Below are 144,179 nucleotides of genomic sequence, written 5' to 3'. Positions count from 1 at the left end.
TCTGCTTCTCTCTCTCTCTCTCTCTCACTCTCTCTCTCTCTGCCTGCCCTCCGTCTACTTGTGATCTCTCTCTGTCAAATAAATAAATAAATAAATAAATAAAATCTTAAAAAAAGAGAATGACTGTACTTTTAAAAAATAGCTTAAAAGGGGCAACTGGGTGGCTCAGTGGGTTGAAAAGACATGTAGACGAGTGGATTAGAGTAGAGTGCCCAGATATGGACCATCAACTCTATGGTCAAAAAATCTTTGACAAAGCAGAGAAAATTACACAGTGGAAAAAAGACAGCCTCTTCAATCAATGGTGCTGGAAAAATTGGACAGCTATGTATGGAAGAATGACACTCAACCATTCTCTTATACCATACACAAAGATAAATTCGAAATGGACAAACGACCTCAACGTGAGGCAGGAATCTATCAAAATTCCAGAGGAGAACATAGGCAGTAACCTCTGGGACACTGGCCACAGCAAATTCTTTCAAGACATGTCCCCAAAGACAAAGGAAACAAAAGCAAAAATGAACTTTTGGGACTTCATCAAGATCAAAAGTTTCTGCACAGTAAAGGAAACCATCAACAAAATGAAGAGACAAACCACGGAATGGGAGAAGATTTCCACAAATGACATTACAGATAAAGGGCTGATATCCATGATCTATAAAGAACTCCTCAAACTCAACACACACAAAACAGATAATCATGTCAAAAAATGGGCAGAAGACATGAACAGACACTTCTCCAAAGAAGACATACAAATGGCAAACAGATGCATGAGAAAATGTTCATCATCATTAGCCATCAGGGAGATTCAAATCAAAAGCACATTGGGATACCACCTTACACAGTTAGAATGGCCAAATATAACAAGGCAATAAACAACAAGTGTTGGAGAGGATGTGGAGAATGGGGAACCGTCTTACACTATTGGTGAGAATGCCAGTTGGTGCAGCTACTTTGGGATACAGTGTGGAGACTCCTTAAGAAATTAAAATTAGAGCTACCCTATGACCCTGCAATTGCACTACTGAGTATTTAACCCTAAGATACAGATGCAGTGAAAAGAAGGGACATCTGTACCCTAATGTTTATAGCAGCAACGGCCACAGTCATTAAACTTTGGAAAGAACCAAGATGACCTTCAATGGATGAACGGATAAAGAAGATATGATCCATTTTTACAATGGAGTATTATGCTTCCTTCTGAAAGGAAGGATACCCAACTTTTGTATCAACATGGATGGTACTGGAGGAGATAATCCTGAGTGGAATAATTCAAGCAGATATTGTCAATTTTCATATGGTTTCACTTAATTGTGGAGCATAAAGAATAACACAGAAGACACTGGGTGATCAAGAGGAGAAGTGAGTGGGGGGGAATTGAAGGGGGAGACAAACCATGAGAGACTCTGAGAAACAAACTGAGAGTTTTGAGGGGAGGGGGCAGAGGGTTGGGTAAGCCTGTTAATGGGAGTTATGGAGGGCACATATTGCATGGAGCACTGGGTGTGGTGCATAAATAGTGAATTTTGGAACCCTGAAAAAAATAAAATAAAAATGACAACAACTCCTTTTCCCAAAATGTGGCAGGAGTCCCCCAAATGATTGGAAGCAGCCTCCATTAGAGATCAATCCACTGCATGTTGAAGGTGCTCCCACTTCAAAAAGACCAAGAAATATCCAATCCCAAAACAAAGTAAGGGCCAGCTCCACCTCATGGAATACCACCTGCTCTCCCGCAGATAGTGTGATGTTGCTTTAATAAACCTGCCTTCTGCTTTCACTTGGGCATTGATATCTAATTCTCACGTGCCAACAATAAAAACAATGACGGTTTACCGTTACAATTCATAGAAAAGGAGGTACAGGGAAATTGAATGAAAGGGAATAACAAAGTAGGTTCATAAGTCAATCTTCCTTATAAAAAAATTAACCTGAAAGTGCGTTTCTGCCACCTCTCTCATGTTTGATCTGATAAAGAATGACCAAGATACATGAATTATAGTTCGGGATTTTGAAAAGCATAATAGCTTTATACCAACACTTGAGCTTTTATTTATTTATTTATTTATTTATTTATTTATTGCTAACAAGATAGGTCGATTTGATATGCGGTTCTTGACAACCAACCTCAGAAGAAATTCCATTTTCATGAGAAGTCAGAAAGAACCACAAATCAAACCTCAAAACAGATTCAAAGAGAAAATACTCTTAAAAAAATTTCCCTTCCTGGGGCACCCGAGTGGCTCAGTGAGTTTGGCTCACTGGGCCTTTGCGTTCGGCTCAGGTCATGATCCTAGGGTCCTGGGATTGAGCCCCATGTCTGGCTCTCTGCTCAGCAGGGAGCCTGCTTCCACTTCTCTCTCTGCCTGCTCTATGCCTACTTGTGATCTCTGTCTGTCAAATAACTAAATAAAATCTTAAAAAAAAAATTCCCTTGGGCACCTGGGTGGCAGAGTGAGTTAAAGCCTCTGCCTTCGGCTCAGGTCATGATTCCAGGGTCCTGGGATCGAGCCCCACATAAGGCTCACTCCTCAGCAGGGAGCCTGTTTCTTCCTCTCTCTCTGCCTGCGTCTCTTCCTACTTGTGATCTCTATCAAATAAATAAATAAAATCTTTAAAATAAATAAAATTTCCCTTCCTATCAGAAGCAGACCAAACCACTAACAAATTCCCCAGAAAGCTTCATCTAAAAGGTTGTACTTTCTTCAGACATCCAGCAGGACCTTCTTCTCTGGGCCTGGTATTTCTTCAATTGCCTATTCCAGAGAATAAGACACTAAACTACTGAGCGCCAAGGGCCTCAGAACCACGAAAGAGATGATGAGGGGCACAAAGCACGCCTCTGGTCACCAAGAGGGTATGTAAACGTTTGCTGCTTTTCTGCATTTTTCAAAGCTGAGTTTTTAGCTGGTGGCTGCTCCTTTAGGATAAATTGTTGATACCGTATAGTAAAAGCTATTATATGATCTTTTACAAACCATTTCCTATCTCTGCAATCTCATGTGCCAAGACAGACATGGTTTATGTAAAACCCTGAAGAGAGTGCTATTGCATTTAAATTGCCAGTAACCTTCATGTAATAGATTTATGATTGATGATAGATTTAGTTAAAAGATAACTGTTTTAAATATTTATTCTCAGTAAACGATTTCAAACTATGCTCATTTAAGTAAGTTGGTGCATAATCCCATTTCTATTAAAACAGTGCAAGGGCCAATGCCGCGCTTCCGAGAGAACCCCAAGCTCTTTTTCTAGAATGGCCATATGCGTATGTATCAGGCGTCCTCTTTTCACTCCCTTTGTGGAGCACCTACCATGGAGGTCATGTAATAACCAATAACCAAAAAACAAACAAAAAACCCAAACATCCAGGTCGAAGTGATTCGCGCGCGCCATCATGCAATGGCGGACCCTGCCTGGAGACTAGGAGACTGCTCAAACAGATCCCGGGCAGGCATCTCAGCCCAGGCCTGTGCTGGGGAAGCTGGTTCCCGGCTTTGTGCACAATCAGGAAGCCAGCGAAGTGACCCGAGAGTGCAGCCGGGTTTAGGGCTGATGATCTTTTCGCAGCCAGGCAGCACGTGGACACCCACTTGGGGAGCCAGGCTAGGAGGCTGCCCAGCGCTGGCGCTGGCCACACTCGCAGGCCCCCGGGGCTTTGCCGGCGCCCGTGCCCCGGGCCCGCACCTCAGGATGGAGGGGGAGGGGGACGGGGGCGGAGGCGGCCCAGAGAAGGGGCTTTATAATTGCGGAAGCGGGAAGTGAGCTCGAGGAGGACGCGGCGGAGAGTCTGAGAGGAGGTGGAGGGGCTGGCGGAGGAGGGGCGCGCAGCGCCATGGTGCTGTGCTGCAGCCCAGTCGGGACTCAGGACCCCCTGCCTCGCGGCCCCTGTACTCCCGAGCTCCAGCCCAGCCCCTGAGGCCGCACTGTCCGGCTCCCGTTTCCCGCTGCCCCGCCCCACCCTATGGCTTCCCCGGAGGACCCTCTGCGAGCAGGTAAAGTGACAACGCGCCGCCCTCACCTGGAGCAGAAAGCGCGGGCCGCGAGATCGCGGGGGTGTCGGGACCCAGCCTCCCGCGACCCCCGGGGCAGCGGGACCACCCCAGAGGACATGCTGCACCTGGGATCCCACGGGGTCGGGCCGGGGACGGAGCCATGCGAGGTGCCCCCCGCCAGCGAGCGCAATAGCCCCCATCGTTTGGCACCCCCACGTGCGGGTGACGAGGACCCCCTTCCCTCATCCCGTGGCGTGGCCCCGCCACTTTTGTTCTGGACTTGGGATCCCAGGTGGAAACTAGTCCCTCAGACCTCCCTGGCAGCAAGGAGCACAGGGAGGGATTCTCGGTTTTTCAGCCCGCCTTGGCTCTTCCTCTCTCCACATTCACATGCCTTCTCGCGTCCCTTTCCTCACCTCATTGTCACTTTTATTAAATGGTTTTGTTCTGCATGTTGACCCGCAGAGCGGTTTCATGAATGAATATACAGGAAACTGAGTCGGAGCCCACCTGTGAGAGCCCACCTGTGGAGGCCTTTCATTAGAATGGTCTCTGGTTCTAGCCTCAGTTCAGAATACTGCGTGTACCTGAGGACCGAGTCCAGATGTTTCTTTCATCTCTGACTTGAATTTGAAATCCTAACGTCACTATGACCTGGGAAGCCGAGGTCCACAGCATCTTCATCTGAAATTCCACTAGAGCTCCCATTTACCTAGTGCCCAGCCTGAGTCTGTTTTCCACTACTGTCAGGGTTCTAGAAGTTCATGCACTGCCCACCACTGACAGTAGGGGCATCTTTCTGTCCAGATTTTCCCTTTACATAAGGAGGTCAGTTACAGGAGATTAGGGCCCACTCTAACGACCTCACTGTAATGTGATTGCATATGTAAGGACTCTAGTTCCAAATAAGGTCACGTTCTGTGGTACCAGAGATAAGGACAGCAGCAAGGTTTCTGGGGGAAATGCAGGTCAGCTCTTAACAGTCCACTCTCTGGCTCCCCAAATTCGTGTCCTTCCCATGTGCAAAATACCTTCACCCAATGCCCTCCAAAGCACTAATCATCCCAGAATCAACTCAAAATCTGAAATCTCATCTGTCCGCCTCCACTCAAAGACCTAGATCTCACCCAGACCACGGGACCTGAGGACTGCATCCAGAAGCCACCATCTCCTGGTGAAGCTGCCCATCAGGTCCTGACATCACCCTCATTCGTCCCAGCAGCCGAGGGCCTACAGTTCCCAGAGACAGTTTCTCAGAGGAAGTTTGAAGACCACCTCAGAGGACGTTCTTTGGGAGTGAATGACGAGGGAAGGGGGTCGGAGCCTCCTGCCATTCCCAGGGCACCCAGAACCCAGAGAGTGAGGCCTTGAGTGCTTTCTAGTGACAGATTCAAGGCAATTCTTTGACTTTGGGACTTCAGAGTTAACTTAGTTTTCATTTGTGATTATTATTTTTGTGGGGGGGGGCATAGCTTTTCTTTTGACCTTTGGCTGTTTTCACTCCCGGTTCTGAAGAAGCCCCTAAATCCTAACCCTGTTAGGGACTCCGAAAGCTCTCAGAGCAGCAGTACTGGGGGACAGTGTGGACACATGGTTTGGTTTCTCCTCTGGCCTGATTCTGCGGCAGCCCCGCTCTGTCCTCCTCAGACTTCAGAGCAATAGCTGAATAAGTGGAGAAAGGACCAGGGGATCAGGAAGGTGGCCACCGAAGAGTGACTTTTCTGGAGGGTGGCTGAGCTAGTGAGTGAGAGTGTTAGTCCAGCTCTGCCTGTAGTCTGGATGGAGCTGAACAGGGGCCAGGGAAGGGGAGGAGGAGCAGAGAGCGGGGACAAAGGGACCAAAGAGGAGATTCAGATGAAGGGAAGTAAATGGGAGGAGAGAAAAAACTCTAGAAGACAGGCATGTAAGAAAGAAAAGGGATGAAGTGGGCATCGGGAAAGGGCACCACCAGGGAAGGAGAGAGGGGAAGGGAAGAGGGAGGGAGGGAGGAAAGGGTAAAGGAAGAAGGGAGGAGTCAGCACGCCAGGGCTCCCCCTGCATCTGAACAAGAGGTGGCTGGTCCAGCTTGTCAAACAGGGTGCTCACTCTTTGGTCCCAGTTTCTGCTCCCAGTGCTACTGGGCTTTGCAAGGAAGGCATCCTGTCCCCTGGGACCCACTGGAGCCCACTGGAGCCCACTGGAGCCCACAGGAGGGTGGGAGAGGTAAGATGCCACCTGGTACTGTCCTGAGCTGCTCCCAGCTGCTAGCCTCACCACATGGTGCAAGAGGGACCCCAGAACAAAGGACACAGGCCCGCGTGTCTGCCAGTGTCCCTGGGCACTTAGCTCATTGCAGTGAACCACACCGCCTCCTCAACCCAGGCTTTCAAAGCCTGCTTCTTCGTTCCTGGCTTTCATGTCTGTACGAACATGAGCCAGATCTAACTCATCTCCGACAGACAATTCTGACTCACCCCATGTCAGATTTTTATTAGTGGCTGTGATAGAGCAAGATAGCAATGCTCCAACAAACGGACTATTTCCTCCCACGTGACCTCAACAGTCTTATACATTTTCTTAGCGAAAAAAACTTGTCTCCTTCCATTAAGCTCATAACGTGGTCTAATAGTATACATGTGCCTTCGTTAGATGCGAAGCGATACAGAGGTCCTTTTTTTTTTTTATTTTACAAGGTAAAGTCAGTGAACACATCTAACTTGATGAATACGTCTCTAAAATGTCAATCCAGGCAAAGCTTTTTCTGCCTACAGTTTGGAGCCTACGTGTTGACATTTTTAAAACACTTTCAGTCCCTCAGTGAGGCTTTTAGAAGCTAGCCAGGGCTTACTACGTGCCAGGCACCGTGTCAGGTGTTGGAGCTAAACAGACGAAGAGCTTGGAGGCAGGCTGGGAGGGACATCCGTGACACAACCACAGCTAAAAACGGAGGCCAGTGCTAGAAAAGAGAGCAGGCTGCATGGAGAGTGTGTACCATGGGGTTTATGAACTCACAAATAAGTGGGAGTAACTGGAGTGAGGAGACGGGGGAGAGGAAGAGGGTCTTCCCATCAATGGGAATCACCTGTGCTTGGAGGCAGGCACCTTGAGGGGTCTCCACAGGAAGAAGGAGGCAGCGTAGTTGAAGGGCAGAAAGACAGGGCAGAACAGGCATCAGTCAGTTGGAAGGGTAGGAAGAGATGGATGGGAGGATTATGGATGCCTTTGGAGGACTGAGAATTTGTTAGAAGATCAGTGCAGATTTCTATGGAGACAAAGGCCAGGAACTGATAGGTCTTTGAAAGGTCACTCTGGCTGCCTTTTGGCAAAGGGGTTGGTAAAAGGCACGTGCAGGTGTGAACACACCAGGTGGGAGGTGAGTGCAGGAAATCAGGTGAGGGAGCATGGGAACTTGGTCCGGGGGTATGTAAGGGAAAATAGCCTTTAACGAGTTCCACAAATTGGCACCAGCTGTAGCTTCATTACAGCGCTGGAAGGGGTAGGTGGGTGTGTCCTGGAGGTTACAGAGATTACATGAGAAAGGGAAGTCTTTTTAGATCTTTTTTCCAACTAGAGGAACTCTCACCTTATTGATAGAATTCCAGAGTGGGAACGGATGGACATGAGGACATCTTTGAAATGTCTGAATATGTATTCGACATCTTTGCAAGTGACGAGGAGACCTTGACCTTAGGAGGCCTCGGCCTTCTTTGTAGCCAAGAAGATTTCACCTACAGATTTGGGTTCTCCCTTTTAAAGTTAAGAAGACAGTCCTTCCAAAGGACACCTCCTATCATTTTACCCTCTCATCATACCACACTTGCTGGGATCTCCAAGACCCTCTGTTCCAGGTTGTGATTATCCACTTTGGCCGGGCTGGTCTCGCCAAGAACACCACCACAGGAAATCTAGAGCCTGTAGTGCTATTAATAACATCATCTAAGACTGTCTTTGCTGCCCTCATGGCCTCTTCCCACCATGACTCATTGAAGCTTTTTACATGTTGTATCCATTAAGCTATAGTTCCCAAAGCTCATCTTCTCTAGTGCCATTAATTTTTAGGGGACCAGGGAAACCTTAAACTTGTCCCCCTTAATTGGATCCCTGTGTCCCCACAATCTCTTTGAATGACTTTCACCATGATCCTTGAATGAGCTCTGAGACCACTGCTGGTACCTAACACTTCTTGGCACCTTGTCTGTTAGTTCTTGGAAGAGGAGGTGGCTATGGAGGTGAGTGGGGATGGGAGTGGGAGGATTTCTCCCTTCACTTCCTTTTTTGTTTTTTCAAATAATGGGTTTTGAGGGGGAGGGAAAGGTTAACCAGACAATTTATTTTCCATCTCCCATTGATAAAATGTTTACCACTCCCCATTGGAAGAATTTAGATCTTTCTTTAGAATCTCCAGGAAAATCTCCCAAACCCAGCCCACCACCATGTGGATTCAGCCATCTTCTGATTCACCTCCAGATTGTCTCCTCCTAACTGCTCAAGCCACAGGTTAAGGGCGAAATGTTCAATGCCCAAGCAATTAAGTGGGGAACACGTTTATCTAAGCAATTGCATGCAGCTCTGTATCTGCATACAGGGGGTCTCTCCCAAGCCTTTCCAACCTCAGCAAAACAAGAAAAAGCCCCAGCGACCTGGGGGTATATATCATTCATTCATTCCTGTGTTCAACACTCATGGCGGATCCCCACCGAGACAGTGGGAGAGCAAGGACGGGAGCAATCCTGGAAGCTGAAGTCTGAGGAGGATTTCAAATTCAAGTCAGGGATGAAAGAAACATCTGGACTCGGTCCTCAGGTACACGCAGTATTCTGAACTGAGGCTAGAACCAGAGACCATTCTAATGAAAGGCCTCCACAGGTGGGCTCTCACAGGTGGGCTCCGACTTAGTTTCCTGTATATTCATTCATGAAATCGCTCTGCAGGTCAACATGCAGAACAAAACCATTTAATAAAAGTGACAATGAGGAGAGGAAAGGACACAAGAAGGCATGTGAATGTGGAGAGAGGAAGAGCCAGGGTGGAAAAACCGAGAATCCCTCCCTGCGCTCCTTGCTGCCAGGGAGGTCTGAGGGACTAGTTTCCACCTGGGATCCCAAGTCCAGAACAAAAGCGGTGGGGCCATGGCGGGAGACGAGGGAAGGGGGACCTTGGCACGTAGGCATGGGGGTGCCGAACAATGGGGGCTAGCGCGCCCACTGGCGGGGGGAACCTCAGGCGGCGCCATCCCTGGCCCGACCCCGTGCGGACCCTGGTGCAGCGTGGCATTGGGGTGGTCCTGCTGCCCCGGGGGTCGTGGGAGGCTGGGTCCCCACACCCTCGCGGGCTCGCGGCCTGCGCTTTCTGCTCGAGGTGAGGGCCTGGCGTGGTTTCAATTTACCTGTCCGCAGAGGGTCGTCTGGAGAAGCCTTGGGGCTGGGAGGGGCAGCGCAGACTCCAGGGCTGGGCTGGAGCGGAGGAGCGCATGGGCGGCGAGTCCTGTGGGTCCTCCAGTCCCGACTGGGCCGCAGCACAGCACTGGGGCGCTGCACGCCCCTCATCCGCCAGCCCCTCGACCTCCTCCCAGACTCTCCGCCATGTCCTCTGCGAGCTCTCTTCCCGCTTTGGCAATTAGCAAAGCCCCTTCTCCGGGCTGCCCCCGCCCCCGCCCCCCTCCTTCCTGAAGCGGAGGCCGGGGCCTGGGCACCGGGTGAAGCCCTGGGGGCCTGCGAGCGTGGCCAGCGCCGGCGCTCAGAGGCCTCCTAGCCTTGCTCCCCGAGCGGGTGTCCGGGTGCAGCCTGTTTGGAAAAAGATCATCAGCCCTAAACCCGGCTGCACTCTCAGGTCACTTCGCTGGCTTCTGATTGCGCCAGAGGCCCGAAACCAACGTCCCCAGCACAGGCCTGGGCTGAGATGCCTGCCTTCTATTTGAGCAGTCTCCTGGTCTCCAGGCAGGGTCTGCCTTTGCATGATGGCAGGCGTGAATAACTTCAACCTGGATGTTTGGGTTTTTTGTTTGTTTTTTGGTCATTGGTTATTACATGACCTCCATGGTAGGTGCTCCACAAAGGGAGTGAAAAGAGGACGCCTGATACATACGCATATGGCCATTCTAGAAAAAGAGCTTGGGGTTCTCGCGGAAGCGCGGCATTGGTCCTTGCACTATGGTTTAATAGAAAAGGGATTATGCACCAACTTACTTAAATGAGCATAGTTTGAAATCGTTTACTGAGAATAAATATTTAAAACAGGTATATTTTAACTAAATCTATCATCAATCATAAATCTATTGCACGAAGGTTACAGGCAATTTAAATGCAATAGCACTCTCTTCAGGGTTTTAAATAATGCGTGTCTGTCTTGGCACATGAGAATGCAAAGATAAGAAATGGTTTGTAAAAGATCATATAATGGCTTTTACTATACGGTATCAGCAATTTATCCTAAAGGAGCGGCCTCCAGCTAAAAATTCAGCTTTGAAAAATGCAGAAAAGCAGCAAACGTTTACGCACCCTCTTGGTGACCAGAGGCGTGCTTTGTGCCCCTCATCATCTCTTTCGTGGTTCTGAGGCCCTTGGCGCTCAGTAGTTTAGTGTCTTATTCTCTGGAATAGGCCATTGAAGAAATACCAGGCCCAGAGAAGAAGGTCCTGCTGGGTGTCTGAAGAAAGTACAACCTTTTAGATGAAGCTTTCTGGGGAATTTGTTATTGGTTTTTTCTACTTCTGATAGGAAGGGAAATTTTTGTTAAGTTTTATTTAAATTAATGCAATCTGAGATAAAATGTTAATATTCCTGGGGGTATGGACATTGTATACAAATGAACCCAGCTAAGTGGGCTCCTGGACAGGGTCTGATCTATTTATAAAAGTAGCTGGAGCTAAGTGGTTTGTTCCAGAAGAAGATAACGCCTTCCCTCCTTTGCATTTGCCTTCTACAGCCTAAGTGGGAGTTAATACGTTCACTTGTCTCCTTAAATTTTGTCCAGAGTGTGTTAAAGCAGTCATAGGGGACCTGGCTGGTTTTGCTGTCTGCCTTCTCAAAACAACGCCCCAGTTTTCTCCTGGAGAATCAACGTTCTTGCTTTCGGGCCATGCACTTAGGCAGCGGCAACTTCACACTGGCTCCTGACACTAGCAGTGGCATGTCACCCACTAATGGCCTTTGAGAACATCACTGAGTGAGCCGCGAGTTCAGTAGATGCACGAGACCTTTGCTGGATCACTGAGGAGGTGGGTCTCTGAATAACTAGCCCGAGATCCACTTGTGTGTGGTGGAACAAACGAGCAGTGATGTGTTGGCCAGAGTGCCCATCCTAGAGAGCCCTGAATGCCAGACAAAAGCATTTGAGACTATTTTTTTAGGCAACAGGAAGCTAGTTTTGAAAAGCAGCACATGAAAATGTGTGTTTTTGGAAGATTAGTCTGGCAGCTGTGTGTACGATAGGGTGGAGGGAGGAGAGAACGCAATCCCTGAGTGCATTTAATCTTTATGATGCAGTGTAATTTATTATGAAGTTGAATTTGCATCCTTATCCAAACATAAGGGAAACTCCTGTCCAAAACTGTAAATGTTTTTTGGTTGCCTTTTTTTTTTAAAGATTGTATTTATTTACATGACACAGAGAGAGATCACAAGCAGGCAGAGAGGCAGGCAGAAAGAGAGAGAGAGATGCAGGCTCCCGGCTGAGCCTAGAGAATGATGCAAGGCTCGATCCCAGGACCCTGAAATCATGACCTGAGCCAAAGGCAGAGGCTTAACCCACTGAGCCACCCCGGTGCCCCTGGTTGCTTTTTTAAGCATTCCTTGTCTCACATGAAGTGATTACAAATTTGCAGATGTGCATTAAAATGATGTATTCCAAAATATTAACAGAGGAATTAAAAAACTTATTAAGTAAAATATTATCATTTCTGTTCATTTGAAGCCTATCTGACAAGGGACATAGCATTCTGGTGCATATATGTAAACATGAATAGTTATTTTTTAAAAAAAATCTTTAATTATTTATTTGACAGAGATCACAAGTAGGCATAGACAGGCAGAAAGTGGGAGGGGGGAAAAAGGTTCCCCGCTGAGCAGAGAACCTGATGTGGGGCTTGATCCCAGGACCCTGAGATCATGACCTGAGCTAAAGGCAGAGGCGTAACACGCTGAGCCACCCAGGTGCCCCTAAACATGAATAATTCTTTTTTTTTTAAGATTTTATTTATTCCTCTGACAGAGACAGATCAGAAGTAGGCAGAGAGGAAGGCAGAGAGAGGAGGAAGCAGGGTCCCTGCCAAGCAGAGAGCCAAATGCAGGACTCGATCCCAGGACCCTGAGATCATGTCCTGAGCTAAAGGCAGAGGCTTAACCCGCTGAGCCACCCAGGTGCCTCTAAACATTAATAATTCTTAAAGGTTCCTCTACTCACTTATATGGAAGCCCTTTTCCAAACAGAAGATTAAATCTCTCTTGGCTACTCCTATCAGCTTATTCTGAATTATTTTCAATCCAGAAGCATGAACTAGAAAACCACAGTTTTTACACAGTGTTTGGTTTTCCACCAAGAGAATCACATAATTTGTGGTGATTCAGTGTGGTGTGTTGCTAAAAGCATTTCCAATGCTGTGGATACAAGAGGGTAGTGCAGAGAGGTAAGGAAACAGGAGAAAAGGTATGGCTCTCTAATAAGCACTTTATTCTAGAATTTTCCTCCAGCCTTGGGAGCTGATCACTCACAAGTGTGTGCTGGTGCCTTGATCTCATGGACCACAGTGCTCAGCATCTTCCAGCTGCTTTTTTAGTGAATACATATGTAACAATTGATTTCTTGCCCCGGACTTTGAGAGAAAAATCTGTTCAGAGGGATGGACACTCTGAACCAACACCAGAAAACACTCTCTGTAGTCTTCTTGTTAAATGAAAAAATATGGTTAAACCACTTTTGACAGTCTACTACATACAGCAAAATGTAAATCTTAATTGAAATATGTCCTCTCAGCTGTGCTTAAGCAACTGAGTCCTGAGCTTTTCAGGTTTTCAGTCTGAAAGAGTACACCTCTGGTGCTCTGAAAGGGAAGAGAAAGGACACCCTGTTCTCCATATAAATTAAAGAAGAGAAATCTGTGCATTTAAGTGGGCCATATAAAATTTATCAAGCAATTACCTCCTAACTCCTTCCTATCCAAATTACCTGATATGCTCTCCCTAGTCCTTTATTCCACGTTACTGCCTTTTCCAGGATTCTGTCTCACATCACAACATGTCTTCTGTTATTTCCTTCTTGCAAGCTACTTTTGTTTTCTCCATCTATAAAAATCAACAATCATTGTGTATTTCAATTCCCATTTTCCTCAAATGCATTGATTCTTCTTATCTATTACTCTTTTCTCATACTCAGTGTCTTTGTCTTTATGGGGTTTGTACTTTGCTTTTCCCCATCCTTTACTGCCATTATATAAACAAATCTAATAACTTCTTAGAGAAAGTTAAAAATTCCTGCATAGCCACACGTGAACACAAAGTCACTGATTTTTAGCAAACCTATAAGATAGTCAGACATTCATTCAATTACTTTTTTTTAAGATTTTATTTATTTATTTGACAGAGAGAGTTGACAAGCAGGCAGAGAGGCGGGCAGAAGGAGAGGAGGAAGCAGGCTCCCTGCTGAGCAGAGAGCCCGATTTGGGCTCCGTCCCAGGATCCTGGGATCATAACCTGAGCCAAAGACAGTGGCTTAACCCATTGAGCCACCCAGGCATCCCTCCATTCAATTTCTTAACTGAGTCTCAAATGCATCCTGAGTTCTAACCTAAACCTAAGTTCTACTTCTTACACGTTGTTATATGACCAAATTCTTTCAGTTCAGTATTTTGTAACATTTAAATATTAATCAATTGATGCTTTGTCTGTGTATTTCTATGAAAATTATTTGAATACTGTAGATTTATTGTTATATTTATAGATTTATAATCAACGTTTCATCAGTTGAAGTTTTTGGAAATTTCAGATATAATGCTTAACCTAAAATGATACTGCCTCAAATCCCTCTGATATCAAGGCCCAACACCTGATTATAGCCAAACCTGTGGTGGATAGTTCCATGGGAAATTGCAGTTACTTAACACTGATAGCATCTCATGTTCTCTCTCTCATTTTAGAATGTATCGAACACAACCCAAAAGTGTAGGAGAGTTAATGTCCTCTGAGGACAGCTCTCAGTGAAGTGGAAATAAGAACCATAGATAAAATTGTCAGTTTTCTGGTCTTCATGAGGACAACTTAAAGAAGTTTCTCAGGACCTTTCAGTAAAAGCAAGCCTTCATTTTCTATCCACAACAATTATATCAACAATGTACCTCTTTGACAAAGTTGCTTCTTCACTGTCTCACTTTCCCATTCTTTTCTACCTTGGATAATCTCCCAGATAAACTAATAGTACTCAAATCCTTTGTCCTACTCTCTGCTCTCAGGATAAATGGAGCCAAAAGACTTAGATTAATATCAAGTTCTGAATGAGATCTTAGAGCTATTTCTGTCCAGATTTTCATAAACATAGGGACCTTTGAATTATCAGGCTATAAATAAGTTCTAAATAAAGGGGGCAAAAGCAAAAAGTAGAAAGTTTTATGTTTGATTTTTAATCATGATTAATTGACTATTGATTATTAAAAATACTAACATTATAAAAGTATGGATCTTTGTAAAACAATGTCACAATGTAAGATATAAGTTGCATAGTCCTTTGGAGAATATTAAACCAAATGTTCCGGTGCCATCTAATTTCTTGTTTAATCCAGAACTTTGGTGTGCATTATCTTGAGGAATAGGATTTGGAAGTCCAGACAGACTAACAGAAAACTGATCCAAATGTGTGTGTTTATATTTCTGCTTTTGTTGTAAAAATCAAAGTGTGATTGCTGGCTTAAAATGGTAAAACTAATAGTGTTCATGGACTCTATTATAAATTTTCTAATTGTATGGGAAGAATCCAATAAACATAGAATTAATTGATTTGCAAATCCTCAAAGAGCTACAGGATCAGGTAGTGGTATTTTCTGATTCAACAGCATCATAATGCTACATTTTATATGTGTGGCTACCGGATATTTTCATCAATGTTTGCTAGCTAGTCAGCCAATACAGAGAAATATTAGGTAGGGTAATTACTCACAGTTGTGTTTAATAAAATGAGAGAAAATTATCAAATGACACTAATAATAATAATCCTATAGCAGGCTAAATAATTCAATGATAATTACAAGTATTAATCTAGCTTTCTTCCCTGATTATGACTCTTCTCTCCTTTATCATAATGGGAGTAGCAGATTGTCTGCAATGAATTGTGAAAACCCAGCAGTGACTTTGGCAGTGAAGGCCTCCCATCAATTTTGATAGGTTAAAATGATTCTGGTTGGCCTTGAGCAAATGTGTCAATTTTTTTTTCTGTGTGTGTCATAAAAGAAAGAAGCAATAGTAAATTCTTGCTGTTATTCCATGGAGCCAATAAAATCATACTGCCAACAAGAGGCTGTTGACAATGTAAGTGTAGTTAACTGTCTTGAAATACTAGGCCTCGAAACAAAATTCCAGGATTTCACATAACCTTTTTTTTTTTTTAAAGAAAAAAACAAAACAAAACAAAACAACTATACTGCTTACATTTAGGGCCCTGCTGTTGTGTAACTATTTTTGAACATGTCTACTGTAAGTGTATATATATATATGTTTTTTCTGTGCAATAAATTCATTTAGAGATAAATTTGGATTGCAAATTATTTTGGGGGAAGCATGGTATTTGTGGCTAGTCTTACAAGTAAAAAGGACTAAAAGAAAGAAGAAAAACATTTTTTATTACAGCATATTTACATCTGTCCAAAGTACTTATTTACTATAATACTGACTAATGTATAATACTGGACACAAAGAAAGAAGTTAAATGAGTTATATTTCAGTTGAAGTATAGCTGGCCATTTTAAAACTTACCACAGAATCTTTCTGGTATGAAATGTGATATCTGGCAATCTGGTCCAGTTCATTACATCAGGTCATTTGTATGTTCTTATTACCATTTTGATAGAATAGCTCATTTTATAACCCAGACATTTTACAATGGAACTATGATGCATGTATTTTCAAAAGTATAGACATACATGAAGCTATGAGGTCAAAAAAGATGAATGTCCGTAGTACCATATAGACTCAACAAATAAAAGTGTCCAAGGCTATGAGTGAGATTTATGAATATTGTGTAAGTTTAGACCAACATGTGGTTTTGATATAAATAATCTGTTCTTAAATTAGAATTACAGTCGTTGAGTACAGTGTTGAAAATGGCAGATAGATTTTAGCTATCCTTGCTCACTAGGGAAAATGGAAAAATGTTTAGTTTGGTCAGATTTTCACTTAACTTCTGAAAAATCTTACGTTTGAGAGAACCCTTCTGAAATAAGAATCCTTAAAGACATAACCCCTTTGGCACAAGTTTTCAAGAAACTTGTTTGATGTTGTAGACAATCATATGGCACATGTACTGTTCTAGATGTTTCATGCCAATAATATGTAAGCCATACTAAGGCTACATATACATATAAAGATGTTCCTCAGCTTACAACGGGGCTATGTACAGAGACACACATAAAAAATTGAAAATGCATTTAATACCCCTAAACTATCAAATACCATAGCCTACCTTAAGCTTATTTAAACATACTCAGAACACTTACATTTGCCTGCATTTGAGCAAAATCATCTTAAGCAAAGCCTATTTTATAACAAAGTATCAAATATCACATGCAATTTATTAAATATTACACTAAAAAAAGAAGAATGGTTATATATAGAATGGTTGTAAGAATATCAGGTGTTCACCCCTGTAATCTTCTAGCTGACTGGGAGCTGTGGCTCACTGCCCCTGCCCAGCATCGCAAGACGGCACCATACCACATGTCACTGGCCCTTTTTATAAAGACCCAAATTCAAAATTCAAAGTACAGTTTCTACTGAATCACTTTCACTTTCACATCATTGCCAAATATATCGTAAGTTGAATCATTGTAAATCAGGAGCCATCTCATTTGAATGTTAAATCACAGTCACCCATATACACACAAAAAAAGGCCTTCATGTAGGGCCATCTATGTATCTCTAAACAACATAGCATGACATATCAACGGCAAAAAATGGATGTGAAGGGGACAATTGCTTTGCGTCAGTACTCTGAGCAGTAACATACATGGCCTTACTCACCTAGCAGAACTCCAGAGCTAGCTGTTGGCAAGAAATTTTGCAAATGTTTGCTCAACAGCTTAAGCACTATTATTTTTAAATTAGTGTGCATATCTGTTTTCTAAAGATATGTTAATTTATTTTATTGACTTATTACAAAACCAAATAATTTCCTCTTATTTAAGTGGCAGGTAAATAGAATTCTTTTTAATTTAAATCAAATGGTATTTTAGGGAAAATATACTAAAAATTCTGAAACTTGTATTGCTTAGGAATCTTTTATTGGAATCCTTATCAAGTTGTCTTTTTCAAGTTTTTCCTAAATAATCTTCAATGAATTGAAAATATTTTTTGGATTTTATTCAAGGCTATTAACACACAATTTCACTTTGTTAAATATAGTGCTAAACGTTCAACCAAAACGTTGTGTCTTTTTTTTTTCCACTACCACATCCTCCATCTACTGACTGGATTCTCTCCCCAACTAGCACATATATACCATTGTCTATCTTTAGGATAAGTAAGGGTCAACTTTTGTCTTTATTCTATTCCTCGTATGCTTCTGAACTGGTTGAATTTTAATATAGTCACACCATAAGCATCACATATTTGATTCCCCTTTCAATAGTAAACAGTGCACAACCAGAGCATACCTTCAAAGCTATCAATAGACTTACTCTGATATATTATTTTTGTATTTTTGTAAATTAAAATAATTAAATTATAGAACAAGAGTTTCAGGTGGTAGGTGTTGTAAGTTTTACCCAAACTGACTTTTGTCAAACTCGTTTTTGTCATCATATATGTCAAGTAGTTTTCTCAGGTTTATATTTAGAATATCCTTGTATAATGAACATTTACACTGATATCTAGTATAAAAATCTTGCAATTTATTTTAGAAACATTAAGATATTGAAAATCAATCTATTTCTTTAATTCATTAAAGACATTTTTGGCTTGTTTCCAGTATTTTCTTACTGGTTAAAAAATGAATTTGAAGTAGTCTGAATTTCATTATTATATGGCACTTTCCCTTTGATGAATACAAAGACGATATTCTATATTAGCTATCTGGGAAGAATTAATTTTTTAATTTTATTTATTTGTAAGAGAGAGAGTGAGAGAGAGCACAAGCAGGGGGAGCAGCAGGGTGAGGGAGAAGCAAACTCCCAGCTAAGCAGGGAATCTGTTGCAGAACTGAGTCCCAGGACCCTAAGATCATGACCTGATCTAAAGGCTCAGGATTTTAACTGACTGAGCCACCCAGGTGTCCCAATCTGAGAAGCGTTCTGTATGTTATTCCTATTCATATGAAGTTTAAAGTCTAGTTAATTAACAATATTTTAGTGGCTATTACATAGATAGCACTATGTTCCAGGCAGAGAGTAAGAAAGAAATATTAAATCAACCATATTCTATGCATTCTAAATGAAAATAATTAATCAATCATAATAAATCCTTCTATTTATGGAATATCAACTTATAAGCTTTCCTCCATATGAACAATGTCAAATACCAGAATAAAGGGTCATCTATTACAAATAAAGGATAGAATTAAAGAATTCTGGTAAGCCATTTAATTTTGAAAAATGGTGCTATATTGTTGCTGAGTTCTGGTTTTCAGTTACATAATATCTGATAAGTGTAGAAGTAACGTGAGTGTTACGTGAGATGAGAAATGGTTTATAATTAAGATATTTTTAAAAGTACAGATAAGTACAAATTTGTAAACATAGCATTATGGAGGAATAAAAATAAATGATAGCTACACACTCTAAAGTGAATAAATCTTGGAAAGTTTATAGAGAAGTAAAACAAGGACAGTGCGAAAGTATGGTACATTTTTATGAAGTTCAAACAAATTTTGTGAAACCATAGATGGACTTAAAGATACTATTATGTATCAAATATTGTAAAAATTAAGCAAGGAAATAGCAAACATAAAATAACCAAAGCATACAAACTTGGGTAGATACAATAGGTGTGATCATGTTCTACTTCATCAAGAGATGAGTTAATAGATAAATAGAAGTAACTAGACTTTTTAGAAGTTAATAAAACTTTGCCTGTTATTTCTTAGTAATATAAAATATATGGTTTTCTAACAAAAACGCTTATCTTAAAAATATTTAAAAATAAATTTCAGGGTACTCATAAGGTTCTATTTACTTTTCCACTGAAGGAAAAGCTGGTTGTTGTAGTTGTAGTGGCTTGTTTGTTTTAGTCTCCTCCTAATTTTTATTATTATAATGTGGAATGACGAATGTTAGATTGAAAAGTGAATTATTTTATAGACAAAAATCATTACTTGATTCACCTCCTGGTACAGCAGATGGAACTCCTGAAAACATGCCCTTTTGCCTTACAGTTATGCTTACTTCTGAAACATGCGTGGTGGTGGCCCTAAATAGTGACACCATAGTAAGCATTTTGAATATTTGCAATTAATTTTTATAGTCATAGGGCTCCAAAAGGCACTGCTGGTATCATAGCAGGTATTTCAATAATGCTAAAAGTTGCCTGACTGTTTAAAAATATTAACAAGGCAAAAATCATGGCAGAAATATTGTCCTCAGATATTATTTTTTTCCATATGCTCCTGATTCCAGACATGACAAGTTATTTTTTTTTTAATTTTTTTATAAGAGATTTTATTTATTTATTTGACAGAGATCACAAGTAGGCAGGGTCAGGCAGAGAGAGAGGAGGAAGCACGCTCCCTGCTGAGCTGAGAGCCTGATATGGGACTGGATCCAAGGATCCTGGGATCATACCTGAGCCGAAGGCAGAGGCTTTAACCCATTGAGCCACCCAGGCGCCCCCATGACAAGTTATTATTTTTTTAAAGATTTTATTTATTTATTTGACAGAGAGAGATTACAAGGAGGCAGAGAGGCAGGCAGAGAAAGAGAGGAGGTATCAGGCTCCCCGATGAGCAGAGAGCCCGATGTGGGGCTCCATCCCAGGACCCTGAGATCATGACCTGAGCTGAAGGCAGCGGCTTAACCCACTGAGCCACCCAGGCACCCGACAAGTTATTTTTGATAGATATATATACAATGTATTTTCCAGTTATCAGAAAAATGGTTCTGCTATTTTTAAGGTTTTTAAAAAATTACATATTTTTTTAAATTAAAATTTTATTTTTTAATGTTTTACTTTTCTTTTCTTTTTTAAAAAGATTTTATTTATTTATTTGACAGACAGAGATCACAAGTAGGCAGAGAGGCAGGCAGAGAGATAGAGAGAGAGAGAAGCAGGCTTCCTGCGGAGCAGAGAGCCCGATGCAGGGCTTGATCCCAGGACCATAAGATCATGACCCGAGCCAAAGGCAGCAGCCCAAACCACTGAGCCACCCAGGCGCGCCAATGTTTTACTTTTCAATATACTACTTAGAATATAAAACCTATTCCATTTTGTAAGAAGTTTACCATTTAAAAAATGGTAATTTTCTCATTGTGTCTTCCCCTCTCATTGCTTTATTTTGAATAAAAAATTTCACAATAAACATAACTGATGCTTTCCTTTTGATGGTCCCTCTGTTGGTCATATTGTATATGAGCCAAGAAAATTAGTTTTACAAAATTTATTGATGTTTGTTGATATGTTTTATCATAACTAATTTTTCCTCCCTTATCTAGATTCCCCAGCTTTCAGACAGGTGGAAAATTCAATAAACCATACCCAAGGGATGTATGAAGTACTTCTTAGACATTCTCTCAGATCCTTGAGGACTCATTTTGCCTAGGGATTTGCAATAGGTTCTGCCAGAGGCACCACTGTGACAACTGATGTCCATGGTCTATCTCCTTCTAAGTTCAAGAGATCACTGGTTTCCAAGTTTATCTATACAATTAATGCACTCCAGCAAGTTCTTTTTTTTTTTTTTTTTTACTATTAACAAACTTATTTTAAAGTTTATATGGAGAGGCAAAGACTCACAATATTCAACATAGTGTTGAAAAAGAACAAAGACTGAGGACTGACTTCAAAGATTACCATAACGATGGGGTGCCTGGGTGGCTCAGTGGGTTAAGCCTCTGCCTTTGGCTCAGGTCATGATCCCAGGGGCCTGGGATCGAGCCCCGAATTGGGCTCTCTGCTCAGCAGGGAGCCTGCTTCTCCTCATCTCTCTCTCTGTCTGTCTCTCTGCCTATTTGTGATCTCTCTCTCTATCAAATAAATAAATAAAATCTTAAAAAATATACCATAACGATAATTGTAAGCAAGATATTGTAATACCACAGAAAGACTAGATTAAAGGAACGGAATATATATTATCAATTGTATTTTATATTTAATATAAAAGCAAAAGCAATACAAGAGAGCAAAATACAATCTTTTAAACAAATGGTTCTGGAGTAATGGTGAAGCTAAATGTAAAAATATAATATAAAATAAAATAATAAAATAAATCCAGGCAGATATACACACTTCACAAAAATTAACTCAGATTGGATTATAAACCTAAACATGAAAAATGTAGAAGGTAATATAGAAGAAAATTTAAATGACCTTGGTTTTGGAAATAACTTTAGCTACAAAAGCACAAGCACTGAATTTAAAAATGTCTACTCTGTGAAACACAATGCCAAGAGAATGAAAAGGCAAAGCACAGACTATGAGAAAAAATTTGCAAAATACACATCTGGCAAAGGATTGTTAATCAAAACTACACAAAGACCCCTTAAAACTCAACAATGGGGGAAATCCTGATTAAAAATGAGCCAAAGACCTTAGCAGATACCTCACAAAAGAAAATATTACAGATGGCAAATAAGCATATAAAAAGATGCTTCACATCATATGTCATCAGGAAAATGCAAATTAAAACAAAAAAGAGACACCAGTACATACCCAGAATCCAGAACACTGACAATAGAACACGAAATGTTGGTGAGGATGTGGAGCAACAGGAATGTTCTTCCATGTCTATTGAGAATAAAGAATGGAAAACAACTTGGCAGTTTCTTACTAAACTAAACATATTCTTGCCAGATGATTCAGCAGTAGAAGTTCTTGGTATTTATCCAAAGAAAATGAAATCTATACCCACAAAGATGTCTATAGCAGTTTTATTCATAACTGACAAAAGCTTGGAAGCAACCAAGATATCCTTCCATAGGTGAAAAGTCAAATAAAGTGTAGTACATGCAAACAATGGAATATTATTTAATGCTAGAGAAATGAATTACCACGCCATGAAAAGATATGGATATAAATATTTAATAAATATTTGATTTTAGGCTTCTACCAGTCTATCAATAGTATTAGTATATTTTAACAGTGAATGCTCAGCATTCACGAATTTACCTAATAAAATGTTTTGGGTTCAATATTTTAAATACTTCAACCTCTATGATTATATTCCTAATAATTTTGAATTGGGGTAAATAAACCTTAATTTTTTGTAACTTGTTTCTTATTGCAAAAGAGCTCAATGAAATTTTAGAAAATAAAAATTTACAAAAAAAAGTTTAGTTTACTATTGCCAAATAATTTAAAACTTTACCTTATATTCAAATACCTGTGATGTCCATCTGGTCCAGTGTGTCGTTTAAGGCCTTTAAATACATATATTTTTCTAAATTGATTTATATGCTACTAAAACCGAAAACTTTTAGTTATATTTGATTTCATATCATGCAATCAATGCCAGAAAGCCATCTGGCGATGACTTGTCTTAAAAAGAGTTAAGATGGGTGTTATTACAATGCAAGATGGAAACAAAGATAGTATAACAATTGAGTGTTACATAACTTTTCTGTTTTGATCAAGTTACTAATCTACAAAAGGCTTTTATCGGTGACAGACTTGGGAATTTAACAAAACTTTTAAACTAGCATGTGCGACTCATTCCTAGAAAACAACACAATCAATAACACTTTATTTAGATTAGATAATGACTATTTCTCCATTTGAATAAAAAAGGTAGCAACCCCAATAAGTTTATTAAACAGGAAAAGTTGAAATGCTATAATGCTCCTAAGGAATTAAATGATCCAGTCATGAATTACAAAAAAAGGATATAAATTACCAAAGTGTTTGTATAATTTGAATGTACAACTGCCCATTATAGTTCAATAGTGTAGGCTTGTACAAGAACTCTATAAAAGAACTCCACTTCTAAACAGTGGAAAATATGTTCCCTTTCCCCCTATATACAACTATTAAGCCATTCATTTAGCTTTTAAAATATCCACTTAATACAGGCTTTTTACTCATTTGAACAGGCAGCAGGGCTCTATTCTTATTGCTTACATCTGAAGGATAGACGTCTAGCGTAAGAGGTAAAGTGCATAAAGGACCACAATAATAACAACAAAATACAGTTTAGTGAGCCCTTAAAATCTGCCAGCTACCTTTCTGAGAATACTTCAATTAATAAAACATATAAAATACCTGACCACAAAGAGCTTACATTCTTTTGAAATACAATAGTGAAATAAGCCAATAATAGAGGGGCACCTCGGTGGCTCAGTCCATTGAGTGACTGCCTTTGGCTTGGGTCATGATCTCAGGGTCCTGGGATGTAACTCCCTAGCAGGCTTTCTAGGCAGTGGGGTGTTTTCTTCTTCCTCTGCACCCCCTCCCAATTCTCTCTCTCTCTGTCTCCAATAACAAAATAAACCAGTAATAGAATAATGATTGATGGGTGATGGTGATAAGTGTTACAAAGAAATACAAGAAAGGTAAAAGCCATTGGAGAATGCTGGGAGGAAAGTTAATTTTATTTTGTGTTGGGTGGTTATATCTCATTTATGAGATGTTATTTGCACAAAGACCCAGGAAGTGAAGGAGGGTGTTATGCACATATTAAAGGAAAAGATTTCTCTAGGCAGAGCAAGTAAGTATATAGACTTTGTGTTAACAGCTGGTCTGTTACTTTTGAGGAAAAGCAAGGAGGCCAATGAGGAGTTCATAGTGGTGGAGAGAGGTAAGAACGTATTGATGCGTGACCTTCTAGTACATTGAAACGCCTTCAGTTTTTATTTAATATAAAAGGGGAAGATACCAAAAGACTTTCGACAGCAGAATAAAATCATCTGACTTGATTTTTAGGTCAAGTTGCTGTACCTAAATAAATCTACAAGGAGAAAGGAGTGCAGTATGTGTGGAAGTGGGGTTATCAATCAAGTCAATAATTCAGGAACATATGATGGTGTTTTTAGCATGCTGGGTGGTAATAGAAGTGGTGAGGTATGGTTTTTATTTTGTATATATTTTGATGGTGAATATTCTGGTGAACAGGATGGAGTATGTGCAGGACAGACAATATCAACATTTATTTTACTGCACAAACAGAAGGGTGGAGTCTTCATTCCCTGATATGGAGAGAACTCTGAGTTCAAATGTTCTTCCTGATTAAATGGCATAGTTATGATGAGGATTTAGTCAGACAGTGAAAGAGAGCAGTAAGCATAGTGTTAAGCGGTAAGACATTATAATACATTTGAACATCAAAAAACGTTGTGTTGGATCATCTGTTTATGTGAGTAAGTAAATAAATAAAGCTTCCTGGGGTTCTGATAGAGGTAAAGAAGACTACTATATGATAAAAAGGGGCACGTGCACCAAATGTTTGTAGTAGCAATATCCACAATAGCCAAACTATGCAAAGAACCTAGATGTCCATCAACAAATGAAATATATATATATATATATATATATATATATATATATATATATATATATGATGGAATACTATGCAGCCATCAAAAGAAATGAAATCTTGCCATTTGCGATGACATGGATGGAAATAGAGGGTATTATGCTTAGCAAAATAAATCAACCAGAGAAAGACACTATCATATGACCTCCCTGATATGAGGACATGGAGGTGCAATATGGGGGACAGGAAAAGAGTAAATGAAACAAGATGGGATCAGGAGGGAGACAAACCATAACAGACTCTGAATCTCACAAAACAAACTGAGAGTTGGGGGGGGGTGAGGGTAGGGAGAGGGTGGTGGGGTTATGAACATTGGGGAGGGTATGTGCTGTGGGGAGTGCTGTGAAGTGTGTAAACCTGGCGATTCACAGACCTGTACCCCTGGGGCTAATAATACATTATATGATAATTTAAAAAAAGAGGAAGAAGAAGACTACTATAAATAAAATGCTATGGTTTTCAGCAAAGAGTGTGTAATCAGGCATATTTTATTAAAGTAACCAAGTAAAATGATGGTCGAAAATTGGAATAACAGAAAACATAAAAATCAGAGATTTTAAAAAGAGATATGGGACAGTGTTGAAAATATAGTGAATGATATTATAATAGTGTTATATGGTGACAGATGGTGGCTATATTTGTAGTGATCATAGAATAATGTATGGAGATATTGAAAACCTGAAACCAATGTAACACTGAATATCAACTATACTCAAATAAAAGAATAGTAAAAATAAAACATTTTAATTTAAAACGATAAAAAGAGGGACAAGAATTTGAAAAGTGAATTTCTAAAAGCTTAAAGATGAGGCTAAGACATACTCTGAACCTTGAGGAAAACACCATTTGGAAAATTCTTCCCATTTTGAGAAAACTCAAATGAATCAATACCATAAAAGAACCCATTTTAACTGAGAGATGTAATGAATGCTCAAGAAATAATTATATGACAGGATAACTCTTCCCTATGAAACAGCATACAGAAAACAGGGGAAACACCTGGAAGCAAAATAAACTATACTGAAAATAAGAATTAGGAAAAAGATAAATGATGAAGGATAAGAAAATTAGACCTGCGACAGAGACCTAGTGAAGAGAATTTTTAGCTTGTGGTTTAATGTTTTTGAGGATAATCTAGAGTTCATAACTGCCTTGAGACAGGCTGGTTATAAGCAGTTTAGGCAGACCCCTAAGACAGGCCTACTTTGGGCAGGTGGTGTTGGAGGAGGCCATTGGGCTGGACAAAGACAAATCCAACCATTTGACTAAAGTGTCTGTGAAGATGTTGAAGTCAGATGCAACAGAGGAAGACCTGTCAAACCTAATCTCAGAAATGGAGATGATGAAGATGATTGGACAGCACAAGGACACCATCAACCTGCTGGGTTCTGCACACAGGACGGTTCTTCGTACACTCTCATGGAACATGCCTCCAAGGACAACATACAGGAGTACCTGCAGGCCGAGAGGCCTCCTGACCTGGAGTACTGTTACAATATCAGCCACAGTGCAGCAGAGCAACTCTCCTCCAAGGACCTGGTATCCTGTGCCTATCAGGTAGCCTGAGGCATGGAGTACCTTGCCTCCAAGAAATGCATACACCAAGACCTGGCCACCAGGGAAGTGCTGGTGACAAAGGACAACATGATGAAGATCTCAGACTTCAGCCTTGCCAGAGATATCACCACATCAGTTACTATAAAAAGACAACCAACAGTGGACTGCCTGTGAAGTGGATGGTCCCTAAGCCCATGTTTGACCAGATCTACATCCACCAGAGTGACTTCTGGTCTTTTGGGGTGATCCTGTGCAAAATCTTCACTCTGGAAGCCTCCCATATCCTGGAGTGCCTGTGGAGGTGGTTTTCAAGCTGCTGAAGGAGTCATTTGATGGATAAGCCAATAAGTGCACCAGAGAGTTATACACAATAATGAGGGGTGGCTGGCATGTGGTACCTTCAAGCTGGTGGTAGGAGACCTGGATCATACTGTGGCCTTGACCTCCAACCAGGAGTACCCGGACCTGTCCTTGGCCCTGGAACAATACTGTCTATGCTTTCCCAACACCCAAAGCTCCACCTGCTCCTTAGAGAAGAATTCCACCTTCTCTGATGTCCCGTTGCCCAGGGAGGCCTATCTGCCCTGACACCCAGCCCAGCTTGCAAATGGTGGACTCAAATGACTAGTATCCCTATTACTCCTTCCAGATTCCGTCATAAGCTGTAACCCTTACCCCCCACGCTCCCTGCAAGACTCACTGCCTTCTCCTTTGTCCCTTTCCTACTGGCAGGAGCCAGATGCCTACCTGAGGTCTTCACCCCTTGAAGTTCACCTCTCTTCCCCTTCCTCTTCCTCCTCCTTACAACCTGCTCATGAAAGAAAGGCACAGAGAGGCAGGTACTTGCTCGTGGCTACTTCCTTCCCTCCTATATGTTGGACCAAGACCCCTCCCTGGCATCTGGTACTGCCTGGACGTCGATGGAGTGGGAGATGAGGCCTGCCAGTGAAAGGTGTGGGAGCTTTCCTGTTTTGGTTTTGTCTGCTTAGCATAACATGTAAGACTGAGTTCTGGTGGCAGGGACCTAGTCCTTGGGGCTATAGCACTAGCGAGGGGAGGTCAACTGCTCTGGGCCTTGGCTAAGAGAAACCCGTGCACCAGAGATAAGGTGCCAAGGGCTTATTACTTTTGATACTAATTTGCTTTGCTGACCAAATACCTGGTATCCAAAGATGGGAAGGCAAAGACTGGAAGCAGTGTTGTGACCATGGGGTCCAGCCCCAAACTATGAAGAAAACACAAAGTGTATAAATCTGAGTAAGTATATATTTACACACCTTTTTAAATAGGTTGTTATCAAAGATTTAATCAATGGGTAATATGGTCCTCATGGCTGGGAAGCATCAGTTGCCATATATGAAGAACAAAGAAAAGAGGTGTCTGGGTGGCTTCCTCCATAAGTGTCCCTTCTTTTCAGGTCATGATCCCAGGGTCCTGGGATGGAGCCCCACATCAGGCTCTCTGCTCAGTGGCAAAACTGCTTCTCCTTTTCCATCTGCCCTGCTTATATTTCCTCTTCCTCTCTCTCTGTCTGTCAAATAAATAAAATATTAAAAAAGAAAGAAAGAAACAAAATGTTTTTGAAAGGTCTTTTTTTTTTTTTTAATTTTCTAGGGGTGCCTGGATGAGTCAGTTGTTTAAGCAGATGTTTGCCTTTGGCTGAGGTCATGATTCCAGTGTACAGGTATCCAGCCCTGCATGGGACTACTTGCACCCCAAGGAGCTTGCTTCTTCCTCTCCCTTTGCACGTGATTCTCCCCACTTGTGCACTTCCTCTCTCTCTCTCTCTCTCTCAATCTTGCTGTCAAGAAACAAAATAAAATCTTTTACTAAATAAATAAATAAATTTCTAAACCTACTTTCGGTTTAGGTCCCTTAACAAAAATTGCTACTCCTTCATTTAAAAAAAAAAAAAAGATAATTTAGAAATATCCTTCCATAACTAAAAAGCTGTTTTGTTCCTTGTCATGATTAAATATAGAAGTGCTTTAAAAACTAAAGGAAAAACTATGCTATATTAACACTAATCACACTATAACTTTGGTGGTTATATCAAGATAATGAAAAGTGATTTTAAAGCAAATTTCATTATCAGACATAAAGATCAAGTCAAAATTACAGAAGAGTAAAAGGATGAATTCATCAGGGAGTATAATAATTCTTGACTTTTAATACTTAATAACAGATTTGGGGATATATAGGGAAAAACTAAGAACAAAAATCATAACTTCTACCTTAGAAGAGAAATGGAAAAAAATTGCAACACCTTTATTTTACGATTATATAGACAAATGGTCATCAAATTGGTAAGATATGTAAGACTTGAACAAAATTATCAACTAACTAGATATGCTTGATATTACAGAACACTCCCAACAACCGCTGACTACATATATCTTAAGCCATGATTTTCTTTGCAAAGGTCAACATTGATAATGTTCTATTCATACCTCCGTGTACCAGGAAAGAAGTAGCATATTTCTTGAAAGACACAGCTATCAAAGCTCCATTGAGAAACCGTAAAGATGGAGAAGGGATTTGTAAATTATATATCTGATAATGGACATCTACTCTGATTATTAAAAAATGAATAAAAATAAAAAACCTTACCAATAACCAAACAGAGTATCCAATTTTTCATGTGAAGAAAATTATTGAAGAGACATGTCACCAAAAGGATATGGATGGCTTATAAGCACATGACAATTTTCTCAATATTTAGACATTAAAGAAATACAAATTAAAATCATAATGAGACATGCTTACATATCTATTAGAATGGCTAAAATTATAAAGGCTAATTGTACTTCGTCTGAGCTAGATTGAGAAGAAACAAAAAATCTAAACTGTTGTTGGCATATATCATGATACCACCACTTTGGAAAATAGTTTGAAAATATTTTTAAATGCAAAATATGTTGCAGTTACACAAATAGCCATTTTACTTCTAGTCATTTAACCTAGAGAAACAAACCCTATGTTCATACAAGGACTTGTTTATGAATTACATAGCAGCTTTATTTTTAAGAATTGAAAACAGTGGAAATGTTCATCAATGTCCACCAATAGAGCAAAGACAAATTATGATCTATTCATTAAAGAGATTACTATTCAACATCAAAATGAACTATTTACAATTGGAGATTCTCAAAGTAATGGTGCTGAGAAAAGAAATGCCAGGCAATGAATAGTATATACTGTGTGACTCCATGACTATAAAAAAATCTAGAAAATACAAATTTATATATAGTCACAGTCATCAAATATCTTGGTGTGATTTTAGTGCCTTCTTCTGTTGCCCATAGATTCCTACACTTGGATCTCTGAGCATTTGTTACACCATGTGAAAATATGAACTCTTTTTCTTTATTCTGTCTTACTAGAATAAGAATCCTTGAAATTTTATGGACATTTGAACTCTCAGTTATTAGCAGAAATTCTATCACACAGTAAGTTTCCAAATATAAAAGCCAGAGTTTTACAATGACTTCTAAACTTTTACATGATCTCGCCACTCATTTAACCTCTGTGACCTTTTTCCCTGCTACTCTTCAGTCACTCACAGTGGCCTTCTTGCTATTCCTCAGATATGCCAGACACGATCTAACCTTATGGCCTTCAAGATAGCCAATTCCTTTGTCTGGAGTGACCTTATTGCTGATAGTTCTGGGCAAATTCATCACCTTTCCATACCTTTGTTCAATTGTCAGCTTCATTGTAACTACCCTGATCTTCCTATTAAAATTTTTAACTCCCCATCCCCTGCCTAGCAACCTTGATTTTTCTCACCCTGATCTAATTTTTTAAATGCTACATAATGCTACATAATGACAAGATGACAGGTTGTGACAAATAGCATTTTAAAAGCTCTACTCATAATGGAACAGACGGTGTCATTTCCCTATAATTTTATATATGTCATTAATTTACTATATCTGGATACAACATATTACCAAACAGATGTTCATCAAAGACTAAATTATTTTTAATGGAACATAATAATTTGAACGTACATCTATTATTCATTTTTTCGATCTAACATTTATAGTCTTGCTAAACAATTTATCAGTTGTAGACAAAATTTAAAAAAATAGGATAAAAAGTGTGTGGAAAAGTAGATTTTCTTTGAAATTTGCATTTAAATGAAAATATTTGCTGATATTTTAAAAACTTTTAATGTAATTTTATATATATCTGACCTATCAGATGATATAAAATTTTTGGAGAAAATATGACATATTTTTTTGATCTTGGTTGAAGGTATTAATAAAGAGCAACTGTTTGTATTATTTGTATTGTGATATCTTAGTTAATAAACATAAATAACTCGTATAAAATATGTTTTTTTAATTTTATTCATTTACTTGACAGAGATCACAGGAATGCAGAGAGGCAGGCAGAGAGAGAGGAATGGAAGCAGGCTCCCCGCTGAGAAGAGAGCCCTCATTGGGACTCAATCCCAGGAACCTGGAATCATAACCTGAGCCAAAGGCAGAGATTTTAACCCACTGAGCCACCCAGGCGCTCTAAAATGTGTTTTTTTTTAATATAGAATTATAGTTCTTGCCCAAATATGGAAGTAGCTGGAACTGAATGCCTCCTTCAAAGTCAGCTCTGGAGAAATTATGCAAGTGTAATATAGAACTATTTCGGATATGAACCAAAAACAAAGAAATGATGATAAATTCCTTAAAAGACTCAAAGTTGCTCTTGACTGGTATGTTTCATGCTCTATTCCTGGTTTGAGGACAGGTTTTAACAGGCCTGTCACTGTAGAAATCAGCTGGATGTTTAGAGGCTATCAGAACTGTGCAAAAACCTTGAAGGAGTAAAGACTTGAAAATTCTTTAGAGAGATTAGCTCCCTAAGGCATTATTCATCCACACATTTTCCTCCAAACAATTAAGACTGATGGATGAGGGGCATCTGAGGGGCTCTCTCATCACGTGGGTGGTGGGTTAAGCCTCTGCCTTCATCTCAAGTCATGGTCTCTGGGTCCTGGGATCCAGCCCCACATCGGGCTCTGCACAAAAGGAAGCCTGCTTCCCTTCCCGCTTGCCTGCCTCTCTGCTTACTTGTAATCTCTCTCTCTCTCTCTCTCTGTGTCCAATAAATAAATAAAATCTTAAAAAAGGCTGATGGATGATAAATTATGAAAACCGCTCCCTACAAATGATGCTTCTTCATAAGGATTTAAGAATTTAAAATAGTAAGAATTTAAAATTGAAACTTGATCGTAGGATTTATCTTATAGAATAACATCAAGTGAAGGCAGTTATTATTAGTTCTGAAGTATTTGTGATTCTGAATTCTTGGCCTCATTAGTAAATTTGTTTTTAAATTCTCCCATGGAGTGGTGATTGCCCTTCAGTCTTTCATTGATGTACATCATTGGGTCAAATGAGATGTGTGTGCCCAGAAGTATATATAGTCTTCTTTGTATTTCACTGGAGATGGCATTTCTGAGTTTTGTTTAATTGAATTTGGACAGATGTTTTAATAGTCACTTCTAGAGTTGGCCCTGGAGAATATCTTCCTTTTTTTTTTCTCTTCCTGATTCTCTGAAAAACCCTGACTAATTCACATTATCACAGTGATATCACAATTCAAGTTTTTCCAAACACTATAGCTGCAAAATAGAAGGAAGCTACTCAGAATGTAATGCTATTGTGAATGATTGAGAAAGAAAACATTATTATAATTAAGCTACCAGGTTTCAATGTATTTTATTGTTGCTTAGAAAATCCTAGCATACCCAGACTTTACAGAGATTTGATGATCCTAAGAGGAGCTGAACTCATGGACCAAAATAGCTATGCACATAAAAAGTACAATTACTTACATAAAAACGATGATGTGGTTAACTTTATATGGCAATCCAAGTGTTATTGGAACAGGAATTTAAAAAATAGCTTAGGGGCGCCTAGGTGGCTCAGTGGATTAAGCCACTGCCTTCAGCTCAAGTCATTATCTCAGGGTCCTGGGATCAAATCCTGCATCAGGCTCTCTGCTCAGCAGGGAGTCTGCTTCTCTCTCTCTCCCTCTGCCTGCCCTCCGTCTACTTGTGATCTCTCTCTGCCAAATAAATAAATAAATAAAATCTTAAAAAAAAAAGAATGACTGTACTTTTAAAAAATAGCTTAAAAGGGGCACCTGGGTGGCTCAGTGGGTTAAGCCACTGCCTTCGGTTCAAGTCATGATCTCAGGGTCCTGGGATCAAGCCCCACATCAGGCTTTCTGCTCAGCAGGTAGCCTGCTTCCCTTCCTCTCTCTCTGCCCGCCTCTCTGCCTACTTGTGATTTCTCAATGTCAAATATATAAATAAAATATTTTTAAAAATAGCTTAAAAGTATATGATAAAATAATGATATACATATACAAAGAAAAGAAAGATACTATACTGTGAATATAAATTAAGTGAAAATTGTTGAAATAAAGAATACAATAAATGGAGACTAAGATGAATATAGCTGTAAAATGAATAAGTGAGTTGGGAAAAACAAACAAACAAACAAACAAACAAATTAATGACTTCTGCCCAAATGCAGCAGAAGAGAAAAAAAATAAAGAAAATATTTAAATAAGTACTGAGATAAATTTTGGAGAATTAAAGAAAGATAAAAGATACCAGACTTAAAATGATGCCAAATATCAGAAATCAGAAACAAAACCAAACAAAAACCACACTCACAAAAAACCACTCATATAGGGCGCCTGGGTGACTCAGTGGGTTAAGCCGCTGCATTCGGCTCAGGTCATGATCTCAGGGTCCTGGGATCGTGTCCCGCATGGGGCTCTCTGTTTGGCGGGGAGCCTGCTTCCTCCTCTCTCTCTCTCTGCCTGCCTCTCCAACTACTTGTGATTTCTCTCTGTCAAATAAATAAATAAAATCTCTAAAAAAAATCCACTCATATATTTTATGGTGAGTTTTAAGAATATCAAAAACAGAGAAGAGCATAAATGATGCCCAAGAGAAGAACAGATCACCTAAAATGTACAAGAATAATACTGACAGCAGAATTCTCAATAGTAATAGCATATAAAGGAGACAGCTGGGTGTTTGTATAGATGGAAAAGATATTTGAAACTAGATATTATACATCAAGGCAAATTATTGATTAAATTTGAGAGCACAGTAAAAATACAATGAAGCATGTTAGGTCTTAGAACATTTATCACACAGAGACACACATTTTAGAAAACTTCCTTGGACGACAGCTCAATTTAGATAGAGAAAACAGAATTATGTACTCAAAGGCACATTTTGAAGGAAGGATTGAATATAGTCTGCACTGCAAATATTCTTTAATCGTATGTTCTGAATTTCCTAAATTTAAGAAGTATTTGTTCAAATATTTATCTTTAAATAAACCCTAGGAGACTTTTTCTTGGATTCTGGAAAATCAGTCCATTTGGATACAAATCTTTTTGTCACTGATGGAAATTTTGATACCCCTTAACTGTGGAATGCCTAATGTATTGTTACAGCAATTGTGATTTGCCAATACATGGGTGATGTGTGTGTGTTGTGTGTGTTTATTTTTATTTTTGATGGTTTTACTCTTCTATGAGATTTTTAAGTAGACATAATTTTAATAAATTATGATTTGTTGAAATTTATCTGAGGTTATATATAATAAAATGAAATTTGTGTGAACTGAAGAAGTGCGTCTCCATTTTTTTTTTTTTAAGAGTAGACTGGTCTGTAAAAATTGTCCAAAGAAGTACATTATATTCATTATTAAATTTGATAATATACAATAAAGTATTCATGGTCATATGGAACCATATCAAATTCTACTATTAATTCATATTAATAATTACCATAAGAGGAAAAAGGGATATTTTTCAAAATGAAAATTAGTGTATTTTTTAAAATATGATATAGTGTTATTCACTGAACAGAGGGAACAAATGTCAAAGTTTAACACAGTTTACAGAATGTTTTAACATAAATTGAAATTTAAATCTGACCAAATTTCACAGTTTTAAGTAAAATGATAGCACTTTAAATCCTTGAAAAGTGGTAAGTGACCCAAAACATTGCTTAGAAAAACAAATTTAACACTACACTAGCCTGTGATGGTTACGTTATGGTACAACTTGCCATTGTGTATCATCAAATGGTATATTTTTTTCTTTTGGTCTTGTCATTATATTTTATTTTAGCCATTCTGATAAGTGTGTAGTGATATTTCAGCGTCATTTTAATTGCATTTCCTTGATGTCTAATTATGTCAAATTATATTATTTTGATGTTTAATGTTCTGAGCTTTCTCAGTTCAAGACCATGAAGCCACGTAGGAAAAATACAGTTGCAGATGCACTCATAGACCAACTCTTATTTAGAAATAAGAACAAACATTACTACCCATTCCAACAAAAAATAGATTTGTTATGCAGTAGGGATTTTATAAATTACCTGACACAACTTATATAGTAAGATGAAATGGGACAGGCGGCTTCTTGCAGCTATATACAACATCATTTTAATTTCAATTTTCAGTATAATTTTCCAAGGTATACACAGAATATATATTTAATGTAAATTGTGAACATTTTAAACTCTGTATATGGAAATTAATCAATTTTAAGTTTATAACAATCAAAATTAACGGAAGTTTAATTTAAATTAGTTAGCTTTCTCTGCATTGCAAGACAGAATAATCAAGAATTGGTAAGAAAAAAATAATCTCTGTAAAATTACCAGGGGTGCATTATAAAGTGTTCGGTAACCGATCAAACTCACAATTTGGATTGAATGGCAAGTGATTTTTAAAATCTGGAACTCATTGTCAATTTTTTTTTCTTCATTGTGTCTTAATAAATTACTGTGTTCATTTGCATGGAAGTGAAGAAAAATGCATGACATTTCATCTCAACACTAACACTTTTAACTGGCAACTCTGAATGTACTTTACAGCAGTGTAACAAAGTAAAGATCAATGATGTTTCATGAAATATTTGTTATAATTCCCAAGGAGATAGGGAGTTTGTGCAAAAATGCAAATCACTTTGCGACTAAACACATTGTTTATTTCAGCTAATTTTAAGAAAATATGCTAAGACTCTCTCAAAAAAGGAAGCAATGATTTAGGTTTTCCTTCAAACTCCTTACCTAATCCTGAACCAACAGCACATAGTTCAAAGAGCAACTAATTTGAGCAGCTCCAATTTACACGTTTCCTAACAATGCTTAATTTAGTGGAATTTCTGTCCAATTATGTTAATTTGATGTAGTGAAAGACAAACATTCAAAAAGATCATCCTTAATTTATATAGATTGCCAAACTCTGCATTTTCTGAATGACGCCCAGGAAAGTATTTTCAAAAACAAACAAACAAACAAACAATGCCGGAACCACTATTAGGTCATCTCTAGGCAGAAAGTGACTCAGAGCCTACATTACTCTCTCCCTGAAAGTATACTGTAGGCACTGAAACTACTACCCTGAGTCTGTGCTATCAAATTCCTTAAGTTAGAAAGTTTTAAAAACCAGTCTGTGTGGGAGTATTTCATTTACAGATAGAGACTTGGTTGTTTATACATTTTCATACTTGATTTTTAGGGTGTAATAACTATGTTTTAAAATTCATGGTGGTTTTGAATACTGTTGGATAATTATGCTAAAATGGTATATCCATTCCTCCTAGGAAACAGAAATTATAGAAAGGTAGCGTTATTCAGATCTGACATCTTTGAGTCATTGCAGTTTCAGTATAAATGCAATAGGAAAAGTGACATTCATGTTTATGATATTTTCTATAAATAAATTAGAATGTACTGGAGGCCTGATATAAAGTGGGATGACTAAACTTCAGTAAGATCTTGTTTTCAATTCAAAATAAATTTTAAATTGAATTATGCACCTCTAAGTTCAGAGACAATAAACATTAACCAACACAATTAATAAGTTCTATTTCTTGAAATTTCGGGAACATTGATAGTCTCACCTACTGGATGAACAACAGCTAAAATTTTTGGTCATGGATTCTTGCTAAAATATCACTTTCCCAAAGAAAATTAATGTTATGAATTTTCACTGATTGTTATTGATCATGAAGAATATAACAACCACGATAAAAAGAGTAGGAAAAACATGATATCTCATCTGTAAGGGCATGTGGAAAGTAGGAAATGTTAATAAAAATAACTACAATTATTTCCCAAGTTAACATAATATAACAGAACAAAAATATTTCATAACAATATTTTCTAGGCTCATTCTGATGACTCTTTTCTACATTCAAATTTAAAGGTTGAGGCATGTGATATATATTACACAAAAACCATCCCAAGGAATTCGTTTAAAAATAAAAACTCTTAATAAAGGACAAATCCAAAGGAATCTCTTTCCTAATTTAATTAACAAATTATAAATCGACTTACCTATTTCATCACAGTGTATCAGGCACCAATAATATTTTTTAATCGTTATACCTGATGCAATAGTTACCATCTTTCAGACATACTGATCACGAACAAGCAAATAAACAAGAGCACTGTAGCTTAAGATCTACCTGCATAAATATAGGACTACTTCAGACAATCTCTTCACCACAACATAGCAATGAATAGAAATCATACATGCTCTGTAATGGACATACAGATGAGATAGAAGGGGATGGGTGTTAATATATGCAGAATCTTTATTAATTACATTGTAAAACATAATATGGAAAAACAGAATACAATTTTATAAATACCCAGGTCACCATCATTGTTTTATTTTTATATGTGTAGATAAGGAGTTTAGTAAACAATCCATGACTATTCAACTTCTTATATTTTGAAAATTTTAGCAACAGTAACAAACCTAGCAACTAGAAAATTGTATCTATCTGCAAAATACAGCTTTGCCAGCATGGTAGAGGAAAAGCAAAACAAAATAAGTAAGAAAAGTTTAACATTTCACAAGAGTTTTACTTTTATATTTTTATTTATTATTTTTTATTTTTCACTTATTATTTACTTCTATTTTCTACTTTATTTTAATGAAAATGCCATGACCATAACATAAGAGCAGAATTAAACCAACATGAGAAATTGTTTTTTCATAAGTTATAATAAACTAGCTTGGTGATTAATTCAAAAATTATATTACAAACTTCAGTGTTCTTGCAGTAAGTATCACTTCATAAACAAATGAGTCAGGAGTCATAAACTAAAGATGATTCTAAATGTTATTTAGAGAGACATTCTGTTCTTAATACATTTCAAATATTCTACACAAGGCAAAGTGGATCCAAGTAATCTGTAGGCAAAATAGGATTTTAGAAAGGTATATATTTCCAACAGTATTTATAAAATATTACCTTTATGTAAGGCATCATCCTGGACTTTGTGGAAAACATACAAAGGAGTAAGAAGTGGCCCTTCAAGAAACACATACAATATCACGGTTTAACATGAAGCAGCATGTCTTCTCTAAGTAAAAAAAACATTGTACCAACTGACTTTACTGAAACTTTATATTTATTGCTCTCGTTTTAGGTCATATTGTCCTTCTGCATGCAGGCTGCTATAACGGACATGATATAGACTGAATAGCTTATAAAGAACAGGAATTTATTTCTCACAGTTCTAGAACTGAGAAGTTCAAGATTAAGGAATGGGCAGATCCAGGGAGAGCCCACTTCCTCATAGATGGCTATCTTCTCACTGTAAATGTACATGATGAATGAAGCAAGAGAACTCTCTGGGGTCTCCTTTAAAAGGACTGTAATCCCACTTATGACCTAATCACCTCCCAAAGGCCCCTATGTTTTAATACTATCACTTCCAGAGTTAGATTTCATAATATGATTTTGGGAGACATAAACATTCACACCATAGTATATATAAACAAAAAAAGACACAGAAACAACAAACAACAAAAATTATTTTAACTACCTATTATTTTCAACTACATAAAATTTTAATTTGTTTCTATATAATATTAAATAACTCATTTGAGTGATTCACTTATATCCAATGCATCTGAGTGCAATTAAATTTGCTTACCCAACATATCCAGCAGCATATTCCTTCAGAATATCTCATTCCCCACCTGACAGGATTTACCACAATTAGAAGACAGGGGATAGAGGATAGATAGATAGATGTATACATAAACACACTTGTACATACACATATGCATATTTTTTCCTGTTAATGATACTCATGCAAATAAAATTTAAGCTCAAGGAAACCTGTCTTGTGTGTTACTTAATATCCAGTTTTTAGTCAACATCCAAAAACAAATAATCCAATAAAAACATGGATAGAAGACATGAACAAGTGTTTCCCCAAAGAACACATTCAAATGTTCAGTAGATACATGGAAAGATGTCCATCATCATGTATCATCAGGAAATTGCAAAGCAAAACTAGAAAGAGATACCACCTCACACCTGTCAGAATGGCTAAAATCAACACTACAAGAAACAAAAGGTGTTGGAGAGGATCTGAAAAAGTAACACTTGTGGAGGCTGCCTGGGTGGCTCAGTGGGTTAAGCCTCTGCCTTCCGCTCAGGTCATGATCTCAGGGTCCTGGGATCAAGTCCCACATCGGGCTCTCTTCCAGGCATGGAGCGTGCTCCCTCCTCTCTCTCTCTACTTGTGATCTCTCTCTGTCAAATGAATAAAATCTTTAAAAAAAAAGAAAAAGAAAGAAAAAGTAACAATTGTGAACGGTTGGTGGTGATGCAAACTGATACAGCCATATTGGAAAACAGTATGGAATTTCCATAAAATTTAAAAATAGAAGTCCTTTGTGATCCAACAATCCTGTTGGTGTGTATTTACCCAATGAATATAAGAAAACTTATTCAAAGGGATGCTAGCACCCCTATGTTTATAGCAGCATTATTTATAAAGCTAAGATATGGAAAGAGCCCAAGTATCCATCAATTGATGAATGAATAAAGAATAAGTGGTATGTATATACAATGGAATATTATTCAGCCATAAAAAAGACTGAAATCTTGCCATTTGCAATAACATGGATGGAACTAGACAGTATAATGCTAAAAGTGAAATAAGTCAGTCAGAGAAAGACAAATACCTTTACTCATATATGGAATAAAAGAAACAAAACAAACAAGCAAAGGGGGAAATAATAAGACATAGAAAGAGAAACAAAGCAAGAAACAGACATTTCATTACGGAGAAAAAACTGATGGTTACTTGAGAGGATCTGAAAGGAGTGATGGATTAAATAAGTGATGGGGTTAATTAGGGCACTTGTCATGATGAGCACTGAGTGTTATATGTTATATTGAACACATGAAACTAATACAACCATATAGGTTAACTAACTGGATTTCAAATGAAAACTTTTTTAACATCCCAGTTTTTAGCTCACATTCTGGCTTACAAAAGGGATTTAGTCAGGAATTTGGAGATTAGTTAATGAACAAATAAAGGGGTGAACAGGCAGTTGTTAGATAAAATTACTATCCTTTCTGGCATGATGTTATACCTTTTATCTAGAATTATTTTTAGCACTTTGGACTCTTCCTATTTTATTTTGAGTCATTAAACAAAAATTTCCTCAAAGGACCTTAGACTCCATCCAATTTGAGCAACAGTGTGAGAGAGGAAATGGTTTCCAGGAGGGAAAAAAAAAAAAAAAGATGAAACTACTTTTGTTTACTAGTGAATGCATAGTTCTTCCACAGAAGAAGCTCTAAATGGTCATGGCTCCAGCTTTATATGTGTTCAGTCATATGTTCAGAAGTAGGTAACACTATCAAAAAATATAAAGCATCTGAGATTATTTTCCCTTATTTGAAAGCTGGTGTATGAGTCTGCCGTGGTTTCTTGGGTGTTGATAGAAGATGCAGACTCATGGTTCAGAAATAATATAGTTTATTATTCACAGCAATAGAGGTAGTCAGAATATTAACAGTTTTATGTGTGTGTGTGTGTGTGTGTGTGTGTGTAGGGCTGGGAGTTATATATCAGTTCTGAGTTATATATCAGTTATATATCAGTTCCCACAAGAAGAATCAAAACAGAGGCAGATAATATTTGCAAACACAACAGGTTAAGTTAAAAAAAAGATACTATTTCTGTCTTCCAAGTCTATTCAATACAGCCATCTTCAAAGGATAGTCTAGAACAAATAATAAATGCAGAAATGTAAGCAACCAATTGAAAAGTGTCTCCCAAGAAACACACTTTGAGAGTCTTCATTTGACAAAAATACTATAGGATATTACATGGATCAGGTGCATTGAATACTGGAAGGTTAAAATTACAAGGGACCAAATATTTTTAAGCAGTTCTTGCATCCAGTAGAGTTCAAATAGGTTTTATAAGATTGAGGAAAGAAGCCATCAAAACCTGGGCCCAGGGGCGCCTGGGTGGCTCAGTGGGTTAAGCCTCTGCCTTCGGCTCAGGCCATGATCTCAGGGTCCTGGGAGCGAGCTCCACATCAGGCTCTCTGTTCAGCAGGGAGCCTGCTTCCCCCTCTCTCTCTGCCTCTCTGCCTACTTGTGGTCTCTGTCTGTCAAATAAATAAATAAATAAAATCTTAAAACAAAACAAAACAAAAAAAACCTGGGCCCAATTTTCCCAAAAGTATGATTCTGATTCTAGTCTCTATGATGTTATTCCTTGAAGACAATGTCTCTAATTGAGTTGAATTAGTTTACTAAAGAGCATACCCCCATTTGTTGTAGGCGATGAACAATATGCAAGAGTCTAAATGCCACATGGAAGCCACCTGGTCTTCAGTGGAATATAGAATCAGTTCCTTTGGGATGAATTTGTTCCACATTTGACTTCCCACTTAAGGGAGAATAAGAGTACCTTCTAATAGATTTTAAATAGGAAATGACAACGGAAGCCAATGCAAGATTATAAAATGGGAAATTTCATTTAGATAAGCAATAATTTCAAAGTCATCTTAATATTACAGACTCTTCACATAATCATAATTTTATTTTGGTATTATATGGTAATTTCAAATATAGTAAATATAAAGAATTTAACTCTGTAATTATAGCGAGTCTGGTCATAGTTTTATGGCAACAAAACTTCAATTTAGAAGTATGGTCTACCAATTATTAATACATTTGGAAATGGTGTGTCATCTTCACTCCACTTGTCTCACTAAAACAGTGAGCCAAAAAAGTAGGTCCAAGCTATTTACTATGGTCAAAATGGGTTGCTTTTGCACTTGGTAAAGAAGCAGTCATATTTTGGAAGAAGAAACTGAGGCTATTAATATTTTCAACTTATTTTCAGAAAAGGAAAGAAAGGATAATCTAAGCTAAAGCCAAAATCTTACACAAGGTGGCAGGAGAATGATCTTTTCCCAGATAAAGGGTTTTTCAACTTAGCCATGTTAGGAGGAATAAGAGATGAGACATTGTGGACTTGACTAAGGTTTGTACACTGTTCAAAAAGTTTTCAAGATAATGTGTATTATTTTTCTTCTTTTAGTTGAGACAAAACAAACAAACAAACAAACAAAAAACCACTAATGAGCTTACTCTTAAAAGGAGGTAAACAAGAAACTAGCAAAGATTGAGTGTTAGGTATTGTCCCCCTCCTTTTTTTTTTTAAATTACGTTATGTTGGTTACCATACAATACATCATTAGTTTTTAAAGTAGTATTCCATGATTCATTGTTTGTGTAAAACACCCAGTGCCCCATGCAATATGTGCCCTCCTTAATACCCATCACCAGGCTCACCCACCCATCCCCACATCCTTCTCATCTTTAAAACACTCAGTTTGTTTCTTGGAGTCCATAGTTTTTCATGTTTCATTTCCCCCTCCAATTCTCCCACTTCATTTTTCCTTTCCTTCTCCTAATGTCCTCCATGCTATTCCTTAGGTTCCACAAATAAGTGAAACCATATGATGATTGACTTTCTCTGCTTGACTTATTTCACTTAGCATAATCTCCTCCAGTCCCATCCATGTTGATGCAAAAGTTGGGTATTCATCCTTTCTGATGGCTGAGTGATATTCCATTGTATCCATAGATCGCATCTTCTTTATCCGTTTGTCTGTTGAAGGGGATCTTGGCTCTTTCAACAGAATGGCTATTGTGGACATTGCTGCTACGAACACTGGGGTGCATATGGCCCTTCTTTCCAGTAAAATAGAGCTAGCCTATGACCCAGCGATTGCACTACCGAGTATTGACCTCAAAGATACAGATGTAGTGAAAAGAATTAGGTATTGTTAAAGCACAAATGCAGGGGATAGAAGTTATGGTACAGAAGAGGGAAGGGCAACCATATGGCAGAGTAGAATAAAGTAGCTCAGGAAGAGATTAGTCATATCCAGATATTGTAAGGCATGTGGGGTTGGCAGGGAGAGCATGAGAAATCATGAGAGCAGAGAGAGAAAATGGACCAGGCAGGAGAGGTTTATAACATTTTAACATCTAAGGTAAGCATATGCAAAGCAGAATAGGGAAAGAAATAAAAGTTTTTATAAGACTCAATACATAAGGAATAACGTGGAGGACACTGGGAGATGGAGAGAAGTGTGCTGGGGGAAATCGGAGGGAGAGACAAACCATGAGACACTGTGGACTCTGAGAAACAAACTGAGGGTTTTGAAGAGGAGGGTGGCAGGTGGTTGGGTGAGCCCAGTGGTGGGTATTAAGGAGAGAATTTATTGCATGAAGCAATGGGTGTGGTGCATAAACAATGAATTTTGGATCACTGAAAATAAATTAAAAGAAAAAAAAAAGACTGACTACATACATGGACCTCAGTGTAACACAGATATGGAACTGACTGTAATACCAGCCACTTCCCACCGACACACACAGACTATGATAATAATAATAAATAATAATGCAATTAAGAAAATTGCCTGCCAAATAATTTTTCCTCTTTTTTATTTTTATGATTATTATTTTTATTTTATTTTTAAAGTTTTTTTTTTTTAAAGATTTTATTTATTTATTTGACAGAGAGAAATCACAAGTAGGCAGAGAGGCAGGCAGAGAGAGAGAGAGAGGAGGAAGCAGGTTCCCTGCCGAGCAGAGAGCCCGATGCGGGACTCGATCCCAGGACCCTGAGATCATGACCTGAGCCGAAGGCAGCGGCCTAACCACTGAGCCACCCAGGCGCCCCTATTTTTAAAGTTTTTATTTAAATTACAGTTAGTTAAAATAAGGTTAATATTAGTTTCAGGTATACAATATAGTGATCAACACTGCCATACAATGGCTTAAATAAAAAAATGAAAAAATATTTTTTAAAGATTTTATTTTTAAAAACCTCTACACCCAAGGTGGATTTCAAATGTACAACCCCAAGATCAAGAGTTACATGTTTTACTGACTGATCCAGCCAGGCACCCCAACAAATAAACATTTTATAAAATTGTTGAGTTTGTGGGAGTCTCATTTGCTCAGTCAGTTAAGTGTCTGCCTTTGGCTCAGATCATGATCTCAAGAGTCCTGGGATTGAGCCCCGTATTGCTCATGCTCTCTCTCTCTCTCTCTCTGGCTTTTGCTCTCAAATAAATAAATACAATATTTAAAAAAATTGTTGAGTTTGTTTAACTAGTTTTAAACTAGTAGACAGAGATGAAGATAAAGTATGATGTCATGGCAGGGAAAAATACAACTTAAACGTTTTAAAAATAAAATGTGCAATGCAAGTTACATCACTTCTTTATCACCACACTCGGACTTTCCCTACTGAGTAATGTAAGGACCTATTTTATATTTTTATATTTTAGCAAGAGGCTTTCATTGAGGTTAACCCTTAAACTGTCCTTGCTCCCCTTCCCCCAGGGGATTCACTTAAAAACAAATCCTGGAAATAAGCTCCAGGTAACAAAGCACATATACAAGGGTGGGTCAGGCCAGGTGGAGACATCAATCTGTGGGGGGAAGTGGGGGTGGCGGTGTTCGCATTTTGTCTCCCTAGATACTAAGGAGTATGCCCTACTCCTCCACCCTTTGGGAACCTTTTTGGCACCAATCCTAATCAAGGTGTAATAGGCTGGGTCAAATGTCTATACTAGGGTAAATTGAACCTCAATTGGTCACCTAGCCTCACTGTGGAGTTTCCTGTGTGTGTTAAAATCTCATTGGTCACCTGTGCGTGGCCAGGCCTGACTGCATGGCCTTTGCCCTTAACAGCTAGACTGTGAAACAGAGAAGGGTTGCCTTCTCTCGTAAGAGGTGTGGCCCCGAATGTTCGGTTAGATTCTTGATGCTTGGCATGAAATAAAGCTTTGCTTGACCTTCGCTTTACATCAGTCTCACTCCTATAATCATAGACCCATTATTGGGGCATAACAGTATTAATCTTATAGTTATAAGTCCACAATGCATCCATCATCCATCCTACCCCTTAACATTCCCCTTTGGACAGACCCATGATCTAGAACAAGCCTTATTTTATAGTGCCTTGTAGGAGATTTTTGCTGCTGCCTAAAGTGCCTACTTTCCTCTCACCATTACCACGGAAATTGGGTCCACTGAAACAAAGGGGTAGTGTAAGAATTTAACAACTTCCATAAATCTCTTTAAAAAATAAAGTATAAGATAGTGATACCTTTTTTTCTGCCACATCACCAATTCTTGCAAGAATAGGGTCATATAAGAGAATTTACAACACATGCTAGCATTATCCTACTGGACCCAGATCATTTGTATGTTTCTCTGTCTCTGAGAAATGTAGTTATTTACATGACTGAAACCTACAAATTGTTTGATATGACTACTAATATCACCTACATTATTTTAAAGCCTGTTTAAGGCTTCTGAAATACATAGGTTTTGTAAACACTTATTAAGCATCTTGTATATATCAAACACTTTAAAAATCTCTGCTTTAAAAAAAAACAAAACAAAAAAGCTCTACCTCAATGTAACTTTGAGTCTGAAAAAGATACAGGCAATATACAAGGCAACAGATAGAATAATTACATATTTGATTATATACTCCGAGGATGTCACATTAAATTGATATGAAAATGATGAGAAGGATCTGAATTTCTTGTCAAAATTTTTGCCTTAAATAGAAATTGATATTTAGGGAAAGGTGTTACTGAAAGAAGTCCTGTGTCAACCAAAAATGTTAAACCATGATCTGACTAAATTTTCCAGTTGTGATCATTGCTTTGTTTAGCTGTCTTATATTAAGACTGAATTTAGTAATTTAGTCTCAGATTTCAGTCTTTTTTTTAAGATTTTATTTATTTATTAGAGAGAGAGAGAGTGGGCGGGGAGGGGCAGAGGGAGAGGAAGAACCAGACTCCTCGTTGAGCAGGCAGCTGATGCAGGACTGGATCCTAGTACCCTGGCATCATGACCTAAGCTGAAGGAAGACACTTAACCAACTGAGCCACCCAGGCACTCTAGACTGTAAACTTCTTAAAGGTAAAAAGTTTATTCTAGTAGTTCCACAGACATTTCTAACATCCATAAGAAAGCATGTACTGATGTAAAATGCCAGCAAATCAAATTATTTAAAAAGTAAATAAAGAAAGAAAAGATATATCTGGATAAAGAGAAAAACAGAAAATCTAATAATACATTGAATTATTAGAGCAAAGAGTGGAGGAAGAGAAAATAAATATGAAATAGAGATTTCCACTAAAAGAAAAAAGTTGAATAAGGCAGGAGATTTAGAAAATTATTATGACAGACTTGAGAAAAAAATAAAATAGGAATTTTTAGAAAATAGCAATGAATGAAAAGGTAAATTGTTCCTACCTCTATAATATTAGCTGTTTGTTGTTGTTGTTGTTGCTAATTTACCTATTTAAGCTAATAAACAAAGAAAGGTTTCATTTAGGGATAAGGTATATATATATATAATTTCCATTTAGTGATAAGGTGTGTATATATATATATATATATATATATATATATATATATATAAATTTTAATTGTTAGAAAATGTGTCACAGAAAGTGTTTAAACTTTAAGATACAGAAGCAACATATAATGAACTACATTGTTTGAACATCTAATTTTTAAATGCTGTTAGAGGAAACTTGGTGGAAATGTCCTTATGTGGTTGTGTTTCTGGAGCTAAGTATATTTATTAATAAGGAATAGTTTAAAATTGTGAAATGACCAGGAGTGGACAATTTTCCTAATCCTATCAGCTCTTTGCAGCTCTTTTATTAGGCCCCTTTAGGAATATCAGCTTTATTTATCTAATTAAATTTTATATTAACGTGCTTTTGACTTTTGCCCTTTCTCTTCCTTCTGTTCTTTTTTTTCCCCTAAATTACATGTTTCTGTTTAACAGCTACTATCAATTCTTTGATATGAATTCTCAACATCAATTTACTAACTCCAGAGATGAAGCAGCATCAATATTTAGAAGCTAAGAATACAAAGCCTTGGGCATCTGGATGGCTCAGTCAGTTAAGCATCTGCCTTCGACTCAGGTGGTGATCCCAGGGTCGTGGGATGGAACCCCAGGTTGATCTTTCTGCTCAGCTGGGAGCCTACTTCTCCCTCTCCCTCTGCCTGCAGCTCCCTTTGCTTGCGTTCTCCCTCTCTTTGTCAACTAAATAAAATAAAATAAAATAATGTAAATAATACATTTATTTATTTATTAAAATGCAATTATTACACAATACATAATGTATTGCATAATTATAATAATGATTAAATAATTTACTAAATATTTATATTAAATATATCAATTTAATTAAATAAATATTTTTTATAATTTAAAATATTTCAAATTTAGAGTATTAAATATTAAATCATTAATTTAATAAATAAATATCTAAACATAATAAAATAAAATAATTTATTTATTAAAATGAATAAAATAACGTTAAGTCATTATCTGAGCATGTATTTTTAAATAGTCTAAAATAAACCATCTAATAAAGTCTAAATACATTGAGTTCAGATATTTATACAAGTTAACCCAGACACTCAACCCACAGACAGTGTCAAACCATTTGTTTTTATCTACTACTCAAAATACGATTGTAATGTATTTATTTATAACTTGGACATAGCAAGGAAACTTGGAGGAAAAGGAGACATTTGCTTTTAATACTTGAAAATTATTTTGTTGATTTAAAAAAAATAAAAACCTTAACACAGGAACATTTCTTCTTAAATAACACTGTGAAGTTTCTGAGTCACATTCTATTAAAAATGATGATAAAATGGCCTCAGTTACTCATTTAAATTATCAGCTGAATGGGTAACAAATGAAGTAGAGAGCTTTTTAATTATTTATGAATGTATTGCTTGTGGATGGAGTGCCACATAGAGTTACTTCTCTTTTTGACTTTGTTTTGTGAGCAGCAGTGGAATCCATGAATGAGATTAAACATAAGGACATTCACAGAAATTCTTAATGAACTTCTGGGGAAGGGCAGTAAGTGCAAGGAAAAACTGCAGCAAGACTAATTACAAATTTCAAGTGGTCATCGCTTAATTATAGAAGCTTTTAAGTTCAAGTAATATATCTTTTTTATGAGCCTATCATATTGTATTAATTACCACAAACTGCACTCTTGAACACTTATCTTTTCACATATTTCTTATTCTTAGTACTTAAAATTACCCTTATGATTGATAAGTAAATTTATTTTACTGACAATGCATTTATTTACATAAATAAATAATGCTGTTTATATATATATAAACAATTGAATATGTGTATGTGTTCAATGAATTTTTTTTTCAAATTAACATCTTAATTCTACCACATTGGTTACAAATAGATATAGACTTTATAGATTCATCAAATATTTTATTCTCAAATTTATATCTCCTTTGTGAAGTAAATGAAACTGTATATATTAAATATAATCCTATCACATGTAACAGTTACTAGTGCATCCCAGGACATACATAGGTCAGGTCCTACTCAAGGCATCACGGATAACTGGATTTAACTTTCTATCCTCGGAGTCTTCTGTATATTTCTGTGGCTTTTATACTACAATCAGGAGGAAGAATTCTTTTGCTAAAAGCTTCCAAATCACTATGTGAGTAGATTATTTGTAGACCAGTGATATAATATTATAGTTTACTATGTAAAGCATGATAAAATAAAATGCTACTTCCGTATTTAATTTGTTCAGTAAAGCATTCATTTAGTTAACAAGCATTCATTTTCTTTTTTTTAAAGATTTTATTTATTTATTTGACAGACAGAGATCACAAGTAGACAGAGAGGCAGGCAGAGAGAAAGGAAGGGAAGCAGAGTCCCTGCTGAGCAGAGAGCCTGATGTGGGGCTCTATCCCAGGACTCTGGGATCATGACCTGAGCAGAAGGTAGAGGCTTTAACGCACTGAGACACCCAAGAGCCCCAAGCATTCATTTTCTTTATACAGAAGAGATAGAACAGTAAATAATCTAGAAATACAGTAAATAATCTAGAAACCTTGATCATTTTGTTTTGACAATTTTAGAACTTAAAATTAGCTAAAGTTCAAGTGCAAGTTATATTTGTATCATAGGAGGAAAAGTTAATTAAAAGTTTGTTTATTACCATAGTTTAACACTTCAACAAATTTTAACGAGTCAAAAATTAATGAATATATGAAGTATACAATAAAAACAATAATCTTGAGTGTATGTGACTCACTGTAGGTATTGATAGGCTAGAAGTCAAAGGATAAGTATCTATAGGGTTTGTTCAGTTCCATGCTCATCAGATTAATAGGCTTTCTCATATTGCTTTCTTCACCACATTAATTTGTCTAATGAATTTTTCAAGAGTTAAAGCCAGTGATAAGTTCATGTCTGGAGAGAAGGTACAGAATCTAAGATAGTTCAGCAGTGCTTATTATTTAAGAGAAAGACAGCATGGGAGGTGAGGGGTGGAAGGAAAGGGATAAGAAGAGAGAATCTTAAGCAACCTCCTTGCCCAGCACAGAGCCTATAGGGGCTTCATCTCATCGCCCTGAGATAACAACCTGAGCTGAAATCAAGAGTCAGATGCTTATCTAATTGAGTCACCCAAGTGCACCATTTTTTCCCCTGTATCTTTATTTTCATCTCTTTCTGTAACTGAGTTTCCCTTCAAAATCAGGACTTGCATACACAGCCTAAATAATTATTTTGGGATTTGATCACGTGGAAGAGGAGAGAATGAGAAGAGCTAAGTGGTCCAGGAGAAACATATATGAGTTCAGACTGAGTGGATTATGATTGTAGACAACTGAGCATCAATCCTAATGCACAGAATACATCTCAGAATTATTTTCCTGAAACAAGAAAGAATCTGTTTAACCCACTGGCTTCTGCATCCTATCCACAGTGGTTAAAATTCATCCCAGAAGTAATTAATGTCCCTGACTTTACTATTACTGGGCATGAGAGAGGAGCTGAGTGGGCTTGGTCAGTGTCCCACCTAGTGAAAGGCAGAGCAGATTCAGGCAAAAAAAAATTATTAGTTCTTTCCAAATTAGATTTAATAGGGTTCTATTTTTCACTTATGAATTCATTTTATATTTTATATTTTATTGATTTTTCTAAGCTTTGGCCAATATTCACTGCATTTTTGAATAGCTTTTATCTATTATTGTAAATCATTTTTCTGCTACATTTGTTTAGTCATGGTTATCCATTTCTTCTTCCAAGTTTTTCAGATATGTGATATCATTTTCCAAATAAATTATTTAAAATGTTTACTTTTTATACTAAACTTCTATGAAAAACATTGATATATGTATTATGGCATATTGTTCCCCCTTTAACTTATTTTTAAAAATGTGAATGTGCCTTGGCACATTCATATTGTTTCTTTTTATGTTTATGTAGATTCTTCATAATTTTCCCAAGTTCATTGGCTTATGGTTTATATTTTTTTAATAATTTTCCTACTGCCAATTAATAGATTTTTTTTCCATTACATTGTCTAAGTTGCTATTGCCATTATAAGTAAAAAGCACCTGGAAATCTATATCCCTGTCCATTTTCCTCAAATCACTCATTATTTTCAGGATCTAGTTGGATTTTCTTACGGGTTCCAGGTGGACAAGCTTTTGAACTGGTGCTAATTATTATTTCTGTTTCTGGCTTCCTGCATTTACCAGCTTCAGGGATCATTTTTAACAATTATGATGAAATGAGGCATCATATTCTTATTCTCATATTCATTAATAATGATATTAGTATAACATCCTACAAGATAATAATAGATACATGTAAAATAATTTCATTGACCAAAAAAGTGGTGGAAAATGTAAATAAAACACAGTGGCAACCAACTAGTCATTTCAAGTTGAGCTATTTTTTCCCCCTTTATCTCCACATTCCTACAAAGTATTTTAAGGTGTTTTATATGCACATACATAGAGATCATCATGGAGCCTAAATCTAATAATTCCTTGTCAGTTTTAAATATTTTAAGTATTGTTCATTCCTATGTCAGTTGTCTATTAACTTTTTCTCCACACTGTACTTAATTGCAAGGAAATATTTAATTTTAATATAAATTAATTAATCACTTTAATAAATATGTTTACCTTATGGATTAATCTTTGATGCTTATTTCTTAATTTTTTTAACTTTTAAAATTTTATTTAGAGAGAGAGAGAGAGAGAACAAGCGCAAGCAGGGGAAGCTGCAGAGGGAGAGGGAAAAGAAGAAGCAGGTTCCCCACCAAGCAGGGAGTCAAGCTCAGTCTCAGGGCCTTGGGATCATGATCTGAGGTGAAGGCAGAGGCTTAGCTGACTGAGCCACTGAGTCTAATTGTTATCTTTGATATTTAAGGAAATACTTTATCATCTCTAATTGATCCCCTATGTCACAAATACAGTTTTCTCTATGGTGCTATTAATTTTATTGTCTTAAAATTAGACTCTTTTTCTAGAAGCATTTTTAATCAGTCTCTTAGGTCTATAATTTAGTTTTTATACATTTCATTTAGTATTTTATTTTATCTTCATCATCTCTGAGTATTCCTGACCAGTACTCATTGGTCAAATCTTTTTTATTAATCTATTCCAAAAATTTGTTTGTTTCTATAACATTTTGTTATTACTGCTGTCATTCTTAGGTTTTGCCTTTATAGTCTTTTTGTTTTGTTTTGTTGTTTTATGCTTCGGTGTTTTTGTTGTATTGTTTTGTTTTTCTTTTGAATTAATACAATTAAACGTTTAGATTTCCTTAATACCTTTAATTATTGTCACTTATTTTCACGATTGATATTACCATAGTACAGTAATTCTAAATATTTCTGAATTAGCTGTATTATTTCTTTTTAGGTATCAAGTTAACTTCCAGTTACATGGACTTAATATTTTGGTCATTATATTCTAGTTTTATTGCCTTATCATTGGAAAATATAGCCTGATACTTAACTCTAGGGAATGATGTGGGAGAGCTAGGTTCTTGTCTCTTGGAGTCAAAGAAGGAATCTCGTGGGCAATGGAGAGTGAGTAAGTGACAGAAGTTTATCAAGTGAATATATAGAAAAAGCTCTCACAACTAAGAGAGGTCCCCACACAGTTAACAATGAGTGCCTTCAGGGTTTATTTTTTATAAAAAGGTAACCAGGCAACTTTAATCCTTTTAACATCTCTATCAATAACTCCTTCAGTGGCTTACTTCCTTTTTCGGGTCTGATTATTCTTTTTTGGTTACAGGTGATTATCATAGAGACACCCACCCCACATGACCCACCCCATACACCTAGGGCAGGGTGGTCCTCCATCCCACATGCCTAGATCAGGGTGCTCTTCCCTGGGGTAGGGTGGTCCAATTTATCTCTTTACTCTGGTTTTCCCACACCACATTTTGGGGATTTCTGAGAGCCTGTTCACAAAGTTCCCTATGGATCTCTTCCTCCATAGGATCTCTTCCTCCATAGGATCTCTTCCTCCACCTGTCCGTTACTCATTTTGAGAGTTGATATTACCAAAGTACTGTAATTCTAAAAATTTCTGAATTAGCTGTACTATTTCTTTGTAGGTATGAAGTTAACTTCCAATTATATGAATTTAATACTTTGGTCATTGCTTTCTAATTTTATTGCCTTATTCTTGGAAAATATAGCCTGATATTTAACTCTCGCAATTTATTGGCATATACTTCTGGCCTAAATAATGGCCTGTTTGTGTAAATGTTCAACTTATGCTTATATACTTACTGAAGACTATTGTTTTGGGGTCAGGATGGCTACATTTATTAATAGATCAGGACTATTAGATTCTCTAAATTTTGATGTCTCTTAGTTTAATCTAATTAAATTATCAGTTAATGAAAGAAGTTAAATTTTTTATGTACTACTGCATCTAAACTTATCAAAGTCTTTTGCTATAATTAGACAAGTATGTCATCCTGTTTTTATACCAAGTCTTACATTAAAATAAATCATACTATCTGAAATATTATTTCTTTATTATTATTATTATTATTATTATTTTAAAGATTGTATTTATTGGGGTACCTGAGTGGCTCAGTCAGTTAAGTGTCTAACTATAACTCAGGTGATAATACCCGGGTCCGGGGATAGAGCCCCACAGGGGGTTCCCTGCTCAGTGGGATGCTTCTCCCTCTCCCTCTGTTATTCCCCCTGCTGTGTGCATGTTTTTCTTTTCTCAATCTCTCTCAAATAAATAAGTAAAATTTAAAGATTATCTCTCTCAAATAAATAAGTCAAATTTCTTTTCTCAATGGAGGGAGAAGCAGACTTTCCACTGAGCAGGGAGCCTGATGCAGGGCTCAATACCAGGACCCTGGGATCATGACCTGAGCTGAAGGCAGACACTTGAACCGACTAAGTCACCCAGGCACACCAGTTGTTTATTTATTTATTTATTTTTATTATGCATATGTTTTACCTCTCTTTTCTTCAAGTCTTTTTTTCGATCTTTTTACTTTTTTCATAAAACTGAATTATTTCAAGATGACTTGGTCATCCTCTTTTCCCCCACCCCATAGGTCATAGAGTACATTTTAATTGTTAAAATAATATTAGTATTTAAGTGCTGCCTACACAAATTAAGGCAATTATCTGTGGTCTGTATTCCTGAAAATATTTTTTTATTATGCCTTCCTATTCCAATGACATTTTATAAGGATCTAAAAGTTTACATTTGTGATTATTTTTTTCAAGATAATAAAGCTATTACTTCATTCTTTTTTATATCTGATGCTATTTAAAAATTTTCTGTCAGTCTGATTCTTGTTTCTTTATTAATGAATTCTTTTTTCCTCTCTAACAATATGATTTTTTTTTGTCTTTGGTATGTATGCCCTAGTGTGGGATTCATAGAGTCAACTATAGTTATGAATATTTTCTTTCTTTTCCTGTATGTAAGTTTTAATCCAGTGTCTTGACTATTTTATGCTTGAGAAATAGATGTACATTAATATTCAAATATTTCTTTCCTTTTTTCTTCTTTCATTTAAAAAAAAGTCATTTATTTTATTTTATTTAAAAAATACTTATTTATTTATTTATTTGGAGTAGAGAGAGAGAGAGAGAGGTGTCATGAAGAGTGGCTGATTATATACTTTCAATTTGGGAGGAGGTTAGGGATAGCACAAGCCTCCAAGGTATTTTATAAACAAGGTTTCCAGGACCTTGAGGGGGCTAGCTATTGTTAGGGAAAGGTCATTTATTACTATTTAGTAAAAACTTAGGGAAGAGACTCTTCTGATGTGTATCAGTGGGTATATGCTTGGGAGATGATTGCCAATGTATATCTTGAGGGCAGGGGTGGGAAGTAGAGATAAATAAGTTTCCAAAGTAATTTTTACATGTGAAAGTAGATTTTCAGTATCCTGGGGGGTGGACTAAGAATGCTTTTTGCCCTGAGTGGACGTGTCCACATTGAAGCAGCTGAGTCCCCAGAGGAACATCAAGGACTTGTCAACAGGCTATGAGTAGTAAGGAAATCTAATTTTTTCTCTAGCTTTTGTTCCACACACATCACCTACATCTTACACCTCTTTTATATTGATAATTTTAATGCTTTGCTGGTATCCAGATGACTATATCCTTAAGTGACTTCTTATCTCTATTGAATCCATTACGTATTCTATCCATTGTATTCTTAATTCAACTAGATTACATATATTTAATCTATTAGTACCACTAGGTTCTTATTCTTGTTTTTATTTCAAACTCTTTCCTTATTTCCTTATATTATTTATTGGGTATATTTTAAATCCCTGATATACTCACTTATTATATATAAGCTGTCAACCTTATTCTTATTTTGAGGTAGCTATATCGTTTTGGGTTTTAGGACATCATACCAACAATGCCAAATAATTTTCAGACAACAGCAGGATCTCCAAGAATTCAACTAAATTCTGACACTATCTACCTGAACATAGCGTAAGATTTCATCAGTTACGGGATCAGTCCTCCAAGACTATCTCCAACCCCACCTCAGATGCCAGTCTCACTGTAGGCCCCAGGTTATTACCTGTGCTTGTGACTGAGCAACTACAGGTTGGAGGTCCCAGGGGCCTACTTCTTACGTTCTTTTAATTTGCTACAGGGACTCACAAAACTCAGAAAAATACTTAATTTATGTTTGCCAGCTTATTAAAAGATATACTAGAAGATTTAAATCAATAGATAGATAAAGAAGTGCACAGGGCAAGGTATGGAGAATGGGCACAGAGCTTCTATTACCTTCTGTAAGACTGCCACTCTTCCTGCCTTTTCATACATTTAACAAACTAAAAGCTTTCTGAACCCAGTCCTTTCAGGTTTTCTGTGGAGGCTTCATGACATAGTCATGACTGACTAAATCATTGTCATTTGCTGATCTAATCTCCAGCTCCTCTTCCCTCCCCAGATAATGCTGAATTGGGGGGAAGGGGAGGCATGTTGGGCAAAAAGTTATGAAGGCTTTCACCAAGTGGTTGGTCCTTCAGGCAAACAGCCCTTGCCTTGAGTGAGGTCTGAAGGTCACTTCATTAACATAACAAAACACACCTCTCTCACCCTTATCACAGGAAAGTCCAAGAGTTTTAGGAGCTGTGAGTCAGTAGCCATGGTTGAAAACCAAATATTCAGATGGCCAAAATATATTTCTTGTAAACCACTATATTACACTACATGCTTAAGTATTTAATTATATGATCTTTTAAACTAATATTTTTCTAAGAGTATAAATTGTTCTGTCAGTAATCTGGATTGGGGAGTGATGTATTTCCAAATTTCTGTCGTTTTACTCCAGGAAGTCAAAGAGAAACAACAGGAGAGCCCCTTAGGGCAGGAAGTTCAAAGTAACAATGTTGACTACTACTCCCTTTTCTTGATTTTTTTTAAACAAGCAAATCATCTGTTCAGAGTTGCAGTTTAAAGACAAGAACATGCAGAATTGGGAGAAAAAAATAGTTAAATTTGGAGACTTGCAGAGGTAGAATCAGAGTAGTGAAAGCCATTACAGTAACTGAACTAACTGAGGTCTGTCTTTGGTGAATCCCAGAAACAGGTGGCGTTGTCAAACAAAGGAATCTTTGTTTACAACATACAAGGAGATCACAGGGAATAAGTTCCAAAGCCTTGACTGTTTTAACAGGAGAGAGATTTTTATTTAATATTTAAGATGAATACTCAGAAGGGAGAGTTTTATTATCCCGTGTATGGTTGGTCATAGGTTGTGGATGCATGCACATCCACATATGTATTTGTGCAATATGTATTGCATGTTCACCTGAATGAAGCTTGTATTCCACCGAGGGCAGAAACTTCAACGTTAGAATAAAGCAGAGGTAAATGTTGGACAAGGGAAAGGGACTCTGCAGGCTTCAAGAGCAGATATAAACTAGATGGGGTCTTGGGCTCATTTTCTGGACAAAGGAATGCAAGGCCTTGATTACTTTTGAAATAGCACTAGGAGTTTTACCACTGATTTATTGTCTCAATAGCTTAGGCTATTTCCTGGTCTGGTGGTGACTGTTAGTTTTCCCATTGCCTTGTTCCCTCAAAATCCTTAACTAGTGAGGTTTTTGCATTTCTTTGTAAGAACCTCCCAGGAAGTTTTGGAAGAAGTGTGCTTGGGCAAGTACACAGGTGGGGTATAGATCATTGAAAATAGCTGGGGACAAAAAATGACTTTTCTTATGTCAGGAAAACTATATCTCATCTTTAATTATCTGGGAACCTCTCACTCTTTCTGCTGATGTTACCAGCAGGCATCTGAGATATTACTGATTGTTCTCTTGAGCCTAAGGAAAAGAAAATGTAGAAAGCAAAAGACAAAACTTTAAAATCTATCCTGCAACTTATCAATTCACTGCAGCCACCTCTCTGTCTTTCCCTTTCTCTTTTTCTCTCTTTCTCTCTCACATACGCACAGCACACGCAAATCAACTTAAAACAATTTTTTAATTTTCCCTATTCCATTTTAATATACTTGAGGCATGATCATTTTCTTAGTAAATACAAGAAAAAAAATCTAGGATTCCATCATTCTGTGTGATTAAAGTATTGAGGAATTTACTTCCAATAGCACTTATAAAAACACATTTTATTTAAGTAATATTATATAATCAGGTGCCTGCATTTTTCTTATTCTCCAACTACTGTTATTTGGCAATTAATATTTTGTCAATCAATATTCCCCTATATCTGAATGTGTGGGCAGTGAGAGATGAGTTGGAGGCAAGGATGGTGAAAAATGGGTTACACATTAGAAGACTGAGGGCACAACCTCCCGACTTTGTGACTTCTGAGACCCTGGGCCTAACAAACCAGGAGACACTGGTACTGAAAATGTTCTCTCCTCTTCTACCTCTACCCCAGAGTAACCCCTAGATCTATCATAATGCATTTGCATTGCCATCCCCATGGAAAAGAGTTGCCATGATGGTTCCAGAACAAACCTTTTAAGGTAAAAAACAACTCTTCCCACGAGGCTCCCTCAAAAAAATCGAAAACTCCAGAATAAACCAGCTCTCTTTACACCTTAAAGACCAGGAGAATCAACAACAAATTAAGCCAAACCCACATGCAAGAAGGGAAAGAATCAAGATTAAAGCAGAGATCAATGAGATAGAACCTAGAGATATAGTAGAACACATCAATGAAACTAGAGGCTGAATTTTGAAAGAATCAATAAGATTGATAAACTACTGGCCAAACTAATCCAAAGGAAAAGAGAGAATACCCAAATTAATAAAATTATGAATGAAAAGGGAAAGATCATGACTAATAGCAAGGAAATAGAAACAATAATCAGAAATTATTATCAACAGTTGTAACAGTTATATGACAATAAGTAGGCAACCTAGACAAAATAGATGCATTCCTAGGAACCTATAAACTTCCAAAACTGAATCAGGTAGAAATTGACAACCTGAATAGACCAATATCTAGTTAGGAGATCGAAGCAGTCATCAAAGACCTCCCAAAAAACAAGAGCCCAGGACCTGGTGAATTCCCTGGAGAATTCTACTAAACGTTCAAAGAAGAAATAACACCTATTCTTCTGAAGCTGCTTCCAAAAATAGAAACAGAAGGCCAAACCAGGCAAAGACACCCTCCCAAAGGAGAATTTCAGACCAATACCCCTGATGAATATGGATGCCAAGATTCTCAACAAGATCCTAGCTAATAGGATACAACAGTACACTAAAAAGATTATCCACCATGACCAGGTGGGAATTATCCATGGGATACAAGGGTAGTTCAACATTCACAAATCAGTAAATGTGATAGAACAAATCAATAAAAGAAGAGAGAATAACCACATGGTCCTCTCAATTGATGCAGAAAAAGCATTTGGCAAGATACAGCATCCACTCCTGATTAAAACACTTCAAAGTACAGGGATACAGGGAACATTCCTCAACTTCATAAAATCTATCTATGAAAAACCCACAGTGAATATCATCCTCAAACGGGAAAAGCTGACAGCCTACCAACTGAAATCAGGAACACGACAAGGATGTCCACTCTAAACCCTGTTATTCAACACAGTACTAAAAGTCCTAGAAACTACAATCAGACAACACAAAGAAATAAAAGGTATTCAAATTGGCAAAAAATAAGTCAAACTCTCTCTCTTTGCAGATGACATGATACTTTATATAGAAAACCCAAAAGACTCCACCCCCCAGCTACTAGAAGTCATAACAGTAATTCAGTAATGTGGCAGGATACATAATTAATGTACAGAAATCAGTTGATTTCCATAGAAAGGGAAATTAGAGAATTGATTCCATTTCCTATAGCACCAAGAACCATAAAATACCTTGGAACAAACGTAACCAAAGAGGTAAATGTACTTGAGGAACTACAGAATACTCATGAAAGAAACTGAAGAAGACACAAAAAGAATGAAGATCATTCCACATGCATGGATTGGAAGAATAAACATTGTGAAAATGTCTATACTTCCTAGAGCCATCTACACTTTCAGTGCTATTCTGATCAAAATTCCACTGGAACTTTTCAAAGAGCTGGAACAAACAACAACAAACAATTCCAAACAATTTGTATGGAACCAGAAGAGACCCTGAAATGCTAAGGGAATGTTGAAAAAGAAAAAGCAAAACTGGGTGCTTCATGTTGCCTAATTTCAAGCTTTACTACAAAGCTGTGTTCACCAAGACAGCATGACACTGGCATAAAAACAGACATGCAGACCAGTGGAACAGAGTAGAGTGCCCAGATATGGACCATCAACACTATGGTCAAAAAATCTTTGACAAAGCAGAGAAAATTACACAGTGGAAAAAAGACAGCCTCTTCAATCAATGGTGCTGGAAAAATTGGACAGCTATGTATGGAAGAATGACACTCAACCATTCTCTTATACCATACATAAAGATAAATTCGAAATGGACAAAAGACCTCAACGTGAGGCAGGAATCTATCAAAATCCTAGAGGAGAACATAGGCAGTAACCTCTTGGACACTGGCCACAGCAAATTCTTTCAAGACATGTCCCCAAAGACAAAGGAAACAAAAGCAAAAATGAACTTTTGGGACTTCACCAAGATCAAAAGTTTCTGCACAGCAAAGGAAACAGTCAACAAAATGAAGAGACAACCCACTGAATGGGAGAAGATTTTCACAACGGACATTACAGATAAAGGGCTGATATCCAAGATCTATAAAGAACTCCTCAAACTCAACACACACAAAACAGAAAATCATGTCAAAAAATGGGCAGAAGACATGAACAGACACTTCTCCAAAGAAGACATACAAATGGCAAACAGATGCATGAGAAAATGTTCATCATCATTAGCCATCAGGGAGATTCAAATCAAAAGCACATTGGGATACCACCTTACACAGTTAGAATGGCCAAAATTAACAAGGCAATAAACAACAAGTGTTGGAGAGGATGTGGAGAATGGGGAACCGTCTTACACTATTGGTGAGAATGCCAGTTGGTGCAGCTACTTTGGGATACAGTGTGGAGACTCCTTAAGAAATTAAAATTAGAGCTACCCTATGACCCTGCAATTGCACTACTGAGTATTTACCCCTAAGATACAGATGCAGTGAAAAGAAGGGACATCTGTACCCTAATGTTTATAGCAGCAACGGCCACAGTCATTAAACTTTGGAAAGAACCAAGATGACCTTCAATGGATGAACGGATAAAGAAGATATGATCCATTTTTACAATGGAGTATTATGCTTCCTTCTGAAAGGAAGGATACCCAACTTTTGTATCAACATGGATGGTACTGGAGGAGATAATCCTGAGTGGAATAATTCAAGCAGATATTGTCAATTTTCATATGGTTTCACTTAATTGTGGAGCATAAAGTATAACACAGAAGACACTGGGTGATCAAGAGGAGAAGTGAGTGGGGGGGAATTGGAGGGGGAGACAAACCATGAGAGACTCTGAGAAACAAACTGAGAGTTTTGAGGGGAAGGGGCAGAGGGTTGGGTAAGCCTGTTAATGGGAGTTATGGAGGGCACATATTGCATGGAGCACAGGGTGTGGTGCATAAACAGTGAATTTTGGAACCCTGAAAAAAATAAAATAAAAATGACAACAACAACTCCTCTTCCCAACCTGTGGTAGGAGTCCCCCAAATGATTGGAAGCAGCCTCCATTAGAGATCAATCCACTGCATGTTGAGGGTCCTCCCACTTCAAAAAGACCAAGAAATATCCAATCCCAAAACAAAGTAAGGGCCAGCTCCACCTCATGGAATACCACCTGCTCTCCCTTAGAGAGTGTGCTGTTGCTTTAATAAACCTGCCTTTTGCTTTCACTTTGGGCATTGATCTCTAATTCTCACGTGCCAACAATAAAAATAATGATGGTTTACCATTACAATGCATAGAAAAGGAGGTACAGGGAAATTGAATGAAAGGGAATAATAAAGTAGGTTCATTAGTCAATCTTCCTTGTAAAAAAATTAACCTGAAAGTGCGTTTCTGCCACCTCTCTCCTGTTTGATATGATAAAGAATGACCACGATACATGAATTATAGTTCGGGGTTTTGAAAAGCATAATAGCTTTATACCAACACTTGAGCTTTTATTATTTATTTATTTATTGCTAACAAGATAGCTCGATTTGATATGCGGTTCCTGACAACCAACCTCAGAAGTAATTCCATCTTCATGAGAAGTCAGAAAGAACCACAAACCAAACCTCAAAATAGATTCAAAGAGAAAATACTCTTAAAAAAATTTCCCTTCCTGGGGCACCCAAGTGGCTCAGTGAGTTTGGCTCACTGGGCCTTTGCGTTCGGCTCAGGTCATGATCCTAGGGTCCTGGGATTGAGCCCCATGTCTGGCTCTCTGCTCAGCAGGGAGCCTGCTTCCACTTCTCTCTCTGCCTGCTCTATGCCTACTTGTGATCTCTGTCTGTCAAATAAATAAAACCTTTAAAAAAATTATCCCTTGGGCACCTGGATGACAGAGTGAGTTAAAGCCTCTGCCTTCGGCTCAGGTTATGATTCCAGGGTCCTGGGATCGAGCCCCACATCAGGCTCACTCCTCAGCAGGGAGCCACTTTCTTCCTCTCTCTCTGCCTGCCTCTCTTCCTACTTGTGATCTCTATCAAATAAATAAATAAAATCTTTAAAAAAAAATTTCCCTTCCTATCAGAAGCAGACCAAACCACTAACAAATTCCCCGGAAAGCTTCATCTAAAAGGTTGTACTTTCTTCAGACACCCAGCAGGACCTTCTTCTCTGGGCCTGGTATTTCTTCAATGGCCTATTCCAGAGAATAAGACACTAAACTACTGAGCGCCAAGGGCCTCAGAACCACGAAAGAGATGATGAAGGGCACAAAGCACACCTCTGGTCACCAAGAGTGTATGTAAACGTTTGCTGCTTTTCTGCATTTTTCAAAGCTGAGTTTTTAGCTGGAGGCCACTCCTTTAGGATAAATTGCTGATACCGTATAGTAAAAGCCATTATATGATCTTTTACAAACCATTTCCTATCTTTGCATTCTCATGTGCCAAGACAGACACGGATTATTTAAAACCCTGAAGAGAGTGCTATTGCATTTAAATTGCCTGTAACCTTCGTGCAATAGATTTATGATTGATGATAGATTTAGTTAAAATATACCTGTTTTAAATATTTATTCTCAGTAAACGATTTCAAACTATGCTCATTTAAGTAAGTTTGTGCGTAATCCCTTTTCTATTAAACCATAGTGCAAGGACCAATGCCGCGCTTCCGAGAGAACCCCAAGCTCTTTTTCTAGAATGGCCATATGCGTATGTATCAGGCGTCCTCTTTTCACTCCCTTTGTGGAGCACCTACCATGGAGGTCATGTAATAACCAATAACCAAAAAACAAACAAAAAACCCAAACATCCAGGTCGAAGTGATTTGCGCGTGCCATCATGCAATGGCGGACCCTGCCTGGAGACTAGGAGACTGCTCAAACAGATCGCGGGCAGGCATCTCAGCCCAGGCCTGTGCTGGGGAAGCTGGTTCCCGGCTTTGGGCACAATCAAGAAGTCAGCGAAGTGACCGGAGAGTGCAGCCGGGGTTTAGGGCTGATGATCTTTTTGCAGCCAGGCATCGCGCAGACACCTGCTCGGGGAGCCAGGCTAGGAGGCTGCTGAGCGCCGGTGCTGGCCACACTCGAAGGCCCCCAGGGCTTCACCCCGTGCCCAGGCCAGGGCCTCCGCCTCAGGAAGGAGGAGGGCGGGGGGGGGGGTCGGCCCAGAGAAGGGGCTTTGTTAATTCCGGAAGCGGGAAGTGAGCTCGCAGGGGATGCGGCAGAGAGTCTGAGAGGAGGTGGAGGGGCTGGCGGAAGAGGAGCGCGCAGCCCCCGGGTGCTGTGCTGTGGCCCAGTCAGGACTGCAGGACCCTCCCGGACTCGGCGCCCCAGCACTCCCACACTCCAGCCCAGCCCCTGAGGCCGCGCTGTCCTGCTCCTGTGGCCCGCTGCCCCGCCCCGCCCAGCCCCGCCCCATGGCTTCTCTGGACTACCCTCTGCAAGCAGGTAAAGTGACACCACGCCGCGCCCTCACCTGGAGCAGAAAGCGCAGGCTGCGAGCTTGCGGGGGTCTGGGGACACAGCCTCCCGCGACCCCCGGGGCACCGGGACCACCCCAGAAGCCGCGAGACACCGGGGGCTCCCATGGGGTCAGGCAGGGGATGGAGCCAAGCGAGGTGCCCCCCGCCAGCGAGCGCAATAGCCCCCATCGTTTGGCACCCCCACACGCGGGTGCCGAGGGCCCCCTTCTCTCATCCCGTGGCGTGGCCCCGCCACTTTTGTTCTGGACTTGAAATGCCAGGTGGAAACTAGTCCCTCAGACCTCCCTGGCAGCAAGGAGCACAGGGAGGGATTATCGGTTTTTCCACCCTGGCTCTTCCTCTCTCCACATTCACATGCCTTCTGGCGTCCCTTTCCTCTCCTCATTGTCACTTTTATTAAATGGTTTTGTTCTGCATGTTGACCCGCAGAGCGGTTTCATGAATGAATATACAGGAAACTGAGTCGGAGCCCACCTGTGAGAGCCCACCTGTGGAGGCCTTTCATTAGAATGGTCTCTGGTTCTAGCCTCAGTTCAGAATACTGTGTGTACCTGAGGACCGAGTCCAGATGTTTCTTTCATCTCTGACTTGAATTTGAAATCCTAACGTCACAATGACCTGGGAAGCCGAGGTCCACAGCATCTTCATCTGAAATTCCACTAGAGCTCCCATTTACCTAGTGCCCAGCCTGAGTCTGTTTTCCACTACTGTCAGGGTTCTAGAAGTTCATGCACTGCCCACCACTGACAGTAGGGGCATCTCTCTGTCCAGATTTTCCCTTTATATAAGGAGGTCAGTTACAGGAGATTAGGGCCCACTCTAAGGATCTCACTGTAATGTGATTGCATCTGTAAGGACTCTAGTTCCAAATAAGGTCACGTTCTGTGGTACCAGAGATAAGGACAGCAGCAAGGTTTCTGGGGGAAATGCAGGTCAGCTCTTAACAGTCCACTCTCTGGCTCCCCAAATTCGTGTCCTTCCCGTGTGCAAAATACCTTCACCCAATGCCCTCCAAAGCACTAATCATCCCAGAATCAACTCAAAATCTGAAATCTCATCTGTCCTCCTCCACTCAAAGACCCAGATCTCACCCAGACCATGGGACCTGAGGACTGCATCCAGAAGCCACCATCTCCTGGTAAAGCTGCCCATCAGGTCCTGACATCACCCTCATTCGTCCCAGCAGCCAAGGGCCTACAGTTCCCAGAGACAGTTTCTCAGAGGAAGTTTGAAGACCACCCCAGAGGACGTTCTTTGGGAGTGAATGACGAGGGAAGGGGGTCAGAGCCTCCTGCCATTCCCAGGGCACCCAGAACCCAGAGAGTGAGGCCTTGGGTGCTTTCTAGTGACAGATTCAAGGCAATTCTTCGACTTTGGGACTTCAGAGTTAACTTAGTTTTCATTTGTGATTATTATTTTTGTGTGGGGGCCATAGCTTTTCTTTTGACCTATGGCTGTTTTCACTCCCGGTTCTGAAGAAGCCCCTAAATCCTAACCCTGTTGAGGACTCTGAAAGCTCTCAGAGCAGCAGTACTGGGGGACAGTGTGGACACATGGTTTGGTTTCTCCTCTGGCCTGATTCTGCGGCAGCCCCGCTCTGTCCTCCTCAGACTTCAGAACAATAGCTGAATAAGTGGAGAAAGGACCAGGGGGTCAGGAAGGTGGCCACCGAAGAGTGACTTTTCTGGAGGGTGGCTGAGCTAGTGAGTGAGAGTGTTAGTCCAGCTCTGCCTGCAGTCTGGATGGAGCTGAACAGGGGCCAGGGAAGGGGAGGAGGAGCAGAGAGCGGGGACAAAGGGACCAAAGAGGAGATTCAGACGAAGGGAAGTAATTGGGAGGAGAGAAAAAACTCTAGAAGACAGGCATGTAAGAAAGAAAATGGATGAAGTGGGCATCAGGAAAGGGCACCACCAGGGAAGGAGAGAGGGGAAGGGAAGAGGGAGGGAGGGAGGAAAGGGGAAAGGAAGAAGGGAGGAGTCAGCACGCCAGGGCTCCCCCTGCATCTGAACAAGAGGTGGCTGGTCTGGCTTGTCAAACAAGGTGCTCATTCTTTGGTCCCAGTTTCTGCTCCCAGTGCTACTGGGCTTTGCAAGGAAGGCAGGCTGTCCCCTGGGATCCACTGGAGTCCACTGGAGCCCACAGGAGGGTGGGAGAGGTAAGATGCCACCTGGTCCTGTCCTGAGCTGCTCCCAGCTGCTAGCCTCACCACATGGTGCAAGACGGACCCCAGATCAAAGGAAGGACACAGGCCCGCATGTCTTCCGGTGGCCCTGGGCACTTAGCTCATCACAGTGAACCACACCGCCTCCTCAACCCAGGCTTCCAAAGCCTGCTTCTTCGTTCCTGGCTTTCATGTCTGTACGAACATGAGCCAGATCTAACTCATCTCCGACAGACAATTCTGACTCACCCCGTGTCAGATTTTTATTAGTGGCTGTGATAGAGTAAGATAGCAATGCTCCAACAAACAGACTATTTCCTCCCACGTGACCTCAAAAGTCTTATTCATTTTCTTAGCAAAAAAATCTTGTCTCCTTCCATTAAGCTCATAATGTGGTTTAATGTATACATGTGCCTTCGTTAGATGCAAAGCGATACAGAGGTCCTTTTTTTTTTTTTTAATTTTACAAGGTAAAGTCAGTGAACACATCTAACTTGACGAATACGTCTCTAAAATGTCAATCCAGGCAAAGCTTTTTCTGCCTACAGTTTGGAGCCTACGAGGTGACATTTTTAAAATGCTTTCAGTCCCTCAGTGAGGCTCTTAGAAGCTAGCCAGGGCTTACTACGTGCCAGGCACCGTGTCAGGTGTTGGAGCTAAACGGACGGAGAGCTTGGAGGCAGGCTGGGAGGGACATCCGTGACAAAACCACAGCTATAAATGAAGGCCAGTGCTAGAAAAGAGAGCAGGCTGCATGGAGAGTGTGTACCATGGGGCTTGTGAGCTCACAAATAAGTGGGAGTAACTGGAGTGGGGAGACGGGGGAGAGGAAGAGGGTCTTCCCATCAATGGGAATCACCTGTGCTTGGAGGCAGGCACCATGAGGGGTCTCCACAGGAAGAGGGAGGCAGCGTGGTTGAAGGGCAGAAAGACAGGGCAGAACAGGCATCAGTCAGTTGGAAGGGTAGGAAGAGATGGATGGGAGGATTATGGATGCCTTTGGAAGACTGAGAATTTGTTAGAAGATCAGTGCAGATTTCTATGGAGACAAAGGCCAGGAACTGATAGGTCTTTGTAAGGTCACTCTGGCTGCCTTTTGGCAAAGGGGTTGGTAAAAGGCACGTGCAGGTGTGAACACACCAGGTGGGAGGTGAGTGCAGGAAATCAGGTGAGGGAGCATGGGAACTTGGTCCGGGGGTATGTAAGGGAAAATAGCCTTTAACGAGTTCCACAAATTGGCACCAGCTGTAGCTTCATTACAGCGCTGGAAGGGGTAGGTGGGTGTGTCCTGGAGGTTACAGAGATTACATGAGAAAGGGAAGTCTTTTTAGATCTTTTTTCCAACTAGAGGAACTCTCACCTTATTGATAGAATTCCAGAGTGGGAATGGATGGACATGAGGACATCTTTGAAATGTCTGAATATGTTCTTCGACATCTTTGCAAGTGACGAGGAGACCTTGACCTTAGGAGGCTTCGGCCTTCTTTGTAGCCAAAAAGATTTCACCTACAGATTTGGGTTCTCCCTTTTAAAGTCAAGAAGACAGACAGACCTTCCAAAAGACACCACCTATCATTTTACCCTCTCATCATACCTCACATGCTGGGATCTCCAAGACCCTCTGTTGCAGGTTGTGAGGATCCACTTTGGTCGGGCTGGTCTTGCCAAGAACACCACCACAGGAAATTTAGAGCCTGTAGTGCTATTAATAACATCATCTAAGACTGTCTTTGCTGCCCTCATGGCCTCTTCCCACGATGACTCACTGAAGCTTTTTACATGTTGTATCCATTAAGCTATAGTTCCCAAAGCTCATATTCTCTAGTGCCATTAATTTTTAGGGGACCAGGCAAACCTTAAACTTGTCCCCCTTAATTGGGTCTCTGTGCCCCCACAATCTCTTTGAATGACTTTCACCATGATCCTTGAATGAGCTCTGAGACCACTGCTGGTACCTAACACTTCTTGGCACCTTGTCTGTTAGGTTCTTGGAAGAGGAGGTGGCTATGGAGGTGAGTGGGGATGGGAGTGGGAGGATTTCTCCCTTCACTTCCTTTTTTGTTTTATCAAATAATGGGTTTTGAGGGGGAGGGAAAGGTTAACCAGACAATTTATTTTCCATCTCCCATTGATAAAATGTTTACCACTCTCCATTGTAAGAATTTAGATCTTTCTTTAGAATCTCCAGGAAAATCTCCCAAACCCAGCCCACCACCATGTGAATTCAGCCATCTTCTGATTCACCTCCAGATTGTCTCCTCCTAACTGCTCAAGCCACAGGTTAAGGGCAAAATGTTCAATGCCCAAGCAATTAAGTGGGGAACACGTTTATCTAAGCAATTGCATGCAGCTCTGTATCTGCATACAGGGGGTCTCTCCCAAGCCTTTCCAACCTCAGCAAAACAAGAAAAAGCCCCAGCGACCTGGGGGTATATATCATTCATTCATTCCTGTGTTCAACACTCATGGCGGATCCCCACCGAGACAGTGAGAGAGCAAGGACGGGAGCAATCCTGGAAGCTGAAGTCTGAGGAGGATTTCAAATTCAAGTCAGAGAGGAAAGAAACATCTGGACTTGGTCCTCAGGTACACGCAGTATTCTGAACTGAGGCTAGAACCAGAGACCATTCTAATGAAAGGCCTCCACAGGTGGGCTCTCACTGGTGGGCTCCGACTCAGTTTCCTATATATTCATTCATGAAATCGCTCTGCGGGTCAACACGCAGAACAAAACCATTTAATAAAAGTGACAATGAGGAGAGGAAAGGACACAAGAAGGCATGTGAATGTGGAGAGAGGAAGAGCCAGGGTGGAAAAACCGAGAATCCCTCCCTGCGCTCCTTGCTGCCAGGGAGGTCTGAGGGACTAGTTTCCACCTGGGATCCCAAGTCCAGAACAAAAGCAGCGGGGCCATGGCGGAGGACGAGGGAAGGGGGACTTTGGCACACGCGCATGGGGGTGCAGGACGATGGGGGCTAGCGCGCCCGCTGGCGTGGGGCACCTCGGGCAGCGCCATCCCCAGCCCGACCCCAGGCGGACCCGGGTGCGGCACGGCGTCCAGGGTGGTCCCGCTGCCCCGGGGGTCGTGGGAGGCTGGGTCCCGAGACCTCCGCGAGCTCGCGGCCTGCGCTTTCTGCTCCAGGTGAGGGCGCGGCGCGGTTTCAATTTACCTGTGCGCAGAGGGTCGTCTGGAGAAGCCATGGGGCTGGGAGGGGCAGTGTGGCCTCTGGGGCTGGGCTGGAGCGCAGGAGCGCATGGCCAGCGAGTCCTGTGAGTCCTGCAGTCCCGACTGGGCCGCAGCCTGCACGCCCCTACTCCGCCAGCCCCTCCACCTCCTCTCAGACTCTCCGCCGGGTCCTCCGCCAGCTCACTTCCCGCTTCCGGAATTAGCAAAGCCCCTTCTCCGGGCCGCTCCCCCCCGCCCCCCTCCTTCCTGAGGCGGGGGCCCGGGCCTGGGCACCGGGTGAACCCCTGGGGGCCTGCGAGTGTGGCCAGCGCCGGCGCTCAGCGGCCTCCTAGCCTGGCTCCCCCAGCGGGTATCTGCGGGCAGCCAGGCTGCGAAAAGATCATCAGCCCTAAACCCCGGCTGCTCTCTTGGGTCACTTCGCTGTCTTCCTGATTGCGCCCGAAGCGGGGAACCAGTTTCCCCAGCACAGGCCTGGGCTGAGATGCCTGCCTGCTATTTGAGCAGTCTCCTGGTCTCCAGGCAGGGTCTGCCTTTGCATGATGGCAGGCGCGAATAACTTCGACCGGGATGTTAGGGTTTTTGTCTGTTTTTTGGTCATTGATTATTACATGACCTCCATGGTAGGTGCTCCACAAAGGGAGTGAAAAGAGGACGCCTGATACATACGCATATGGCCATTCTAGAAAAAGAGCTTGGGGTTCTCTCGGAAGCGTGGCATTGGTCCTTGCACTATGGTTTAATAGAAAAGGGATTACGCACAAACTTACTTAAATGAGCATAGGTTGAAATCGTTTACTGAGAATAAATATTTAAAATAGTTATATTTACTAAATCTATCATCAATCATAAATCTATTGCACGAAGGTTACAGGCAATTTAAATGCAATAGCACTCTCTTCAGGGTTTTAAATAATCCGTGTCTGTCTTGGTACATGAGAATGCAAAGATAGGAAATGGTTTGTAAAAGATCATATAATGGCTTTTACTATACGGTATCAGCAATTTATCCTAAAGGAGTGGCCTCCAGCTAAAAACTCAGCTTTGAAAAATGCAGAAAAGCAGCAAACGTTTACATACACTCTTGGTGACCAGAGGTGTGCTTTGTGCCCTTCATCATCTCTTTCGTGGTTCTGAGGCCCTTGGCGCTCAGTAGTTTAGTGTCTTATTCTCTGGAATAGGCCATTGAAGAAATACCAGGCCCAGAGAAGAAGGTCCTGCTGGGTGTCTGAAGAAAGTACAACCTTTTAGATGAAGCTTTCTGGGGAATTTGTTAGTGGTTTGGTCTGCTTCTGATAGGAAGGGAAATTTTTTTTTAAAGATTTTAATTATTTATTTGACAGACATAGATCACCAGTAGGCAGAGAGCAGGCAGAGAGAGAAGTGGAAGCAGGCTCCCTGCTGAGCAGAGAGCCAGACATGGGGCTCAATCCCAGGACCCTAGGATCATGACCTGAGCTGAACACAGAGGCTTTAAGTCACTGAGCCACTCGGGTGCCCCAGGAAGGGAAATTTTTTTAAAAAATATTTTATTTATTTATTTGACAGACAGAGATCACAGGTAGGCAGAGAGGCAGGCAGAGAGAGAAGTGGAAGCAGGCTCCCCGCTGAGCAGAGAGCCCGATGTGGGGCTCGATCCCAGGACACTGGGATCATGACCTGAGCCAAAAGCAGAGGCTTTAACCCACTGAGCCAACCAGGCGCCCCGGATGGGAAATGTTTTTAATAGTATTTTCTCTTTGAGTCTATTTTGAAGTTTGGTTTGTGGTTCTTTCTGACTTCTCATGAAGATGGAATTACTTCTAAGGTTGTTTGTCAGGAACCGCATATCAAATCGTGCTATCTTGTTATCAAAAAATAAATAAATAAAAGCTCAAGTGTTGGTATAAAGCTATTCTGCTTTTCAAAACCCCGAACTATAATTCATGTATCGTGGTCATTCTTTATCAGATCAAACAGGAGAGAGGTGGCAGAAACGCACTTTCAGGTTAATTTTTTTACAAAGAAGATGGACTTATGAACCTACTTTATTATTCCCTTTCATTCAATTTCCCTGTACCTCCTTTTCTATGAATTGTAACGGTAACCCATCATTATTTTTATTGTTGGCACGTGCTTTGTGAACCATAAAGTGTACGCTATAAATGGGAGTGCTTTTCTTTTTTGGCAGTTTACAAAAAACTAATTTTTTAAATTTATTTTTTATTTATTTTCAGCATAACCGTATTCATTCTTTTTGCACCGCACCCAGTGGTCCATGCAAGCAGTGCCCTCCATAATACCCACCACCTCGTACCCCAACCTCCCAACACCCCGGCCCTTCAAAACCCTCAGATTGTTTTTCAGAGTCCATAGTCTCTCATGGTTCAGCTCCCCTTCCAATTTCTCCCACCTCCCTTCTCCTCTCTAACTCCCCATGTCCACGAAAAACTAATTTAAAATCATTCATCCACCAGAGTACCCAAAGGGCTCCCAAATAAACTGTCGTTACATTATGTCATTCTGCTTTCGCTTCTATTGCTGTCCAAACAATGTTTTAAAACATTCTTTAAAATGGGCCTTTTAAACAAGATTTTTACAAAAGATTTTATTTATTCATTTGTCAGAGAGATAGCACAAGTAGAGGGAGAGGCAGGCAGAGTGGGAAGCTGGCTCCTGGTAAGCAAGAAGCCTGATGGGGGACTCGAATCCAGGATGCTGGGATTATGACCTGAGCTGGAGGTAGACAATTAACCAACTGAGCCATCCATGTGTCCCTGAAATGGGCATTTTTGACATTTCCTGATAGCACCTACACACTCATGAATCTCAGATTCATGATATATGGGGCTAATGGACTTGACAATCATGGAGTCAAGCATGCTGGATTTGACTCACGAGCCTGTCACTGTGAATTTGGGAGGCTTGCTAAACTTGCTACATAGAAACCCAAGCATGTAAGAATTTGCAGGATTGTGACAGTTCAGTGGTATAATGTATACATAAAAATACCTAAACCAGTGTCTCTCACAAAGTAGGTCCAAATAGACCAGCTCCCTTCCTGCCTTCATTCTGTCCTTGGAATTCCGTCCCTTGGGAGAAGTTCCTACTGCCTTTGTTACAAGAAATGAACGATATTTACTACACTGTTGGTGCATAGCATGGATCAATACATTGAGTGATAGTATTAACATACTTCTTGAACTGCCCATTGCCCCCCAAGCACCAAATAAAATGTCATGCTCTGGGGAAACCAAAGTGAGAGGTCCCCAACTTTTAGGAGTTATGGACAGGAGAGAGATGCAAATACTGTGTCAGTGCAGAACCAGGGTAACTAATGTTTAAACCAGGAAGAGAATGTGTGTGGAAGAAAGGCATTGATGATGTATAAAGCCATTTGGCTGGATGGTGACTACCCTCAGACTGACAATTTGCCATGAAAGCTTCCAGGCAAATTTGAGATCTTTATTAGTGACAATATGGCTATAGCCTTAAGGGGAAGAAAAAAACCAAAAACCAAAACACACATACACACAAACTGTTGGTCTTGTGTCTTTTCACAAATAATGAGTTATCAGAAATTTTATCTTTAAGTGTGGAAAACAGCAACTGAAAATGTATTTCATTTGATTCATCACAGAATATGGTGTTTTTGTTCATTTCACACCATTTTTGTTAAGTTTTATTTAAATTAATGCAATCTGAGATAAAATGTTAATATTCCTGAGGGTATGGACATTGTATACAAATGAAGCCAGCTAAGTGGGCTCCTGGACAGGGTCTGATCTATTTATAAAAGTAGCTGGAGCTAAGTGGTTTGTTCCAGAAGAAGATAACGCCTTCCCTCCATTGCATTTGCCTTCTACAGCCTAAGTGGGACTTAATATGTTTACTTGTCTCCTTAAATTTTGTCCAGAGTGTGTTAAAGCAGTCATAGGGGACCTGGGTGGTTTTGCCATCTGCCTTATCATAACAATGCCCCAGTTTTCTCCTGCAGAATCAACGTTCCCGCTTTCAGTCCATGCACTTAGGTAGCGGCAACTTCACACTGGCTCCTGACTCTAGCAGTGGCATGTCACCCACTAAAGGCCTTTGAGAATATCACTGAGTGAGCCGTGAGTTTAGTAGATGCACGAGACCTTTGCTGGGTCGGTGAGGAGGTGGGTCTCTGAATAATTAGCCCGAGATCCACTTGTGTGTGGTGGAACAAACGAGCAGTGATGTGTTGGCCAGAGTGCCCATCCTAGAGAGCCCTGAATGCCAGACAAAAGCATTTGAGACTATTTTTTTAGGCAACAGGAAGACAGGAAGCTAGTTTTGAAAAGCAGCACATGAAAATTTGTGTTTTTGGAAGATTAGTCGGGCAGCTGTGTGTACAATAGGGTGGAGGGAGGAGAGATTGCAATCCCTGAGTGCATTTAATCTTTATGATGCAGTGTAATTTATTATGAAGTTGGATTTGCATCCTTATCCAAACGTAAGGGAAACTCCTGTCCAAAACTGTAAATGTTTTTTTGGTTGCCTTTTTTTTTAAAAGATTGTATTTATTTATATGACACAGAGAGAGATCACAAGCAGGCAGAGAGGCAGGCAGAAAGAGAGAGAGAGATGCAGGCTCCCGGCTGAGCAGAGAGACTGATGCGAGGTTCGATCCCAGGACCCTGAGATCATGACCTGAGCAAAAGGCAGAGGCTTAACCCGCTGAGCCACCCAGGTGCCCCTAAACATGAATAATTCTTTTTTGTTAAGATTTTATTTATTCCTTTGACAGAGACAGATCAGAAGTAGGCAGAGAGGAAGGCAGAGAGAGGAGGAAGCAGGCTCCCTTACAAGCAGAGAGCCCGATGCGGGACTCGATCCCAGGACCCTGAGATCATGACCTGAGCTAAAGGCAGAGGCTTAACCCGCTGAGCCACCAGGTGCCCCTAAACATGAATAATTCTTAAAGGTTCCTCTACTCACTTATATAGAAGCCCTTTTCCAAACAGAAGATTAAATCTCTCTTGGCTACTCCTACCAGCTTATTCTGAATTATTTTCCATCCAGACGCATGAACCTGAAAACCACAGTTTTACACAGTGTTTGGTTTTCCACCAAGAGAATAACATAATTTGTGGTGATTCAATGTGGTGTGTTGCTAAAAGCATTTCCAATGCTGTGGATACAAGAGGGTAGTGCAGAGAGGTAAGGAAACAGGAGAAAAGGTATGGCTCTCTAATAAGCACTTTAGAATTTTCCTCCAGCCTTGGGAGCTCACCACTCACAAGTGTGTGCTGGTGCCTTGATCTCATGGGCCACAGTGCTCAGCATCTTCCAGCTGCTTTTTTAGTGAATACATATGTAACAATTGATTTCTTGCTCCGGACTTTGAGAGAAAAATCTGTTCAGAGGGATGGACACTCTGAACCAACACCAGAAAACACTCTCTGTAGTCTTCTTGTTAAATGAAAAAATATGGTTAAAACACTTTTGAAAGTCTATTACATACAGCAAAATGTAAATATTAATTGAAATATGTCCTCTCAGCTGTGCTTAACCAACTGAGTCCTGAGCTTTTCACGTTATCAGTCTGAAAGAGTACACCTCTGGTGCTCTGAAAGGGAAGAGAAAGAACACCCTGTTCTCCATATAAATTAAAGAAGAAAAATCTGTGCATTTAAGTGGGCCATATAAAATTTATCAAGCAATTACCTCCTAACTCCTACCTATCCAAATTACCAGATATGCTCACCCTACTCCTTTATTTACTGCCTTTTCCAGGATTCTGTCTCACATCACAACATGTCTTCTGTTATTTCCTTCTTGCAAGCTACTTTTGTTTTCACCATCTAAAAAAATCAACAATCATTGTGTATTTCAATTCCCATTTTCCTCAAATGCATTGATTCTTCTTATCTATTACTCTTTTCTCATACTCAGTGTCTTTGTCTTTATGGGGTTTGTACTTTGCTTTTCCCTATCCTTTACTGCCATTATATAATCAAATCTAATAACTTCTTAGAGAAAGTTAAAAATTCCTGCATAGCCACACGTGAACACAAAGTCACTGATTTTTAGCAAACCTATAAGATAGTCAGACATCCATTCAATTTCTTTTTTTAAGATTTTATTTATTTATTTGACAGAGAGAGATGACAAGCAGGCAGAGAGGTAGGCAGAGAGACAGGAGGAAGCAGGCTCCCTGCTGAGCAGAGAGCCCGATTTGGGGTTCGGTCCCAGGACCCTGGGATCATGAACTGAGCCGAAGACAGTGGCTTAACCCACTGAGCCACCCAGGCGTCCCTCCATTCAATTTCTTAACTGAGTCTCAAATGCATCCTGAGTTCTAACCTAAACCTAAGTTCTACTTCTTACACGTTGTTATATGACTAAATTCTTTCAGTTCAGTATTTTGTAACATTTAAATATTAATCAATTGATGCTTTGTCTGTGTATTTCTATGAAAATTATTTGAATACTGTAGATTTATTGTTATATTTATAGATTTATAATCAACGTTTCATCAGTTGAAGTTTTTGGAAATTTCAGATATAATGATTAACCTAAAATGATACTGCCTCAAATCCCTCTGATATCAAGGCCCAACACCTGATTATAGCCAAACCTGTGGTGGATAGTTCCATGGGAAATTGCAGTTACTTAACACTGATAGCATCTCATGTTCTCTCTCTCATTTTAGAATGTCTCCAACACAATCCAAAAGTGTAGGAGAGTTAATGTCCTCTGAGGACAGCTCTCAGTGAAGTGGAAATAAGAACCATAGATAAAATTGTCAGTTTTCTGGTCTTCATGAGGACAACTTAAAGAAGTTTCTCAGGACCTTTCAGTAAAAGCAAGCCTTCATTTTCTATCCACAACAATTATATCAACAATGTACCTCTTTGACAAAGTTGCTTCTTCACTGTCTCACTTTCCCATTCTTTTCTACCTTGGATAATCTCCCAGATAAACTAACAGTACTCAAATCCTTTGTCCTACTCTTTGCTCTCAGGATAAATGGAGCCAAAAGACTTAGATTAATATCAAGTTCTGAATGGGATCTTAGAGCTATTTCTGTCCAGATTTTCATAAACATAGGGACCTTTGAATTATCAGGCTATAAATAAGTTCTAAATGGAGGGGGCAAAAGCAAAAAGTAGAAATTTTTATGTTTGATTTTTAATCATGATTAATTGACTTTATTGATTACTAAAAATACTAACATTATAAAAGTGTGGATCTTTGTAAAACAATGTCATAATGTAAGAAATAGGTTGCATAGTCCTTTGGAGAATATTAAAACAAGTGTTCAGGTGCCATCTAATTTCTTGTTTAATCCAGAACTTTGGTGTGCATTATCTTGAGGAATAGCATTTTGAAGTCCAGACAGACTAACAGAAAACTGATCCAAATTTGTGTGTTTATATTTCTGCTTTTGTTGTAAAAATCAAAATGTGATTGCTGGTTTAAAATGGTAAAACTAATAATGTTCATGGACTCTATTATAAATTTTCTAATTGTATGGGAATAATCCAATAAACATAGAATTAATTGATTTGCAAATCCTCAAAGAGCTACAGGATCAGGTAGTGGTATGTTCTGATTCAACAGCATCATAATGCAGCATTTTATATGTGTGGCTAATGGATATTTTCATGAATGTTTGCTAGCTAGTCAGCCAATACAGAGAAATATTAGGTAGGGTAATTACTCACAGTTGTGTTTAATAAAATGAGAGAAAATTATCAAATGACACTAATAATAATAATCCTATAGCAGGCTAAATAATTCAATGATAATTACAAGAATTAATCTAGCTTTCTTACCTGTTTGTGACTCTTCTCTCCTTTATCCTAATGGGAGTAGCAGATTGTCTGCAATGAATTGTGAAAACCCAGCAGTGACTTTGGCAATGAAGGCCTCCCATCAATTCTGATAGGTTAAAATGATTCTGGTTGGCCTTGAGCAAATGTGTCAATTATTTTTTCTGTGTGTGTCATAAAAGAAAGAAGCAATAGTAAATTCTTGCTGTTATTCCATGGAGCCAATAAAATCATACTGCCAACAAGAGGCTGTTGACACTGTAAGTGTAGTTAACTGTCTTGAAATACTAGGCCCCGAAATAAAATTCCAATATTTCACATAACCTCTTTTTTTTAAAGAAAAAAACAAAACAAAACAAAACAAAACAAAACAACTATACTGCTTACATTTAGGGCCCTGCTGTTGTGCAACTATTTTTGAACATGTCTACTGTAAGTGTATATATATATTTTTTTTCTGTGCAATAAAGTCATTTAGAGATAAATTTGGATTGCAAATTATTTTGGGGGAGGCATGGTATTTGTGGCTAGTCTTACAAGTAAAAAGGACTAAAAGAAAGAAGAAAAACATTTTTTATTACAGCTTATTTACATCTGTCCAAAGTACTTATTTACTATAATACTGACTAATGTATAATACTGGACACAAAGAAAGAAGTGAAATGAGTTATAATTCAGTCGAAGTATAGCTGGCCATTTTAAAACTTACCACTGAATCTTTGTGGTATGAAATGTAATATCTGGCAATCTGGTCCAGTTCATTACATCAGGTCATTTGTATGTTCTTATTACCATTTTGATAGCATAGCACATTTTATAACCCAGACATTTTACAATGGAACTATGATGCATGTATTTTCAAAAGTATAGACATACATGAAGCTATAAGGTCAAAAAAGATGAATGTCCGTAGTACCATATAGACTCAACAAATAAAAGTGTCCAAGGCTATGAGTGAGATTTACGAATATTGTAGAAGATTAGGCCAACATGTGGTTTTGATATAAATAATCTGTTCTTAAATTAGAATTACAATCATTGAGTACAGTGTTGAAAATGGCAGATAGATTTTAGCTATCTTTGCTCACTAGGGAAAATGGAAAAATGTTTAGTTTGGTCAGATTTTCACTTAACTTCTGAAAAATCTTACGTTTGAGAGAACCCTTCTGAAATAAGAATCCTTAAAGACATAACCCCTTTGGCACAAGTTTTCAAGAAACTTGTTTGATGTCGTAGACAATTATATGGCACACGTACTGTTCTAGATGTTTCATGCCAACAATATGTAAGCCATACCAAGGCTACATAAACATATAGAGATGTTCCTCAGCTTACAAGGGGGCTATGTACAGAGAAACACATAAAAAATTGAAAATGCATTTAATACCCCTAAACTATCAAATATCATAGCTTACTTTAAGCTTATTTAAACATACTCAGAACACTTACATTTGCCTGCATTTGGGCAAAATCACCTTAAGCAAAGCCTATTTTATAACAAAGTATCAAATATCACATGCAATTTATTAAATATTACACTAAAAAAAAGAAGAATGGTTATATATAAAATGGTTGTAAGAATATCAGTTGTTCACCACTGTAATCTTCTAGCTGACTGGTTGCTGTGGCTCACTGCCCCTGCCCAGCATCACAAGACGGCACCATACCACATGTCACTGGCCCTTTTTATAAAGACCCAAATTCAAAATTCAAAGTACAGTTTCTACTGAATCACTTTCACTTTCACATCATTGCCAAATATATCGTAAGTTGAATCATTGTAAATCAGGAGCCATCTGATTTGAATGTTAAATCACAGTCACCCATATACACACAAAAAAAGGCCTTCATGTAGGGCCATCTATGTATCTCTAAACAACATAGCATGACATATCAACAGCAAAAAATGGATGTGAAGGGGACAATTGCTTTGCTTCAGTACTCTGAGCAGTAACATACATGGCCTTACTCACCTAGCAGAACTCCAGAGCTAGCTGATGGCAAGGAATTTTACAAATGTTTGCTGAATAGCCTAAGCACTATTATTTTTAAATTAGTGTGCATATCTGTTTTCTAAAGATATGTTAATTTATTTTATTGACTTATTACAAAACCAAATAATTTCCTCTTATTTAAGTGGCAGGTAAATAGAATTCTTTTTAATTTAAATCAAATGGCTTTTTAGGGAAAATATACTAAAAATTCTGAAACTTGTATTGCTTATGAACCTTTTATTGGAATCCTTGTCAAGTTGTATTTTTCAAGTTTTTCCTAAATAATCTTCAATGAATTGAAAATATTTTTTGGATTTTCCTCAAGGCTATTAACACACAATTTCACTTTGTTAAATATAGTGCTAAACGTTCAACCAAAATGTTGTGTCTTTTTTTTTCCACTACCACATCCTCCATCTACTGACTGGATTCTCTCCCCAACTAGCACATATATACCATTGTCTATCTTTTGGATAAGTAAGGGTCATCTTTTGTCTTTATTCTATTCCTTGCATGCTTCTGAACTTGTTGAATTTTAATATAGTCACACCATAAGCATCACATATTTGATTCCCCTTTCAATAGTAAACAGTGCACAACCAGAGCATACCTTCAAAGCTATCAATAGACTTACTCTGATATATTATTTTTGTATTTTTGTAAATTAAAATAATTAAATTATAGAACAAGAGTTTCAGGTGGTAGGTGTTGTAAGTTTTACCCAAACTGACTTTTGTCAAACTCGTTTTTGTCATCATATATGTCAAGTAGTGTTCTCAGGTTTATTTTTAGAATATCCTTGTATAATGAATATTTACACTGATATCTAGTATAAAAATCTTGCAATTTATTTTAGAAACATTAAGATATTGAAAATCAATCTATTTCTTTGATTCATTGAAGACATTTTTGGCTTGTTTTCAGTACTTTCTTACTGGTTAAAAAATGAATTTGAAGTAGTCTGAATTCATTATTATATGGCACTTTCCCTTTGATGAATACAAAGATGATATTCTATATTAGCTATCTGAGAAGAATTTATTTTTTAAATTTTATTTATTTGTAAGAGAGAGAGTGAGAGAGAGCACAAGCAGGGGGAGCAGCAGGGGGAGGGAGAAGCAAACTCCTGGCTAAGCAGGGAATCTGTTGCAGATCTGAGTCCCAGGACCCTTAGATCATGACCTGAGCTAAAGGCTCAAGCGTTTAACTGACTGAGCCATCCAGGTGTCCCAATCTGAGAAGACTTATGTATGTTATTCCTATTAATATGCAGTTTAAAGTCTAGGTGATTAACTTAATATTTTAGTGGCTATTACATAGATAGCACTATGTTCCAGGCAGAGAGTAAGAAAGAAATATTAAATCAACCATATTCTATGCATTCTAAATGAAAATAATTAATCATAATAAATCCTTCTATTTATGGAATATCAACTTATAAGCTTTCCTCCATATGAACAATGCCAAATACCAGAATAAAGGGTCATCTAATACAAATAAAGGATAGAATTAAAGAATTCTGGTAAGCCATTTAATTTTGAAAAATGGTGTTATATTGTTGCTGAGTTGTGGTTATCAGTTACATAATATCTGAGAAGTGTAGAAGTAACATGAGTGTTACGCGAGATGAGAAATGGTATATAATTAAGATATTTTTAAAAGTACAGATAAATACAAATTTGTAAACATAGCATTATGGAGGAATAAAAATAAATGATAGCTACACACTCTAAAGTGAATAAATCTTGGAAAGTTAATAGAGAATTAAAACAAGGACAGTGCAAAAAGTATGGTACATTTTTATGAAGTTCAAACAAATTCTGTGAAACCATAGAAGGACTTAAAGATACTATTATGTGTCAAATATTGTAAAAATTAAGCAAGGAAATAGCAAACATAAAATAACCAAAGCATACAAACTTGGGTAGATACAATAGGTGTGATCATGTTCTACTTCATAAAAAGATGAGTTAATAGATAAATAAAAGTAACTAGACTTTTTAGAAGTTAATATAACTTTGCCTGTTATTTCTTAGTAATATAAAATATATGGTTTTCTAACAAAATCGCTTATCTTAAAAATATTTAAAAATAAATTTCAGGCTACTCATAATGTTATATTTACTTTTCCACTGAAGGAAAAGCTGGTTGTTGTAGTTGTATTGTTTGTTTGTTTTAGTCTCCTAGTTTTTATTATTATAATGTGGAATGAGGAATGTTAGATTGAAAAGTGAATTATTTTATGGACAAAAATCATTACTTGATTCACCTCCTGGTACAGCAGATGGAACTCCTGAAATTATGCCTTTTTGCCTTACGGAAGAGTAACAGTTATGCTTACTTCTGAAACATACTTGGTGGTGGCCCTAAATAGTGACACCATAGTAAACATTTTGAATATTTGCAATTAATTTTTATAGTCATAGGCACTGCTGGTATCTTAGCAGGTATTTCAATAAAGTTAAAAGTTGCCTGACTGTTTAAAAATATTAACAAGGCACATGGGGCGCCTGGGTGGCTCAGTGGGTTAAGCCGCTGCCTTCGGCTCAGGTCGTGATCCCGGGGTCCTGGGATCGAGCCCCGCATCGGGCTCTCTGCTCAGCAGGGAGCCTGCTTCCTCCTCTCTCTCTGCCTGCCTCTCTGCCTGCTTGTGATCTCTCTCTGTCAAATAAATAAATAAAATCTTTTTAAAAAAAATAAAAAAAATAAAAAATAAATAAAAATATTAACAAGGCACAAAACATGGCAGAAGTATTGTCCTCAGATATTATTTTTTTCCATATGCTCCTGATTCCAGACATGACAAGTTATTTTTTTTTAATTTTTTTAATAAAAGATTTTATTTATTTATTTGACAGAGATCACAAGTAGGCAGAGTCAGGCAGAGAGAGAGGAGGAAGCATGCTCCCTGCTGAGCTGAGAGCCCAATGTGGGACTCAATCCAAGGATCCTGGGATCATGACCTGAGCCGAAGGCAGAGGCTTTAACCCACTGAGCCACCCAGGCACCCCCATGACAAGTTATTTTTGATAGATATATATACAATGTATTTTCCAGTTATAAGAAAAATGGTTCTGCTATTTTTAACCTTTTTTAAAAATTACATAATTTTTTTAAATTAAAATTTTATTTTTTAATGTTTTACTTTTCTTTTCTTTTTTAAAAAGATTTTATTTATTTATTTGAAAGACAGAGATCACAAGTACGCAGATAGGCAGGCAGAGAGAGAGAGAGAGAGAGGGAAGCAGGCTTCCTGCGGAGCAGGGAGCCCGAAGTGGGGCTCGATTCCAGGACCCTGAGATCATGACCCGAGCCAAAGGCAACAGCCCAAACCACTGAGCCACCCAGGCGCCCCAATGTTTTACTTTTCAATATACTACTTAGAATATAAAACCTATTCCATTTGGTAAGATGTTTACCAATTAAAAAATGGTAATTTTCTCATAGTGTGCTCCCCTCACATTCCTTTATTTTGAATAAAAAATATTTCACAATAAACATAACTGATGCTTTCCTTTTGATGGTCCCTCTGTTGGTCATACTGTATATGAGCCATGACAATTAGTTTTACAAAATTTATTCATGTTTGTTGATATGTTTTATCATAACTAATTTTCCCTCCCTTATCTAGATTCCCCAGCTTTCAGACAGGTGGACTCTTCAATAAACCATACCCAAGGGATGTATCAAGTACTTGTTAAACATCTCTCAGATCCTTGAGGTCTCATTTTGCCTAGGGATTTGCAATAGGTTCTGCCAGAGGCACCACTGTGACAACTGATGTCCAAGGTCTATCCCTTGCTAAGCTCAAGAGGTCACTGTTTTCCAAGTTTATCTATACAATTAATGCATTCCAGAAAGTTCTTTTTTTTTAATATTAACAAACTTATTTTAAAGTTTATATGGAGAGGCAAAGACTCACAATAGTCAACATAGTGTTGAAGGAGAACAAAGACTGAGGACTGACTTCAAAGTTCACCATAACGATAGGGCGCCTGGGTGGCTCAGTAGGTTAAGCCTCTACCTTTGGCTCAGGTCATGATCCCAGAGGCCTGGGATCGAGTCCCGCATTGGGCTCTCTGCTCAGCAGGGAGCCAGATTCTCCTCATCTCTCTCTGTCTGTCTCTCTGCCTATTTGTAATCCTCTCTGTCAAATAAATAAATAAAATCTTTTAAAAAAAGTTTACCATAACGATAATTGTAAGCAAGATATTGTAATACCACAGAAAGACTAGATTAAAGGAACAGAATATATATTATCAATTATATTTTATATTTAATATAAAAGCAATAGCAATACAAGAAAACAAAATACAATCTTTTAAACAAATGGTTCTGGAGTAATGGTGAAGCTAAATGTAAAAATATAAAATAAAAATACAATAAAATATTAAAATAAAATAAATCCAGGCAGATATCATCATACACTCTTCACAAAAATTAGATTGGATTATAAACCTAAACATGAAACATGTAGAAGGTAATATAGAAGAAAATATAAATGACCTTGTTTTTGGCAATAACTTTAGCTACAAAAGCACAAGCACTGAATTTAAAAATGTCTACTCTGTGAAACACAATGCCAAGAGAATGAAAAGGCAAATCACAGACTATGAGAAAAAATTTGCAAAATACACATCTGGCAAAGGACTGTTAATCAAAAATACACAAAGAACCCTTAAAACTCAACAATGGGGGAAAAACCTGATTAAAAATGAGCCAAAGACCTTAGCAGATACCTCACAAAAGAAAATATTACAGATGGCAAATAAGCATATAAAAAGATGCTTCACATCATATGTCATCAGGAAAATGCAAATTAAAACAAAAAAGAGACACCAGTACATACCCAGAATCCAGAACACTGACAACAGAACACGAAATATTGGTGAGGATGTGGAGCAACAGGAATGTTCTTCCATGTCTATTGAGAATAAAGAATGAAAAACAACTTGGCAGTTTCTTACTAAACTAAACATATTCTTGCCAGATGATTCAGCAGTAGCAGTTCTTGGTATTTATCCAAAGAAGATGAAATCTATACCCACAAAGATGTCTATAGTAGTTTTATTCATAACTGACAAAATCTTGGAAGCAACCAAGATGTCCTTCCATAGGTGAAAGGTCAAATAAAGTGTAGTACATGCAAACAATGGAATATTATTTAATGCTAGAGAAATGAATTAACAAGCCATGAAAAGATATGGATATAAATATTTAATAAATATTTGATTTTAGGCTTCTACCAGTCTATCAATAGTATTAGTATATTTTAACAGTGATTGCTCAGCATTCATGAATTTACCTAATAAAATATTTTGGGTTCAATATTTTAAATACTTCAACCTCTATGATTATATTCCTAATAATTTTGAATTGGGGTAAATAAACCTTAATTTTTTGTAACTTGTTTCTTATTGCAAAAGAGCTCAATGAAATTTTGGAAAATAAAAATTTACAAAAAAAGTTTAGTTTACTATTGCCAAATAATTTAAAACTTTATCTTATATTCAAATACATATATTTTTCTAAATTGATTTATATGCTACTAAAACCAAAAACTTTTAGTTATACTCGATTTCATATCATGCATCCAATGCCAGAAAGCCATCTGACGATGACTTTTCTTAAATAGAGTTAAGATGGGCGTTATTACAATGCAAGATGGAAACAAAGATAGTATAACAATTGAGTGTTACATAACTTTTCTGTTTTGATCAAGTTACTAATCTACAAAAGGCTTTTATCGGTGACAGACTTGGGAATTTAACAAAACTTTTAAACTAGCGTGTGCGACTCATTCCTAGAAAACAACACAATCAATAACACTTTATTTAGATTAGATAATGACTATTTCTCCATTTGAATAAAAAAGGTAGCAACCCCAATAAGGTTATTAAACATGAAAAGTTGAAATGCTGTAATGCTCCTAAGGAATCAAATGATCCAGTCATGAATTACAAAAAAAGCATATAAATTACCAAAGTGTTTGTATAATTGTAATGTACAACTGCCCATTATAGTTCAATAGTGTAGGCTTGTACAAGAACTCTATAAAAGAACTCCACTTCTAAACAGTGGAAAATATGTTCCCTTTCCCCCTATATACAACTATTAAGCCATTCATTCAGCTTTTAAAATATCCACTTAATACAGGCTTTTTACTCATTTGAACCTGGCAGCAGGTCTCTATTCTTATTGCTTACATCTGAAGGATAGACTTCTAGCGTAAGAGGTAAAGCCCATAAAGGAGCCCAATAATAACAACAAAATACAGTTTAGTGATCCCTTACAATCTGCCAGCTACCTTTCTGAGAATACTTCAATTAATAAAACATATAAAATAGCTGACCAAAAAGAACTTACATTCTTTTGAAATATAATAGTGAAATAAAGCAATAATAGAGGGGCACCTCGGTGGCTCAGTCCATTGAGTGACTGCCTCTGGCTTGGGTCATGATCTCCGGGTCCTGGGATGTAACTCCCCAGCAGGCTTTCTAGGCAGTGGGGTGTTTTCTTCTCCCTCTGCACCCCCTCCCAATTCTCTCTCTCTGTCTCCAATAACAAAATAAACCAGTAATAGAATAATGATTGATGGTTGATGGTGATAAGTGTTACAAAGAAATACAAGAAAGGTAAAAGCCATTGGAGAATGCTGGGATGAAAGTTAATTTTATTTTGTGTTGGGTGGTTATATCTCATTTATGAGATGATATTTGCACAAAGACACAGGAATTGAAGGAGGGGTAGGGTGTTATACAAATATTAAAGGAAAAGATTGCTTTAGGCAGAGCAAGTAAGTATATAGACTTTGTGTGAACAGCTGGTCTGTTACTTTTGAGGAAAAGCAAGGAGGCCAATGAGGAGTTCATAGTGGTGGAGAGAGGAAGAACGTATTGATGTATGACCTTCCAGTACATTGAAACGCCTTCAGTTTTTATTTAATATGAAAGGGGAAGATACCAAAAGACTTTCAACAGCAGAATAAAATCATCTGACTTGATTTTTAGGTTAAGTTGCTGTACCAAAATAAATTTGCAAGGAGAAAGGAGTGCAGTATGTGTGGAAGTGGGGCTATCAATCAAGTCAATAATTCAGGAACATATGATGGTGTTTTTAGCATGCTGGGTGGTAATAGAAGTGGTGAGGTATGGTTTCTATTTTGTATATATTTTGATGGTGAATATTCCGGTGAACAGGATGGGGTATGTGCATGACAGACAATATCAACATTTATTTTACCTGCACAAACAGAAGGGAGGAGTCTTCATTCCCTGATATGGAGAGAACTCTGAGTTCAAATGTTCTTTCTGATTAAATGGCATAGTGATGATGAGGATTTAGTCAGACAGTGAAAGAGAACAGTAAGCATAGTGTTAAGCGTTAAGACATTATAATACATTTGAACAACAAAAAACGTTGTGTTGGATCATGTGTTTATGTGAGTAAATAAATAAATAAAGCTTCCTGGGTTTCTGATAGAGGTAAAGAAGACTAGTATATGATCCAAAGGGGCACGTGCACCAAATGTTTATAGCAGCAATATCCACAATAGCCAAACTATGGAAAGAACCTAGATGTCCATCAACAAATGAATGGTATATATATATACGATGGAATACTATGCAGCCATCAAAAGAAATGAAATCTTGCCATTTGCGAAGACATGAATGGAACTAGAGGGTATTATGCTTAGCAAAATAAGTCAACCAGGGAAAGACACTATCATATGATCTCCCTGATATGAGGAAATGGAGGTGAAATGTGGGGGTTTGGGGGACAGGAAAAGAGTAAATGAAACAAGATGGGATCAGGAGGGAGACAAACCATAAGAGACTCTTAATCTCACAAAACAAACTGAGAGTTGCCGGAGGGTGGGGAGGGTAGGGAGAAGGTGGTGGGGTTATGAACATTGGGGAGGGTATGTGCTGTGGGGAGTGCTGTGAAGTGTGTAAACCTGGCGATTCACAGACCTGTACCCCTGGGGCTAATAATACATTATATGTTAATTAAAAAAAGAAGAAGACTACTATAAATCAAATGCTATGGTTTTCAGCAAAGAGTGTGTAATCAGGCATATTTTATTAAAGTAACCAAGTAAAATGATGGTCGAAAATTGGAATAACAGAAACATAAAAATTAGAGAATTTAAAAAGAGATCTGGGACACTGTAGAGAATATAATCAATGATATTATAATAGTGTTATATGCTGACAGATGGTGGCTATATTTGTAGTGATCATAGAATAATGTATGGAGATATTGAAAACCTGAAACCAATGTAACACTGAATATCACTATACTCTAATAAAAAAATAGGAAAAATAAAATATTTTATTTTAAAAAGATAAAAAGAGGGACAAGAATTTGTAAAGTGAATTTCTAAAAGCTTAAAGATGAGGCTAAGACATACTCTGAACCTTGAGGAATACACCATTTTGAAAATTCTTCCCATTTTGAGAAAAAAATGAATCAATACCATAAAAGAACCCATTTTAACTGAGAGATGTAATGAATGCTCAAGAAATAATTTTATGACAGGATAATTCTTCCCTATGAAACAGCATACAGAAACCAGGGGAACCACCTGGAAGCAAAATAAACTATACTGAAAATAAGAATTAGGAAAAAGATAAATGATGAAAGATAAGAAAATTAGACCTGTACAGAGACCTAGTGAAGAGAATTTTTAGCTTGTGGTTTAATGTTTTTGAGGATAATCTAGAGTTCATAACTGCCTTGAGAAAGGCTGGTTGTAGGCAGTTTAGGCAGACACCTAACAGGCCTACTTTGGGCAGGTGGTGATGGAGGAGGCCATTGGGCTGGACAAAGACAAATCCAACCATTTGACTAAAGTGTCTGTGAAGATGTTGAAGTCAGATGCAACATAGAAAGACCTGTCAAACCTAATCTCAGAAATGGAGATGATGAAGATGATTGGACAGCACAAGGACACCATCAACCTGCTGGGTCCTGCACACAGGATGGTCCTTCGTACACTCTCATGGAATATGCCTCCAAAGACAACATAGAGGAGTACATGCAGGCCCAGAGGCCTCCTGACCTGGAGTACTGTTACAATATCAGCCACAATGCAGCAGAGTAACTCTCCTCCAAGGACCTGGTATCCTGTGCCTATCAGGTAGCCTGAGGCATGGAGTACCTTGCCTCCAAGAAGTGCATACACCAAGACCTGGCCACCAGAGAAGTGCTGGTGACAAAGGACAACATGATGAAGATCTCAGACTTCAGCCTTGCCAGAGATATCACCACATCCGATACTATAAAAAGACAACCAACAGTGGACTGCCTGTGAAGTGGATGGTCCCTAAGGCCATGTTTGACCAGATCTACATCCACCAGAGTGACTTCTGGTCCTTTGGGGTGATCCTGTGCAAAATCTTCACTCTGGAAGCCTCCCATATCCTGGAGTGCCTGTGGAGGTGGTTTTCAAGCTGCTGAAGGAGTCATTTGATCAATCACCCAATAAGTGTACCAGAGAGTTATACACAATAATGAGGGGTGGCTGGCATGTGGTTCCTTCAAGCTGCTGGTAGAAGACCTGGATCATACTGTGGCCTTGACCTCCAACCAGGAGTACCCGGACCTGTCCTTGGCCCTGGAACAATACTGTCTATGCTTTCCCAACACCCGAAGCTCCACCTGCTCCTCAGAGAAGAATTCCACCTTCTCTGATGTGCCATTGCCCAGGGAGGCCTATCTGCCCTGACACCCAGCCCAGCTTGCCAATGGTGGACTCAAATGACTAGTATCCCTATTACTCCTGTCCAGATTCCATCATAAGCTGTAACCCTTACCCCCCACCCTCCCTGCAAGACTCACTGCCTTCTCCTGTGTCCCTTTCCTACTGGCAGGTTCCAGCTGCCCACCTGAGGCCTTCACCCCTTGAAGTTCACCTCTCTTCCCCTTCCTCTTCCTCCTCCTTACAACCTGCTCATGAAAGAAAGGCACAGAGAGGCAGGTACCTGCTCGTGGCTACTTCCTTCCCTCCTATATGTTGGACCAAGACCCCTCCCTGGCATCTGGTACTGCCTGGACGTCGAGGGAGTGGGAGATGAGGCATGCCAGTGAAAGCTGAGGGAGCTTTCCTGTTTTGGTTTTGTCTGCTTAGCATAACATGTAAGACTGAGTTCTGGTGGCAGGGACCTAGTCCTTGGGGCTATAGCACTAGCGAGGGGAGGTCAACTGCTCTGGGCCATGGCTAAGAGCAACCCCTGCTCCAGAGATATGATGCCAAGGGCTTATTAATTTTGATACTAATTTGTTTTGCTAACCAAATACCTGGTATCAAAGATGGGAAGGCAAAGGCTGAAAGCAGTGTTGTGACCATGGGGTCCAGCCCCAAACTATGAAGAAAACAAAAAGTGTATAAATCTGAGTAAGTATATATTTACACACCTTTTTAAATAGGTTGTTATCAAAGATTTAATCAATGGGTAATATGCTCCTCGTGGCTGGGAATCATCAGTTGCCGTATATTAAAAACAAAGAAAAGAGGTGTCTGGGTGGCTTCCTCCATAAGTGTCCCTTCTTTTCAGGTCATGATCCCAGGGTCCTGGGATGGAGCCCCACATCAGGCTCTCTGCTCAGTGGCAAACCTGCTTCTCCTTTTCCATCTGCCCTGCTTATATTTCCTCTTCCTCTCTCTCTGTCTGTCAAATGAATAAAATATTAAAAAAGAAAGAAATAAACAAAATGTTTTTGAAAGGTCTTTTTTTTTTTTTTAAATTTTCTAGGGTTGCCTGGATGAATCAGTTGTTTAAGCAGATGTTTGCCTTTGGCTGAGGTCATGATTCCAGTGTACAGGGATCCAGCCCTGCATGAGACTACTTGCACCCCAAGGAGCTTGCTACTTCCTCTCCCTTTGCACGTGATTCCCCCCGCTTGTGCGCTTCCTCTCTCTCTCTCTCTCTCTCTTGCTGTCAATAAACAAAATAAAATCTTTTACTAAATAAATAAATAAATAAATTTCTAAGCCTACTTTCAATTTAGGTCCCTTAACAAAAATTGCTACTGCTTCATTTAAAACAAAAAGATAATTTAGAAAGGTGCTTCCAGAGCTAAAAAGCTGTTTTTTTTGGTTTGTTTGTTTTTTGTCAGGATTATATAGAAGTGCTTTAAAAAGTAAAAGAAAAATATGCTGTATTAACACTAATCACCTTAACTTTGGTGGTTATATCAAGATAATGAAAAGTGATTTTAAAGCAAATTTCATTATCAGACATAAAGATCAAGTCAAAATTACAGAAGAGTAAAAGGATGAATTCCTCAGGGAGTATAATAATTCTTGACTTTTAATAGTTAACAACAGATTTGGGGATATATAGTGAAAAACTAAGAACAAAAATCATAACTTCTACCTTAGAAGAGAAATGGAAAAAAATTTCAACACCTTTATTTTAGGATTATATAGACAAATGGTCATCAAATTGGTAAGAGATGTAAAACTTGAACAAAATTATCAACTAACTAGATATGCTTGATATTACACAACACTCCCAACAACCGCAGACTACATATATCTTAAGCCATGATTTTCTTTGCAAAGGTCAACATTGATAATGTTCTAGTCATACCTCCGTGTACCAGGAACGAAGTAGCACATTTCTTGAAAGACACAGCTATCAAAGCTCCATTGAGAAACCGTAAAGATGGAGAAGGGATTTGCAAATTATATATCTGATAATGGACATCAACTCTGATTATTAAAAAATGAATAAAAATAAAAAACCTTACTAATAACCAAACAGAGTATCCAATTTTACATGTGAAGAAAATTATTGCAGAGACATGTCACAAAAAGGATATGGATGGCTTATAAGCACATGACAAATTTCTCAACATTTAGACATTAAAGAAATACAAATTAATATCAAAATGAGAGATGCTTACAATTCTATTAGAATGGCTAAAATTAAAAAGGCTAATTGTACTTCGTCTGAGCTAGATTGAGAAGAAACAAAAAATCTAAACTGTTGTTGGCATATATCATGATACCACCACTTTGGAAAATATCTGCCATATAATAGGTTCAGTAAACAATTTGTAAATTTCAGAAAAAATTAATGTTGAGAGTATACTGAATTTCATAAGTCATTTCAATAATTTTTTCCAAAAAATAAACTATGTAAAACACAACTTAAATTTACTTTCAAAATATTTTATAGCATATAATGGACAATATACATAAGCCTTAAAGAAACAATCATATAAATAACCATTTAATACCTACTTAAAAATTGCATAATACCACACTCCTAGATCCTCTCTCAATGCTCTAAGATAACCCTTCAAAGGAAATACATTTTTAAAAATAACAGATTTTTTGGCAAATAATTTAATAAAATAAAAGTTTCATTCATCTATGTAGATCATAATAAATGTTTTTTTTTTTTTTAAGATTTTATTTATTTATTTGACAGAGAGAAATCACAAGTGGGCAGAGAGGCAGAGAGAGAGAGGAGGAAGCAGGCTCCCTGCTGAGCAGAGAGAGCCCGATGCGGGACTCGATCCCAGGACCCCGAGATCATGACCTGAGCCGATGGCAGCGGCTTAACCCACTGAGCCACCCAGGCGCCCCCATAATAAATGTTTTTAATAAGCATGAAATTATAACTCTGAAGTGTGCTAAAATGAAACCACCTGCTAAGGGTGAGAGAACAAAAATAAACATCATTTTTCCAAATAAGAGGAATTTATTACCTTCCAATCAAAGCATGTGGATTTGTTCAAACTGGCATTAAAGGAATATGGAAACACAAACCATAGAAAGTCATATTTTAGATTTCTAAAACTTCAAAGTGAAGAGTATACATTTTTTAAATGTTACATAATGCTACATAATGACAAGATGACAGGTTGTGACAAATAGCATTTTAAAAGCTCTACTCCTAATGGAACGGAAGGTGTCATTTCCCTATAATTTTATATATGTCATTAATTTACTATATCTGGATATAACATATTACCAAACAGATGTTCATCAAAGACTAAATCATTTTTAATGGAACATAATAATTTGAACCTACATCTATTAATCATTTCTTTCGATCAAACATTTATAGTCTCGCTAAACATTATATCAGTTGTCGACAAAATTAAAAAAGAGTAGGATAAAATGTCGTGTTTGGAAAAGTAGATTTTCTTTGAAATTTGCATTTAAATGAAAATATTTGCTGATATTTTTAAAACTTTAAATGTAATTTTATATTTATCTGACCTATCAAATGATATAAAACTCTGGGAACTTAATATAGTTTGGGGCACATGGTAAGCAATATTCAATTTTTTTGTTGATCCAAGTGTTCTTGTATTATTTTTCTTAATTATTCTAGTACCACAATTTATAGTTCTAAGATTTTTCCACCCCCCCATTTTAATATCTCTTAAGGTGGCACTCACCTTGCACTTGATGACATATCCTAGTTTAACTGTCAGCATTTCTCTTTCTTAGTCGAACATAAACTATAGTGCATCTTACCCTTGATGAAATCTAGGATGCAATTAAATACTCTATTATGGTTACGATTCTGATATTTGAAATCCTCTGGTAGCTCCCTGTGCCCCCACAGTGTAGTACCTCACCTCCTCAGCATAGTATACAAACCATCTCAGCCCCAGTGTTAACCCCGCGGCTCAGACTCCATCCCCAGGTGATGCTTCCAGATCAGCTATCGGTTGTCATGAACTTGCTGTAGTTTCCCGAATGCACTGTGCTGCCTCCTGGCACTTTGAAACTTGACACACTCATCCTCATTCTTCGCTTTGCCCTTGTCTATCACCTCCCCTGAAAATCTGTTCCTAAGTGGCTTTTCCCAGCTCCAACCTACCCTTGGCAGACTTTTATCTCCCTGTGTTAAAGCCTGTCACACTGCACCATGGACATGCCCGTTGTCCCCCTGAGAAGAGAAAAGGGACAGTGAGGGCCCCCCAGCATTTGCAGCTCTAGTGCAGTGCCCCATGCCTGGCTTGCAGGAAATGCCAGATCATGAAGACAAAAGGAGGTCATCCTCTGACTAAAACAAGCACTTCTTTGCCTACCGCAGCATCTGGATCAATAAAGAGCAGCCAGTTATTATTGCTGTTTTTCTAGGGATATTTTACCCATATATTTCCCAGGTCTTTACTCTTTTTATCGCACTTTAATTCAGGCTTCAACCACTTCCTAGTCAGATCAGGTGAAATCATTTTCCTTCCCATACCCTCGATGTATTTCACACCTAGTAATTCTTTTTTTAAAGATCTTATTTACCCATTTGACAGACACATCACAAGTAGGTAGAGAGGCAGGCAGAGAGAGAGGGGGGAAGCAGGCTCCCCGCTGAGCAGAGAGTCCGATGTGGGGCTCCATCCCAGGACCCTGAAATCATGACCTGAGCCGAAGGCAGAGGCCTAAACCACTGAGCCACGCAGGAGACCCCATATCTAGTAATTTTTAATCAACGTGGATTTGCTGCATCAAATAGTTCCTTCTTCAAATATAAATATATAAATATATTGATCAAGTCACTCGCATATCTTAGGAGAATGTCATGCCTTTAGTAGCAAACTTGAAATCTTGGCCATTGGTTTTGATTTTTGATTTTTGTTTTGGTTTGATTTGGTTCGGTTTTTGTGATTTTAAAAATCCCTCCACCACTTGGATCTGTCTGACCTGATTGCTTTCAGCTGTTTCTGCAACAAAATTGTCCCCGCAGCGAAAACTCTCATTGAATACAGTGGCGCCCCCTTCTGAACAGTTTGTTAATAAAAGCTTTTTTTTTTTTTTTTTTTTTTTTTTTTTTTTTTTTTTTTTTAATCTATGGTAAATGTGGAAAAACAATGAGGTATTTCAAAGAGTTGAAGCACAGATAAATTTCTCTAAGGGTGGGGTGAGGGTTACTCAAAAAGAACTTGACAAGGCTTTTAAAGATATCGACAATCATTATAACATAACGTGACTGATTGTTACCGTTCTCTTAACTGGGCAAACACTTGTTGGCTTCCAAGATAGACTAACATAGTTGAGATGGTTCTAGCGGCCTTCTAGCACAGGGTCTCATGAGGCACGGATTCTAGCCACTGGCTGTGCAAGGCATGAGGCCTGTTAGTGATTCTCTTTTTTCCTCTGCAGAATGGGTCTTTCTACATTCCAGGTCCTTTCTACCACAATAAATAATGCGGCGATTCTCTCAGTGAGTTGTACTTTTGGTTTAAACAGCCAACTGTCTCTTAAGAAGGAATTTTGTTTAAATCCTTAAAAAAAAAAAAAGTCCTTTTTTTTAAAAAAAATCTTTATTTTTTATTTTTTATTTTTTAATCCCATAGGTATACTCTGATCCTGGAACTTTGTCATTATGGCCTTCTCGGCTGATTAAAATATTCATCCTCAGCACCTACTGCTCTCCTCTCCTTGTGGTCTCTCCGGAAGTGGTCTTCTCTAGCTCTTCTAGCAGGAGATGGGCACTTCCCCTCTACCCCTGTTGACGGACCAACCTTACCTATCCTGCAGGGTCAGGTAGGCCTGGCCTTTTATCTATTGTTCTCTTCTGAGTGGTTATTTTTTTATAGATACTGTGCTTTGCTTTTGTCAGGATTGACCCTGGACTATCAAAACCCTTTTCTTGTGCCAGTGAAGCCTAAGAAACAGTCCTGATGAGAGAAGCAGGAACTCGAACAGATCATATTTATCCTGAATGTTCCGTCCAAAATGAAAAATACATTTCTGTGGAGACTCAAGATCTCTGAGAAGGGAAGTTTCACCAACTCTGTCATGTAGGGGCATCAATTCCGATTCTGTGTCAATTCTCCTACTTTCCCAGCTAGTAATTCTCTACCTCAGAAAGCCCATTCTCAACCATTTCCATGCTCAAAGGCAATTGCTCTTAGAGTCTGCACATGGCACATGGGGCCTGCTGGTCTTTGGCTCCTGCGCTCTGTACTTTGGGTCTAACAGCTTCGGGGCATCAAGATGAGAACGTCTCTTGTTCTAAGACTTAATATAGTTTGGGGCACATGGTAAGCAATATTCACTTTTTTAGTTGATCCAAGTGTTCGACCTTTCTTAATTATTCTAGTACCACAATTTACTTGTTCTAAGATTTGTCACCCCCCCCCATTTTAATACCTCTTAAGGTGGCACTCACCTTGCACTTGATGACATATCCTAGTTTAACTGACAGCATTTCCCTTTCTTAGTCGAACATAAACTATAGTGCATCTTACCCTTGATGAAAGCTAGGATGCAATTAAATACTCTATTATGGTTACGATTCTGATATTTGAAATCCTCCGGTAGCTCCCTGTGCCCCCACAGTGTAGTACCTCACCTCCTCGGCATAGTATACAAACCATCTCAGCCCCAGTGTTAACCCCGCGGCTCAGACTCCATCCCCAGGTGATGCTTCCAGATCAGCTATCGGTTGTCATGAACTTGCTGTAGTTTCCCGAATGCACTGTGCTGCCTCCTGGCACTTTGAAACTTGACACACTCATTCTCATTCTTCGCTTTGCCCTTGTCTATCACCTCCCCTGAAAATCTTTTCCTAAGTGGCTTTTCCCAGCTCCAACCTACCCTTGGCAGTCTTTTATCTCCCTGTGTTAAAGCCTGTCACACTGCACCATGGACATGCCCGTTGTCCCCCTGAGAAGAGAAAAGGGACAGTGAGGGCCCCCCAGCATTTGCAGCTCTTGTGCAGAGCCCCATGCCTGGCTTGCAGGAAATGCCAGATCATGAAGACAAACGGATATCATCCTCTGGCTAAAACCAGCTCTTCTTTGCCTACCGCAGGATCTGGATAAATAAAGAGCAACCAGTGATTATTGCTGTATTTCTAGGGATTTTTTCCCCATATATTTAAGGGGATTCTGATTAGCCCCAGAGGGCAATGTTTTTTCTTCTGGAGGGCAGGCAGAGGGCTGCATTTTAGTTCTGGAATTCCAAACTGGAGGGCTTGTGGGCCAGGAGTTGAGGACAGAAGTCTGAGAACACAAGCAACCTTAGGTTACTGGGCGAGGGCATGGCAGGTACGATCTGCAGAGCTGAAACCAGATCTCGTGCATCTGAAATCAGGTGAGGATCTGACGAACGCTCAGGTTGGAGTTTCTGTCCCTTATGGCCCTCTTCATGAAGAGGTGGTGGATCACGAGGCCATGGAATTTTGCCCACGATGGGAGGGTGAGATGCTCCAAACTGTCAAGATTCTTCTGCAGGGTGATTGAGACCTGTTGGTTGGCTCCAGGACTTCCCATACAGATCGATTCCGAGTAGGGTTCTAAGGATGGATGGCTGGGAAGCCCGACTCTCATTCCTCTTGTGTCCTAGTGACAAGACAGGTTAGATCTGCTGGATCTGGGGGAGAAACTGAGAGGGTTGAGTTGAAATGGACTCTCTTGTGGATGGGTCCTAATGTGGGTTTGTGTCCATGGAGAACTTGGAATGAGGCAGTGGCACAGGGTCCCTGAAGGGATCTCCTAACCAGAGGCTTGGACACAGCTCCAACGTGCAAGATTCCCACGTGGAGACGAGATTTGTTCTGATGGGTGCCTCAAGAAACAGCCATATGCTGCTATTGGAATCCAGGCCTCTGAGGAGAGATGCCTGGACAACAAAGCAATGGATCCGATCAGGTTCTAGAGGCCTGCTCATTCCAATTGACTTCTGGGGACATCTGTCCACGGGTCTAAGTGCAGGTAGATGCTCAGCTGGTGTCAGACCGCCCTTGTTTTTCCTGGACAGTCAACACTATTAGGATGGCCCCGGGCACTTTGGAGGTTTATCATCCTATTTCTAGGTTTGTGGCCAATGGAATGGGTAGAATTCCCAGGTACAGTCCTCAGGTTTGGCTCCAAGAACCTGTGTCTGTAGGTTTAGTGGGCCAGGGCTGTGGGGACAGTTGTCTGAAAACACAAACTCGGCTTAGGGTTTCGGGTCGTAGGTATTGCAGGATTGATCTACAGACCGTGAGGAGAACTCTTCACGATATGAACAAGGGGGCGAGTGTGAGACGCTTGCTCAAGATTTTGTCTCTGGATATTGTGTCACTGATTGCCGTGGAATGTCCGGGTGGCCTCATGGGACATGGACGAGTCTTCCTATCTGGGCATTTGGCCCGATTCCAAGAGTTTGGGGTTATTCTTTGAGATGGGAGGAGTCCGTTTTGTTTTGTTTTTACCTCAGGTGTCCCACCAAAAGGGAGTTTCCACAGCAGAGCCCTGGGGAGGGTCGACTGGACAACCAGAAAGCTGGTTAAAACTTGGCGCCTAGGGGCATGGCAAGCCCATTATGACATCTAATGGTCCAGCCACTGAGAGGACTTACTAGAGAACAGGACTCACGGTGAGGGTCACAATGCATGTTTGTGCCCTCTTCGTACTCAAGCATGGGCGGAGCCTCATGGTGAACGCTGGTTTCTCCCTCACTGAACATGGGACAACATGCCAACCACAAGGTTTCTTGCCATAGGGAAGGAGGAGTTCTGATTTCTGCATCATATTCACCCCTTTGCGGGGTTTGGAGTTAAGGTCTATGTTCTGAAGCCTGAGAAGCTATGTTGGGAATAGAAGACGAGCTAAGGCCATGGCGGGTCTATTGTGCTGAGTGTGCAGTCAGCTGTCTGGGTGTTGGTCAGGAAGTCCGGGCTCAGGCTGTGTCAGACAATGTATTAGTGCCCAGATTTGTCGATATAATTTGTGTACAGAAGGGTGCCGTGTAGGTCTATCCTCATTTCGGGTGTCTGGGAGCTCCATAGGGCAACATTTTATTTTTTATCTGGAGGGCAGGCAGAGTGCTGCCTTGTGGGTCCAGATTGCCAAACGTGAGGTCTTGGGGCCAGGAGTGTGAGGACGGACGTTGGAGAACAGAAGTTTCACATAGGTTTAAGGGCGAGGGCAAGGCTGGCACACTCTGCAGAGCTGAATCGAGATGTCGTGCATCTGAATTCAGGGTGAGGGTCCGACGTTGGCTCAGGTTGGATATCCTGTCCATGATTTCCCCTTCAGAAAGGGGGTGGGGGCTTCAGAAAGCCATCCGGGTTTTCCCACGTTGGGAGTTGTAAGATGCTCCAAAACGCAAGGATTCCTTCTGCAGGACATTTGAGCCCTTTTGGATGGGTCCAGGACGTTCCATATGGAAAGACGTCAGAGCAAGGTTCTAAGGGCGGAGGCCTGGGCAACCCGCCTCGCATCTCAATTGTCTCCTACCGACAAGACAGGTTCTATCTGCTGGCTCTGGGGGAGCAACCGAGAAGCCAGAGTTGAAATGGACTCGCCTGCGGATGGATCCTAATGTGGTTTTTTGTCCATGGAGACCTTGGAAAGGGGTGGTGGCACCGGGCCCTGAAGGATTCTCCTAACCGGAAGTTTTGACACAGTTCCAGCCTGCTATTTTCCCATGTCGAGACAAGAGTTGCCTCCGGAAACCCCCGCATGCTGGTATTTGAAAACATGCCTCTGAGGAGTGATGCCTGGAAACCAAAGCAATGGATCCGATTACGGCTTAGGGACCTGTGAGGTTCAATCTACTACCCTGGTGACATCCAAATACGGTATGAGTGGAGGCAGATGCTCAGCTGTTGTCAGACGCCCTTGTTTGTCCCGGGCAGCCTACACAATTGGGATGGCTTCAGGGACTGTGGAGGTTTCTCCTAATTTGGAGGCGTGTGGTCAAGTGAATGGGCAGAATTCCAGAGGAGTGGGCAGGCAAAGACCTGATGTGTGGCTCCAGGGGCCCCAGCCTGGAGGGTGTGTGGGTCAGGAGCTTGGGGATAGACGCCTGAAAACACTAACACGGCTTACGTTTGGGGACATAAGTATGGCAGGCCCGATCTACAGACCGTGAGGAGAACTCTTCGGGATATGATGAAAGAGTGAGTGTGAGGCATTTATTCAGGCTTTTGTCTCTGGATTTTGTGTCAACAATGGCCGTGGAATGTCGAGGAGGCCTCATGGACCATGGACAAGTCTTCCTCTCTGTGGATTTGGCACGAACCCAATTGTTTTGGGTCCATCTTGGGGATGGGAGGAGTCCTTTCAGTTTGGTTACCTCAGGTGTCCCACCAAAAGAGGGATTTCAAAGCAGAGCCCTGGGGAGGGGCGAATGGACAAACCGAACTATGGTTAGTTCCAGCCACTGAGAGGCCTTCCTTGAGGACAGAACTCACGCTGAGGGTCACAATGTGTGTTTATGCCTTCTAGGCGCTCAAGCATGGGCGGGAATCATGGTCCACACTGTTGCTCCTACCCTGAACGTTGGGCTCCATGCCAACCACATGTATTCTTGCCATGGGGAAGTAGTAGTTCTGAGATTTTCATCTCTTTCACCGCTGGGCCGTGATTGGAGTTAAGGTCTAGGTTGTGTATTCTGAAAACCGAGCTTGGGAAGAGATGACGACTCAAATCCATGTCAGGTCCAATGTGCTCAGTGTGGAGCCAGCTCGCTGAGTGTTGGTCGGGAGGTACAGGCCTAGGCTGCGTCAGACCAGGCATTAGTTTTCAGGGTATATTGTATAATTGGGGGAGAGTCGAGTGCCGTGCAGCTTGATCCTCATTTAGCGTTTCTGGGTAGCCCCAAGGGCAACGTTTTTCTTCTGGAGGGCAGGCAGAGTGCTGCTTTGTGGCTCCGGAATTCCCAAACTGGGTGCCCTTTGGGCAAGGAGTGTGAGGACGGAAGAATAAGAACACAAGTTAGGCGTAGGTTTCGGGACGAGGGCATGGCCGGCACTCTCTGCAGATCTGAATCGGGACTTCGTGCATCTGAAGTCAGGGAGAGGTTCAGACCTAGGCTCAGGTTGGAGTTTCTGTCCATTATGGCCCTTTCTTGAAGGGGGCAGCATCGAGGCCATGGAGGTTTACCCAGGAGAGGAGTTGGGATATGCTCCAAGCCACAAGGATTTTTTCTGATCAACAATTGAGATCTGTTGGATCGCTCCAGGATGTTTCATACGGAACGACAGCAAAGCAGGGATCGAAGGATGGAACCCTGGGCAGACTGCCACGATTCTAACTATCTCCTAGTTAATAGACAGTTTTATATGCTAGCTCTAGGGGAGCAACGGAGGGGGCTGAGTTGAAATGGACTCTCCTGCGGATGGGTCCTATTGTGGGTTTGTGTGCGGGAGACCTTGGCACGGGGCGGTGGCACACGGACCCTGAATGCTTCTCCTAACCAGAGGTTTTGCGTCATCTCCAAAAGACAAGTTTCCCATGTGGAGACTAGATTTGATCTGAAATCTAGCCTCAGGAAAGCCCCACATACTGATATTGGAAACCAGGCCTCTGATGAGAGATAGCAGGAAACCAAAACAATGGACCCCATTAGGGCCTAGGGCCCTGTCCCGTTAAATCTCCTTATCTGGGGACATCCATCTACAGGATGAGTGGAGATGGATGCTCAGCTGGTTCCAGGCAGCCCTTGTTTGTCCTGGGCGTTCTATACTATGGGGATGGCCTTGGGGACTTTGGAGGTTTCTCCTAGTTTGTATGATTGTGGTGAATGGAAGGGGCAGAATTCCCGTGGTGTTGAGAGGCACAGACCTGATGTGTGGCTCCAGGTTCCCCAGGCTGGATTGTGTGGTGGCTTGGAATGTGGGGATAGAAGTCTGAAAACACACTCGGCTTGTTTTGGGGACGTAGGTATTGCAGTCCCGATCTACAGACCGTGAGGAGAACTCTTTGGGATATGAAGAAAGAGCGAGCGTGAGGCGCTTATTCAGGGTTTTGTTTTGGGATTTTGAGTCAATGATGGGCGGGGAATATCGGGGAAGTCTCATGGGCCATGGATGAGTCTTCCTCTCTGTGGATTTGGCCCGATCCCAATTTGGGGGTCTATCTGTGGGATGGCAGGAGTCCTTTCTGTTTGGTTACCTCATTCTAAAGCAGGGCACTGGGGAGGCGCGAATGGACAACACGAACTATGGTTAAAAATTGGGGCCTAGGGGCATGGCAAGCCCAATATGCCGTCTCTTGGTCCAGCCACTGAGAGACCTTACTTGGGGACTGGGCTCACGCTGAGGGTCACAATGCGTATTTGTGACCAACGCGGCCCTCAAGCATGGCGGGGTCAAAGGGCCACACTGCTATCAACTACAACGAACGTTGGGCAGCACATAAACAACAAGATTTCTTGCCATGGGGAAGGATTTCTGATTTCTACCTCATGTTCAACCCTGGGCAGTGATTGGAGAAAACGTCTAGGTTCTGAAGCCTGAAAACCGAAGTTGGGAAGAGATGACGACCTAAGGCTTTGGCAGGTCCGATGTGTTCAGTGTGAGTCCAGCTGGCTGGGTGTGGGTCGGGAGGTCCAGGCTCAGGCTGTGACAGAAAGGGCATGAGTGCCCAGGGCATCCTGTAGAATTGGGGTACAGTCAAGTGGCCAAAAGGTTGATCCTCCTTTGGGGCTTCTGGTTAGCCCCAGAGGGCAATGTTTTTTCTTCTGGAGGGCAGGCAGAGAGCTGCATTTTAGTTCTGGAATTGCCAAACTGGAGGGCTTGTGGGCCAGGAGTTGAGGACAGAAGTCTGAGAACACAAGCAACCTTAGGTTTCTGGGCAAGGGCATGGCAGGTACGCTCTGCAGAGCTGAAAGGAGATCCCCTGCATCTGAAATCAGCTGAGGATCTGACGAACACTCAGGTTGGAGTTTCTGTTCCTTATGGCCCTCTTAATGAAGAGGTGGTGGATCACGAGGCCATGGAATTTTTCCCACGATGGGAGTTGTGAGATGCTCCAAACCGTAAAGATTCTTCTGCAGGGTGATTGAGACCTGTTGGTTGGCACCAGGACTTCCCATACGGATCGATTCCGAGTAGGGTTCTAAGGATGGACGGCTGGGAAGCCCGACTCTCTTTCCTCTTGTGTCCTAGTGACAAGACAGGTTAGATCTGCTGGATCTGGGAGAGAAACCTAGAGGGTTGAGTTGAAATGGACTCTCTTGTGGATGGGTCCTAATGTGGGTTTGTGTCCATGGAGAACTTGGAATGAGGCAGTGGCACAGGGTCCCTGAAGGGATCTCCTAACCAGAGGCTTGGACACAGCTCCAACGTGCAAGATTCCCACGTGGAGACGAGATTTGTTCTGATGGGTGCCTAAAGAAACAGCCATATGCTGCTATTGGAATCCAAGCCTCTGAGGAGAGATGCCTGGACAAAAAAGCAACGGATCCGATCAGGATCTAGGGGCCTGCTCATTCCAATTGACCTCTGGGGACATCTGTCCACGGGTCTAAGTGCAGGTAGATGCTCAGCTGGTGTCAGACCGCCCTTGTTTTTCCTGGGCAGTCAATACTATTGGGATGGCCCCGGGCACTTTGGAGGTTTATCATCCTATTTCTAGGTTTGTGGCCAATGGAATGGGCAGAATTCCCAGGTACAGTCCTCAGGTTGGGCTCCAACAACCTGTGCCTGTAGGTTTTGTGGGCCAGGGCTGTGGGGACAGTTGTCTGAAAACACAAACTCGGCTTAGGTTTCGGGTCGTAGGTATTGCAGGACTGATCTACAGACCGTGAGGAGAACTCTTCAGGATATGAACAAGGGGGCGAGTGTGAGACGCTTGCTCAAGATTTTGTCTCTGGATATTGTGTCACTGATGGCCGTGGAATGTGCGGGTGGCCTCATAGGCCATGGACGAGTCTTCCTCTCTGGGCATTTGGCCCGATCCCAAGAGTTTGGGGTTATTCTTTGAGATGGGAGGAGTCCGTTTTGTTTTGTTTTTACCTCAGGTGTCCCACCAAAAGAGAGTTTTCAGAGCAGAGCCCTGGGGAAGGGCGAATGGACAACCAGAATGCTGGTTAAAACTTGGGGTCTAGGGGCATGGCAAGCCCATTATGACGTCTAATGGTCCAGCCACTGAGAGGACTTACTAGAGGACAGGACTCACGGTGAGGGTCACAATGCGTGTTTGTGCCCTCTTCGTACTCAAGCATGGGCGGGGCCTCAGGGTGAACGCTGGTTTCTCCCTCACTGAACATGGGACAACATGCCAACCACAAGGTTTCTTGCCATAGGGAAGGAGGAGTTCTGATTTCTGCATCATATTCACCCCTTTGCGGGGTTTGGAGTTAAGGTCTATGTTCTGAAGCCTGAGAAGCTAGGTTGGGAATAGATGACGAGCTAAGGCCATGGCGGGTCTGTTGTGCTCAGTGTGCAGTCAGCTGTCTGGGTGTTGGTCAGGAAGTCCGGGCTCAGGCTGTGTCAGACAGTGTATTAGTGCCCAGATTTGTCGATATAATTTGTGTACAGAAGGGTGCTGTATAGGTCTATCCTCATTTCGGGTGTCTGGGAAGCTCCATAGGGCAACATTTTGTTTTTTCTCTGGAGGGCAGGCAGAGTGCTGCCTTGTGGGTCCAGAATTGCCAAACGTGAGGTCTTGGGGGCCAGGAGTGTGAGGACGGACGTTGGAGAACAGAAGTTTCACATAGGTTTAAGGGCGAGGGCAAGGCCGGCACACTCTGCAGAGCTGAATCGAGATGTCGTGCATCTGAATTCAGGGCGAGGATTAGACGTTGGCTCAGGTTGGAGTTCCTGTCCATGATTTCCCCTTCAGAAAGGGGGTGGGGGCTTCAGAGAGCTATCACGGTTATCCCACGTTGGGAGTTGTGAGATGCTCCAAAACGCAAGGATTCCTTCTGCAGGACATTTGAGCCCTTTTGGATGGGTCCAGGACGTTCCATATGGAACGACGCCAGAGCAGGGTTCTAAGGGCGGAGCCCTGGGCAACCCGCCTAGCATCTCAATTGTCTCCTAGCTACATGACAGGTTCTATCTGCTATCTGCTGGCTCTGGGGGAGAAACCGAAAAGCCAGTGTTGAAATGGACTCTCCTGCGGATGGATCCTAATGTGGGTTTGTGTCCAAGGAGACCTTGAAAATGGGTGGTGGCACCGGGCCTTGAAGGATTCTCCTAACCGGAAGTTTTGACACAGTTCCAGCCTGCTATTTTCCCATGTCAAGACAAGAGTTGCCTCCGGAAACCCCCGCATGCTGGTATTTGAAACCATGCCTCTGAGGAGAGATGCCTGGAAACTAAAGCAATGGATCCGATTACGGCCTAGGGACCTGTGATGTTCAATCTACTACCCTGGTGACATCCAACTATGGTATGAGTGGTGGTCTATGCTCAGCTGTTGTCAGACGCCCTTGCTTGTCCCGGGCGGCCTACACAATTGGGATGGCTTCAGGGACTGTGGAGGTTTCTCCTAATTTGGAGGCGTGTGGTCAAGTGAATGGGAAGAATTCCAGAGGAGTGGGCAGGCACACACCTGATGTGTGTCTCCAGGGGCCCCAGGCTGGAGGGTGTGGAAGCCAGGAATGTGGGGATAGCAGTCTGAAAACACACACTCGTCTTGTTTTGGGGACGTAGGTATGGCATTCCCGATCTACAGACCGTGAGGGGAACTCTTTGGGATATGAAGAAAGAGCGAGCGTGAGGCACTTATTCAGGATTTTGTCTCTGGATTTTGTGTCAACGATGGGCGTGGAATGTCGGGGAGGCCTCATGGGCCATGGATGAGTCTTCCTCTCTGTGGTTTTGGCCCGATCCCTATTTGGGGGTCAATCTGTGGGATCGGAGAAGTCCTTCCAGTTTGGTTACCTCATTCTAAAGCAGAGCACTGGGGAGGGGCGAAAGGACAACACGAACTATGGTTAAAAATTGGGGCCTAGGGGCATGGCAAGCCCAATATGCCGTCTCTTGGTCCCGCCACGGAGAGACCTTACTTGGGGACTGGGCTCACGCTGAGGGTCACAATGAGTATTTGTGACCAACGCGGCCCTCAAGCATGGCGGGGTCAAAGGGCCACACTGCTATCAACTACAATGAACGTTGGGCAACACGCCAATCACAAGATTTCTTGCCATGGGGAAGGATTTCTGATTTCTGCCTCATGTTCAACCCTGGGCAGTGATTGGAGAAAACGTCTAGGTTCTGAAGCCTGAAAACCAAAGTTAGGAAGAGATGACGACCTAAGGCTTTGGCAGGTCCGATGTGTTCAGTGTGAGTCCAGCTGGCTGGGTGTGGTTTGGGAGGTCCAGGCTCAGGCTGTGATAGAAAGGGCATGAGTGCCCACGGCATCCTGTAGAATTGGGGTACAGTCAAGTGGCCAAAAGGTTGATCCTCCTTTGGGGCTTCTGGTTAGCCCCAGAGGGCAATGTTTTTTCTTCTGGAGGGCAGGCAGAGAGCTGCATTGTAGTTCTGGAATTGCCAAACTGGAGGGCTTGTGGGCCAGGAGTTGAGGACAGAAGTCGGAGAACACAAGCAACCTTAGGTTTCTGGGCGAGGGCATGGCAGGTACGCTCTGCAGAGCTGAAACGAGATCTCGTGCATCTGAAATCAGGTGAGGATCTGACGAAACATGAAACATCCTGGAGCGATATAACAGATCTCAATTGTTGATCAGAAAAAATCCTTGTGGCTTGGAGCATATCCCAACTCCCCTCCTGGGAGAGGCCTCGAGATGCTGCCCCCTTCAAGAAAGGGCCATAATGAACAGAAACTCCAACCTGAGCCTAGGTCTGAACCTCTCCCTGACTTCAGATGTTCGAAGTTCCGATTCAGATCTGCAGAGAGTGCCTGTCATGCCTTCGTCCGGAAACCTACGCCTAACTTGTGTTCTTATTCTTCCGTCCTCACACTCCTTGCCCAAAGGGCATCCAGTTTGGGAATTCCGGAGCCACATAGCAGCACTCTGCCTGCCCTCCAGAAGAAAAACGTTGCCCTTGGGCCTACCCAGAAACGCTAAATTAGGATCAAGCTGCAGGGCACTCGACTCTCCCCCAATTATACAATATACCCTGAAAACTAATGCCTGGTCTGACGCAGCCTAGGCCTGAACCTCCCGGCCGACACTCAGCGAGCTGGCTCCACACTGAGCACGTCGGACCTGACATGGACTTAAGTCGTCATCTCTTCCCAAGCTCGGGTTTCAGACTACACAACGTAGACCTTAACTCCAATCACGGCCCAGCGGTGAAAGAGATAAAAAAAGCCGACCTACTACTTCCCCATGGCAAGAATACATGTGGTTGGCATGGAGCCCAACGTTCAGTGTAGGAGCAATAGTGTGGACCATGATTCCCGCCCATGCTTGAGTGCCTAGAAGGCATAAACACACATTGTGACCCTCAGCGTGAGTTCTGTCCTCAAGGAAGGCCTCTCAGTGGCTGGAACTAACCAGAGTTCGGTTTGTCCATTCGCCCCTCTCCACGGCTCTGCTTTGTAATCCCTCTTTTGGTGGGACACCTGAGGTAACCAAACTGAAAGGACTCCTCCCATCCCCAGATGGACCCAAAACAATTGGGTTCGTGCCAAATCCACAGAGAGGAAGACTTGTCCATGGCCCATGAGGCCTCCTCGACATTCCACGGCCATTGTTGACACAAAATATAGAGACAAAAACCTGAATAAATGCCTCACACTCACTCTTTCTTCATATCCCGAAGAGTTCTCCTCACGGTCTGTAGATCGGGCCTGCCATACTATATCCCCAAACGTAAGCCGAGTTAGTGTTTTCAGGCTTCTTCCCCACACTCCTGGCCCACACACCCTCCAGGCTGGGGCCCCTGGAGCCACACATCAGGCCTGTGCCTGCCCACTCCTCTGGAATTCTGCCCATTCACTTGAGCACACGCCCCCAAATTAGGAGAAACCCCCACAGTCCCTGAAGCCATCCCAATTGTGTAGGCCGCCTGGGACAAACAAGGGCGTCTGACAACGGCTGAGCATATACCTCCACTCATACCGTAGTTGGATGTCACCAGGGTAGTAGATTGAACCTCACAGGTCCCTAGGCCGTAATCGGATCCATTGCTTTGGTTTCCAGGCATCTCTCCTCAGAGGCATGTTTTCAAATACCAGCATGCGGGGGTTTCCGGAGGCTACTCTTATCTCCACAGGTAAAATAGCAGACTGGAACTGTGTCAAAACTTCCGGTTAGGAGAATCCTTCAGGGCCCGGTGCCACCACCCATTTCCAAGGTCTCCATGGACACAAACCCACTAGGATCCATCCGCAGGCGAGTCCATTTCAACTCTGGCTTCTCGGTTGCTCCCCCAGAGCCAGCAGATAGAACCTGTCTTGTCGCTAGGAGACAATTGAGATGCGAGGCGGGTTGCCCAGGGCTCCGCCCTTAGAACCCTACTCTGGCATCGTTCCATATGGAACGTCCTGGACCCATCCAAAAGGGCTCAAATGTCCTGCAGAGAGAATCCTTGCGTTTTGGAGCATCTCACAACACCCAACGTGGGAAAACCGTGATGGCTTTCTCAAGCCCCCATCCCCTTTCTGAAGGGGAAATCATGGACAGGAACTCCAACCTGAGCCAACGTCTAATCCTCGCCCTGAATTCAGATGCACGACATCTCGATTCAGCTCTGCAGAGTGTGCCGGCCTTGCCCTCGCCCTTAAACCTATGTGAAACTTCTGTTCTCCAACGTCCGTCCTCACACTCCTGGCCCCCAAGACCTCACGTTTGGCAATTCTGGAACCACAAGGCAGCACTCTGCCAGCCCTCCAGTTAAAAAACAAAATCTTGCACTATGGAGCTTCCCAGACACCCGAAATGAGGATAGACCTACACGGCACCCTTCTGTACACAAATTATATCGACAAATCTGGGCACTAATACACTGTCTGACACAGCCTGAGCCCGGACTTCCTGACCAACACCCAGACAGCTGACTGCACACTGAGCACAACAGACCCGCCATGGCCTTAGCTCGTCATCTATTCCCAACCTAGCTTCTCAGGCTTCAGAACATAGACCTTAACCCCAAACACCGCCAGGGCTGAATGTGATGCAGAAATCAGAACTCCTCCTTCCCTATGGCAAGAAACCTTGTGTTTGGCATGTTGTCCCACGTTCAGTGTAGGAGAAACCAGCGTTCACCATGAGGCCCCGCCCATGCTTGAGTACGAAGAGGTCACAAACACGCATTGTGACCCTCAGCATGAGTCCTGTCCTCTAGTAAGTCCTCTCAGTGGCTGGACCATTAGACGTCATAATGGGCTTGCCATGCCCCTAGGCCCCAAGTTTTAACCAGTTTTCTGGTTGTCCAGTCGCCCCTCCCCAGGGCTCTGCTCTGGAAACTCTCTTTTGGTGGGACACCTGAGGTAAAAACAAAACAAAACGGACTCCTCCCATCTCAAAGAATAACCCCAAACTCTTGGGATCCAGAGAGGAAGACTCGTCCATGGCCCATGAGGCCACTCGGACATTCCACGGCCATCAGTGACACAATATCCAGAGACAAAATCTTGAGCAAGCGTCTCACACTCGCCCCCTTGTTCATATCCTGAAGAGTTCTCCTCACGGTCTGTAGATCAGTCCTGCAATACCTATGACCCAAAACCTAAGCCGAGTTTGTGTTTTCAGACAACTGTCCCCACAGCCCTGGCTGAGTCCATTTCAACTCAAACCTCTCGGTTTCTCCCCCAGATCCAGCAGATCTAACGTGTCTTGTCACTAGGACACAAGAGGAATGAGAGTCGGGCTTCCCAGCCATCCATCCTTAGAACCCTACTTGGAATCGATCCATATGGGAAGTCCTGGAGCCAACCAACAGGTCTCAATCGCCCTGCAGAAGCATCTTTACGGTTTGGAGCATCTCACAACTCACATCGTGGGAAAAATTCCATGGCCTCGTGATCCACCACCTCTTCATGAAGAGGGCCATAATGGACAGAAACTCCAACCTGAGCGTTCGTCAGATCCTCACCTGATTTCAGATGCACGAGATCTGGTTTCAGCTCTGCAGAGCGTACCTGCCATGCCCTCGCCCAGAAACCTAAGGTTGTTTGTGTTCTCCGACTTCTGTCCTCAACTCCTGGCCCACAAGCCCTCCATTTTGGTAATTCCAGAACTATAATGCAGCCCTCTGCCTGCCCTCCAGAAGAAAAAACATTGCCCTCTGGGGCTAACCAGAAGCCCCAAAGGAGGATCAACCTTTTGGCCACTTGACTGTACCCCAATTCTACAGGATGCCCTGGGCACTCATGCCCTTTCTGTTACAGCCTGAGCCTGGACCTCCCGACCCACACCCAGCCAGCTGGACTCACACTGAACACATCGGACCTGCCAAAGCCTTAGGTCGTCATCTCTTCCCAACTTCGGTTTTCAGGCTTCAGAACCTAGACGTTTTCTCCAATCACTGCCCAGGGTTGAACATGAGGTAGAAATCAGAAATCCTTACCCATGGCAAGAAATCTTGTGGTTGGCGTGTTGCCCAACGTTCGGTGTAGTTGATAGCAGTGTGGCCATTTGACCCCGCCATGCTTGAGGGCCGCGTTGGTCACAAATACGCATTGTGACCCTCAGCGTGAGCCCAGTCCCCAAGTAAGGTCTCTCAGTGGCTGGACCAAGAGACGGCATATTGGGCTTGCCTTGCCCCTAGGCCCCAATTTTTAACCATAGTTCGTGTTGTCCATTCGCCCCTCCCCAGTGCTCTGCTTTAGAATGTGGTAACCAAACTGAAAGGACTCCTCCCATCCCACAGGTTGACTCCCAAATTGGGATTGGGCCAAATCCACAGAGAGGAAGACTCATCCATGGCCCCTGAGGCCTCCCCGACATTCCACGCCCATCGTTGACACAAAATCCAGAGACAAAAGCCTGAATAAGCGCCTCACACTCGCTCTTTCTTCATATCCCAAAGAGTTCCCCTCACGGTCTGTAGATCGGGACTGCCATACCTACGTCCCCATAACAAGCCGAGTGTGTGTTCTCAGAATTCTATCCCCACATTCCTGGCTTCCACACCCTCCAGCCTGGGGACCCTGGAGCCACACATCAGGTCTGTGCCTCTCAACTCCACGGGAATTCTGCCCCTTCAATTGACCACAATCATACAAACAAGGAGAAACCTCCAAAGTCCCCAAGGCCATCCCCATAGTATAGAACGCCCAGGACAAACAAGGGCTGCCTGGAACCAGCTGAGCATCCATCTCCACTCATCCTGTAGATGGATGTCCCCAGATAAGGAGATTTAACGGGACAGGGCCCTAGGCCCTAATGGGGTCCATTGTTTTGGTTTCCTGCTATCTCTCATCAGAGGCCTGGTTTCCAATATCAGCATGTGGGGCTTTCCTGAGGCTAGATTTCAGATCAAATCTAGTCTCCACATGGGAAACTTGTCTTTTGGAGATGACGCAAAACCTCTGGTTAGGAGAAGCATTCAGGGTCCGTTTGCCACCGCCCCGTGCCAAGGTCTCCATGCACACAAACCCACAATAGGACCCATCCACAGGAGAGTCCATTTCAACTCAGCCCCCTCCGTTGCTCCCACAGAGCTAGCATATCAAAACTGTCTATTAACTAGGAGACAGTTAGAATCGAGGCAGTCTGCCCAGGGTTCCATCCTTCGATCCCTGCTTTGCTGTCGTTCCGTATGAAACATCCTGGAGCGATCCAACAGATCTCAATTGTTGATCAGAAAATATCCTTGTGGCTTGGAGCATATCCCAACTCCCCTCCTGGGTAAACCTCCATGGCCTCGAGATGCTGCTCCCTTCAGAAATGGCCATAATGGACAGAAACTCCAACCTGAGCCTAGGTCTGAACCTCTCCCTGACTTCAGATGCACGAAGTCCCGATTCAGATATGCAGAGAGTGCCTGCCGTGCCCTCATCCCGAAACCTACGCCTAACTTGTGTTCTTATTCTTCCGTCCTCACACTCCTTGCCCAAAGGGCATCCAGTTTGGGAATTCCGGAGCCACAAAGCAGCACTCTGCCTGCCCTCCAGAAGAAAAACGTTGCCCTTGGGGCTACCCAGAAACGCTAAATGAGGATCAAGCTACACGGCACACGACTCTCCCCCAATTATACAATATACCCTGAAAACTAATGCCTGGTCTGACGCAGCCTAGGCCTGAACCTCCCGACCAACACTCAGAGAGCTGGCTCCACACTGAGCACGTCGGACCTGACATGGACTTACGTCGTCATCTCTTCCCAAGCTCGGGTTTCAACTACACAACCTAGACCTTAACTCCAATCACGGCCTAGCGGTGAAAGAGATGAAAAAATCAGAACTACTACTTCCCCATGGCAAGAATACATGTGGTTGGCATGGCGCCCAACGTTCAGTGTAGGAGCAATAGTGTGGACCATGATTCCCGCCCATGCTTGAGCGCCTAGAAGGCATAAACACACATTGTGACCCTCAGCGTGAGTTCTGTCCTCAAGGAAGGCCTCTCAGTGGCTGGAACTAACCATAGTTCGGTTTGTCCAATCGCCCCTCCCCAGGGCTCTGCTTTGAAATCCCTCTTTTGGTGGGACACCTGAGGTAACCAAACTGAAAGGACTCCTCCCATCCCCAAGATGGACCCAAAACAATTGGGTTCGTGCCAAATCCACAGAGAGGAAGACTTGTCCATGGTCCATGAGGCCTCCTCGACATTCCACGGCCATTGTTGACACAAAATCCAGAGACAAAAGTCTGAATAAATGCCTCACGCTCACTCTTTCTTCATATCCCGAAGAGTTCTCCTCACAGTCTGTAGATCGGGCCTGCCATACTTATGTCCCCAAACGTAAGACGAGTTAGTGTTTTCAGACTTCTATCCCCACGCTCCTGGCCCACACACCCTCCAGGCTGGGGCCCCAGGAGCCACACATCACGTCTGTGCCTGCCCACTCCACTGGAATTCTGCCCATTCACTTGACCACACGCCTCCAAATTAGGAGAAACCTCCACAGTCCTTGAAGCCATCCCAATTGTTTAGGACGCCCGGGACAAACAAGGGTTTCTGACAACAGCTGAGCATCGACCTCCACTCATACCGTATTTGGATGTCACCAGGGTAGTAGATTGAACCTCACGCGTAAGGTGAGGTTACCTAGGCCGTAATCGGATCCATTGCTTTGGTTTCCAGGCATCTCTCCTCAGAGGCATGTTTTCAAATACCAGCATGCGGGGGTTTCCGGAGGCAACTCTTGTCTCGAAATGGGAAAATAGCAGGTTGCAGCTGTGTCAAAACTTCCGGTTAGGAGAATCCTTCAGGGCCCGGTGCCACCACCCCTTTCCAAGGTCTCCATGGACACAAACCCACATTAGGATCCATCCGCAGGAGAGTCCATTTCAACTCTGGCTTCTCGGTTGCTCCTCCAGAGCCAGTAGATAGAACCTGTCTTGTCGCTAGGAGACAATTGAGTTGCGAGGCTGGTTGTCCAGGGCTCCACCCTTAGAACCCTGCTCTGGCGTCGTTCCATATGGAACGTCCTGGACCCATCCAAAAGGGCTCAAATGTCCTGCAGAAGGAATCCTTGCATTTTGGAGCATCTCACAACTCCCAACGTGGGAAAACCGTGATGGCTTTCTGAAGCCCCCACACCCTTTCTGAAGGGGAAATCATGGACAGGAACTCCAACCTGAGCCAACGTCTGATCCTCGCCCTGAATTCAGATGCACGACATCTCGATTCAGCTCTGCAGAGTGTGCCGGCCTTGCCCTCGCCCTTAAACCTATGTGAAACTTCTGTTCTCCAACGTCCGTCCTCACACTCCTGGCCCCCAAGACCTCACGTTTGGCAATTCTGGAACCACAAGGCAGCACTCTGCCAGCCCTCCAGTTAAAAAACAAAATCTTGCACTATGGAGCTTCCCAGACACCCGAAATGAGGATAGACCTACACGGCACCCTTCTGTACACAAATTATATCGACAAATCTGGGCACTAATACACTGTCTGACACAGCCTGAGCTCGGACTTCCCGACCAACACTTAGACAGCTGACCGCACACTGAGCACAACAGACCCGCCATGGCCTTAGCTTGTCATCTATTCCCAACCTAGCTTCTCAGGCTTCAGAACATAGACGTTAACTCCAAACCCCGCAAAGGGGTGAATGTGATGCAGAAATCAGAACTCCTCCTTCCCTATGGCAAGAAACCTTGTGTTTGGCATGTTGTCCCACGTTCAGTGTAGGAGAAACCAGCGTTCACCCTGAGGCCCCGCCCATGCTTGAGTACGAAGAGGGCACAAACACGCATTGTGACCCTCACCGTGAGTCCTGGCTCTAGTAAGTCCTCTCAGTGGCTGGACCATTAGACGTCATAATGGGCTTGCCATGCCCCTAGGCCCCAAGTTTTAACCAGTTTTCTGGTTGTCCAGTCGCCCCTCCCCAGGGCTCTGCTCTGGAAACTCTCTTTTGGTGGGACACCTGAGGTAAAAACAAAACAAAACGGACTCCTCCCATCTCAAAGAATAACCCCAAACTCTTGGGATCCAGAGAGGAAGACTCGTCCATGGCCCATGAGACCACCCGGACATTCCAAGGCCATCAGTGACACAATATCCAGAGACAAAATCTTGAGCAAGCGTTTCACACTCGCCCCCTTGTTCATATCCTGAAGAGTTCTCCTCACGGTCTGTAGATCAGTCCTGCAATACCTACGACCCGAAACCTAAGCCGAGTTTGTGTTTTCAGACAACTGTCCCCACAGCCCTGCCCCACAAAACCTACAGGCACAGGTTCTTGGAACCAAACCTGAGGACTGTACCTGGGAATTCTGCCCATTTCATTGGCCACAAACCTAGAAATAGGATGATAAACCTCCAAAGTGCCCGGGGCCATCCCAATAGTGTTGACTGCCCAGGAAAAACAAGGGCGGTCTGACACCAGCTGAGCATCTACCTGCACTTAGACCCGTGGACAGATGTCCCTAGAGGTCAATAGGAATGAGCAGGCCCCTAGATCCTGATCGGATCCGTTGCTTTTTTGTCCAGGCATCTCTCCTCAGAGGCTTGGATTCCAATAGCAGCATATGGCTGTTTCTTTAGGCACCCATCAGAACAAATCTCGTCTCCACGTGGGAATCTTGCACGTTGGAGCTGTGTCCAAGCCTCTGGTTAGGAGAACCCTTCAGGGACCCTGTGCCACTGCCTCATTCCAAGTTCTCCATGGACACAAACCCACATTAGGACCCATCCACAAGAGAGTCCATTTCAACTCAACCCTCTCAGTTTCTCCCCCAGATCCAGCAGATCTAACCTGTCTTGTCACTAGGACACAAGAGGAATGAGAGTCGGGCTTCCCAGCCATCCATCCTTAGAACCCTACTCGGAATCGATCCGTATGGGAAGTGCTGGAGTCAACCAACAGGTCTCAATCGCCCTGCAGAAGCATCTTGACGGTTTGGAGCATCTCACAACTCCCATCGTGGGCAAAATTCCATGGCCTCGTGATCCACCACCTCTTCATGAAGAGGGCCATAAGGGACAGAAACTCCAACCTGAGCGTTCGTCAGATCCTCTCCTAATTTCAGATGCATGAGATCTGGTTTCAGCTCTGCAGAGCGTACCTGCCATGCCCTCGCCCAGAAACCTAAGGTTGCTTGTGTTCTCAGACTTCTGTCCTCAACTCCTGGCCCACAAGCCCTCCAGTTTGGCAATTCCAGAACTACAATGCAGCCCTCTGCCTGCCCTCCAGAAGAAAAAAATTTGTCCTCTGGGGCTAACCAGAATCCCCTGAAATATATGGGGAAAAAATCCCTAGAATAAAGCAATACACACTGGCTGCTCTTTATTTTTCCAGAACCTGCGGTAGGCAAAGAAGAGCTGGTTTTAGCCAGAGGATGATTTCCGTTTGTCTTCCTGATCTGCCATTTCTTGCAAGCCAGGCATTGGGCTCTGCATTAGAGCTGCAAATGCTGGGGGGCCCTCACTGTCCCTTTTCTCTTCTCAGGGGGAAAATGGGCATGTCCATGGTGCAGTGAGACAGGCTTTACCCAGGGAGATAAAAGACTGCCAAGGGTAGGTTGGAGCTGGGAAAAGCCACTTAGGAACAGATTTTCAGTGGAGGTGATAGACAAGGGCAAATTGAAGAATGAGGATGAGTGTGTCAAGTTTCAAAGTGCCAGGAGGCAGCACAGTGCATTCGGGAAACTACAGCAAGTACATGACAACCGACAGCTGATCTCACAGCATCACCTGGGGATGGAGGCTGAGCCCCGAGCTTAACACTGGGGCTGAATTGGTTTGTATACTATGCCGAGGAGGTGAGGTACTACACTGTAGGGGCACAGGGAGCTACCGGAGGATTTCAAATATCAAAATCGTAACCATAATAGTGTATTTAATTGCATCCTAGCTTTCATCAAGGGTTAGATGCACTATAGTTTATGTTCGACTAAGAAAGGGAAATGCTGTCAGTTAAACTAGGATATGTCATCAAGTGCAAGGTGAGTGCCACCTTAAGAGGTATTAAAATGGGGGGGGGTGACAAATCTTAGAACAAGTAAATTGTGGTACTAGAATAATTAAGAAAGGTCGAACACTTCGATCAACTAAAAAAGTGATTATTGCTTACCATGTGCCCCAAACTATATTAAGTCTTAGAACAAGAGACGTTCTCATCTTGATGCCCCGCAGCTGTTAGACCCAAAGTACAGAGCGCAGTAGCCAATGACCAGCAGGCCCCAAGTGCCATGTGCAGACTCTAAGAGCAACTGCCTTTGAGAGAGGAAATGTTTGAGAGTGGGCTTTCTGAGGTAGAGAATTACTAGCTGGGAAAGTAGGAGAATTGACACAGAATCGGAATTGATGCCCCTACATGACAGAGTTGGTGAAACTTCCCTTCTCAGAGATCTTGAGGCTCCTCAGAAATGTATTTTTCATTTTGGACGGAACATTCAGGATAAATATGATCTGTTCGAATTCCTGGTTCTCTCATCAGGACTGTTTCTTAGGCTTCACTGGCACAAGAAAAGGGTTTTGATAGTCCAGGGTAAATCCTGACAAAAGGAAAACACCGTATCTATGAAAAACTAACCACTCAGAAGAGAACAACAGATAAAAGGCCAGGCCGACCTGACCCTGCAGGATAGGTAAGGTTGGTCCGGCAGCAGGGGTAGAGGGGAAGTGCCCATCTCCTGCTAGAACAGCTAGAGAAGACCCCTTCCGGAGTGACCACAAGGAGAGGAGAGCAGTAGGTGCTGATGATGAATATTTTAATCAATCGAGAAGGTCATAATGATAAAGTTCCAGGATCAGAGTAAACATATGGGATTAAAAAATAAAAAATAAAAAAAAGATTTTTTAAAAGGACTTTTTTTTAAGGAATTTAAACAAAATTCCTTCTTAAGAGACAGTTGGCTGTTTAAACCAAAAGTACAACTCACTGAGAGATTCACCGCATTATTTATTGGGGTAGAAAGGACCTGGAATGTAGAAAGACCCATTCTGCAGAGGATAAAATAGAATCACTAAGAGGCCTCATGCCTTGCACAGCCAGTGGCTAGAATCCCTGCCTCATGAGACCCTGTGCTAGAAGGCCGCTAGAACCATCTCAACTCTGTTAGTCTATCTTGGAAGCCAACAAGTGTTTGCCCAGTTAAGAGCACGGTAACAATCAGTCACGTTATGGTATAATGATTGTCGATATCTTTAAAAGCCTTGTCAAATTCCTTTTTGAGTAACCCTCACCCCACCCTTAGAGAAATTTATCTGTGGTTCACCTCTTTGAAATACCTCATTGTTGTTCCACATTTACCATAGCCAAAAAAAAAAAAAAAAAAAAAAAAAGCTTTTTATAAACAAAGTGTTCAGAAGGGGGCGCCACTGTAAACAATGAGAGTTTTCGCTGCCCGGACACCTTTGTTGCAGAAACAGCTGAAAGCAATCAGGTCAGACAGATCCAAGGGCTGGAGGGATTTTTAAAATTACAAAAACCGAACCAAATCAAACCAAAACAAAAATCAAAACCAATGGCCAAGATTTCAAGTTTGCTACTAAAGGCATGACATTCTCCTAAGACATGCGCGTGACTTGATCAATATATTTATATATTTATATTTGAAGAAGAAGGAACTATTTGATGCAGCAAATCCACCTTGATTAAAAATTAACAGATATGGGGCTCCTGGGTGGCTCAGTGCTTTAGGCCTCTGCCTTCGGCTCAGGTCATGATTTCAGGGTCCTGGGATGGAGCCCCACATCGGACTCTCTGCTCAGCGGGGAGCCTGCTTCCCCCCTCTCTCTCTGCCTGCCTCTCTACCTACTTGTGATGTGTCTGTCAAATGGGTAAATAAGATCTTTAAAAAAAGAATTACTAGGTGTGAAATACATCGAGGGTATGGGAAGGAAAATGATTTCACCTGATCTGACTAGGAAGTGGTTGAAGCCTGAATTAAAGTGCTATAAAAAGAGTAAAGACCTGGGAAATATATGGGTAAAATATCCCTAGAAAAACAGCAATAATAACTGGCTGCTCTTTATTGATCCAGATGCTGCGGTAGGCAAAGAAGTGCTTGTTTTAGTCAGAGGATGACCTCCGTTTGTCTTCATGATCTGGCATTTCCTGCAAGCCAGGCATGGGGCACTGCACTAGAGCTGCAAATGCTGGGGGGCCCTCACTGTCCCTTTTCTCTTCTCAGGGGGACAACGGGCATGTCCATGGTGCAGTGTGACAGGCTTTAACACAGGGAGATAAAAGTCTGCCAAGGGTAGGTTGGAGCTGGGAAAAGCCACTTAGGAACAGATTTTCAGGGGAGGTGATAGACAAGGGCAAAGCGAAGAATGAGGATGAGTGTGTCAAGTTTCAAAGTGCCAGGAGGCAGCACAGTGCATTCGGGAAACTACAGCAAGTTCATGACAACCGATAGCTGATCTGGAAGCATCACCTGGGGATGGAGTCTGAGCCGCGGGGTTAACACTGGGGCTGAGATGGTTTGTATACTATGCTGAGGAGGTGAGGTACTACACTGTGGGGGCACAGGGAGCTACCAGAGGATTTCAAATATCAGAATCGTAACCATAATAGAGTATTTAATTGCATCCTAGATTTCATCAAGGGTAAGATGCACTATAGTTTATGTTCGACTAAGAAAGAGAAATGCTGACAGTTAAACTAGGATATGTCATCAAGTGCAAGGTGAGTGCCACCTTAAGAGATATTAAAATGGGGGGGTGGAAAAATCTTAGAACTATAAATTGTGGTACTAGAATAATTAAGAAAAATAATACAAGAACACTTGGATCAACAAAAAAATTGAATATTGCTTACCATGTGCCCCAAACTATATTAAGTTCCCAGAGTTTTATATCATTTGATAGGTCAGATAAATATAAAATTACATTTAAAGTTTTAAAAATATCAGCAAATATTTTCATTTAAATGCAAATTTCAAAGAAAATCTACTTTTCCAAACACGACATTTTATCCTACTCTTTTTTAATTTTGTCGACAACTGATATAATGTTTAGCGAGACTATAAATGTTTGATCGAAAGAAATGATTAATAGATGTAGGTTCAAATTATTATGTTCCATTAAAAATGATTTAGTCTTTGATGAACATCTGTTTGGTAATATGTTATATCCAGATATAGTAAATTAATGACATATATAAAATTATAGGGAAATGACACCTTCCGTTCCATTAGGAGTAGAGCTTTTAAAATGCTATTTGTCACAACCTGTCATCTTGTCATTATGTAGCATTATGTAACATTTAAAAAATGTATACTCTTCACTTTGAAGTTTTAGAAATCTAAAATATGACTTTCTATGGTTTGTGTTTCCATATTCCTTTAATGCCAGTTTGAACAAATCCACATGCTTTGATTGGAAGGTAATAAATTCCTCTTATTTGGAAAAATGATGTTTATTTTTGTTCTCTCACCCTTAGCAGGTGGTTTCATTTTAGCACACTTCAGAGTTATAATTTCATGCTTATTAAAAACATTTATTATGATCTACATAGATGAATGAAACTTTTATTTTATTAAATTATTTGCCAAAAAATCTGTTATTTTTAAAAATGTATTTCCTTTGAAGGGTTATCTTAGAGCATTGAGAGAGGATCTAGGAGTGTGGTATTATGCAATTTTTAAGTAGGTATTAAATGGTTATTTATATGATTGTTTCTTTAAGGCTTATGTATATTGTCCATTATATGCTATAAAATATTTTGAAAGTAAATTTAAGTTGTGTTTTACATAGTTTATTTTTTGGAAAAAATTATTGAAATGACTTATGAAATTCAGTATACTCTCAACATTAATTTTTTCTGAAATTTACAAATTGTTTACTGAACCTATTATATGGCAGATATTTTCCAAAGTGGTGGTATCATGATATATGCCAACAACAGTTTAGATTTTTTGTTTCTTCTCAATCTAGCTCAGACGAAGTACAATTAGCCTTTTTAATTTTAGCCATTCTAATAGAATTGTAAGCATCTCTCATTTTGATATTAATTTGTATTTCTTTAATGTCTAAATGTTGAGAAATTTGTCATGTGCTTATAAGCCATCCATATCCTTTTTGTGACATGTCTCTGCAATAATTTTCTTCACATGTAAAATTGGATACTCTGTTTGGTTATTAGTAAGGTTTTTTATTTTTATTCATTTTTTAATAATCAGAGTTGATGTCCATTATCAGATATATAATTTGCAAATCCCTTCTCCATCTTTACGGTTTCTCAATGGAGCTTTGATAGCTGTGTCTTTCAAGAAATGTGCTACTTCGTTCCTGGTACACGGAGGTATGACTAGAACATTATCAATGTTGACCTTTGCAAAGAAAATCATGGCTTAAGATATATGTAGTCTGCGGTTGTTGGGAGTGTTGTGTAATATCAAGCATATCTAGTTAGTTGATAATTTTGTTCAAGTTTTACATATCTTACCAATTTGATGACCATTTGTCTATATAATCTTAAAATAAAGGTGTTGAAATTTTTTTCCATTTCTCTTCTAAGGTAGAAGTTATGATTTTTGTTCTTAGTTTTTCACTATATATCCCCAAATCTGTTATTAACTATTAAAAGTCAAGAATTATTATACTCCCTGAGGAATTCATCCTTTTACTCTTCTGTAATTTTGACTTGATCTTTATGTCTGATAATGAAATTTGCTTTAAAATCACTTTTCATTATCTTGATATAACCACCAAAGTTAAGGTGATTAGTGTTAATACAGCATATTTTTCTTTTACTTTTTAAAGCACTTCTATATAATCCTGACAAAAAACAAACAAACCAAAAAAAACAGCTTTTTAGCTCTGGAAGCACCTTTCTAAATTATCTTTTTGTTTTAAATGAAGCAGTAGCAATTTTTGTTAAGGGACCTAAATTGAAAGTAGGCTTAGAAATTTATTTATTTATTTATTTAGTAAAAGATTTTATTTTGTTTATTGACAGCAAGAGAGAGAGAGAGAGAGAGAGAGGAAGCGCACAAGCGGGGGGAATCACGTGCAAAGGGAGAGGAAGAAGCAAGCTCCTTGGGGTGCAAGTAGTCTCATGCCGGGCTGGATCCCTGTACACTGGAATCATGACCTCAGCCAAAGGCAAACATCTGCTTAAACAACTGATTCATCCAGGCAACCCTAGAAAATTTAAAAAAAAAAAGACCTTTCAAAAACATTTTGTTTATTTCTTTCTTTTTTAATATTTTATTCATTTGACAGACAGAGAGAGAGAGGAAGAGGAAATATAAGCAGGGCAGATGGAAAAGGAGAAGCAGGTTTGCCACTGAGCAGAGAGCCTGATGTGGGGCTCCATCCCAGGACCCTGGGATCATGACCTGAAAAGAAGGGACACTTATGGAGGAAGCCACCCAGACACCTCTTTTCTTTGTTTTTAATATACGGCAACTGATGATTCCCAGCCACGAGGAGCATATTACCCATTGATTAAATCTTTGATAACAACCTATTTAAAAAGGTGTGTAAATATATACTTACTCAGATTTATACACTTTTTGTTTTCTTCATAGTTTGGGGCTGGACCCCATGGTCACAACACTGCTTTCAGCCTTTGCCTTCCCATCTTTGATACCAGGTATTTGGTTAGCAAAACAAATTAGTATCAAAATTAATAAGCCCTTGGCATCATATCTCTGGAGCAGGGGTTGCTCTTAGCCATGGCCCAGAGCAGTTGACCTCCCCTCACTAGTGCTATAGCCCCAAGGACTAGGTCCCTGCCACCAGAACTCAGTCTTACATGTTATGCTAAGCAGACAAAACCAAAACAGGAAAGCTCCCTCAGCTTTCACTGGCATGCCTCATCTCCCACTCCCTCGACGTCCAGGCAGTACCAGATGCCAGGGAGGGGTCTTGGTCCAACATATAGGAGGGAAGGAAGTAGCCACGAGCAGGTACCTGCCTCTCTGTGCCTTTCTTTCATGAGCAGGTTGTAAGGAGGAGGAAGAGGAAGGGGAAGAGAGGTGAACTTCAAGGGGTGAAGGCCTCAGGTGGGCAGCTGGAACCTGCCAGTAGGAAAGGGACACAGGAGAAGGCAGTGAGTCTTGCAGGGAGGGTGGGGGGTAAGGGTTACAGCTTATGACGGAATCTGGACAGGAGTAATAGGGATACTAGTCATTTGAGTCCACCATTGGCAAGCTGGGCTGGGTGTCAGGGCAGATAGGCCTCCCTGGGCAATGGCACATCAGAGAAGGTGGAATTCTTCTCTGAGGAGCAGGTGGAGCTTCGGGTGTTGGGAAAGCATAGACAGTATTGTTCCAGGGCCAAGGACAGGTCCGGGTACTCCTGGTTGGAGGTCAAGGCCACAGTATGATCCAGGTCTTCTACCAGCAGCTTGAAGGAACCACATGCCAGCCACCCCTCATTATTGTGTATAACTCTCTGGTACACTTATTGGGTGATTGATCAAATGACTCCTTCAGCAGCTTGAAAACCACCTCCACAGGCACTCCAGGATATGGGAGGCTTCCAGAGTGAAGATTTTGCACAGGATCACCCCAAAGGACCAGAAGTCACTCTGGTGGATGTAGATCTGGTCAAACATGGCCTTAGGGACCATCCACTTCACAGGCAGTCCACTGTTGGTTGTCTTTTTATAGTATCGGATGTGGTGATATCTCTGGCAAGGCTGAAGTCTGAGATCTTCATCATGTTGTCCTTTGTCACCAGCACTTCTCTGGTGGCCAGGTCTTGGTGTATGCACTTCTTGGAGGCAAGGTACTCCATGCCTCAGGCTACCTGATAGGCACAGGATACCAGGTCCTTGGAGGAGAGTTACTCTGCTGCATTGTGGCTGATATTGTAACAGTACTCCAGGTCAGGAGGCCTCTGGGCCTGCATGTACTCCTCTATGTTGTCTTTGGAGGCATATTCCATGAGAGTGTACGAAGGACCATCCTGTGTGCAGGACCCAGCAGGTTGATGGTGTCTTTGTGCTGTCCAATCATCTTCATCATCTCCATTTCTGAGATTAGGTTTGACAGGTCTTTCTATGTTGCATCTGACTTCAACATCTTCACAGACACTTTAGTCAAATGGTTGGATTTGTCTTTGTCCAGCCCAATGGCCTCCTCCATCACCACCTGCCCAAAGTAGGCCTGTTAGGTGTCTGCCTAAACTGCCTACAACCAGCCTTTCTCAAGGCAGTTATGAACTCTAGATTATCCTCAAAAACATTAAACCACAAGCTAAAAATTCTCTTCACTAGGTCTCTGTACAGGTCTAATTTTCTTATCTTTCATCATTTATCTTTTTCCTAATTCTTATTTTCAGTATAGTTTATTTTGCTTCCAGGTGGTTCCCCTGGTTTCTGTATGCTGTTTCATAGGGAAGAATTATCCTGTCATAAAATTATTTCTTGAGCATTCATTACATCTCTCAGTTAAAATGGGTTCTTTTATGGTATTGATTCATTTTTTTCTCAAAATGGGAAGAATTTTCAAAATGGTGTATTCCTCAAGGTTCAGAGTATGTCTTAGCCTCATCTTTAAGCTTTTAGAAATTCACTTTACAAATTCTTGTCCCTCTTTTTATCTTTTTAAAATAAAATATTTTATTTTTCCTATTTTTTTATTAGAGTATAGTGATATTCAGTGTTACACTGGTTTCAGGTTTTCAATATCTCCATACATTATTCTATGATCACTACAAATATAGCCACCATCTGTCACCATATAACACTATTATAATATCATTGATTATATTCTCTACAGTGTCCCAGATCTCTTTTTAAATTCTCTAATTTTTATGTTTCTGTTATTCCAATTTTCGACCATCATTTTACTTGGTTACTTTAATAAAATATGCCTGATTACACACTCTTTGCTGAAAACCATAGCATTTGATTTATAGTAGTCTTCTTCTTTTTTTAATTAACATATAATGTATTATTAGCCCCAGGGGTACAGGTCTGTGAATCGCCAGGTTTACACACTTCACAGCACTCCCCACAGCACATACCCTCCCCAATGTTCATAACCCCACCACCTTCTCCCTACCCTCCCCACCCTCCGGCAAATCTCAGTTTGTTTTGTGAGATTAAGAGTCTCTTATGGTTTGTCTCCCTCCTGATCCCATCTTGTTTCATTTACTCTTTTCCTGTCCCCCAAACCCCCACATTTCACCTCCATTTCCTCATATCAGGGAGATCATATGATAGTGTCTTTCCCTGGTTGACTTATTTTGCTAAGCATAATACCCTCTAGTTCCATCCATGTCATCGCAAATGGCAAGATTTCATTTCTTTTGATGGCTGTGTAGTATTCCATCATATATATATATATATATATATATATATATATATATATATATATACCATTCATTTGTTGATGGACATCTAGGTTCTTTCCATAGTTTGGCTATTGTGGATATTGCTGCTATAAACATTTGGTGCACGTGCCCCTTTGGATCATATACTAGTCTTCTTTACCTCTATCAGAAACCCAGGAAGCTTTATTTATTTATTTACTCACATAAACACATGATGCAACACAACGTTTTTTGTTGTTCAAATGTATTATAATGTCTTAACGCTTAACACTATGCTTACTGTTCTCTTTCACTGTCTGACTAAATCCTCATCATCACTATGCCATTTAATCAGAAAGAACATTTGAACTCAGAGTTCTCTCCATATCAGGGAATGAAGACTCCTCCCTTCTGTTTGTGCAGGTAAAATAAATGTTGATATTGTCTGTCATGCACATACCCCATCCTGTTCACCGGAATATTCACCATCAAAATATATACAAAATAGAAACCATACCTCACCACTTCTATTACCACCCAGCATGCTAAAAACACCATCATATGTTCCTGAATTATTGACTTGATTGATAGCCCCACTTCCACACATACTGCACTCCTTTCTCCTTGCAAATTTATTTTGGTACAGCAACTTAACCTAAAAATCAAGTCAGATGATTTTATTCTGCTGTTGAAAGTCTTTTGGTATCTTCCCCTTTCATATTAAATAAAAACTGAAGGCGTTTCAATGTACTGGAAGGTCATACATCAATACGTTCTTCCTCTCTCCACCACTATGAACTCCTCATTGGCCTCCTTGCTTTTCCTCAAAAGTAACAGACCAGCTGTTCACACAAAGTCTATATACTTACTTGCTCTGCCTAAAGCAATCTTTTCCTTTAATATTTGTATAACATCCTACCCCTCCTTCAATTCCTGTGTCTTTGTGCAAATATCATCTCATAAATGAGATATAACCACCCAACACAAAATAAAATTAACTTTCATCCCAGCATTCTCCAATGGCTTTTACCTTTCTTGTATTTCTTTGTAACACTTATCACCATCAACCATCAATCATTATTCTATTACTGGTTTATTTTGTTATTGGAGACAGAGAGAGAGAATTGGGAGGGGGTGCAGAGGGAGAAGAAAACACCCCACTGCCTAGAAAGCCTGCTGGGGAGTTACATCCCAGGACCCGGAGATCATGACCCAAGCCAGAGGCAGTCACTCAATGGACTGAGCCACCGAGGTGCCCCTCTATTATTGCTTTATTTCACTATTATATTTCAAAAGAATGTAAGTTCTTTTTGGTCAGCTATTTTATATGTTTTATTAATTGAAGTATTCTCAGAAAGGTAGCTGGCAGATTGTAAGGGATCACTAAACTGTATTTTGTTGTTATTATTGGGCTCCTTTATGGGCTTTACCTCTTACGCTAGAAGTCTATCCTTCAGATGTAAGCAATAAGAATAGAGACCTGCTGCCAGGTTCAAATGAGTAAAAAGCCTGTATTAAGTGGATATTTTAAAAGCTGAATGAATGGCTTAATAGTTGTATATAGGGGGAAAGGGAACATATTTTCCACTGTTTAGAAGTGGAGTTCTTTTATAGAGTTCTTGTACAAGCCTACACTATTGAACTATAATGGGCAGTTGTACATTACAATTATACAAACACTTTGGTAATTTATATGCTTTTTTTGTAATTCATGACTGGATCATTTGATTCCTTAGGAGCATTACAGCATTTCAACTTTTCATGTTTAATAACCTTATTGGGGTTGCTACCTTTTTTATTCAAATGGAGAAATAGTCATTATCTAATCTAAATAAAGTGTTATTGATTGTGTTGTTTTCTAGGAATGAGTCGCACACGCTAGTTTAAAAGTTTTGTTAAATTCCCAAGTCTGTCACCGATAAAAGCCTTTTGTAGATTAGTAACTTGATCAAAACAGAAAAGTTATGTAACACTCAATTGTTATACTATCTTTGTTTCCATCTTGCATTGTAATAACGCCCATCTTAACTCTATTTAAGAAAAGTCATCGTCAGATGGCTTTCTGGCATTGGATGCATGATATGAAATCGAGTATAACTAAAAGTTTTTGGTTTTAGTAGCATATAAATCAATTTAGAAAAATATATGTATTTGAATATAAGATAAAGTTTTAAATTATTTGGCAATAGTAAACTAAACTTTTTTTGTAAATTTTTATTTTCCAAAATTTCATTGAGCTCTTTTGCAATAAGAAACAAGTTACAAAAAATTAAGGTTTATTTACCCCAATTCAAAATTATTAGGAATATAATCATAGAGGTTGAAGTATTTAAAATATTGAACCCAAAATATTTTATTAGGTAAATTCATGAATGCTGAGCAATCACTGTTAAAATATACTAATACTATTGATAGACTGGTAGAAGCCTAAAATCAAATATTTATTAAATATTTATATCCATATCTTTTCATGGCTTGTTAATTCATTTCTCTAGCATTAAATAATATTCCATTGTTTGCATGTACTACACTTTATTTGACCTTTCACCTATGGAAGGACATCTTGGTTGCTTCCAAGATTTTGTCAGTTATGAATAAAACTACTATAGACATCTTTGTGGGTATAGATTTCATCTTCTTTGGATAAATACCAAGAACTGCTACTGCTGAATCATCTGGCAAGAATATGTTTAGTTTAGTAAGAAACTGCCAAGTTGTTTTTCATTCTTTATTCTCAATAGACATGGAAGAACATTCCTGTTGCTCCACATCCTCACCAATATTTCGTGTTCTGTTGTCAGTGTTCTGGATTCTGGGTATGTACTGGTGTCTCTTTTTTGTTTTAATTTGCATTTTCCTGATGACATATGATGTGAAGCATCTTTTTATATGCTTATTTGCCATCTGTAATATTTTCTTTTGTGAGGTATCTGCTAAGGTCTTTGGCTCATTTTTAATCAGGTTTTTCCCCCATTGTTGAGTTTTAAGGGTTCTTTGTGTATTTTTGATTAACAGTCCTTTGCCAGATGTGTATTTTGCAAATTTTTTCTCATAGTCTGTGATTTGCCTTTTCATTCTCTTGGCATTGTGTTTCACAGAGTAGACATTTTTAAATTCAGTGCTTGTGCTTTTGTAGCTAAAGTTATTGCCAAAAACAAGGTCATTTATATTTTCTTCTATATTACCTTCTACATGTTTCATGTTTAGGTTTATAATCCAATCTAATTTTTGTGAAGAGTGTATGATGATATCTGCCTGGATTTATTTTATTTTAATATTTTATTGTATTTTTATTTTATATTTTTACATTTAGCTTCACCATTACTCCAGAACCATTTGTTTAAAAGATTGTATTTTGTTTTCTTGTATTGCTATTGCTTTTATATTAAATATAAAATATAATTGATAATATATATTCTGTTCCTTTAATCTAGTCTTTCTGTGGTATTACAATATCTTGCTTACAATTATCGTTATGGTAAACTTTTTTAAAAAGATTTTATTTATTTATTTGACAGAGAGGATTACAAATAGGCAGAGAGACAGACAGAGAGAGATGAGGAGAATCTGGCTCCCTGCTGAGCAGAGAGCCCAATGCGGGACTCGATCCCAGGCCTCTGGGATCATGACCTGAGCCAAAGGTAGAGGCTTAACCTACTGAGCCACCCAGGCGCCCCATCGTTATGGTGAACTTTGAAGTCAGTCCTCAGTCTTTGTTCTCCTTCAACACTATGTTGACTATTGTGAGTCTTTGCCTCTCCATATAAACTTTAAAATAAGTTTGTTAATATTAAAAAAAAAGAACTTTCTGGAATGCATTAATTGTATAGATAAACTTGGAAAACAGTGACCTCTTGAGCTTAGCAAGGGATAGACCTTGGACATCAGTTGTCACAGTGGTGCCTCTGGCAGAACCTATTGCAAATCCCTAGGCAAAATGAGACCTCAAGGATCTGAGAGATGTTTAACAAGTACTTGATACATCCCTTGGGTATGGTTTATTGAAGAGTCCACCTGTCTGAAAGCTGGGGAATCTAGATAAGGGAGGGAAAATTAGTTATGATAAAACATATCAACAAACATGAATAAATTTTGTAAAACTAATTGTCATGGCTCATATACAGTATGACCAACAGAGGGACCATCAAAAGGAAAGCATCAGTTATGTTTATTGTGAAATATTTTTTATTCAAAATAAAGGAATGTGAGGGGAGCACACTATGAGAAAATTACCATTTTTTAATTGGTAAACATCTTACCAAATGGAATAGGTTTTATATTCTAAGTAGTATATTGAAAAGTAAAACATTGGGGCGCCTGGGTGGCTCAGTGGTTTGGGCTGTTGCCTTTGGCTCGGGTCATGATCTCAGGGTCCTGGAATCGAGCCCCACTTCGGGCTCCCTGCTCCGCAGGAAGCCTGCTTCCCTCTCTCTCTCTCTCTCTCTGCCTGCCTATCTGCGTACTTGTGATCTCTGTCTTTCAAATAAATAAATAAAATCTTTTTAAAAAAGAAAAGAAAAGTAAAACATTAAAAAATAAAATTTTAATTTAAAAAAATTATGTAATTTTTAAAAAAGGTTAAAAATAGCAGAACCATTTTTCTTATAACTGGAAAATACATTGTATATATATCTATCAAAAATAACTTGTCATGGGGGTGCCTGGGTGGCTCAGTGGGTTAAAGCCTCTGCCTTCGGCTCAGGTCATGATCCCAGGATCCTTGGATTGAGTCCCACATTGGGCTCTCAGCTCAGCAGGGAGCATGCTTCCTCCTCTCTCTCTGCCTGACTCTGCCTACTTGTGATCTCTGTCAAATAAATAAATAAAATCTTTTATTAAAAAAATTAAAAAAAAATAACTTGTCATGTCTGGAATCAGGAGCATATGGAAAAAAATAATATCTGAGGACAATACTTCTGCCATGTTTTGTGCCTTGTTAATATTTTTATTTATTTTTTATTTTTTTTATTTTTTTTAAAAAGATTTTATTTATTTATTTGACAGAGAGAGATCACAAGCAGGCAGAGAGGCAGGCAGAGAGAGAGGAGGAAGCAGGCTCCCTGCTGAGCAGAGAGCCCGATGCGGGGCTCGATCCCAGGACCCCGGGATCACGACCTGAGCCGAAGGCAGCGGCTTAACCCACTGAGCCACCCAGGTGCCCCATGTGCCTTGTTAATATTTTTAAACAGTCAGGCAACTTTTAACTTTATTGAAATACCTGCTAAGATACCAGCAGTGCCTATGACTATAAAAATTAATTGCAAATATTCAAAATGTTTACTATGGTGTCACTATTTAGAGCCACCACCAACTATGTTTCAGAAGTAAGCATAACTGTTACTCTTCCGTAAGGCAAAAGGGCATAATTTCAGGAGTTCCATCTGCTGTACCAGGAGGTGAATCAAGTAATGATTTTTGTCTATAAAATAATTCACTTTTCAATCTAACATTCCTCATTCCACATTATAATAATAAAAACTAGGAGACTAAAACAAACAAACAACTACAACTACAACAACCAGCTTTTCCTTCAGTGGAAAAGTAAATATAACATTATGAGTAGCCTGAAATTTATTTTTAAATATTTTTAAGATAAGCGATTTTGTTAGAAAACCATATATTTTATATTACTAAGAAATAACAGGCAAAGTTATATTAACTTCTAAAAAGTCTAGTTACTTTTATTTATCTATTAACTCATCTTTTTATGAAGTAGAACATGATCACACCTATTGTATCTACCCAAGTTTGTATGCTTTGGTTATTTTATGTTTGCTATTTCCTTGCTTAATTTTTACAATATTTGACACATAATAGTATCTTTAAGTCCTTCTATGGTTTCACAGAATTTGTTTGAACTTCATAAAAATGTACCATACTTTTTGCACTGTCCTTGTTTTAATTCTCTATTAACTTTCCAAGATTTATTCACTTTAGAGTGTGTAGCTATCATTTATTTTTATTCCTCCATAATGCTATGTTTACAAATTTGTATTTATCTGTACTTTTAAAAATATCTTAATTATATACCATTTCTCATCTCGCGTAACACTCATGTTACTTCTACACTTCTCAGATATTATGTAACTGATAACCACAACTCAGCAACAATATAACACCATTTTTCAAAATTAAATGGCTTACCAGAATTCTTTAATTCTATCCTTTATTTGTATTAGATGACCCTTTATTCTGGTATTTGGCATTGTTCATATGGAGGAAAGCTTATAAGTTGATATTCCATAAATAGAAGGATTTATTATGATTAATTATTTTCATTTAGAATGCATAGAATATGGTTGATTTAATATTTCTTTCTTACTCTCTGCCTGGAACATAGTGCTATCTATGTAATAGCCACTAAAATATTAAGTTAATCACCTAGACTTTAAACTGCATATTAATAGGAATAACATACATAAGTCTTCTCAGATTGGGACACCTGGATGGCTCAGTCAGTTAAACGCTTGAGCCTTTAGCTCAGGTCATGATCTAAGGGTCCTGGGACTCAGATCTGCAACAGATTCCCTGCTTAGCCAGGAGTTTGCTTCTCCCTCCCCCTGCTGCTCCCCCTGCTTGTGCTCTCTCTCACTCTCTCTCTTACAAATAAATAAAATTTAAAAAATAAATTCTTCTCAGATAGCTAATATAGAATATCATCTTTGTATTCATCAAAGGGAAAGTGCCATATAATAATGAATTCAGACTACTTCAAATTCATTTTTTAACCAGTAAGAAAGTACTGAAAACAAGCCAAAAATGTCTTCAATGAATCAAAGAAATAGATTGATTTTCAATATCTTAATGTTTCTAAAATAAATTGCAAGATTTTTATACTAGATATCAGTGTAAATATTCATTATACAAGGATATTCTAAAAATAAACCTGAGAACACTACTTGACATATATGATGACAAAAACGAGTTTGACAAAAGTCAGTTTGGGTAAAACTTACAACACCTACCACCTGAAACTCTTGTTCTATAATTTAATTATTTTAATTTACAAAAATACAAAAATAATATATCAGAGTAAGTCTATTGATAGCTTTGAAGGTATGCTCTGGTTGTGCACTGTTTACTATTGAAAGGGGAATCAAATATGTGATGCTTATGGTGTGACTATATTAAAATTCAACAAGTTCAGAAGCATGCAAGGAATAGAATAAAGACAAAAGATGACCCTTACTTATCCAAAAGATAGACAATGGTATATATGTGCTAGTTGGGGAGAGAATCCAGTCAGTAGATGGAGGATGTGGTAGTGTAAAAAAAAAGACACAACATTTTGGTTGAACGTTTAGCACTATATTTAACAAAGTGAAATTGTGTGTTAATAGCCTTGAGGAAAATCCAAAAAATATTTTCAATTCGTTGAAGATTATTTAGGAAAAACTTGAAAAATACAACTTGACAAGGATTCCAATAAAAGGTTCATAAGCAATACAAGTTTCAGAATTTTTAGTATATTTTCCCTAAAAAGCCATTTGATTTAAATTAAAAAGAATTCTATTTACCTGCCACTTAAATAAGAGGAAATTATTTGGTTTTGTAATAAGTCAATAAAATAAATTAACATATCTTTAGAAAACAGATATGCACACTAATTTAAAAATAATAGTGCTTAGGCTATTCAGCAAACATTTGTAAAATTCCTTGCCATCAGCTAGCTCTGGAGTTCTGCTAGGTGAGTAAGGCCATGTATGTTACTGCTCAGAGTACTGAAGCAAAGCAATTGTCCCCTTCACATCCATTTTTTGCTGTTGATATGTCATGCTATGTTGTTTAGAGATACATAGATGGCCCTACATGAAGGCCTTTTTTTGTGTGTATATGGGTGACTGTGATTTAACATTCAAATCAGATGGCTCCTGATTTACAATGATTCAACTTACGATATATTTGGCAATGATGTGAAAGTGAAAGTGATTCAGTAGAAACTGTACTTTGAATTTTGAATTTGGGTCTTTATAAAAAGGGCCAGTGACATGTGGTATGGTGCCGTCTTGTGATGCTGGGCAGGGGCAGTGAGCCACAGCTCCCAGTCAGCTAGAAGATTACAGGGGTGAACACCTGATATTCTTACAACCATTCTATATATAACCATTCTTCTTTTTTTTTAGTGTAATATTTAATAAATTGCATGTGATATTTGATACTTTGTTTAAAATAGGCTTTGCTTAAGATGATTTTGCCCAAATGCAGGCAAATGTAAGTGTTCTGAGTATGTTTAAATAAGCTTAAGGTAAGCTATGATATTTGATAGTTTAGGGGTATTAAATGCATTTTCAATTTTTTATGTGTTTCTCTGTACATAGCCCCCTTGTAAGCTGAGGAACATCTCTATATGTATATGTAGCCTTAGTATGGCTTACATATTATTGGCATGAAACATCTAGAACAGTACGTGTGCCATATAATTGTCTACGACATCAAACAAGTTTCTTGAAAACTTGTGCCAAAGGGGTTATGTCTTTAAGGATTCTTATTTCAGAAGGGTTCTCTCAAACGTAAGATTTTTCAGAAGTTAAGTGAAAATCTGACCAAACTAAACATTTTTCCATTTTCCCTAGTGAGCAAAGATAGCTAAAATCTATCTGCCATTTTCAACACTGTACTCAATGATTGTAATTCTAATTTAAGAACAGATTATTTATATCAAAACCACATGTTGGCCTAATCTTCTACAATATTCGTAAATCTCACTCATAGCCTTGGACACTTTTATTTGTTGAGTCTATATGGTACTACGGACATTCATCTTTTTTGACCTTATAGCTTCATGTATGTCTATACTTTTGAAAATACATGCATCATAGTTCCATTGTAAAATGTCTGGGTTATAAAATGTGCTATGCTATCAAAATGGTAATAAGAACATACAAATGACCTGATGTAATGAACTGGACCAGATTGCCAGATATTACATTTCATACCAGAAAGATTCAGTGGTAAGTTTTAAAATGGCCAGCTATACTTCGACTGAATTATAACTCATTTCACTTCTTTCTTTGTGTCCAGTATTATACATTAGTCAGTATTATAGTAAATAAGTACTTTGGACAGATGTAAATAAGCTGTAATAAAAAATGTTTTTCTTCTTTCTTTTAGTCCTTTTTACTTGTAAGACTAGCCACAAATACCATGCCTCCCCCAAAATAATTTGCAATCCAAATTTATCTCTAAATGAATTTATTGCACAGAAAAAAACATATATATATATACACTTACAGTAGACATGTTCAAAAATAATAACACAACAGCAGGGCCCTATATGTAAGCAGTATAGTTGTTTTGTTTTGTTTTGATTTTTTCTTAAAAAAAAAAAAAGAGGTTGTGTGAAATATTGGAATTTTATTTCGGGGCCTAGTATTTCAAGACAGTTAACCACACTTACGGTGTCAACAGCCTCTTGTTGGCAGTATGATTTTATTGGCTCCATGGAATAACAGCAAGGATTTACTATTGCTTCTTTCTTTTATGACACACACAGAAAAAAAAATTGACACATTTGCTCAAGACCATCCAGAATCATTTTAACCTATCAAAATTGATGGGAGGCCTTCACTGCCAAAGTCACTGCTGGGTTTTCACAATTTATTGCAGACAATCTGCTACTCCTTTATGATAAAGGAGAGAAGAGTCATAATCAGGGATGAAAGCTAGATTAATACTTGTAATTATCATTGAATTATTTAGCCTGCTATAGGATTATTATTATTAGTGTCATTTGATAATTTTCTCTCGTTTTATTAAACACAACTGTGAGTAATTACCCTACCTAATATTTCTCTGTATTGGCTGACTAGCTAGCAAACATTCATGAAAATATCCATTAACCACACATATAAAATGCTGCATTATGATGCTGTTGAATCAGAACATACCACTACCTGATCCTGTAGCTCTTTGAGGATTTGCAAATCAATTAATTCTATGTTTATTGGATTATTCCCATACAATTAGAAAGTTTATAATAGAGTCCATGAACATTATTAGTTTTACCATTTTAAACCAGCAATCACACTTTGATTTTTACAACAAAAGCAGAAATATAAACACACAAATTTGGATCAGTTTTCTGTTAGTCTGTCTGGACTTCAAAATCCTATTCCTCAAGATAATGCACACCAAAGTTCTGGATTAAACAAGAAATTAGATGGCACCTGAACACTTGTTTTAATATTCTCCAAAGGACTATGCAACCTATTTCTTACATTATGACATTGTTTTACAAAGATCCACACTTTTATAATGTTAGTATTTTTAGTAATCAATAAAGTCAATTAATCATGATTAAAAATCAAACATAAAAATTTCTACTTTTTGCTTTTGCCCCCTCCATTTAGAACTTATTTATAGCCTGATAATTCAAAGGTCCCTATGTTTATGAAAATCTGGACAGAAATAGCTCTAAGATCCCATTCAGAACTTGATATTAATCTAAGTCTTTTGGCTCCATTTATCCTGAGAGCAAAGAGTAGGACAAAGGATTTGAGTACTGTTAGTTTATCTGGGAGATTATCCAAGGTATAAAAGAATGGGAAAGTGAGACAGTGAAGAAGCAACTTTGTCAAAGAGGTACATTGTTGATATAATTGTTGTGGATAGAAAATGAAGGCTTGCTTTTACTGAAAGGTCCTGAGAAACTTCTTTAAGTTGTCCTCATGAAGACCAGAAAACTGACAATTTTATCTATGGTTCTTATTTCCACTTCACTGAGAGCTGTCCTCAGAGGACATTAACTCTCCTACACTTTTGGATTGTGTTGGAGACATTCTAAAATGAGAGAGAGAACATGAGATGCTATCAGTGTTAAGTAACTGCAATTTCCCATGGAACTATCCACCACAGGTTTGGCTATAATCAGGTGTTGGGCCTTGATATCAGAGGGATTTGAGGCAGTATCATTTTAGGTTAATCATTATATCTGAAATTTCCAAAAACTTCAACTGATGAAACGTTGATTATAAATCTATAAATATAACAATAAATCTACAGTATTCAAATAATTTTCATAGAAATACACAGACAAAGCATCAATTGATTAATATTTAAATGTTACAAAATACTGAACTGAAAGAATTTGGTCATATAACAACGTGTAAGAAGTAGAACTTAGGTTTAGGTTAGAACTCAGGATGCATTTGAGACTCAGTTAAGAAATTGAATGGAGGGACGCCTGGGTGGCTCAGTGGGTTAAGCCACTGTCTTCGGCTCAGTTCATGATCCCAGGGTCCTGGGACCGAACCCCAAATCGGGCTCTCTGCTCAGCAGGGAGCCTGCTTCCTCCTGTCTCTCTGCCTACCTCTCTGCCTGCTTGTCATCTCTCTCTGTCAAATAAATAAATAAAATCTTAAAAAAAGAAATTGAATGGATGTCTGACTATCTTAGAGGTTTGCTAAAAATCAGTGACTTTGTGTTCACGTGTGGCTATGCAGGAATTTTTAACTTTCTCTAAGAAGTTATTAGATTTGATTATATAATGGCAGTAAAGGATAGGGAAAAGCAAAGTACAAACCCCATAAAGACAAAGACACTGAGTATGAGAAAAGAGTAATAGATAAGAAGAATCAATGCATTTGAGGAAAATGGGAATTGAAATACACAATGATTGTTGATTTTTTTAGATGGAGAAAACAAAAGTAGCTTGCAAGAAGGAAATAACAGAAGACATGTTGTGATGTGAGACAGAATCCTGGAAAAGGCAGTAAATAAAGGAGTAGGGTGAGCATATCTGGTAATTTGGATAGGTAGGAGTTAGGAGGTAATTGCTTGATAAATTTTATATGGCCCACTTAAATGCACAGATTTTTCTTCTTTAATTTATATGGAGAACAGGGTGTTCTTTCTCTTCCCTTTCAGAGCACCAGAGGTGTACTCTTTCAGACTGATAACGTGAAAAGCTCAGGACTCAGTTGGTTAAGCACAGCTGAGAGGACATATTTCAATTAATATTTACATTTTGCTGTATGTAATAGACTTTCAAAAGTGTTTTAACCATATTTTTTCATTTAACAAGAAGACTACAGAGAGTGTTTTCTGGTGTTGGTTCAGAGTGTCCATCCCTCTGAACAGATTTTTCTCTCAAAGTCCGGAGCAAGAAATCAATTGTTACATATGTATTCACTAAAAAAGCAGCTGGAAGATGCTGAGCACTGTGGCCCATGAGATCAAGGCACCAGCACACACTTGTGAGTGGTGAGCTCCCAAGGCTGGAGGAAAATTCTAAAGTGCTTATTAGAGAGCCATACCTTTTCTCCTGTTTCCTTACCTCTCTGCACTACCCTCTTGTATCCACAGCATTGGAAATGCTTTTAGCAACACACCACATTGAATCACCACAAATTATGTGATTCTCTTGGTGGAAAACCAAACACTGTGTAAAACTGTGGTTTTCAGGTTCATGCGTCTGGATGGAAAATAATTCAGAATAAGCTGGTAGGAGTAGCCAAGAGAGATTTAATCTTCTGTTTGGAAAAGGGCTTCTATATAAGTGAGTAGAGGAACCTTTAAGAATTATTCATGTTTAGGGGCACCTGGTGGCTCAGCGGGTTAAGCCTCTGCCTTTAGCTCAGGTCATGATCTCAGGGTCCTGGGATCGAGTCCCGCATCGGGCTCTCTGCTTGTAAGGGAGCCTGCTTCCTCCTCTCTCTGCCTTCCTCTCTGCCTACTTCTGATCTGTCTCTGTCAAAGGAATAAATAAAATCTTAACAAAAAAGAATTATTCATGTTTAGGGGCACCTGGGTGGCTCAGCGGGTTAAGCCTCTGCCTTTTGCTCAGGTCATGATCTCAGGGTCCTGGGATCGAACCTCGCATCAGTCTCTCTGCTCAGCCGGGAGCCTGCATCTCTCTCTCTCTTTCTGCCTGCCTCTCTGCCTGCTTGTGATCTCTCTCTGTGTCATATAAATAAATACAATCTTTTAAAAAAAAGGCAACCAAAAAAACATTTACAGTTTTGGACAGGAGTTTCCCTTACGTTTGGATAAGGATGCAAATCCAACTTCATAATAAATTACACTGCATCATAAAGATTAAATGCACTCAGGGATTGCAATCTCTCCTCCCTCCACCCTATTGTACACACAGCTGCCCGACTAATCTTCCAAAAACACAAATTTTCATGTGCTGCTTTTCAAAACTAGCTTCCTGTCTTCCTGTTGCCTAAAAAAATAGTCTCAAATGCTTTTGTCTGGCATTCAGGGCTCTCTAGGATGGGCACTCTGGCCAACACATCACTGCTCGTTTGTTCCACCACACACAAGTGGATCTCGGGCTAATTATTCAGAGACCCACCTCCTCACCGACCCAGCAAAGGTCTCGTGCATCTACTAAACTCACGGCTCACTCAGTGATATTCTCAAAGGCCTTTAGTGGGTGACATGCCACTGCTAGAGTCAGGAGCCAGTGTGAAGTTGCCGCTACCTAAGTGCATGGACTGAAAGCGGGAACGTTGATTCTGCAGGAGAAAACTGGGGCATTGTTATGATAAGGCAGATGGCAAAACCACCCAGGTCCCCTATGACTGCTTTAACACACTCTGGACAAAATTTAAGGAGACAAGTAAACATATTAAGTCCCACTTAGGCTGTAGAAGGCAAATGCAATGGAGGGAAGGCGTTATCTTCTTCTGGAACAAACCACTTAGCTCCAGCTACTTTTATAAATAGATCAGACCCTGTCCAGGAGCCCACTTAGCTGGCTTCATTTGTATACAATGTCCATACCCTCAGGAATATTAACATTTTATCTCAGATTGCATTAATTTAAATAAAACTTAACAAAAATGGTGTGAAATGAACAAAAACACCATATTCTGTGATGAATCAAATGAAATACATTTTCAGTTGCTGTTTTCCACACTTAAAGATAAAATTTCTGATAACTCATTATTTGTGAAAAGACACAAGACCAACAGTTTGTGTGTATGTGTGTTTTGGTTTTTGGTTTTTTTCTTCCCCTTAAGGCTATAGCCATATTGTCACTAATAAAGATCTCAAATTTGCCTGGAAGCTTTCATGGCAAATTGTCAGTCTGAGGGTAGTCACCATCCAGCCAAATGGCTTTATACATCATCAATGCCTTTCTTCCACACACATTCTCTTCCTGGTTTAAACATTAGTTACCCTGGTTCTGCACTGACACAGTATTTGCATCTCTCTCCTGTCCATAACTCCTAAAAGTTGGGGACCTCTCACTTTGGTTTCCCCAGAGCATGACATTTTATTTGGTGCTTGGGGGGCAATGGGCAGTTCAAGAAGTATGTTAATACTATCACTCAATGTATTGATCCATGCTATGCACCAACAGTGTAGTAAATATCGTTCATTTCTTGTAACAAAGGCAGTAGGAACTTCTCCCAAGGGACGGAATTCCAAGGACAGAATGAAGGCAGGAAGGGAGCTGGTCTATTTGGACCTACTTTGTGAGAGACACTGGTTTAGGTATTTTTATGTATACATTATACCACTGAACTGTCACAATCCTGCAAATTCTTACATGCTTGGGTTTCTATGTAGCAAGTTTAGCAAGCCTCCCAAATTCACAGTGACAGGCCCGTGAGTCAAATCCAGCATGCTTGACTCCATGATTGTCAAGTCCATTAGCCCCATATATCATGAATCTGAGATTCATGAGTGTGTAGGTGCTATCAGGAAATGTCAAAAATGCCCATTTCAGGGACACATGGATGGCTCAGTTGGTTAATTGTCTACCTCCAGCTCAGGTCATAATCCCAGCATCCTGGATTCGAGTCCCCCATCAGGCTTCTTGCTTACCAGGAGCCAGCTTCCCACTCTGCCTGCCTCTCCCTCTACTTGTGCTATCTCTCTGACAAATGAATAAATAAAATCTTTTGTAAAAATCTTGTTTAAAAGGCCCATTTTAAAGAATGTTTTAAAACATTGTTTGGACAGCAATAGAAGCGAAAGCAGAATGACATAATGTAACGACAGTTTATTTGGGAGCCCTTTGGGTACTCTGGTGGATGAATGATTTTAAATTAGTTTTTCGTGGACATGGGGAGTTAGAGAGGAGAAGGGAGGTGGGAGAAATTGGAAGGGGAGCTGAACCATGAGAGACTATGGACTCTGAAAAACAATCTGAGGGTTTTGAAGGGCCGGGGTGTTGGGAGGTTGGGGTACGAGGTGGTGGGTATTATGGAGGGCACTGCTTGCATGGACCACTGGGTGCGGTGCAAAAAGAATGAATACGGTTATGCTGAAAATAAATAAAAAATAAATTTAAAAAATTAGTTTTTTGTAAACTGCCAAAAAAGAAAAGCACTCCCATTTATAGCGTACACTTTATGGTTCACAAAGCACGTGCCAACAATAAAAATAATGATGGGTTACCGTTACAATTCATAGAAAAGGAGGTACAGGGAAATTGAATGAAAGGGAATAATAAAGTAGGTTCATAAGTCCATCTTCTTTGTAAAAAAATTAACCTGAAAGTGCGTTTCTGCCACCTCTCTCCTGTTTGATCTGATAAAGAATGACCACGATACATGAATTATAGTTCGGGGTTTTGAAAAGCAGAATAGCTTTATACCAACACTTGAGCTTTTATTTATTTATTTTTTGATAACAAGATAGCACGATTTGATATGCGGTTCCTGACAAACAACCTTAGAAGTAATTCCATCTTCATGAGAAGTCAGAAAGAACCACAAACCAAACTTCAAAATAGACTCAAAGAGAAAATACTATTAAAAACATTTCCCATCTGGGGCGCCTGGTTGGCTCAGTGGGTTAAAGCCTCTGCTTTTGGCTCAGGTCATGATCCCAGTGTCCTGGGATCGAGCCCCACATCGGGCTCTCTGCTCAGCGGGGAGCCTGCTTCCACTTCTCTCTCTGCCTGCCTCTCTGCCTACCTGTGATCTCTGTCTGTCAAATAAATAAATAAAATATTTTTTAAAAAAATTTCCCTTCCTGGGGCACCCGAGTGGCTCAGTGACTTAAAGCCTCTGTGTTCAGCTCAGGTCATGATCCTAGGGTCCTGGGATTGAGCCCCATGTCTGGCTCTCTGCTCAGCGGGGAGCCTGCTTCCACTTCTCTCTCTGCCTGCTCTCTGCCTACTGGTGATCTATGTCTGTCAAATAAATAATTAAAATCTTTAAAAAAAAATTTCCCTTCCTATCAGAAGCAGACCAAACCACTAACAAATTCCCCAGAAAGCTTCATCTAAAAGGTTGTACTTTCTTCAGACACCCAGCAGGACCTTCTTCTCTGGGCCTGGTATTTCTTCAATGGCCTATTCCAGAGAATAAGACACTAAACTACTGAGCGCCAAGGGCCTCAGAACCACGAAAGAGATGATGAGGGGCACAAAGCACACCTCTGGTCACCAAGAGTGTATGTAAACGTTTGCTGCTTTTCTGCATTTTTCAAAGCTGAGTTTTTAGCTGGAGGCCACTCCTTTAGGATAAATTGCTGATACCGTATAGTAAAAGCCATTATATGATCTTTTACAAACCATTTCCTATCTTTGCATTCTCATGTACCAAGACAGACACGGATTATTTAAAACCCTGAAGAGAGTGCTATTGCATTTAAATTGCCTGTAACCTTCGTGCAATAGATTTATGATTGATGATAGATTTAGTAAATATAACTATTTTAAATATTTATTCTCAGTAAACGATTTCAACCTATGCTCATTTAAGTAAGTTTGTGCGTAATCCCTTTTCTATTAAACCATAGTGCAAGGACCAATGCCACGCTTCCGAGAGAACCCCAAGCTCTTTTTCTAGAATGGCCATATGCGTATGTATCAGGCGTCCTCTTTTCACTCCCTTTGTGGAGCACCTACCATGGAGGTCATGTAATAATCAATGACCAAAAAACAGACAAAAACCCTAACATCCCGGTCGAAGTTATTCGCGCCTGCCATCATGCAAAGGCAGACCCTGCCTGGAGACCAGGAGACTGCTCAAATAGCAGGCAGGCATCTCAGCCCAGGCCTGTGCTGGGGAAACTGGTTCCCCGCTTCGGGCGCAATCAGGAAGACAGCGAAGTGACCCAAGAGAGCAGCCGGGGTTTAGGGCTGATGATCTTTTCGCAGCCTGGCTGCCCGCAGATACCCGCTGGGGGAGCCAGGCTAGGAGGCCGCTGAGCGCCGGCGCTGGCCACACTCGCAGGCCCCCAGGGGTTCACCCGGTGCCCAGGCCCGGGCCCCCGCCTCAGGAAGGAGGGGGGCGGGGGGGAGCGGCCCGGAGAAGGGGCTTTGCTAATTCCGGAAGCGGGAAGTGAGCTGGCGGAGGACCCGGCGGAGAGTCTGAGAGGAGGTGGAGGGGCTGGCGGAGTAGGGGCGTGCAGGCTGCGGCCCAGTCGGGACTGCAGGACTCACAGGACTCGCTGGCCATGCGCTCCTGCACTCCAGCCCAGCCCCAGAGGCCACACTGCCCCTCCCAGCCCCATGGCTTCTCCAGACGACCCTCTGCGCACAGGTAAATTGAAACCGCGCCGCGCCCTCACCTGGAGCAGAAAGCGCAGGCCGCGAGCTCGCGGAGGTCTCGGGACCCAGCCTCCCACGACCCCCGGGGCAGCGGGACCACCCTGGACGCCGCGCCGAACCCGGGTCCGCCTGGGGTCGGGCTGGGGATGGCGCTGCCCGAGGTGCCCCCCGCCAGCGGGCGCGCTAGCCCCCATCGTCCTGCACCCCCATGCGCGTGTGCCAAAGTCCCCCTTCCCTCGTCCTCCGCCATGGCCCCGCTGCTTTTGTTCTGGACTTGGGATCCCAGGTGGAAACTAGTCCCTCAGACCTCCCTGGCAGCAAGGAGCGCAGGGAGGGATTCTCGGTTTTTCCACCCTGGCTCTTCCTCTCTCCACATTCACATGCCTTCTTGTGTCCTTTCCTCTCCTCATTGTCACTTTTATTAAATGGTTTTGTTCTGCGTGTTGACCCGCAGAGCGATTTCATGAATGAATATATAGGAAACTGAGTCGGAGCCCACCAGTGAGAGCCCACCTGTGGAGGCCTTTCATTAGAATGGTCTCTGGTTCTAGCCTCAGTTCAGAATACTGCGTGTACCTGAGGACCAAGTCCAGATGTTTCTTTCCTCTCTGACTTGAATTTGAAATCCTCCTCAGACTTCAGCTTCCAGGATTGCTCCCGTCCTTGCTCTCTCACTGTCTCGGTGGGGATCTGCCATGAGTGTTGAACACAGGAATGAATGAATGATATATACCCCCAGGTCGCTGGGGCTTTTTCTTGTTTTGCTGAGGTTGGAAAGGCTTGGGAGAGACCCCCTGTATGCAGATACAGAGCTGCATGCAATTGCTTAGATAAACGTGTTCCCCACTTAATTGCTTGGGCATTGAACATTTTGCCCTTAACCTGTGGCTTGAGCAGTTAGGAGGAGACAATCTGGAGGTGAACCAGAAGATGGCTGAATTCACATGGTGGTGGGCTGGGTTTGGGAGATTTTCCTGGAGATTCTAAAGAAAGATCTAAATTCTTACAATGGAGAGTGGTAAACATTTTATCAATGGGAGATGGAAAATAAATTGTCTGGTTAACCTTTCCCTCCCCCTCAAAACCCATTATTTGATAAAACAAAAAAGGAAGTGAAGGGAGAAATCCTCCCACTCCCATCCCCACTCACCTCCATAGCCACCTCCTCTTCCAAGAACCTAACAGACAAGGTGCCAAGAAGTGTTAGGTACCAGCAGTGGTCTCAGAGCTCATTCAAGGATCATGGTGAAAGTCATTCAAAGAGATTGTGGGGGCACAGAGACCCAATTAAGGGGGACAAGTTTAAGGTTTGCCTGGTCCCCTAAAAATTAATGGCACTAGAGAATATGAGCTTTGGGAACTATAGCTTAATGGATACAACATGTAAAAAGCTTCAGTGAGTCATCGTGGGAAGAGGCCATGAGGGCAGCAAAGACAGTCTTAGATGATGTTATTAATAGCACTACAGGCTCTAAATTTCCTGTGGTGGTGTTCTTGGCAAGACCAGCCCGACCAAAGTGGATCCTCACAACCTGCAACAGAGGGTCTTGGAGATCCCAGCATGTGAGGTATGATGAGAGGGTAAAATGATAGGTGGTGTCTTTTGGAAGGTCTGTCTGTCTTCTTGACTTTAAAAGGGAGAACCCAAATCTGTAGGTGAAATCTTTTTGGCTACAAAGAAGGCCGAAGCCTCCTAAGGTCAAGGTCTCCTCGTCACTTGCAAAGATGTCGAAGAACATATTCAGACATTTCAAAGATGTCCTCATGTCCATCCATTCCCACTCTGGAATTCTATCAATAAGGTGAGAGTTCCTCTAGTTGGAAAAAAGATCTAAAAAGACTTCCCTTTCTCATGTAATCTCTGTAACCTCCAGGACACACCCACCTACCCCTTCCAGCGCTGTAATGAAGCTACAGCTGGTGCCAATTTGTGGAACTCGTTAAAGGCTATTTTCCCTTACATACCCCCGGACCAAGTTCCCATGCTCCCTCACCTGATTTCCTGCACTCACCTCCCACCTGGTGTGTTCACACCTGCACGTGCCTTTTACCAACCCCTTTGCCAAAAGGCAGCCAGAGTGACCTTACAAAGACCTATCAGTTCCTGGCCTTTGTCTCCATAGAAATCTGCACTGATCTTCTAACAAATTCTCAGTCTTCCAAAGGCATCCATAATCCTCCCATCCATCTCTTCCTACCCTTCCAACTGACTGATGCCTGTTCTGCCCTGTCTTTCTGCCCTTCAACCACGCTGCCTCCCTCTTCCTGTGGAGACCCCTCATGGTGCCTGCCTCCAAGCACAGGTGATTCCCATTGATGGGAAGACCCTCTTCCTCTCCCCCGTCTCCCCACTCCAGTTACTCCCACTTATTTGTGAGCTCACAAGCCCCATGGTACACACTCTCCATGCAGCCTGCTCTCTTTTCTATCACTGGCCTTCATTTATAGCTGTGGTTTTGTCACGGATGTCCCTCCCAGCCTGCCTCCAAGCTCTCCGTCCGTTTAGCTCCAACACCTGACACGGTGCCTGGCACGTAGTAAGCCCTGGCTAGCTTCTAAGAGCCTCACTGAGGGACTGAAAGCATTTTAAAAATGTCACCTCGTAGGCTCCAAACTGTAGGCAGAAAAAGCTTTGCCTGGATTGACATTTTAGAGACGTATTCGTCAAGTTAGATGTGTTCACTGACTTTACCTTGTAAAATTAAAAAAAAAAAAAGGACCTCTGTATCGCTTCGCATCTAACGAAGGCACATGTATACATTAAACCACATTATGAGCTTAATGGAAGGAGACAAGATTTTTTTGCTAAGAAAATGTATAAGACTTTTGAGGTCACGTGGGAGGAAATAGTCTGTTTGTTGGAGCATTGCTATCTTACTCTATCACAGCCACTAATAAAAATCTGACACGGGGTGAGTCAGAATTGTCTGTCGGAGATGAGTTAGATCTGGCTCATGTTCGTACAGACATGAAAGCCAGGAACGAAGAAGCAGGCTTTGGAAGCCTGGGTTGAGGAGGCGGTGTGGTTCACTGTGATGAGCTAAGTGCCCAGGGCCACCGGAAGACATGCGGGCCTGTGTCCTTCCTTTGATCTGGGGTCCGTCTTGCACCATGTGGTGAGGCTAGCAGCTGGGAGCAGCTCAGGACAGGACCAGGTGGCATCTTACCTCTCCCACCCTCCTGTGGGCTCCAGTGGACTCCAGTGGATCCCAGGGGACAGCCTGCCTTCCTTGCAAAGCCCAGTAGCACTGGGAGCAGAAACTGGGACCAAAGAATGAGCACCTTGTTTGACAAGCCAGACCAGCCACCTCTTGTTCAGATGCAGGGGGAGCCCTGGCGTGCTGACTCCTCCCTTCTTCCTTTCCCCTTTCCTCCCTCCCTCCCTCTTCCCTTCCCCTCTCTCCTTCCCTGGTGGTGCCCTTTCCTGATGCCCACTTCATCCATTTTCTTTCTTACATGCCTGTCTTCTAGAGTTTTTTCTCTCCTCCCAATTACTTCCCTTCGTCTGAATCTCCTCTTTGGTCCCTTTGTCCCCGCTCTCTGCTCCTCCTCCCCTTCCCTGGCCCCTGTTCAGCTCCATCCAGACTGCAGGCAGAGCTGGACTAACACTCTCACTCACTAGCTCAGCCACCCTCCAGAAAAGTCACTCTTCGGTGGCCACCTTCCTGACCCCCTGGTCCTTTCTCCACTTATTCAGCTATTGCTCTGAAGTCTGAGGAGGACAGAGCGGGGCTGCCGCAGAATCAGGCCAGAGGAGAAACCAAACCATGTGTCCACACTGTCCCCCAGTACTGCTGCTCTGAGAGCTTTCAGAGTCCTCAACAGGGTTAGGATTTAGGGGCTTCTTCAGAACCGGGAGTGAAAACAGCCATAGGTCAAAAGAAAAGCTATGGCCCCCACACAAAAATAATAATCACAAATGAAAACTAAGTTAACTCTGAAGTCCCAAAGTCGAAGAATTGCCTTGAATCTGTCACTAGAAAGCACCCAAGGCCTCACTCTCTGGGTTCTGGGTGCCCTGGGAATGGCAGGAGGCTCTGACCCCCTTCCCTCGTCATTCACTCCCAAAGAACGTCCTCTGGGGTGGTCTTCAAACTTCCTCTGAGAAACTGTCTCTGGGAACTGTAGGCCCTTGGCTGCTGGGACGAATGAGGGTGATGTCAGGACCTGATGGGCAGCTTTACCAGGAGATGGTGGCTTCTGGATGCAGTCCTCAGGTCCCATGGTCTGGGTGAGATCTGGGTCTTTGAGTGGAGGAGGACAGATGAGATTTCAGATTTTGAGTTGATTCTGGGATGATTAGTGCTTTGGAGGGCATTGGGTGAAGGTATTTTGCACACGGGAAGGACACGAATTTGGGGAGCCAGAGAGTGGACTGTTAAGAGCTGACCTGCATTTC

The sequence above is a fragment of the Mustela lutreola genome, chromosome 16 (genome assembly GCF_030435805.1).
Source record: "Mustela lutreola isolate mMusLut2 chromosome 16, mMusLut2.pri, whole genome shotgun sequence".
NCBI lineage: Eukaryota > Metazoa > Chordata > Mammalia > Carnivora > Mustelidae > Mustela > Mustela lutreola.
The sequence above is the reverse complement of the archived record's forward strand: the minus strand, read 5'-3'. Positions refer to the sequence as shown.